At 38.9% G+C, this 144179-nt stretch overlaps 1 long non-coding RNA gene and 1 pseudogene across 2 annotated transcripts; one reads left to right on the top strand and one right to left on the bottom strand.

Annotated features, from left to right (window-relative positions):
• Nucleotides 1-51220: 51220 nt before the first annotated feature.
• LOC112826644 (uncharacterized) lies at nt 51221-126555 on the top strand. Of its 2 annotated transcripts, none has more exons than XR_003208995.2 (5): nt 51221-51518; nt 53859-54070; nt 122654-122804; nt 122909-123069; nt 126298-126555. It is a non-coding gene; the product is annotated as an uncharacterized lncRNA (long non-coding RNA). The 2 variants fall into 2 exon arrangements; XR_012378683.1 differs by lacking the exon at nt 51221-51518 and adding an exon at nt 51555-51673.
• On the bottom strand, nt 108903-108971 carry LOC112827007 (U4 spliceosomal RNA; annotated as a pseudogene).
• Nucleotides 126556-144179: the final 17624 nt, after the last annotated feature.

Raw genomic sequence — 144179 nt, 5'->3', positions numbered from 1 at the left:
AGTAGAGCTTCCAGGACATACAGGACTCTAGTGCACATATCATTTATATGCAGTTGTGCATAAATCATTCCTTTTTTTTTCAGAAGAATAGAATCAGAACTTCATGGCACTTTCAGAAAATACCCACTTAACTCTCAAGAATAACCCTATAAAAGAAGGCTTATCAAATTCCCCAGAATAAAACTCAGGCCTAAATAGGAAGACTCTGCCATTATACAGACATTCTCCAACCCTTTGACTTAGTGGAGTTAATATCACTGCCATCTTTATTACTTAAAATAAATGAAATAATGGCCACTTCCAAGGAAAAACAGTAAATTAACTGGCAGAGCCCATGAACATAAATAAAGCTAAAGTCTCAATGTTTAAAAAAAATTTTTTTTTAAGTTCTCTGGCTAGGGGCACCTGGGTGGCTCAGTTGGTTAAGCAATTGCCTTTGGCTCAGGTCATGATCCCAGAGTCCTGGGATCGAGTCCCGCATCAGGGTTCCTGCTCGGCAGGGAGTCTGCTTCTCCCTCTAACCCTATTCCCTCTTGTGTTCTTGCTCTCTCTCTCAAATAAAGTAAAATAAAATCTTAAAAAAAAGATAAAAAAACAAGTTCTCTGGCTAAAAAACTCACTATAATCATCAGTCACTTTGTAAGAAGAGACAAAAGCAGCCTCTCAGCTCCCCACATCAACTTTACTAATACGCCAAACTAGAGGGAAAATACTGGGCAATGATTCAAATGACCTTGGCCCCAGACTTAGGTATACTAAATACAAAAATTTACTATTTGACATGTTGTTAGCTTCTGTTCCTCAGTTTCTTCACCTGAAAATGGGAATCAAATCTCATCCTAGAAGTGTTGAGGCATCAAATTCAAGAATATATACAGAAGTATTCTCTGCAAACTCTAAAATGTAAGGGGCCCCTATTACCACACTTTTATAAAGTCTGTCTGACCTTGAGTTCTTTGATACTGGCTTCTCAGTTGACCCCATGGATATTTACTTCTAGACCATCTTGGCATTGACTTTCGGGCATTGCTGGATATGTCCCTACCCTCTTTTTCTCATTCTTCCCTGGTATAAAACTGAGTTGATCTCCACCAGTCACAAGTATCTGTGAAACACATAACTGTTTCAAAAGTTCTCTGGGAGACTCAGAGCAAAAAGCAGACTGCAAATTCAAAGTTCCAGTAAGATTGTCATGACACTAAAGTATTACCACATCTCTCTGGAATTTGTAGGGCTTTTTCTATCCTTAGGACACAAGCAGAATAAATTGGGTGAGGGTTTGGGTCTTGGAGAGCCATTCCAGACAGCCATCTATGAGCACAGACTGGGGCCAAATTTGCTACAGAGCCTCTGAATTCCATTATGAGATTGTTGGATGAGGTCGTTTTTCCTACATCATAATGAATAAATTATCTCAGGCTTCCCGACTGTTTTGAAACTACACATATGACACTTAAACTTGGGGTAAGCAATTCCAGAAAAACTAACAGTCTGCGCCAACAAAAAAAGTTCAGAATATTCCCTTCTTCAGCCAGATACATTTAACTGTGTGGGAAGAAGAACTAATCTATGTTTCAATTAGTTGCTGGTGACTCCAGCAAGCTTCGATGGATTAATCAAATTCTGGCTTTTGGGGGGAAGGATTTACTTAAAATCAAATTGATCTGTTGTTCTCATATTATCACTGGTAAATCTATATTTACTCTGCTTTAGGGCTTCTGAAGAGTAATAAATTGTCACCACTCCTGCAGTCTGCCTGAGTCTCAAGTCACACTTGAAATGAGTTTAATATTTAGAGCCCCTTTCAAAAGTACTGTTGCTTGCAGACACTCAGTCATAAACTTTCCAACAACAACAACAACAAACGCCACGGTAGAGGCAAGATTTCATGAAGGCAGAGTCAGATTATAAATCTTTTTCTTGACTTTTGGGGATAAGAAAGACAGTTTTACTGAACAAAGGCAAAATTCAAATGCAAAAAAGGTGTGAGGTGAGCATGGTGTTAGTGTGTGTACGTGTGCATACCTGTTTGTGTGTGTGTGTGTGTGTGTGTGTGTGTGTGTGTGTAGATGTGAGTTAATGGGGTGGGGAAGACATCTAGTAGCTTTCTGAAGTAATATTTCCATCCACTCTCATTCTTACTTAGTGGAACATTCTTCCCAGGCTCTGCCTTTCCTTTCTTTTCCTTTGATGGACACTGACAACAGCCTCCCCTGCTCAGAATACACTCTGCTGGTGTTACTTGGAAAAGCATCCACATCACTCAGACTCCCTATCATCTCCAGGGACTGTTTGTTCTTTGTCCCTTACGGGACAAAGGCTCTGGTAAGACTTCAATGCTCTGATGTTTATATACAGATTTCTGCATTGAAAGAACATTGGTGTCGCTCTTCCTGCCAAGAGAGCTGGACTGCTAATGTGACACATCAAATGAGCCTTCTGGACTATGAGGGGTTAACCCATCTGCCAGCCAGGCCAGGGGAAAGGAGCTGACTCCCAGATGCCACTGCTAGCAAAATTAATCCTGGAGCTTAGCATCTGGATGTTTCACCTGCCAGGCGTGCCCCAGTAGGTCTTTTTCATCACCGGGCCAGATTAAAAGGGAATGATGAGCAGAAGCAGTTCCACATCAACAATGACAAAAAGGAAAGGAAAAGACATCCTCCACTGAGAAGGAGCCTCCAACTGCCTCCAGGTACTAATGTCCTGCAAACAGCGTATGGGAGCGTTGTGCTCCCGCCAGACACCACCTGAGCTATCTGGCTACTGGAGAAAAGCTCAGGAACATCAGGAGCCACAGGGTAGGGCAGACTGAACAAGTCCAAGCTACCTTCAGGGTGCCATCTGTCAAGTTTTCACCTGAGCAGACAGGATTTTTAAGTATGTTCTTTGGTTTCAGGCTTCTGGTAACATTTGTCAGCGGAAAAAAAAGCCTTTTTTTCCCTGCCTTATTTGTTCTGCACCGAACAAGAAATCAAACTTTCCCAAATCCATGTGTCCTCTTGATCTTCTTGTCTTAAGAAATTTTTTAAACTCCAAACTTCTCATCTTCACAAGTGTTTTTTATCTTTAAAAAAATCTAGTATTTTGGGGTGCCTGGGTGGTTCAGTCGGTTAAACAGCTGCCTTCGGCTCAGGTCACGATCCCAGGGTCCTGGGATCGAGCCCCACATCGGGTTCCCTGCTCTGCGGGAAGCCTGCTTCTCCCTCTCCCACTCCCCCTGCTTGTGTTCCCTCTCTCGCTGTGTCTCTCTCTGTCAAATAAATAAATAATAAAAAAATCTTTTAAAAAAAAAACTAGTATTTTTAACATGTTGTTTTAAACATTCGAAGTATAATTACAGCATCCAGGAATTGGCCAGTGCTGGAAAAACAGTGTGTTCCACCCATCTAGACAAACTTGATGGGAGAGCAAAGCTCTAAAAAAGCAGGAAGGAGGGCCAATAGGATATACCTGATTTGCAGGGCAAGAACCTCAAAGAAATAATGAGGTCCCAGGAGAGGTGGAGCTCTGATATAGGGAACTGAATCCTTTTCCAAAGCTTTCATAAGATGTGTTTTTCTTTCTACTGCCAGATAAAGGTCCGTGTGGGGTAGATGGGAAGAAAGAGGGTAGCAAGTAGAGGAAACATTTGATGAAAAATGGAGGGGAATGGTTCAGGGCTTTGCTTAGGTTTCAGGTAAGGTTTCCTTCAAAAGTTCCATGAGCATTTAAACTGTAAAAGTGTCTGAGAATTAAAAAAACAAGCCAGGATGGAGACATGCATTTCCAGAAGTCATTACTGGGGACAATATTTTTTCCATTTAGCAGAAACAGCTAAAAGTGGGTGGCAAAGTAGGACTTCATAAATTAGATCTCTGAATATGAAGCCATATTTTCTAAGCTTATGAGTTAATATTTTTACAAATGGAATATCCATTTTTACAAATGGAATTTGTAAATTACATTTACAAATGTAATGTAAATTTCTTGAATTTGTGTGTGTCCTCTGAAAAAAGAATAGTTGGCAAGCCAAATCTCAAGTTTTAGGTTCATGTCCTCCTAGCAAGATAAAATAATTATTTCTAAATGTGAATGTCAAAATGCTTATGGCTGGTTGAATCTAAGCATGGTTAGTTGACTCTTTTATAGAAGTGACTTTTTAAAAAAACCAACCTACTCAATAAGGAAATGAAACCTTCCTCAAATTCTTCCCTCCTGCTCATTATTGTATGTGATTCGTTATCATTTTGGAAACTATGTATCCCAGTTTTCCTAGGACAGTTAGTCTTCTTACCCTAGTGAAATGATTTACAGCACCAACATTTTATTCTCATAAATGTCCTGGTCTGGATGATAAATTATATTGTCTTCCTGCTTAGAAATGGCTGCAACATTCTGATGTACATAAGCTGAGGCCACAGGGTCAGGACACCAGGGCTGGCTAGAACAGCAATCCTAGGATGAGGCATAGACCCCAGCATAGGGCCCAGGAGAGAGAGCCCAAACCGAGCACCACTGGAACTAGCAAGCCAGTGTCCCATGGCTCCTACTGCATCAATTCTCATTTATAAAGTCTGGTTAAATGTTCAAAGTCCCCTCAACTAAGCTATGCAGAATTAAGTGACCAGTGCCCACTCTGGGACCTGAACATAAAGAGGAAAAAAAAGAAAAAAACCCAAAGTGAGAGCTGAGACAACAGAGTCCAGTGGGAAATCCCCAGGGAGCAATAGATCTAGAGTCGGACTCTAACATCCTGCAGCAACTCCACTGTGAACACGCTTCCTTAACTGCTGGCCCTATAGAACATCTGGCATTTGTTTTATTAAAGAAATGGGTAAGTTTTCTCCGTTATACCAAAAAGGAAACCATGTGCTCAAGAGAAAAAGAATGGGCATTTTATAAAAGATACTTTTCTCCCTCATTATAGTCAAGAATGCCTAGATTTTTAAAACTGCAGTAAAAGAAGGAAACAAAAATGTACTGTAAAAAAAATTTGCCATTTAACAGTAATGAGATGAGCAATAAGTGTAATAAGTATAAAATAGTACAATAAGCATACACTAATTTTAATAATGAAGGTCACAGTAAATGATAAGAAACAAACGAATAATTTTAGGGCGTTGACACTACTTATATACATACAGTTGCGAAAATCTCAATTTACATATTTCTTCCTGGATTTTATAGAATTTATCTGAAAAGTGAGGGGGAATAAGTTCATTCTAGTCATTTAAAAGCAGGTTGACAAGCCACGAATCCACCCACTCAGTGAACAAATATGTAGAATACCTACCATGCACAATGCACTATTCTTCAAATGGTGATCAAACAAATAACATGAGGGATGTTTAAACCTCATAGAAAATATAAAACATACATGTGTTCATAAACAACTAACATTGCAATATTAGAACATACAAAGTTTTCTCAGACCCCTTATTTTATTTGATCTTTCAGACAGAATAGTTCACAGGTGAACAAAACCAAATTCAGAGAGGTTGAGTCATTTAAGATCAGACAGTAAGAGTTGAGGTTTAAACCCATGGTTCCTAACCAAGGTTTCTTTGGCAATAGTTCTATTTCTTATAGGATCAGCTGCACATAGGAAAGTATATGATACAAGATTTTAATATGGCAGAAGGCAGAAGAATTAATGAAAAAGGATTCTAGTCACAGGCCATTTTTAATTAGACAAAGTTCTTGAGTTTCTATTTCCCCCTTTGTGAAACAAATTAGTCATATTTCATGACTTATCTTCCTCATAGTATCTCACAATGAAGTACTCCTGAAAACTCAAAAAGTGATGCAAAGTTTTATTCCCATTAGAATATAGAAATAATTGATGATTCCTACAGTAATTGTAACTAAACAAGGCATTTTTCTGAAGAAAAATGCTAGGTTGGGGGCAGGAGGTATATGGGAAATGCCTGTACTGCTAAGGCCATCAGAGTCAGTAAAATATTGCAATATTTCTCAGCTGTTTGATTAATTGCCACTTGCTCTAGTCCCTTGAGTACCTAGCCCCATACCTGAGATCTCCTAAATCTCCCCATGCATCAGAAACTAAAGGATCAACACTGGCAGGCTTCAGTGCTAAGGCCAGTACCAACTAGGCTCCCTAGCACTTGACCTCTGTCCCTGTCTCTCGGGGACATTTCTAAGCAATAAAAGGAAGACTCCAGCTATGTGTCTGCAGCTTGCTTTCTGATGCAGCCAGAGTCATGTTGCCAACATCCCCCTATGTTCCTGTGATAAATGCCCACGTGAAAATGGTACCACTTTTTGTACCCACTGCAAGATAATAAAATTCCCAGAAATATAAAAATTATGGCTGGGATGGAAGATTTATCAAAATGTGATGCTTGACTTCCAATGACATTAATGCAGCTGTAGAGAAGGTCTAACCTTGGGAGATCTGAGAGCAGTGGGCAGGTTCTTGATTACCTATTTACTGTCTTTGGAAAAGGAAGAATTAAAGAGTGCTTCAATTACTCAGAAATTCATTCCCCAACTCACAGCAATGTAATGCAGCTGGACCAGGAATAGAGCCCTTCAAATCCAGCTGAACTATATTATAGAAAGGACATCTAACACCAGGAATTTGAGATACTCAACACCAACACCAACACCACTTCTCTCCAGCTTAAAATCTGAGACAGCTCCTACAGCTGTTAAACAGTGAGGATACCTATGAGAAACCACCAGCACTGTTTGCTGGTAAATGTCAGAGTAGGACTTACTCTGCTCATTTAGGGAAAGAAACAACAAAACCAGGGGCGCCTGGGTGGCTCAGTCGTTAAGCGCCTGCCTTCGGCTCAGGTCATGGTCCCAGGGTCCTGGGATCAAGCCCCATGTCAGGCTCCCTGCTCAGCAGGAAGGCTGCTTCTCCCTCTCCCACTCCCGCTGCTTGTGTTCCTACTCTCTCTGTCTCTGTCAAATAAATAAATAAAATCTTTAAAAAAAAAAAGAAAGAAACAACAAAACCAAACAAAAACAAGCAGGGCACTTATGAAAGTTGTCTGCACTTTAAAAAGGGAGAGGACGTAAGCAGTAAAAATGCAAAAGAAAAACATACTTTTGAGAAAAGATCTATTACGGGAAATAGTAAAATAGATCTTTTTTTTCAGGAACCTGATTTTTATTACCAGCGACATGGAAGGAAACATGGACTCTATGAAATAAAATGTCAACATTTAGATATAAAGGAAACTGGATTAGGGAACTAGATTTTTTTAAGATTGTAATGATATAAAATTGCAATAAATTAAAGCATTCATTCAATATATCTTTATAAAGAGCAAGGCAATCTCAGGATAAAAAGGTGAGCAAGATATTAGAAGAAATACAGAAAATTAAATCAGTCCAACAGTCAACAAATTTAACACTTCAAAAATGCAAAAGGTGTTGGCTGGAAAACTGGCCCGCACACGGAGGGCAAGGAGACAGAAGAAAGAGGGAGGCCACTCCAGACTGCTAGCTACCGGATCTGATAAGGGAGGGAATTTACTCACTTCTTCGGGCGCTGGTCTGGAGCAGCCGGAAGACGAGTAGATGTCCGCACCTGCTAGTCAGCGTCTTAAAAGATTAAACAGAGACCTTGGCGGTCACGTACACAATCCCGACAGTCTCAATGACATCTTACTCTTTCCAGACTGTTCTTGAAAACGGTTCCCACTGTGGGAACCTCCCCGGGCCAGAAGGCAGCGGGCAGATTCGGGGGTGGGGCTGGTGAAGAGGCTCCCATTGCCCGGATTGGGCTCCAATTGCCCGGATTGAGTTCTGATTGTCCTGATTCAGCTCTGGGGTTAACTGGCAATCACGTCCTCTCGGTGACCTCCACCGATAGAAGAACAAGAAAGAAAAATTATATGTTTAAAGATGATTAAAGTGGAAGACAGAAAATAAGGATTTAGAAATGAGAATTAATTTCCTGGAAAATAAAAAATCACAAATATGACAATAAAAAACGATATAATAAAAGAGTAAAGCTTTCCTAATAGAGTGAAAGGTTCTTGTGTTTTACCAATAGATTAAAACATTCCTAATGTTTCCTAAGTTATGTAAGGGAACTAGGAAACATCTCAAGAAAGACCCGAGGTCTTACTTTTCTGGATCACATTCTGGTGAAGTGGATTTCAAGAAAAAGGGAGCAAATCATGCTTCCCCGAGGCTGGGGGCAGAACATGCAGACATTAACCTCTCTTGGAAGAAAACCTGCGAAGCTGGCTACTCTATAGCGTTAAAAGCCATTAAAAGAAAGGTAAGAAACAAAACAAACACTTAAAGATGTTTTGGAAAAGAAAAGGTTTACCACCAAACCCTGTGCTCAGCCAAGTTATCATTCAAGTAAAAAGACAAATTATTTGTGGTAATGCACAGGCTCACAAAGGCTATCTTACAAAGTTCTTCCTGAAAATGTTCACTGTTCAAAAGATCAGTCAGAAAGGGAGCCAAGAAGTGAACCTGTGTTATGAAAGGATGCACAGAAGGCAATGAAGTCACTTAAATATAATAATAGTTGTAAAACAAAAATAAAATATGAGCAATGATTCAAAAAGAATAGCTTCTTAATGCAAATATATAATAATAATATAATATCTATTTATCCAAAAGCCCCATATCATATGAAAAAAACTCTGTAAAATAGATGGGGTGAATAAAAGTGGGTACTTAGTGTAGCCGAGTAGCAACAGCTTCTGGTTCATTCATGACATTGATAATCAGCAAAATATATGTTCAAATATGCTATTTTTAAATTTTAATAGTAACCTCTAAAATACTGCTTTCAGTGTGGGGGAGGGGGAGTTCTTCCAAATTGTTAAGCCAAAAAAAAAAAAAATTAGAATGAACACATTTCATATGACAAAAAAAGTAAACAAAGTAGTCTTTAAAAGGCCAAAACATACAAACAACAAAATACAAACTACAGAATCTCCAAACAATACGACAAAATGATATCAAACATAACATTTATAATAATAAACACCTCTGCTAAAAGATAACCCTTAGACTTCACTACAAAATGAAAGGTAGCCTCCCTAAAGGAAAATAACAAAGAAATGTTAAAAGTAAATATTTGAACAAAATGCAGCAATTAAACCAAAGGAAAAAGAAATTGCCAAATTATAATAACCGAAAAATGGTCTTCAACAAAAATGAAATAAGCAATATCTTATTTTTGTATGAAGATACAATCTATAATAATGATCCTGGAGTCAAGCAATTATACTTTATAACATAAAATATAGGAAGCAAAAACTGTTAAAAATACAATAAGAAATAACAGAAACACAACAGTAGGTACAGATTTTAATACAACATTCATAGGCTTTAATAAGTAAATAAGATTAAAAATAATACAAAATCCTAAATAGTTAATAATATTTAACATATTTATATTGAATTCTATATGGAAAACAGAAATAATGCACTTTTTTCCTCAAGTGCCCATGGAACTTTTACAAAAGCAGTTATATGAGACCATTAAAAAAAGTACAGGGGTGCCTGGGTGGCTCAGTCAGGTCAAGCGTCTGACTTCAGCTCAAGTCACGATCTCAGGATCCTGGGATCAAGCCCTGCATCAGGCTCCCTGCTCATCAGGGAGTCTGCTTGTCCCTTTGCTCCTGTGCGCTCTCTCTCTCTCTCTCTCTCTCTCTCAAATAAAATCTTTAAAAAAAAAAAATGAATAAATAAATCTCCAAAAATTCCATGATATATATTGTTTGAAACCAATTCAAAAACAGTAATAGTGACAACCCTACAAATTAATATCAAAGTGTTAAACAAAAAATTCAAATGTTTGAAAAGTGTATTAACCTCATAAACAACTTATGTTAAAAAAATAAAAATAACAATTACAGAAAATTTTTAAAGTAGCACTAATGCTAAAAATGCATACCAAACACCTGGGAGGTGGCCAAAATTACTCGAAAGAACTGTTCTCCTTAATCTAAAATGTTTTTATTATTAAAAAAAAAAAAAGCAGAAGAATTACGGATTCAATGAAGTTGCAAAGAAAGTAAAAAGAGATCTTTCACCCAGTTTTCCTCAATGGTCATGTTGTCCGTAGTTATAGCACAACATCAAAACCAGGAAATTACATTGAGGCAATGAGTATGTATAACTGTATTGTTATACTATCACATGTGTAGATTTGTGTAACTGCAACAACATGAAGATACAGAATTATTCCATTACTACAATGATCTCCCTCCTACCTCTTTATAGTCACACCCATTTCCCTTTCTTCCACAATCCCTTACTCCTGACAACCACTAATCTGTTTTCCATTTCTGTAATTTGGCTATTCTGAGAATATTATAAAATTATACAATAGGTTGACTTTTTTTACTCAGCATAATTATCTCACGATCCATCCAGGTCATTACATGTATCAATAGTCTATCCCTTTCTGTTGCTGGGTGCTATTTCATGTATGGATGTACCAGAGTCTGTTTAGCCATCTACCTATTAAAGAATATTTTGATTGTTTCCTTTTTTTTGCTAATATGAATAAATATGAACGTTTGTGTACAAAAAAGGAGAAATACATTAACTAAATCTTTATACAAATTGGAAAGGAGGTACAACAAAGCAAATTTAATGTACAAATTAGCAATTTAAGATAAAAATTAAAAAGTAGAACTGCTTAATCTAAGGAGTTCTTTGAAAATAAGTCACTCAAAATAACTATTCACAAAAAATAATTTAAAATAAATCCTAATAGACAAATTTAGAATGAGAAAGCATATACAGTATGGTACAGAGATGAGTAAAAATAATACCATGTATATTGGCCTATGTAAAGCTTTGAACATATCAACATATTATACATTTTTTCATAGGAAATGCAGTTAATTAAGTTGACCCAGAAGAGGGAGATATCATGGGAAGAATTTACAAGTTAGTAAATTACTCGGCAAAAATGTTCCAAATTAAAACAAGGTATCATACTGTATAAATCCCTCTGTATAAAATAAAAATACATGATTAGCTTCCAGCTTATTTTGTAATTTTTCACATAATCTTAATACCTAAATATAAAAATAGGCAAAATAAGAATTCAGGCCAACTTCACATATACGTATTTGAAAATTTTAAGTAAAATCTTACAAAACCTATTACAATTTTATTATTATTATTATTATTATTATTATTATTTTAGTACAAATAAAATTTTTCACCATGACTGCAAGACTTATTTTTATCGTACAATAAGAGCTTATTTTATATTAAGAAGTTTGTTAAGGGGCGCCTGAGTGGCTCAGTCGTTAAGCATCTGCCTTCAGCTCGGGTCATGATCCCAGGGTCCTGGGATGGAGCCCCACATCAGGCTTCCTGCTCAGCGGGGAGCCTGCTTCTCCCTCTCCCACTCCCCCCGCTTATGTTCCTGCTCCGCTATCTCTGTCTCTGTCAAATAAATAAATAAAATCTTTTTAAAAAAAAAGTTTAAGATGTCAAATAATAATTGAAAAGAAAAACTTTTCATCAGTACATACTAAAAGGAATTTGCTAAAATTCTACATATATCCCACCATATTAACAAAGAAAATCTCCAAAAGATCACAGCAAGAATTTCAGAGGTCTCTCATAAACTTGCTATATTGTATCACTATATATACAGCTGCCTTGTGAACTGAGACCCAACTGACAATTCTGGCTCCTCCATCAACAGTTTACTTGGGTTTACCTGATTCAAACTAGAATCTTCATCCATATCCATGTAAAATTCTGTCCTTTGGAAAGCTTACTGTGGTAACACTGTGCTCTGCTTCCTAGATTCTCCCTTCAAGAAAGAACCTGTTGCCCAGGTGCTCGGAGTATCTCCAGCAGACAGTCTTTGGCTCTCAGCCTCTAGGGATTATCTCAAAGGCAGAGAACTGCCTCACCCAAGGTCACACCTTTTCTGAGGTGGCCCACATGCAACACAGGGGTATAAGGTGCTGGCCATCCTAACCCAACTAAGGACAACATTGAAGGATTGCTCTTGCTCTGGAATTCCTTTGGAATCAACAGAGGCCACCATTAGGACTGTATGGAAGCTCAACCTCTTTCTCTGCCCAATCCTGCTTCTTTTCCCTTCCATTTCACAGGTGTTCATCCACAAGGTGCTCCTTAATAAACATCCCCAGCTAAATTCTATCTCAGAATCTGCTTCCTAAGGAATCCAACCTATAACATTATGACATACTAATGTTATCTTATCAAGTACCTCGCCCCAATATTTGGGCCAGGCATTGCCTCTTAGTGCAGGGACTTAAAAAATTGTCAGGAACACGGATGGCCCTGCATTGTCACCTCAGGGCTAGAGATTCATCTTTGCTCTAGTTCTGATAGAAGAAGAAACTGAGCCTGTTTTTCATCTGTAAGATGTAGAAATCTAAGGGATTTCTAAGCCCTTTCTGATTCTAAAAATGCCGTGTGATGAGATATTCAAACGTATATATTAAAGACTTTAATAACCATACAGTCATTTAAATAATTTTCTAAACGACATAATAATATAATCACTCAGTAAAAATAAATTGTTGGATTGTTTGAGGTTAAAGCTAGAATAGTTACTTAGGGAGCCAAAATGAGGAGAGATAATGAACATTATCTTCACTCATTTACCAACTTTTTTATTCATCAATCACTTGAGCAATTACTATGTGCCAAGTATTGTGCTATGTTCTAAAATTAATAAAACGTGGCCCCTGCCCTTGAGAAGCTTACAATTTAATGGGGGAAAAAATGAAACCTAAAATAATGTAACAATAACCGACTAAGATAAAGTCAGCAATAAAATGCAGTAAGTTCTGCTGGACCATGGAGGAATGCACGTAACTCCACCTGAGGAGTACAGGAATGGCTCCCCAGAGGGGTTGACAGTCTCTGGAGTAGAAAATGAAAGCTGTCCAGAAAGAGGAGGCGATGTACATAAAGGCACAATCTCAACAACCAATATGGTATTTGGAGAGCACAGGACATGGTCAGGGCAGTCAGAAAGGGTTAGCAAATCAGTGTGAAGATCCTGTAGAGCAGTTGTTAACTGTGCTTCCTAGAGCTACCCTGTGCACCTCTCATGTGCTCAAGATGATGATTTTCTGGATGTAGGTTGTGGCCCAGAAATCTGCAAGCCAAGTTGATTGTATTGATTTACAGATGAGGTCTGCAAATTATACTTTAAGAAACACTGGAGGTGCCAGTACATTCCAGTATGCCTGGGACAATCTCACTTTTCACCTATTATCCCAGCATAACTAGCAATGATTTGACCATTCACTCTCAGAAGTGTGCTTGTTTGGATGATAAATTATTGCTCTCATTCCAGTCACACATGTGTATTGTGAAGGTGCCCCAGGGACCACAGAGAAGGGTAAGGGGTAAAAGATGGTTTAAGGAGGGGAGGCTCTGGTCCTTCACCTGATACAATTTGATCTTTGTTATTCATTGGGCTTCTGCTGGAGACTTCTTCTGATGAACAAGTTCTGATACAAACACAAATAAAAATGGAAAATCATTGAATGCTTTTAAACATGCAATGACATTCTCAGATAGATAGATGACCTTGATATAGAGAGATGGATCATAGATCATCTTGGTATCTGTATAGACTATGAAGTAGAATTAAGTGATCCAAATAGGAAACTGTTCAGCTGTCCAATGGGGGAATGATGGAGGCCCTTAATAAAATAATGAGATATTGGGAAATATTTGAGAAATTTCAAAATTGGCATGACTTGTTTATTAATTTTCAGGAGTGGGGTGAAAGATGTGGGTGAGTTATGGATGACTCCCATGTGAACATATTCCGCTAAAAAAGAGACCCCATAATACACTGCATGAATGCTCTATTACTTAACAGCTTAGGAAAATCTTCTGCAAAGGGCAAAGAGGATTTAGTGAGAAAGGCCAAATCTCTTGCCTACATATACAAGAATGACAGCATTTATTCCACTTATAAAAATGTTCTGTTAAATTAAACTTTACTAAGCATTTTTAGATAGTCAGACTATACCCCCCAAAAATAAAATTATGCTGAGATTCAGAATCGTAATGAAGTAAAAATCTACTAGTGCTGTATGTAAGTGTATAATCGTAATTCTAAACTGGGATGAATTCAGGATTTGGGGAGCTGAAGATTATAAAATTTTGAAGGTTGTCTTTTAAAAAAGAATACCAAACCAGGTATAAAAATACATTTTTATTCAGGAAAAGAAAAATATATAAATTATAAGTTTTAAAAATATGAAAATATCACAAACAAAACCCAGCAAATACATTTATTAATTACCTGCTCAATATCTCCCTATAATACTTGTCCCATATAATTGACTATATCTTCTTCAACCGCCTCTTCATAAGACATGATTTTATATGATTTTCTATAGCAGGATTTCTCAAGCTTTGCAATCTTTGTATTATTGACAACGTGAACCAGGTAATTCTTCATCGGGATCAGGTGGAGGGAAAATCGGAAACACGCTGCTATATGAATTATAGGAATTTTTGCAGCATCTCTGACCTCTACCCACTAGATGCCAGTAGTATCCCCCAGTTGTGACCATCAAAAATGTCTCTAGACATTGTCAAATATTCCCTGTAAGGACAAATATCACACCCAGTTGAAAATCACTATTCTTTGGAAAGAAGGGATAGTATCTTTGTCAACTCGGGCTGCCATAACAAAATACTTCAGACTGTGCAGCTTAAACAACAGAAATTTTCCCACAGTTCTGGAGGCTGGAAAACTCAAAAATCAAGGTTCTGACGGGGTTTGGTTTCTGGTGAGAGCCCTTTGGCTTGCAGATAGCTGCCTTCTCACCATGTCCTTCCATGGCAGGGAGGTAGGAAGGGAAAGTAGAGAAAGAGCAAGCTCTGTGATATCTCCTCTTAGGAGGACACAAATCCTATCAACCCATTCTTGTGACCTCATTTTTATCTTCATTACCTTACTGTAGACCCTATCTCCAAACAGTCACATTGAGGGTTAGGGCTTCAACATACGAAGTTTAGGGATAACACAATTCAATAGAAAGCAGATAATTAAGTTTTTCCTCTTGTATGGTTGGGCAAAGAAAAAAACAGTATTTTGGGAAAGTTTCTATAAGCTTCACAACTCTATTGCTAATATGTGAATTTTACAATTGTTATCAAATTTGAGAAAATATCAAGTTTCTTTCATAAATAGCCTATAAAATTTTAGGACATTTCAAGTTTTCTAGAACAATGATTAATCTTACATGCTTCTTGAATTAATGATGCTCGTTTATCAGTTCATCACAGATGTCCTCATTGTCATGGTATATTATGAGTTTTATATTTCTGTTGTCAATGTCACATCAGCAAGAAATTAGTAAGAAATATGCACACACCTAGATGGGCAAAGCTATTTCAGACAGGGAGAAGAGCATAAGCAAAGGTTTGCCCTATCAATGGCATAGTCTGTTTGGGTAGAGTGTGACATAGAGGTAGGCCAGTAGTGGATGAGAAAATTGGGGAAAAAATGCTCTGGAGTCAGGAGGGGAGGTGGGAAAGATTGTCAAGTGCTGGCAAGTGACTAAAAATAGGTGACCATGATTTGAAGTTTGGGTTAAGGAATCAAAGATTTGTTGATAGACCACTAGGCATATAAAAGGCAATATAGTGTGGTGTGAAGATCATTAGCATCAGAGTCAACAGCCAAACTTCAGTTTAAACAAAGATCTGACTCGCACTCGCCTCTGAAACCTTTCACTGTGTCAGTTCATGTCCTCTGAGGCAGACACCAAGTTGGAATTAGATGTACGAGACTCCTTGAGGGAGAATGCCCGTGGAAGATAAGAAAGAGAAAAAAGATAGAACCTTTCAAATGTGATGAGGATTTGACACCTGTGGAAGGAAAGAGAGAAGGAAGGAGAATTGGGTGGAGGACCGTACAGCTGCAGTACAGCTCTGAGAAAGTCAAGGCTCCAGGGCAAAGACTGCCCATTCCATAATGGGCAGGAATGGTCTGGCTCTAGAACTCCGACCACACAGTGACTGGCTCAGAGCAGCCTGGAGAGAGCGTGGTCTTGGTGTGATGCTGAAGGTGCAGAGGCTGGAGGAAATATGCCAACATGTTGTCTGGAAGGGACATCTGAGCTGTGCACCTTCAAGGCTGCCCACTAGCTGTGGCTTACTCACAGAAGTAATTGCAATGCACACAAATCCATGCTAATAGACCCAAACTAAATGTATCTCACCCGCATTCTCCTTAGATCAAAAATGTGTCCCGGCCCACTGGCAATGCCACCAGGCATGAGTGGAAATAATGATAGATTGGAAGATGGAGTGAAAAAACACAATGGTTATCATCGGTTGCAGTTAAAATATCTTACTTTTGCAAATTTACAAAATCATATGTATATGTGAACACAGCCCTGAAGCCCCTGCGAGGGCATCAGAAGGGGCCATGCAAATGAAGACCTGGAAACTTAAGATTTAGCTTCACATAAATCTACTCTTTCTAGAGGTGGTGGTGATTTATTTTTTTACTGGACATGCACTAGCATTGAGACCTAGTCCCACTTCTAAATCCCCAAAGCTCTCAGACAACTAAAACTAGCAGAGAAGGAGTACATCTGGAAAAACAGAAGAGCTATCCCCCTTCCAGAATACAAAATCACCAAGTTCAGTTGAACCAGAGAGCTCTCATTTTTCACTTTGGGCCAGAGGTCAAAATCTAAGGGTTCAGTTCAAGGGTGAAGGGCAGGTGCCTATGGAGTGAGGAAGTTCAAGGTGGGGACAGTTCTCAATATGATGTACGTGAGAGCTACGGATAAGGGAAGTCCACGTAGGATAATGTAAAACAAAAACAAAAACAGATCAAAAGCGGGATCCAAACCAGGTGAAGGGGCTGCTGGGATCTAAAAGAGTAACCCAGAGCCCTAGTCAACAGTTAGGGCCAGCCTCTAGACTTAGGGGCTAGGGGAGAGGGGAGAGGAGGGCACCAGGAGGCCAGACCTCCTTGTCAGCTGACTGACCTTATTGGCGCATCGTGAGGGTGGGCAAATTATGTTGTGAATTCACTATGCCCAGATGTCACTGAGGAAGGAGCTGCTGAAACATTACCACATGGTCTCCTTTGTCTTAGGAACTGAGCAAGGGAAGACAGGCCTTATTACCCATACCTAGGCAGAGCAGGGGAAGGAAGACAGGTAATGAATGGGGAATTACATCCATGCTGGGCATCCAAGCCTCAGAGCTCTAAATGTCCTAATCACCACCTCCAAGCTGTCAAGATGCTAATAAAAGGGAAGCCTAGCCAAGATGAGACCCTGAGAGACATAGAAAAAGAGTTACCAGAGGAGGATAAAAACAGCAATCGTGCATGTGTGCACTAACACATGCACTTTACTGGTACAAAATGAGATGCAAGCAAGTCGGAAAATAATCCTGGAGGAGAGAACTAGAGAAAAATCAAAATCATGGGAGAAATGGCAAAAAGAGACCTCAGGAGGGTCACAGACAAGTGGCCCTTTGCAGGTGCATCATTTGTATAAAATCCAGGTGTAAGCAGCAAAACTGGCACATCTTTAAGTTTAAAAATCTCTTTCTTAAACAGAGTTAATTTGTGTCCCAGTTCTCTGGTTATTGGTCTCATGTTACCCCTAAAAAATAATTTAAAACCTACAAGTGGGCAGAAGGAATTAAGGATCCTCTCTAGCTATAAATTATTTATCACCTTATTCCACTTTCTCTTTACCTTCTTTGGGATGCTTCCAAATTGACAAAGAAACCTATTTACTGTTAATTGATTACCACTCTAAATTCATTGAGATTGCAGCAGTAACAAGCATCTCAAGTAGTTCAGCTGAGATTAGCTGTATCACATCACAGAAGAGGAGACGAGATGCAGCTACCGCAGGTTCTCCTCACTGACAGTGGACTTCCAATTTCAAGTGCACATGCTTCGGAATTCAATACAACTGTCTTAGTTTGTCTGAAAGACAAGCTACAGTACTGAGCTTCATCTCTGCAGCACAAATGATGGTCAGTGGGAATTGTCAGGGCAAAAAAAAGAATTACTGGTTCGACTACATGTTAAAACTACTAAAAATAAATTAAAAATTCTTGATAACATATTTGTTGATAGCATTAGAAAAGGTTTTCATTTTTACTCAGTTCTAGCTCCCCAAATATAATAAGCATTAAATTCTAAAGCAAATAAATGCAGCAGAACCTAGTGTTGCACGGGAATAAGGAAATATTCTACACAAAGAAAATGTGCTCTAAAGAGTTGTATCTTATTTCACAATATTTTTCCAGAAATGACTTATTCATATTATCCATTCAATACTCATGTTTTACTGTTGAGATTGCTATTCCTCAAAATTGGGAGTATTTCTTATCAAAGCCATAGTTAATTATAATAAAGCCAGAGGTCAGGAGGACAAGAACAATCTAAGAAAAAATAGTTAAAATTAATATACATAAGAACTTGGACCCAATCTACAAGAATGAAAATTTACATCGCAAATATTAACATCAACTGATTCATTCAACAATATGAAATGAATTCATTCTGGGATCAAGCCAAGCATGATACTAACAGTAAGCAAATCTGAGCAAAAGCTCCTGTCCTCATGGACCCTACATACAAAGCAGGATGGAGGGTGTTGTGAGAAAAACAATAAACAAATTTATAATGTGTTAAGCAGTGATCAATGCCATGGAGGAAAGAGAGCAGAAGGATGGGGACAGAGTTGCCCTCTTATAATGAATGGTCAAGAAAGACTTTCTGACAAGGTGATATTTTAGGATTTTTATTGATTGATTTATTTGAGAGACTGAGAGCACAAGCAGAGGGAGGGGCAGAGGAAGCCAAGAAAGAGTCTTAGGCAGACTCTGAGTTGAGCAGAGCTCAATCTCACCACCCTGAAATCATGACCTGAGCTAAAACCACAAGTCGGAGGCTCAACTGACTGAGCCACCTTCAGGCACCCTCAAGGTGATATTTTAGCAGAGATATCAATAAAGTGTGGAAAGAAGCTATTTGTCTATCTGGGAGAAGAGAATTCTATGCAGAAATGTTAGCAGGTAGAAAAGCACTGAGATGGCAGTTTGTCAGCATGTTTGAGGAACTAAAAAGTGGTCAAGTCTGATGGAGCAAAGGGGGTGTGAGAGAAAAGTCGGCCACAATATCAGACTTCAGATCAAGTGGAGTGTGGGCAACCACTGTCCAGACTTTGCCTCTTCCCTTGTGAATGGACCAGTCTGGCCCAAGAGAATGGGAACAAGGGGACTGGAGGAGGAAGGGAGAGGTATTTAGGCGGTTAGCAGAGTAGCCCAGGCAAAAGATGTTGTTGGGAGATGTCAGTGGAGGATGTAACAGTTCAAAGACAGGAGCAACATACTTCTGGGTGTCTATTTCCATTGAGAAGGAGGAGTCGAGGACAGCTGAGGTTCATGTCCTGCAGTTGAAATTTGTTAAGAAGGGAAGACTGTAGGGGAAGGTGGGCAGATTTGAGGCAAGGAAACTGAGTTCTATTTTCATCATTCAAAATTGAGATGACAATTAGCTATCCAAGGGGAGATGTGTGTGTATGTGTATCTTTCACCAGTCATATTACCGACAAAAATCCCTGTTGCTGTAAGTAAGGATTGAGTCATGGATTAAATTTAAAAAAAAAAAAAAAAAAAAAAAGTCAGAGGAGGAAATGCCTGAGGCATCAGAGAAACACTGAAAGACTATTGAACTGAAATAGTGAAAATGCCAAAATGCCACCAGCAGAATGATCTCAGGGTGTCAACTTTTCAGGGACTCAGAAGTCTCTCCTCTATGAAATAAAGTATAACTAAGTCCATGAATGAATGACTCAGCCCTTTCAAATTCAAAGAGGATGATATAAATCCTCCCAAACCATTCCCCTCAAATAGAGCCCTCTTGTCCACTCCAAGAAAAAAAAAAAGTTATTTTGTACATGACAAGTTTCCTCCTTTGGGAACTGGACTTGTGTTGGGGCCCATCTTTTGCAGAAGCCGCGCACTGTAGAGGGAGAAATGCACAAGCATCAGGCTCAGCACGATCCAATCCTGGCTCTTCTGGCAGGTGCTTGGTAACCTTGCTCAAATCTCCCAAATTCTGCCCAAGTATCCTTACTTATAAAAGAAACCAAGTAATACTGTTCTCATAAAGTTGCGGCAAAGACATAAAAATTAAAGAATTTAACACCATGTCATATGGTACATAATGAAGTGGGATTTAGACTCTACCACTTGATTTAGACTATACCATAAGTTTAGTTCCATCCTTTCTTTTTCATCTCCCCACTCCCCACTCCGCAGCTTGAGGGGAGCTGGACGAGAACCAAGCCCTTTAGTGTCAGGCTGATTAGTCATGTAGCTGAGTGAGTGAGCTCTCAATTGATAGGAATTAATTTACGCAGTGGGGAGGCCGAGAGAGCTACATTTTTAGCATCTACTATATGCAAGGTATTTTGTAAATGTTGCTCAAATTAATCTCCATAACAAACATACAAGGTAAATATTTTCATCCTATTTTACAAATAAGGAATCAGAGGCTCTGAAAGGTTAAGTAATTCAAGTAATTCACACAAGATCGTGCAACCGTAATTGTTTCGCAGCCATGCCTGATTCTGCAACCTCTTTCACTCCCTTGATGCTGCTTCCCACCCTCGCTGGGTGCCTAGTGCTGTTTTGAAACATGATGGTGGGACCAGGTCTCCAGACTAAGAATAGCCTGTGAACATGACCTGTCTAGACTTTTGCCTGTCTGTGCCTCTCTCTTGAGTCCCACCTGCCACTGTGCTCTGTCTGTACTTCAGTTTTTAGGATCAAAGCCTTTCTTTAAATCAATGTTATTCCTGATCAGTCATCTAAAAGCATGTCTGCAGCCCGCAGCCTGGTCTGCAAATCTAGCCAGCAATCTCCTTTGACTACTGTTATTCAACTTTGTAGAAACCTAGAAGTCATCTTTAAGTTTCCCACCTAAGTCACTGCTAATGTCCAATCCATCATCAAGTGCTGTTGTTTCTAGATCTAAAATATCTTTTGAATATCCCCACTTCAATTTCTATAACCATCATCCTACTTCTGGTCACCAACCACCTATCACCTGGATTTCTCCCCGTTTTCTCTCTTCCCCACTCCCAATCTATTCCCTAGAGTTAGCAAAGTAAGATTTTTAAAGTAGAAACTAATAATGCACACTCCTTTCCTTTAAAATAACTTCCTTAGCTTCTCACTGCTCCTCCAATAACATCCTTACCCTTTTCAGAAAGGTACACTTACCCACAAGCTGGCATGACCTGGGTCTTGCTCTCACCTTTACTCTCCAAGCACCAGCGGCATCCCTTCACTTCCAAGGGAGGCAAAGCTCCTTCCTCCCTGAGTTGTCACACTCCCTCCCCTCTTTCTCACATGCCCTGCTCCTTGTCCCTTCCAGTTTCTGTGTACACATTACCTCTCCATCTCTATACTCCTTTCCGTTGCTTTGTAGCAATTCCAGTTTGCAACTGCATCTAGTTGACAGCCAAGAGAAAGAAGAGCTTTCCAGGCAGAGGTAAGAGCAGCTGTAAACCTGTGCAAGGGTTCTGATCAGAGGTGAGAAAGAGCTATGTATGCTCAAAAAACTGAAAAACAAAATTCTAAAAGGCAGTCCTTGCGTCTCCCTGCAAAGACTGTGGACTCCATGGAGGCAGAACCATACTGTCTTATTCACCAATTCCCCTAGCCTGATAGAAACTGCCTGATATGTAAGAGTCACCAGGGACAGATGCAGGACATGACTTATCACCTTTGAAATCAAGTGTAACAGTTACTTTGGACATAACTGATTAATATTTACTCAGTTTAATTTCTTTTCTCAACAGCACAGAAAATACGTGTTCTCTGCAAAAACTTTTATCTACCTACCTCACATACACATGGTTTATTTGTAGTCACCGGTGCTTATCTGTGCATAATTTTGTTATCTTGGTTCAGACTTAACTTCCATTTAGTGAATCTGTGACTCATTTTTTCCTCTCTACTGTGCCCCTCCCTAAGCTTTGTTCCCCACAGGCTGTGGGTTGATCTGAAACGTCATGTGGTCTCATCTTGACTGACATGGTACTCAGAAAAATAAGTATCTTGGCATTTTTTTGTCTGACCTGCTACCCAGACAAAGGCCTTACAAATATTTTATAAATATTTACTGATGGTGTGATAAAAAACAGGATCTAATAAGCCTGCCTTCTTCTTTAATGAAATTTATTTCAGAAGTCTACATTTATTCAACCTAAAATTATTATTTGTACAATATTTGCATTAATTTTCAAAAATCCCATGTAAGGACTTATTATAAAGTGGTGAGTACTTGGGGCACCTGGTGGCTCAGTCAGTTAAGCATCTGACTCTTGATTTCAGTTCAGGTCATGATCTCAGGGTCAGGGGATCAAGTCCCACACTGGGCCCCACATAAGGCTCCACACTGAGCACGGAGTCTGCTTGAGACTCTTTCTCTCCCCCACTGCCCCTCACCCCCCCCAGGCATGTTCGCTCTCTCACTAAATAAATAAATAAATAAATAAATAAATAAATAAATAAAATCTTTAAAAATAAATAAAGCAGTGAATAGTACCTTTAAAAATTATGCTGTTAACAATAAATCCAATGTGAATATTAAATAATAGTTTTATTGAATACCTATGTAATATCTATTGAACACCTATTTAATATGTATGTTTATGTTAAATTATTTCACATATATCTTTAGTCCTATAGAGATATTATTATCCAAATTTTATAAAAGAGAAAACTTAGGCTCACTGAGACCAAGAAAATCTTTTCAATTGCATATATCTAGTAATTGGCAGAACCACAACTGGAATCACAAACTGAAGCCAGTTTCATGAATGACAATCTTAGTTTTTCAGTTGTGTTTATGGGACTAGAATGTAAGTAAAGATATCTAGGTTTCTAAATGATCAGATTCATCACTCATTGTTTTTTTCTGCAGCATGACAACTCCAAGATCTCAGTGGCTTACGGCAATAAGCACTTGTTTCTTTTCATTCATGGTCCTATGTGCCACCTGCAGTTTGGTTGATCTTGGCTGGTCTCACTTAGATTCTTCTGTGCTTGACCCGACTCCAACTGCTGGTCAAATTCAGGTCTGTTCTATTTTATTTTTCATCATTCTGAGGCAAGAACTACCTGTGGCAGGCGGCAAAACCACAAGAGACTAAACCAAATGGCAACAAATGGAAACACATTTAAAGCTTTGGCTTACTTCCACATTTCATTGGCCAAAGCAAGTCCAAAGAACATGACCAGGTCCAAAGTCAAGTAAGCAAGAAATAACATTTCATCTAGTGGACTATGTGAGGTACTACAATAATACATAGTAAAAGGCATGGATGTATAACCCTATAATATGAAGAAAGTGAAGACTTGGGAATAATAATCAATCAATCAAGGCACTCATAATTATTTCAAGGAGCAATCTTGGATCCAGTTACTTAAAAATGAGATAAAATGAATAGATTAGATCAATCCTGTAAAAAATTAATTTACTGACAAAAATGCTTATTCTAAAACACGTGTTTACATACAAACTTAAAGATAAGCACATACAACTATTTTGAGAATATTATTAAACAGAATATATCAAAAATAGAAGCAGGTAGTTTTAAAACTCCCATATCCAAAGAAAAATTGATGAAGAGCAAGAGTCATTTTTAAACCTGTCAAATCAACAGCCATTAGCTACTAAAATTTATCATAAAGTGCCGATGTATAGGTCTAACCAGTAGAAAGATATTAAAGATCAATGCAAAAATAATAAGATTCTACTTAATATGCTGGGCTGGAAGAAAGTGTTCAAATTCATGAGTGTAGAAAAGGCTAGGAAATATCTTGATGAAGTTGTTCATATTGCAGTGTCTCTGAAAAAAGTAAGAAAGCTACAGTTTATAAAAGATGATCAAAGATCTTGGGTAACATGTTTAAATGCTAGAAATGAAGTGAGAAAGAAAGAAACACAAAAATCACTCAATCTCTTAGGCCAAAGAAAGTAAAAACAAAAACTATAGCACCAAAAAACCCACAAAATATTAATGAATAACATAATTAAGTTACAATCCATGCCTATTGCAAAACTAAGAATAAACAAGTAGGGAAGTGAAAATATTCATCATTGCCATTAGATGGACATCATTTCAGAAATTTTGTGCATATCCTCCCTGTGTAAGAGTAAGGAAGAAGGAAGAAGGAAGGAAGGGGGAAGGGAGGAAGGAAGGAAAATAGGAAGAAAAGAAAGAAATAGAGCATAATTTTACAAAACTATAACCACACTAATGTTACTTTTAACAAACAAATATTAAATTTCCTTTGAGTTTACCAGAAGAAAAAAATGGAACTAAAGGAAATGCTCAACAACTTTAACATTTTCTTTATCACAGAGATATTAATATTTAAATATTAAGAAATTAGTTCTAAATTTTTAAGAGGTTGGAATCATTATGCTATTTAACAACATGTGTTAACTTTAAAAAATACATACAAATGCCCTGCTACAGAAGATGAAGAAATTAGTCAACTACTAATTCTTTCAACCTCCAGAGTAAAAATAATAATAATAATAAATGGTATTCAATTATTTCATCATGGTTTATAACATTTATATTTCCTACCACTTCTTCCAGTGGCTTAAGCCAGACATAATGACCTTCTTATTATTCCTTATCCCTGCCAAGATCGTCCCTGACTTGGATTTCTTTTACTTGCTTTTCCTCCTTTCTGGCAAACTCTGGCCCCAAATATTTGCCAGGTTGTCATCTTTCTGTCAGTCAGGTCTCAGTTCAAATGTCACCATCTCAGAGACCCCGGATCCTCAGATAATTAACAGAGATCACCTCATTTTATTTTCTTTGGAGTATTTATCATGATCAGAAAATTCCCTTGTTGAGCACTGTATTTTCTGTCTTCCCACACTATCATATAAATGCTATGATAGCAGGAAGGCTTTGTTTACCAATTTTATTCTCAGTGACACTTTTTTTCTTTTTTGAGAGAGAGAGAGAACACAGTTGTGGGGAGGGGGGAGCGGGAGAGGGAGAGAGAGAATCTTAAGCAGGCTCCATGCCCAGCAAAGAGCCCAATGTAGGGCTTGATCTCATAACCTGAGCTGAAATCAAGAGTCGGACGCTTAACCGACTGAGCCACCCAAGCACCCCCTCACTGTGACACTTTTGAGGAAATCTACACTTTTCTTCAGTTTGGAGAAGACTTGTGTCAGATGCCAGCAAACACTCTTGTCTCAAGCTAGGCATCAAGGATTTAAGAGTTATGCTTCATGTTTTGCAGTTTGTGGCTCTCTATTCTCATTGCACTGTTGATGGTTTTTACCAAGTTTACCTCTATTTTTCTTTTTCTTGCTATTCCTGGCTTTGATGCATTTTTAGAGAGAAAATTTAACTAAAATCCTTCCAAGCCAACATCATCAATTTGCATCTGCATACACAGTAAGTATTTTAATTTTCCTCTTCAATTTGCATAAGACTGAACTTAAAAGGAAGAGATGATGATGGGAGCTAAGCAACGTAAACCACCACTGCCACTGGGAATTACAGATGCCTTTGGGAATCTAATAAAGAAGATACTCCCTTTCCCCCATAAAAAATGACGAGGTGGACTTTTATAGGCAGACTCATAAATGCAGTGTCCTGAAAGCCCATACATGGACTTCTTTGAGAAGCATGGTCCACACAGAAGGAACCCTGAATAAATGTGGATTTTATGTCCAATTCCTCCACATTAACATTTTGAACCTCTCTCAACATACACATAATAATTTTTCAGTAATCTGAATTATCCAAGGCAAAATAAATTCTGCCACAACCCACCACGAATTATCCATCTAATTATACCTATGACAATATGTTAATACTGGGAAATGTTAAGAACAGTGCCTGGCACATACTGAGCACTATATGTGTTTGACAAAGACATTAAATAAATAAAACTGTTTTGAAATAACCCTAACCCTCTTTGTAGCTGCTCAAGATATATCGATGTCACATGGCCTAGTTACTAGTGAAACAAAATATATGTCCTGGTAAGTATTTTCCAAATACATAATACTATGAAAAAAAAAAAAGAGCATCAAGACATAGAGCTATGAGGGGATGTTATGGCTGTGATGTTCAGGACCAGGGAGAAACTCAAGCAGCAACTACCTATATTTCTCCAAACCCTTTTCAGGACCCCAAGAGGGTGAGCTTCTGCCTTTCCCAGTCCAGAGTTTCTGATTTCTTGGCTTTTCTTCCAAACCACCACGGTGATAGTAAGTACCAGGGAGGTTGGGTGGATATAAAATATTGACATGATAAGATTCAGTAGGGTAGCAATGGATCAGCAGTACCTGGAAGCCCTCTTGTGCATGTACTTTCATTAATATATCTATATAGAAGTAATAGTCTTTCCATTAATTACATATCTTGTGGGACAAAAATCTCCCAAATTACTCCCAGACTCTCCCCAAAGTGGAGGTAATTCAGTGCCCCACCCCCTTAAAAATCTGCATGTTTTGTTCCTGATTATAATGCCATTAACATAAGACAAATGTCCTATTGCCAAGGCAACAAGGAATGGGATATCTTTCATCAATGGGACAACTCTGATCAAGAACTTATCTCCATTTGGTCAGTGTATTTCCTGTTACTCACTGCCCTCCCACTTGGGTTAGAGGACTGCAAATCCTCCCACAGTCAAGCCACTTCTCTCCTAGTTTGGTCCCTCTTTCCTCTCTAGATGACCTGTGTCAATTCGTCTCTCTGACCCACACTTCTTCCTTAACATCTCCCCATTCTTTAAGAAATTTCTAAAATTGTATTTCCCCAGTAAAAAAAGAAAAAAGCCCATGGTTGTGTTCTACTAAAGAAAAAAATTGCTTGGTTCACTTTTTTCACCTTGTATTACTGCTATTAGAATATAGGATCAGTTAAAGAATAATGATACTCTATCATAATTATCATATAAAACTACTTAAAACTTGTCAAAACTTGGCATTTCTTCTTAATCTACACAGGGGCATTCCCCTAACCTAACACGATTGCTGGATACAGAAGCACATCTTTTGGCCATTGTGGCTATCCTTGAACTTTTTCTTTGTTCTGCTGTTTTTTCCAGTCAAAAAAATCTTGAAGTTTCTTCCAAGATGGGCTAATGTATCCTCAGGGGTCAGCTCGGATGTTAACATACTGTCCTAACCAAAGAAGTCTTTTCTGTATATCCCCACATCATGAAGCTTCTATGTCTGTTCCTGCCTAGACTACCCCCTCTGACTGTCAGTCATTCAGGGTTATTGCATTAAGATGCAACAGAGAAAGAAGAGGGATTTTTAACTGCCAAACGCACTAGAACTCGATTGTGCCTTGGTTCAGTTCCCTCCTGAGTCCAGCTTTATATGATAATATTTGACCAATAATCTAGTATGTGTCACCCATGTGACATTCTGCAAAACTGTCTACCTCTCTACCAGAGGCCCTCGCACTACTGGTAGAACACAAAAATAATACAAAAGAAGCCACCCACATGTAGTTCCACAACCCTGCAATGATCACACACACCACTCTGTATGGAAGTGCACTCTCTGTCTTCACCAAGACCCTACTCTAACATTGCAAAACAATATAGCTAAGGCACTGCCTGAATTTTCATATGATACATCTTACTCTTTTTATTCCTTCAATTAAACTGTTTGCTACCATATTTATTCAATTATCACAGAAAACTAATGTGAGCGTAAATGTATCCAACCATGAAAAAATAAATGCCCAGCAGCCAATGTAGATTATGTATTAAGATGTGGGTTATATGGAGGCAGGTTTTGTCTGTAGGGACTTCATCCCCACAAATCCTCAAGCATATATAGTGTTATACAACAGATTGCTCTGTCAGGGCTCCTGCCTCTGAATTCCAGGTGTGCTCGATTTTGCATCTGGTCCTTCACAAATGCATTAGACTTGAACGACAAACCATATGGCTTCCCTTACTGGACCTACTTTTGATCACAAATACGCACAAATTACCAGTGCAGAGGCTGTGCCACCTGAAAATGCCAAGAGTGAATGATGTTGAGTTGGGTGCACAGACACAACTCAACGTGAGTTTACAGCAGCCCTCAATGTACTGTCTGTTGCTTCCCAGCTGACCCTGATCTATGGTATCTGGATAACAAATGTGCACATTTCGAATATTCTGTTCAGTTACAGCTCTACGCTGGGAATCAAACAAGTTACAAATAGCCCCAAGTTCAAATACAGTAGTGACACACCATAATAGTGTCATTATCAGGCAATAATTCTATGCCTATCACTGACTCCCACTGGCAATAAAAATGATCACCTGTAGCAAAGTGGCCCCTAGCAGACACTAGCAAGGAGAGAGCAAATTCCACTCAGTCCTGTGATTGTATCTTCAATTAGCTTTGTTTGTGAATGTGAGTCTGTGTATGTGTGCGTGTGCGTGTGTGTGTGTATACATGTCTGGACCTGTGTGTGTCTGTGTAAAGTCCTAATGATACAGCTTGAAAGAATGTGTTGGGTCACTAGCTCCCTGCCAAAAAAATAAATAAATAAATAAAATAAGTAAAACAAAACAGGAATGCTCATGTTTTAGAAAGTTTTCTGGCATTGCCAGCTGACGAGTTATCATAAAGTGTGTTTTCACCGCACAGCACTTCCTTTTATATCACAGCCACCGATCTCCAAACATTTCTTCAGGACAAGATGCTTCTTGAGAAGCAAACTCTCTGAGAGCCAAAAATACTACAACAGTCCCATACAGTCCCTCAAGCAATGGAAAAGTATTCAGTGAGGAAGATCTGCTTAAAATTTCCAAACAAGGAGAGAATAGACGTTTTTTGACTCTGTATATTCATGGTGCTTTAAGCAAGATTTTTGTGGGGACTGTTGTTATACTCCCTTTATCAGGAACTTATTATAAACACTGCTTGAGGCAGTCTTGGATTATAAGGATTTTCTTACTCAAGGAAAACAAAAATTCATGCTGCCCCACTGGTGCTTTTATAAATTCCTTATTTACTTTACAAATAGTAAAAGGATGACAGTAAAAGTGTAAAAGATAGTTGCAAATTAATATTATTTTACAACATTCAAAACCAATCTAATTTTTTTAATGATTAGAAAAGGTTACAAACATTTAATACAAAGAGAAACAGGAGATGTACACGTTCAAAACTGGAACCAAAGATAGCATGACTGGAAATGTTAGTGGGTTGTTAATCTAAGCTTCCAAGTCTTTTGACCAGCATAGCAAGCTTAGTGCTAATCAAAGCAACAAATAACAAAGCACCAAAGTTTGCCCCCATCATTCTGTTTCTCTTTACTTTCCAGTGTGTGGTGACGTTGGCTGTATTTCAGTGTTATTTACTTACTTGCTATCAACTTAGGTAATGAATTCCACAGTCAAGAGCATCATATGCTTTCTTTCTTTTGGCCAATTGTATTGATTTAGTTTTTTCTCATTGGCAGATAAATTTAGCTTATGTAGCAGCAATTATCCAGAGGGAACATTAATAAGATCCACAAGATATAAGGAGCTTGCTTATGCCTCCTGGACGATTCTTAAAATCTGACTTTGAGACTATTTTTTATTTATGGAAGACAGAAATCTCACTGGCTTCACACTGTTAATCTTGAATGCAAGGTCACATTTCAGGTCTAACTTTAGTAAGCACAGATCCTACCTTTATCAGAGGAAATTAAATTAAAAAAAAAAGCCACTTAAGCTTGAGGATCAAAGACTTGACGGAGATTCATGACTCTCATCCAGGTAAAGTAAAGTTTTAAGGGGCAGCAGTGCTAGGACTTCTGAAACTGGAAATCCACCACAGGAAAGCACATGGACATTGCTTTGTGACAAGCTGAGGTTGTCTCAATATTAATTGATTCTATTTGATTTCCCCACCCCTGCCAATATATCAATTATCATTAATTATGCAGGAATAGACTGAACAGTACAGTACAGAATAGATTCTGGCCATATGATGACCAAAATAATGAATTAAACCAAGGGTCAAGAAGAGAAATTTGCTGCCATATCCCTAATAATGGGTATCATTGAAGTTATTAGTATTAGGTCATTAGAATTTAATAAATGCATATTCTTACCACATCTTAATATTGCCCCATGCCAAAATTGCTAAATTTACTGTTTATTTACCTGAGCAGACAAATTTTCTCTCTATTCACCTGGCTATTTAAGAATTCCTTCTGGCAAAAAGCTGGAGAATCATAAACATTATGCAGCTTCTAACATAATTGACTCTCTTATTTCTAAATTATAAGAGATATTATCTTATGTAGGTTTTGACCATCATGAAATTGAAATGATGCTATTTCTCAATGGATACATCCTTAGAACTCTATAATCCTCAAAATTATAAACTCCATTAGTTGAGATAACAGATGCTGGACATCTGGCTGGGTTTCCTCACCAGTAAATCGAATTCATCCAGTTTCTAGCCTAGCAGCCATATGACTCAAAATATACTGGTGTTTTCAAGGGGTATATCATTTGGTGTCTTTAGGAAGTAGGGATGTTTTTCCTCATTCTGCTTATGGACATTTGGATCCAATGGGTTAGTCTGGTGATGGGTTTTAAAGAGGGCACATATTGAATGGAGCACTGGGTGTTATAGGCAAACAATGAATAATGGAACACTACATCAAAAACTAATGATATAATGTATGGTGATTAACATAACATTAAAAAAAAAAAAAAGAAATGTGAGAACCATCAGCACCTGGGTGGCTCAGTCAGTTAAGTGTCTGACTCTTGATTTTGGCTCAGGTCATGATCTCAGAATCATGAGATCAAACCCTGAATCGAGCCCTGCATTGGTGAGCCCCTGTAGGACTCAGAGTAGAATCTGCTGGGGATTCTTTCCTCTCCCCCACCGCCTCCCCCTCTCTGCTCCTCCCCCTGCTCCTGCTCTATCTCAGTAAAATAAATAAATAAGATCTTTGAAAAAAAAAGAAAGAAATGTGAGAACCATAAATGCTTAACTTACTAAAGCTAACAATTGCAAAACCCTAACTTAATATTTTTTGCTTTTGGTAGGAGCAAATATATTTTTAATGTTAAAGCAATAATAACTTAAACCTGATGTAACATTAAAGTAGATATTGAGTAAAGTTTTATGCATTTCCATTGAATACCAGAGTAACCCTTCATGTTTCACATATGAATGCATATAGATCCATGTGGTTTTGTTTCCATGTAGTAGTTTTATACATTGCTTCGGAATCTATTCAAGTAATCTGCAAAGTAGGAAGTGGTTGAGGTTCAACTATAGTTATAGTAAACTAAAATGTAGTAGTAAACAAGGTCACACCTAATTTTATCTAGAGAAACAAAGTTAAAGGAAACAAAGAGAAAACAATCAAACAGATGATCATTAAGAAATACAAAGGAAGAATTTAAGTATCATCATGTACTAATAATGCAATCACGTAACAAAAACAGGTTTATCAAAGGTAAAAGATAAAGAGCAGGACACAAAAATTAATTCATTTACAATTTCAACCACCTAATGTTTGAATAACTGGGCTGCTGTCATTGAGAATCCAGCCCTTCGAAAGTGGTGATTCAGTCTTCAACAAGGAATGAAGCTGTTGCCATAATAAGTTCCATATTTCAAAGTTCTGAACCAATACTTCTCATATGAAGACTGTCAGCTGTACCCCAATGAGTGTTTTCTTTTTCTTCCTTAATACTTTCTTCTTCCAGATTTTCCTGGGTGCCTGCTCACCCAGAATACTTCGACTTTCTAGCCTCCCTTGCAGCTACGTGTGACCATGAGCCTAAATTTACACAGTGAGATATAAACACAAGTCAAATGGCAGTTTTTTGATGCTTTTTTAAAGAGTCAGCTAATGTCCACCTTTTACCCTATTTTACTGTTTCGTCTTGATGTTGTCTGGAATGCTGCTTTGATGACAGAAGCTGGACTGACCATTCTATACTGTAAGGTGACCTTAAGAATGGAAGACACAAATGGTAGAACAAGACAGAAGAGATTTGAGCCCTGACACCATAGCACCCGTGAATGATCAACTCTAGACTTTTCTGTGAAAATAAATATATTTTCATCTTGTCTAAGCCACTGTTAAGTTCTCTTTTGTTTTGTTTTACCTTGAAGAGCTGAACCTAATCTTTTCTGTGGTGTGCTGATAACCATGACCCTTTAAATTGTTGATAATGACTTATTTGGTTAGGGGTCTCAAGCAAGTACATGGTTGTTGCTTAGGAAAAGAAGCCAGGCTTACAAAATTAGCTTTTCCATCAATATCTCTGCCTTCTCTGGAAAGACATCTACCCACCTATACTTTTACGCTCTCTTTCCCAGTGACTAATTCTGGTAAGAACCTCATTTGCACCAGCCACATTTATCTGTTGGGTGGAGTTAACATGGGGATGGCTCTATTCATTCATGGCTCAGTTCCTTGGCTGTGTCTGCCTGAAAACAATGAACATTTATTCTCAACCACCCAAGAAAGAATAAAGTCAGTCAGTCTCCCCCATCCTGTACCCTCCTGTAACTGGGTAGATTAATTCAAGACAGTGGGGACGAAGGGGAAGGACGCATTTCAGCTTCTGGGCAGAGCCCAATTCTGCAATTGAGCTATACTATGAATAAGACAGTCACTTTAATCCCCATCCTGCCCTATTGTGACTGTTATCAATTTAGGTAGAGCCTTAAGTAGAAAAGGACTGACTGATGAGGCTACCCTAGAAATGATATTCTGAGCTTTTTCCACAGTGTATCAGTGCAAAGTCACATCAGGAACCTAAGTGTACTTTAATTCTCAAGTTCTATATATTTGTTCATTTTAAGTAATTTCAGTTCTATAAAAATTCCATAAAAATCCTATATTCTTCTTCTTTCTTCTTCGGGGCAGTGTGTTAAAAAAAAAAAAATACCCAACAAAACAATATTCAAAAGCATCACCACTCTACATATTAATGATCTAAGCTTGAGAACAAGCACCACAAAATAGTACCATTTTCAATCCACTGAGCAATGTCTTCAATGATACCAATAGGAATGTAATGTCAGGGAAACATGAGTAAAATTCCAACGTTCAACAGTTTTTTGGAAACACAGATACCAAACTTGAGATATTCCTAAGAAACGTGCCGGGGAATAAGTCTTACACAGCTGAGCACAGTTAGGTGTTAGCACATCCCAGCAGAAGAGGGATGAGTAGGTCTGCACCATTACACCGGTATCATGCCAACCTACACTGGAGCCTGAGGAAAAAGGAAAAAAAAAAAAAAATCAGTTATCCTAGATTGTCTTTATTTAAAATATTGATAGTTTGTTCATTATGGATTTTTTACACTACTTTTGATTTAAATATTGCATTGGAATAGTATTTCTCGCAAGTGCTGAGCTGAGTTTATTAGCTCCTCCCTAAATTTGGCACCCAAGACAAAAATGTATGAGCCTAAATGAAATGGTCTCAGTGGTATCACCTAGCCCTGGCTCTGCATTTCTGAGTCTAGCACTGGTTATGTGTGTGACTTCTGTCAAGTTCATCTGCATTTCTGGATCTTAGAACATCTAATACCAGTAGATGCTTCTCTGCTTCACGTTATTATTTGATCATCAGAAAAGCCTGTGCCAAGCATGATCTCTGAGAAAGTTGGCATTAAAGATCCTCAAAGCAGTTTTGTTGTTGTCTTCAAAAATACAAGTCCCCTACCTCCCGTAGGCAGGTTCATAATAGTTGGTCAAACCACCCCCAAAGTAAGAGCCACACAGACATGTCAAAGAGCTTCAAATCAGGTGAACAGAAAATTGTGAACCCCTTTGGAGGGATTGTTGACTTCTTTTTAAAAGGAAGGTACACAAAACTACTAAAACCTGCAGATATTTAATAAGAACCAGTGTCTGTGCTTTGCCTGCTTCAAATTATACAGCATCATCCTAGTGCCAGTCCAGGGCCTCTCCCATGCACTGATGTTCACAGCACAGCCATGACAAAAGCCGAGACTAACACTTTTCTTTGCCCCTAGCAACTGCTCAATGTTCTGTTTTATTTTATTTGCCTTTATTATTTGGCTTTTGGTTGGCCACCCAAAATGACCAGCCTGCAGCGACAGCAAACATGGTTCTTTTCCACGAGACCCACGAGACCCACAAGACCATTCTATCTATCCTCACACCCCCCGCCTGGCAGCGACACAAAGATGGAGCACACCCCTTTTGAAGAGCTGCACACAGACACACACTTACATGTACATTTCTGATGTCCATTTTTGACAGGTACAGATGCTGTCGGGAGCATTGAGATTGTTGGCAAAGAACAACAGGTATCTTCAGGGATAAAAGCATTACCTAAAATGTAAGATTTTGTCAGGTAATGACCTCACAATTTTCAGAGTATTTCACAATTGCTGCCTGGTGGTGATTATAGGGTAGGGCACAGTGTGCTTAGAGGAAAGGTCCAGATTAGGCCCGTGAGGGAGGTGAGGTGTCTGGCAGGACTGACATGCAATGAAAGATTATAAAACCTGGTCTCTCCAGCCTGACAATGAGCATAGTTAGAAAGGAACTTAATTGCACCACTTAAGATTAGGAAAAGTACAGGGGGAACAAAGTTATCAATTCCAAGCTTAAAATGCCATTGCACAATATGAGAATAAGTACCAATATGAATGGCGCAGCAAGAAAATTTAAAAACCAATAAAATGAAATACTTCTACACACAGCGGAATTCAGTGCTGCGGGAGATCAGAGAGTCAAATGCAGGAGCCGTATTTTAAAAGGAGGCTGAATAATTTTATGACCACTATAAAAGAGGAGACAGGCTTAAATTGCTGCAGGAGGGTAGGAAATGAGGAAAAACCTCATAACTACAAAGGTAGTAAGATCAGAGTATTTTGATTTGCCACATTTTCGGTGGCTTTACCAGGATTTCTCTCTCCTATTAGCCAAACCCAAGATCCACTCAAACTCTAAACCCACGACCTTTTGTTTTGTTCCATGTTGCCCTACCATCTTTTGTCTTTCACATAACATTACCAAGGCATTTATCATGAACTCTCTGGTGATCCCTTCTCTGGAATTCACACCCACCAAAGTGATTGGCCAGATGCTGTTTACTTTGCACACAGATTCCTGAAACCTGCTTTATGCCTTCAATCCCTCCTCCAATTCAAATCACATTATAGCCCCGAGGCGTTACTAGGAGCAGACTCCAAACTGCACACAGAAATTCCATTAGATTTCAAATCAGTTGCCTTAACCTCTTATGCACCGTAGACCACAATAATCCATCAGACCGCGCTGGTTTAGCCACATTCTACCTCTCCCTAATAGCCAACAATAAGCCTCTAGATAAATTGGGATTTTCATTCTGTTGACTATTGATTGCTTCACACTCCCTACTGGATTATTTCTTGGATGGTGGCACCCTAAAATAATCCCTTGCATTTGTGTAGCATTTCAGAAGCTACAGTATATTTCTATAACTGTATCATTTGATAATAACAGAAGCTCACTACAAAAGTCAGGGCAGGCCAGATACTAATATCTCCTTTTGAAAAACGAGAAATCAAGACTTATTTCTGCTCAAGTGCTTGCATCTTCTGATTCTTGGTCCCTTTCAATATGAAAGATGATTTACTATAGCTAAGCAAGTTGGTCATTTTATTCACAAACCTCCCCCCTTCCTCTTCCACTTCATTTAAATGTTCTACCACATTTAGAATGGCCTGCTTTTTCTTTCTAATAGTTTTAGCCCCTGGAATGCTACTTGCTTCACAAAAACAACCTTCATTCTCTTAAAATAATCTCATATCCTAGGCAATGATCCCTAATACACATATTTCTCTAGGGCTGTTTTCCAAGGCTTCTGAATAAGCATATTTGCATCCATAAAATAGTAAAGAATAAAGTGAATAAAACCCACAATGTTGTTCATTTTATATGCTTCACAGATTCAGGAACATCTTCCATGAGTGTTCATATTTTCACTCATTTATTCAATAAATATTTGAGCACCTCCTATGTGCCAAGACACTGAGGATATAGCAGAGGATAAAACAGACTAACATTCTTGCCCGTATTGAGCTTAGATTCTAGCAGGGAAGACAGACAGTAAACAGAGTTAACTAAGAAATTTATGGAATTATTAGATAGTCTAAAAAGATATAAATTTGATAAGGAAGGAAAGAAGTGTTGGGACAGAGGCAAAGGATATGAAATTTAAATAAAGTGGGTAGATAAGCCCTCAACTGCGAAGACGACTTTTGAGTGAAAACCTGAATGAAGCAAAAGAGCTAGCCCTGTGGATATTTGTCAGAAGACCATTCCAGACAAAGGAACAGCAAGTTCAAAGGCCCCAAGGTGGAACTGTGTCTATGTGTTTCAAGCAACAACAAAGAAGCCTGTGTGGTCAGACTGGAATGAATGAGGACAATAGTGGTGGAAAGTAAAGGCAGAGAGGCACTGTAGACGATAATATAGGGGCTGGTAAAAGATGGAGAACCACGTGGGCAGAGAACGTTATGAACTAAGTTATACTTAGCAACACTTCTATCTCCTTGGTTGAAAATAAGACAAAAAGGGCAAGAGCATGTGCAAGAAAATCAGTTAGGAGTCTACTGCATTAATTCAGGCATGTGATTCAGGAATTGTAGCAGGGGTGGTAAGAATGGGATAAATTTAGGAAATATTTTGAAGGTAAAATCAATAGAATTTGGGACAAATCTTATGTAGAATATCAGAAAATAAGACGGGTCAAGGATTAACACAAAGATTTTGGTCAGAACAAGTAGGTCGATGAATTTTCCATTTAAAAAGATAGGAAAACAACTGTAAGAACAGATTTGGCGTGAGGGGATGTCAGCAGATATATTTGGGAAATGTTAAGTATGTTATGTCTATTAGACATCCCCATAGAACATCAGGTAAGCATTGTGGATATGGAATATATTCAGATGCATTTAAATACTGAAGTTCAGAGGAGTCCAGGCAGGAGACATAAATGTAGACATCATAAACATGTAGATGGCATTTAAAATCATGACAGTGGAGTGCCTGAGTGGCTCAGTCTGGGACTGACTTCTTTTGATTTCAGCTCAGGGTCATGGGATCGAATCCCATGTAGGCTCCGTGCTGGGTGGGGAGTCTACTAAGGATTCTCTCTCTCCCTCCCCCTCCACTCCTCCTCCCGCTCACTCTTTCTCTCTGAAATAAATGAATCTTTAAAAAAAAAAAAGAAAAAAGAATCATGAGGGACGGCTGGGTGGCTCAGTCGGTTAAGCATCTGCCTTTGGCTCAGGTCATGATCCCAGGGTCCTGGGATGGAGTCCCACATTGGGCTCCTTGCTCAGCGGGGAGCCTGCTTCTCCCTTTGCCTGCTGCTCCCCCGTGCTTATGCGCTTGCTCTCTCTTTCTTTCTCTCTCTCTCTCTCTGACAGATAACTAAATAAAATCTTTTTAAAAAATAAAAAAAAAATCATGAATCAGGATGACATCCTCTGGGGAACAGAGAAAATGAATGGAAAAGAGAAAAAGGTTAAGGAGTAAGGCCTGGCACATTCCAACATGTAGAAATTAAGGAAACAAACTGAGGGTTGCTGGAGTGGTGGGGGTGGGAGGGATGGGGTGGCTGGGTGATAGACATTGGGGAGGGTATGTGCTACGGTGAGCGCTGTGAATTGTGCAAGACTGCTGAATCACAGACCTGTACCTCTGAAACAAAAATACATTATATGTTTAAAAAAAAGAGAGAGAGAAGATAGTAGGAAGGGAAAAATGAAGGGGTGGAATCAGAGGGGGAGATGAACCATGAGAGTCTATGGACTCTGAGAAACAAACTGAGGGTTCTAGAGGTGGGGGGATGGGTTAGCCTGGTGATGGGTATTAAAGAGGGCATGTATTCAATGGAGCACTGGGTGTTATATGCAAACAATGAACCACGGAACACTACATCAAAAACTAATGATGTAATGTATGGTGACTAACATAACATAATAAAATTAAATTAAAAAAAGAAAAGAAGAATGAGCTGTTATTTAAAAAAAAAAGAAATTAAAAAGATGAAGAACGTAGTAATGCAGTACCTAGAAAAGTAGAAGGAAAGCTAGGTAAATGTAGTGTCTTGGAAGTCAAATGGAGAAAATATTTCAAGGACAGAGAGGATATTTATGTCAAATGCTTCTGAAAACTCTAGTAAGTGAGATCTAATTTTTAGATTAAGCAATAAGGAAATCACAGGTGACTCTGATAAGACCAGTTTCAGTGGTACAGTGGGAGTTAAAAGATGATTTGAGTAGCTTAAGAAGAGAAAGGAGTAATTAGAAACAGCAAGTCAGTAGGCAGAGATAACTCTCTGGAGGAAAAATGGGATAATATCCAGAGGAGAAACTAAAGTCATGAGGGTTTTTTTTTTTTTAATATTGGGAAAATAACAATACAACTACAAGCTAATTAGAATAATCCAACAGAGGGGGACAGGGAGCTACAAAAGAAAAGGGTGAGTTGTCAAAATGTCTCTGAATAAGGAAGACAGGATGGGGTCTAACCATTCAAGGCATATTTGGCCTTCACCAGGAATATCATGCTTATTTATAATCAAAGAAAAGAGGGTAAAGTATACAGGTTAAGATGAAAACGGGAGATTAGAGCATGTGGAAGTTTCTTCTGATGGCTTTTATGTTACCAGGGAAGTAGAAAGCAGGGTTGTTAGGTCAGAGTTAGAGAGGGTGGAGGGTACTGGGAGGACGGAGAGAGGAAGAAGTACACAGCACTAATCTAGGAGCCTGGGAGAATGAGTAGATTGGTAGGATGGCTGGTAGCATTAAGGTCTGCCTTGAAAGTAAGGATCGTGTGAAACCAGTCATCAGTGATTGTGCGTATTGTCCCACTTGTATCAACCTGGATTCAATCACAGAAGTGCTCAGAAAGCTTGTTTTAACCAAGGTTGTGATTTAGCTGAGTATGATTTAGCCTAGTATAACAAAGGGAAAGTGGGCAAGGGAGTTGAGAGTATGCAAGTGAATGAGTATAATGATGGACCATATATTTAAACTGGGTAAGGGATTAGGAGAGGAGGTTTGGGATTTAGGGATAGTGGAAAGGTAGTAGGAACACTGGGGTCCGGGGGAGGTTTAAAAGATTGCTGCAGTTAAGGTACAGGTATCCCTTGCCTTCCTAAAGTTCATGTTACTCCACATCACTCTTAGGAAAGACCAACATTAGTACCTGTATCACTACCTGAAAGAAATCCAAGAGGATTTTTGCTTTTATGAAGAAAAACAAAAATTGTGGTTTTGCAGTGAACAGTTATGGAGGCAGCACACACAGCAAGCAGGGAGAGGGGCACCCCCACTCTCCTTTCCCAGGAGCTACACTCAGCATCTCAGCCTTGAGCCACCATAGCTTTTAACTGTGTCTGTGAGCATCTGTGCTTTTTTGATTTATTTTGTGCATCTGTTAGCAAGATGTGTCCTAAGGTTTCAGAAAAGCCAGGGAGGGGTTTTTTGTTGAGTCTTTCAACATTCAAAAATGTTTCCATATAAATGAATGGCAACTGCTTCTTTGTTTTATGGGATTTAGCTTAGGAAAGTTTCACAGGAGTGCTCTACTTTCAGGTAATAGGGAAACCTGTAATTGAGGGAGTAAACTGGGGAGATAGGGATGGGGTGGTAAGGAGTTAATGGGAAGTCTGAAATTGAGGTAACAGATGTGCATAGGTAATGAAAAGATCAGATTTATAGCCAGAGGAGTGGTTGACTGAGGTCCAGCGAGGCAAAGAAACAGAGTACAGAGTACTGGAGGGATCATGTACCTGGATTTGAAACCGCCAAGAATGTGACACGAGTGGCATTGGTGTAAGGAGCACTAAACTAAAATCTTCAAGAGGTGAGGGCCGCTACTCAAAGGGAGGATGGGCTTGTAACAAAAGCTTTACAGACGATACTGTACTCTGATGACAGGGGTGTAAAAGTTGAGTATTTTTAAGGAAGAGGAGGATAGAAAGAATGATCTATAAGTGATCAGAAGGAGCAAGCAAACTGCCTAACCCACCTCTTGTCTCTTTCTACAAGGCATATAGGAGAGAAATCTGTCATATTTGAGGGGACTCCAGGGGAAATAATGCCATCAGAGGAAAGCCATGCTTTAGTTAGGCAGGAAAAATGAAAGAAACTTACACAGAAGAGGTTGATGACATAAGGATGTTTTAGCTGATTAAACTTTTGCTCCAGAAAAGTTAACAAGGCTCAGGAAATAAGTGAGGCAATGGGCATGAGTCTGGAATGATCTGACATTCCTGGGCGTCTCTGGGTAAATGACCTGAATAAGAGTAAAGGGCATGGTGAGATGAGTCCTCAATGGGTCATGAGCTCTCTCCTTTAAGAGTAGGTTCTTATTCAGGTGAATGAGCACTTCTTCAGGTGTTTGAAGAGTTCTAGACTTCTAATAATGGAAACATGGACATTACAGAGAAACAGCCTTATCCCAATGGCACAGCTATTCTCCTAAACCCTGCCGCTGTGGCCGGTGGATTAGTGGCTGTCCCTAGCCTTCTGACCCTTTTTGACTTCTGCCAGCAAGGCTTCTAGGCTGCTCAGACCGCGAAGGCCATAGTGATGGCTCTTCCCTGGTTTCTCTCTCTCTCTCAAGTGGTGCCAATGTTGTCCACAGAAAGTGAGATAGTTGGGGAGGCTTCAGGAGTTTTAAAGAAAACCCCAACTATGTACATCTGTTCTGTTCAATAGGGTATATGAAATATTTACCAAAATCAATTCTGGAAGGAGGGAATATCAAGAGGCCTACAGCCAATGACACAAATGAATTTTGACTCCTACCCCGATCTATCTGGTTTCCTTTGATTATTAAAATGTTTTCTGAGTGTTAATACATCAAGATCAACTGAGGAAACTGGGGATGGTAGTAAACTCCAGAATGTCTCCTGATAGGATTGCTAGATAAAATAAAGAATGGCCAATGAAATTTGGATTTTAGATAAACTATGAATTTTTTTTAGTATAAGTATGTCCCATGTAGTATTTTTATTTATTGTATGTTTATTTGCTATATTTGACAACCCTACCCCCAAAGAATTTTATAAAATTAATAGAGAGAATAGCTAAGCTGGGTATGTCTTAAAGTAGCAAACCCCAAATGAACATGCCTCAGAAATAGTGGAAAAGTTTTAAAGCCTCCTTCTCCCAAAGTACCCATTCTAGGGTCCCTATGTCACCAACTGAGTTTGAAAAGATAGATGCAAAGCAGAAATAAGGTAACAGTCACCTAAGTTATTCCCTCTCTGCTTTGCCTCATGCACTCCATAATTCCCTATGTCTCCACAATTTCAAGTGATGGTTTAGGGAATGAAGAAAGAAGCACTACGTGAGATCAGACGCGACAACCATTAGAAGGTAGTGTCACTGAGAGTCCAGAGGAATGGGATTAAAAAGAAACACCCTCAGGCATGGACCCCCACCCTGCTACAGGTCTTTCAGAGCACTGGCCTCCCCTGTGGGGTCTCTGGCTTAGCCCTGGATAAATAAATATTCTACACCTTTTTACCCTCAACAGTTTTTAAGAAAAAGGAAAGATGGAAGAAAACATTTCCTAATGAAATGTCTTAAAATTCCTGATTTAAATGTAGCAAATCTAGGACAGCACAGTAAGCCTGCCACTTGTATTCTATTTAGTTAGAGCAAAGATGATGCTACCTGATTATTGAAGGTCAGCAGTTACCAGAGCACACCCTGTGTCATACTACCTAATGGCAAGAGTCGTATGGTAGCTCAAACATGAAAGAAATGCAGTATATTAAAATCTACTATCAATCCAGTAGGGAAGAGCCAGCTGGATAAATCAGAATAGACTTCAGATAATCACTATATATGAACCTGAAAATTTATCCACATCCCTATCTCAAAAGCTAACACATTTCATGCTCTTTCTCATATTTAAATCTAGATAAGTGGATTTCCAATATCCTTTGAGGATGCAGCTGTTGTTAAACACTGTGATTTCATATTTATACAGCTCTTCTCATCATAGGATCTTAGGCCATTTTACCAGCATAATTCAGTATTAATAATCATAAAAAAACAATAATTTCAGCTACATTATTCTACTGGGCACCTAGTCAGGAACACATTTATTTTCCTGGGCATTTGGAAGTTCCTGCTTTACCCTCAAGGAGAAAAAGCAGCCAAATCTTCTGATCCCCCAGAGGAAAATAAAAAATAATTAAGGCCAGCCAACAGGACAAAAGACTGATGTTTTCAAACAAACTCCACTTATGGGAACCACTAGAAAACCATTTTTACATGCTCCAGGAAAGAGGAAATTGGTTTGGCAATGCGGTGAAAAATTTTGACAACCTTTATATAGAAAAGGAAACTAAGATTCTTATATAGATTAGGCTACTCAGATAAATTTGTATTTTTAAATTAATGTGGCAACTCCCCCAAATGTGACTATTAAAAATCAACTTGGAAATGTGTTTTCCATGTGAATAAGTCATTAAACACAGCCTCCTCTATGAGCCTTCCCCCTTAAATATTTTATCCTCTCCCTACACTCCAAGATCTTACCCTACCCACCAATGTAGCCAGGACAGTTATTTGTATCACTGATAATTAATTATGATGCAGGGAACATTTGTGCCTAGAAGCCCTGGTAACCCCTCCTCATCTCACTGGATAAATCTGATCCCCTTTTTTATTTTTCTCACCTACACACCATTTACTTAGTTCTACCTCAAGCCAGCCTTCTCAGGCACTTTTCCCAATATTTAACTACAGGACCATAAGTAGAAGGCTCCTTGGCACAAAGTACTATTTCCTGAATCAGGGAGTGACCACTGAGATTTTAGTTTAAAATTTATGGGAAAAGGGGAGAAGTCCACGCAGCAAAATGAGCAAGTGTATCTATTCTGTCTTGTGAGCGATATGCAGCCCCGTGTGTGTGAAGGTTAGCTGTAAAACTTGGCAGACTCTCACCAGATGCTAACAATGATTTTTAAGCAGTTCAAATAACTTGGATAACTATGCCTCATTAAATGACATTGTGCATGTCAAACACCGTACAGCACGGTTTATTTTGGCTAATTTGCATATCGAAATCTTGGTACTGCATCATTTCTCCCATTTTAAAATGGAATCTTTCTGAAAGTTCCTTTTCCTTTCTTTTTTTTTTTTTTAATCATCCACACATCAGCCCTTCTTCCCCCAAAATGCATGTCATTCACTCAAATCAGGTCACAAAACTGAAGATGTAGCATGCTGGGAAAACAGACTGAACAGTGGACATTATTAGACACTGTGAGATTACTTAAGTAGCTCCAGCAAGAAATTGCATTTCCATGTCACAGTGGTCTGAGATGGATTTAGGACAAGACAACGCAAGTAATAAGGATGTCTGTTGAATGTCATGAATCCTACTAAATCAATTAGTTACTAAGATATAAGAAGATTTTCTCTACCCTCTTCCTCACCCCCAGTGCTACAAAGGCCACGAAGTTATCAAGCACAGGGGACTAGAGTGTTCCGCCAGCATTCAGCTGCTGCAGGAAGCTCCTAAATGGAAAATTACTCTGATTGCGAAAGTACAATTTCAGATGGCAAGCATCATTAATGACACTGAACTTCTCTGCTGAAACTCAGAGAAAGGCCCAAGTGCTTATCCCATTCTAAAGATACAATTAGCTGCAGTTTTTATCTCCACATCTGAAAAGCCTAAAACAGACACGTGCCCGATGAGCATTTCTGGTTGAGAAAAGGAGGACACAATCCCACTCTAGCCTGGTTTCTTTTTCTTTCTATTAACAGACTTTTTGAATAGGCAGCAGTTAATCACTCCTCTCAGCTTACAAAGACAATTAGAGCTTTGTATTCTAACTCCAATTTGATGAGTGTTTAGGGTAAAGAATCAACATGGTCAGAATCTTTACCATTAAAATAAGAGTTTATGCAGAGTATAATGACCAAGAATTTTTAATCTACACGAGAATAAGTCATTTCAGCGAAAAGGTAAAAAAAAAAAAACAGAAACAAAAAAAGAGAAAGTTATTCAATCATCTTTGAAGGGTTATAAAGTACTAATAAATATATTGTTAGTAATTCCATAAAACAGAGCAGACCATGCAACCAAGAGGGTATTAATCCATTAGTGTTAGTCTAAGAGGCTACACTCAATCCAAGCATTCTTCCATTGTGCTAGACCTTTTTGATATTTTATTTTATTTTGGAATTGAATTTAAAGATTAGAATATATTCACTCTCTAAATACTTGTCCCTTGATGCCGAATGTGATTTTTGAAAACTTCCAAAATTCATAGAGAAGTCCATCAGTCAAGTCTGATGAATGAGGGCCCCCAAAGTGACCACATTGAAAAACAACACTCCTTAATGAATAGCATATTTATTATGTCCATTCAGTTAAGCAAATTTATCAACTGAGATCCTGCCAGGTGTCAAGTGTTAAGACGGAGACATATAAATAAGAATACACTGCATCCTCCCCATTAAGAATTTTAAAGTATACTGGGGAGAAAGAAACAGATACTTGGACAATTGCAGAAAACCACCAATGCTTTATAAACAAAATGTTCTGACAACATCTACAAAGGAATGATTAATTCCAACTGAAGAGATCATGAGAGGACTGGTGAAGAAAGTTGAATCTGATGTGGGCCTTGAGAGATGAGTGAGATTTCAACAGGGGACATCAGTGATGGGTAGGAAAGGAAGCACTTGTTAAACAAATGTGTTGATTGTGAAGCCATGACAAACAAGAGAGCACAGAGTGTGTTTAAGGTACCACAGTTATCCTGTTTTAAGTCAAGACTTATTAGCAAACTAGGAGGCTAGAAAAGTAGAAATGTGGCCACTGAGAAATGTACAACTGGAGAGGGCCTGTGAGAACATCTACTTCTACTGTCCTGTTTTACAGATGAAGAAACAAGAAGTAGCTAGAGAAACTTGTAAGGTCACAAGGATAACCAGGCCTGGCCAGAAGTGAACCCAAACCTTCCACCATCCAAACCAGTTCCTTTGCACCACCCCATGTGTAGTCTGGCATCACACCATGGCAGGTGGTTCTTATAAGCAATAACAAGTTTGAAGTTTTTGAGTAGGACGGTGATATGATCAGAAACGCATACACTAGAGAAAACTCCAAAAGCAGTGAGAGACTGGAGAGAGAAAGACTGGTTAAAAAGCTTCTGCAGTCATCTAAGTCAGAGATAATGGGAGCCTGAACCAGAATTGTGATGACTGAAATAGAAAGGAAGTGATGGAGTCAAGTGTCATTTCAAGGATGAAATCGCTGCAACTTGGTGATGAGAGAGAGCAAAAAATTACAGAAGATGATCAAGCTCCAGAGCCTGGGTGAAGGCAGATGCTACCCCATCACCTGAGAAAGGAAAGGGGGACTGAATAAAAGACTTAGAGGGATAAAACAGTTAACTCTGTGTCCCCTTATGTTGGCGAATGGCACTCAGTCACTCAACAGAGGCTGCAACCTAAGTCTCTGCTCCAAGTTTCTGGCCCTTAGAGCATACATGCAAAGATCAGTGGTGAATGGGGGCCAAAACACCCCCTTTATTAATGATTGATGAAGAAAAACAAAAAGTAAGCTTTGGGGCACAGTACTGGAGATTTACCAAGAGAACTCTTACTTTTTTATTTTTCTTTGCTCTAAGTCAAGTGTTTGGGCAACAGGGTAATATATCTACAGGGCAGGGCCTGAATTGACTTCCCAGTCAGCATCAAGGGTAGCTTCACAACCCAGATGGAGACAAGATAACAGAGGAGAAGCCTTCCCCAGAAGAGCCAACAAAGGAAGGGGAGGTCTCCTGCCTGATTCTTCATTTTGAGGACAATAGCTGCACCCTCTCATAAATCATTATACGTGAGTATCAAACTCTGATCAAGCTGAATAACCAATCCTCCTCCTCAAAGGAAAGAGAGAAAAGGAGACAGGTGGACGCGTCCTTCCCAGTGTGCCTCTGCAAAAGCAATACTTCCAACAGAGGAAAAAGAACAGAAAGCTTCCTTGCTCGATTTCCTAAGTCAGAAATCTGGGAGTCACCTTCTAATGGCAACATCCCCTTCTCCCTTAACAGTCAAATAATCCTCAAGTAGTCCTATCAATTCTATCTCTTGAATGCAACACAACTTGCCCATCCCCACTGACGGTTTCTTCGAATCTCCCCTAGATCAGTGCAGTAGAATCTCCTAAGTGATGTCTTAATCTCCGGCTTCACAACCTTCCATTTCATTCTGTACAATGCCAAAAAACACAAATGCAGTGTAATCACATTCTGCTGACACTTAAAACTCTCCACATGCTCCCAGTCATTTGAATAACAGCCAAATACTTGTTGGTATTGAATTTATTGCAAATATTTGCTGTCATGTCTTCCTATCCTACAAAATTTGGGGTTCATTTATTGCAGGCACTTTTCCTAATTTATTTGTGTATTGCCAATGCCTAGTAATGCATCTCAGTGTTCAAAAATATATTTTGACCTGTACAAAACCCTTCTACATCTGGCCCTTCCCATTTCTCCAACTATGGGTCCTGTCTGCCACAGCCCCACTGACCCCTGCTTAATTCTCATGCAAGCTCTAATTCCAGAGATACCTAACTATTTGCAGGTGCTGAGTAGTCTCTTCCCTTTCCTCACATTTGTACCCTGTCTTTGCCCCCTTCTCTTTGTTCTTCTTTTCTACTTTGATATTATTTCCTACATATTACCTATATTCCCAACTATCAGCTCATACCCCCCTTTCTCCAAATAGCCTTTCCTAATCTTCATTCTTCCTTCTCATCACACCACTGAGCCCAGACTGAGTAGATGACTCTTCCAATATGCATATCACTAACTCTGCATTTATCAAACTGCTTCATAATAGTGGTTCACTTTCTTTCTTTCCACATAAATGCCAAGTTCCTTAATGGTTCACAGGTCTTCATCTCTGGAAGTAGGATAGAATGACACATACACTCAGTAAATGACGAAAGAACAAAAGAACAAAAGAAAGGAAGGAATGGGGGGGAGAAAAAGCAAGCTCGATATTCTACATAATGAGTTTTTCAACAGAACATTCATTAAGAACTGTCCAACAGATCCACGGGGTAGAGTGGACAGAAGGTTGAGCATCTATTCCTCTGTCTTCCTGCTAATTACTGTTTTACTAGACCTTCAGAAACAATTCAATAACTAGAGGGTTCATTCTAAGTTGCATTTTAAGTTGTTATGAAAACAGTAAAAACAAACCTTTTAAGGAAAGCCATGTTTTATTAAATACTTAACTCTCTTCATTTTGACTTAAGGCCTGTGGAATTAGGCAAGTCAGAAAATGTCTACTGCCCAATTAAAAGGTGCAACTATAAAAAGTAAAGTCAAATTCAAATACATTTATTAAGTATTTGACAATTCCCTATACCACTGAAAAAGTATCATGTCCCTTCAGTACATTGTCTGGTTGCTGCCTCCTCTCTGGGCAACTGCATTTCATAATCACGGTCACAATCATGAAAGACAATATTCCAAAAATTAAACTATAGTCTATTTTTTCTCTGATGAAAGTCAAGTTTCCTTCAAAAAATTCTTACGGGAAAAAACAAGAACACACGAAATACTTCAAAAAAAAAATCACTGTAGTTAAATAAGGTAAAGCTGGAGGAAGAGTTTATGGTGATACCATATCATCTCTTAAGACCAGTTTAGAGTGCTAGATGATAAATAAGTTTTAAGAAAACAAGAAGCTTTGTTCTGCAACGTTCTACTGTTAGCACTTTTGCTTCTTTGGAGAAGAAAGCAGAACAAAGACAATTAAAGTTCCTCCCAGTGATAGCAAATATGTAACTGCTGACACTTCCACTCAGCATCTTGTCTGTTTTCATTTTCCTGACAAACCTATTTGAGGAGGGTTCTTCATTCAGTCAATAAAGGTTTATTGTGTGCCTATTATATGAACACAATGGTTAACGAAATGCATTCCTTGCTCTGAAGCTTTAGCAGGTAAATTAAAGAAACCGAAGACAAAATCAAGGTGTGATAAGAGCTAAACTGAAGAGGCAGGTGGAGAGATAAAATAATCTAATCTGGGGAAGGGGGTTTTAGTAAGGACTTCCCAGTGAAGGTCACTGCTAAACTGAGTTAATCAAGCAAAGGAGGGCGATGGAGCCATGAGGAAAAGAAATCAGAGGACAGAGAGATTTTCCTATCTGAGGGAACAGCATCTGCAAAAGAAAGGAAAAGCATATTTTGAAGAGATTTACAAACATATCAATTCTTTTGTAATACTGTGCTAGAAGAAGAGATAGGAGAGGAGTCTGAAAAGATAAACAGGATTATGAAAATTCTGATATGGCAACTGAAGGAGTTGGATTTTATCCTAAGGACTGTGGGTTACACTGAAAAGTTTTCATCATGTAGTTTGGATTTTAGAAAGACCATAGGCTATTAGTGTAGAAAAAGACAAGACTTGAGATGGTTTGGAGATTGTTCTGATAACCTAGGTAAGAGGCCGTGATGACCTAACTCAAGAAAGCAGTAATGATGTGGAAAGACCTGGGTAAATTGGAATGGTATCAAGGAGAAAAAAGCTGTAACAGGACTTGATATGTAGGTGTGGGAATTTAAAAAGGAAGAAATTGCCCTCCAGGTTCCTTATACCCTGTCTCTCTTTTTTTTTTTTCTGCATGATCTATGGAACCTAAGCACTAATGGTGGTCACACATCTTATGAAGTCACCCAAGGCAGCTGTGTGGGCTACATCTAGTTGTTTCTATTGATAGGCTAAGAATACTGATAGAAGAAACAAAATTTTTTATCCAATTAGCAGGTATCTTTTCATTGGTTTAGGAAAATGGAATGTTCAACACTATACCTAGGAAGCTGAATGAAAAATATCTGAAAAGATAAGAATAATAATAACTGAGGAGCACCTCGGTGGCTCAGTAGGTTGGGTGGCTGACTCTTGATTTTGGCTCAGGTCGTGATCTCAGGGTCCTGGGATCAAGACCTGAGTCGGGCTCCTCGATGGCAGGGAGGCCCCTAGAGGATTCTCTCTCCATCTCCCTCTGCCCCTCCCTGCCCCCCAGGCCCATGGGTGTGTGCTCTCTCTTGCTCTCTCAAAATACATAAATAAATCTTAAAAAAAAAGAACTGAGATTTGTGATTATTATTATTCCCCATATAAGTTACTAATAGTTTATAAGCCAGCCATACATGCCGCAGTGAATCTGATGTGATGTGTTTCTGAATTTAGTGTTGCTATTTCTGCTCAAAACAAAAAGTTTCTACAATTATTATTTCATATATAAGTTCTTTGGACCTATAATTCAGACAAACTTCAAGGCTAATCATAAGCCTTTAGGGTTTTTTCCTCCAAAATCTGAGAATTAATTTGAATTTTTCTCACATTTGCATGAAATCTATTGGAAAGTACGGTTCCCTACTAAGAGACTTCTCACCCAAAGATAAAGGTAAGCAAATTTCAAAATGTCCCAAGCATTATCCAGTCTCCTTTTTATTACATCAACTATGAAACAAACAATAACAAAAAACATAGGAAAAAAAGTACTTTGTACCTTGAGCAAACAAAGAGGAATAACAGTGAAAATCTAAACATATCACCTTTATTTTGCTAAGTGAAATGAGTTGGAGAAAAACAAGTATCATATGATTTCATAATCATTTCATGATTATATGTGGAATCTAAAAAACAACACAAAAGAACAAAACAGAAACAGTCATAAATACAGAGAACCATGATGGTTGCCAGAGGGGAGGGTTTGAGGGGGAGGGCGAAATCGCTGAAAGAGATTATGAAGAACAAACTTCCAGCTACGAAAGAAGTAAGTCACGGGGATGTAAAGTACAGCATGGGAAATATAGTGAACAGTACTGTAATACCTTTGTATGGTGACAGAGGGTAACTAGACTTACCTTGGTGAGCAACGCATAATGTACGGGACTGTTGAATCACTATGTTGTATACTTACCACTAGTATTATATCGTATACCAACTATGTTTCAATTTCAAATAAATTAATTTTTTAAAAATATAAACGAAATAAAAAATAAAACAAACATACCACCCTGATAGTCTCCTTTAAGGAAATAAAAGTAACACAGACTTCTGAGAGGGTATAAATGCCATGGGGTACTAAAAATATCACTTACATAACAAAAGGGAGAAAAGACAAAGGGAGTTGTTCATAAAGAAAAATCTTCCCCAAACCCCACATAACAAACTAACCTGCATAATACTCAAAGAACTTTATTTTCATACTGCCCTTTCTCTGAAGGATCAAAAGTACTAATCCAGTAAATGCATGTTAATAGGTTTGAGTCTGGGAGAAACAATATTCTACATTACAACCCTTGGCTATAGCCTGACAAATAGATGAGCAAACCAGAAAACTCTCCAACCATTACATCAGAACTGTACAATAAACACCAGGAGGATTTTAAGTTTCTCTGACCAGTATTCACTGGCATCACATCCCTAAAGAAAGAAACTGGCTTAAATTTTTGAGGTTATAACTTTGTTAAAACAAAACAAAATGCTACTTTTAGAGCGGTTAGAAATTATACAAACACCTGCCTTGACCTAGCCCCCTACCTTGGAAGAATATCGAGGGCCCTTGTGAATGTGACCTTATGTGGAAAAAGCATCTTCGCAGATGTGACTAAGCGAAAAGATCTTGAGAAGGGATGTTCCTGGCTTATCAGGGCAGGTCCTAACTGCAATCACAAACGTCTTTGTAGAGAAAGGCGGCAAGAGCCTTGATACAGAAGAGGGGAAGGTGAAGTAGCCCCAGAGGCAGAGGAAGCCGGGATGAGGCCATGATCCAAGGAACCCCTGCGCCTGGAGACGCTGGAAGAGGCAAGGAACAGCGGCTCCCCTAGAGCCTGCAAAGGCAGCCCGCCCTGCCGACATCTTGCTTTCAGCCCAGTGATCCTGACTTGAGATTTCCGACCTGCGGAACTGTGAGAGAATGCATTTCTCCTATTTGAAGCCATCAAGTTTGGGATGCCTTATTACAGCAGCCACGGGAAGGTCACACAGAAGGCCGTGGGTATGTGTAGCCCGGGAGGGAGACAAGCCTCATCGCTCACTTTGCCACTCAGCAGTTCTCCGAAGCAACGCGCACGCGCCTTGGGCGTGTAACCTCATTAAGGAGGCCGAACTTTCACGGCTCAGCTTTCGCTGAGGACAGTTGCCTGGGCGCCCTCAGGTCAGAGGAAACCGAAACTTCCCTCCCCAGAGGCACACGGAATGGCCATGCCCGGCTCTGGAGCGGAGTCGGGCGGTGGGTAAGAGACTGCATCCCTTTCAGGACAGTTAACGGCTGCCAGTCGCCGCTGAAACCGTTCTGGGAGCACGCCCGTGGGGATGACTCACGGGTTAGGAGAAATCAGACAGCCAAGTGTGGAGCGAAGGGAAGGCTTCCAGAGAGGATACCCTTCTCTCAGGCCCGGGATTCAGAAGCAGTGTGACTTCAGGCAAGTTGCTAACCTACTTCGCAACACTGTCATAGGGCATCTTTGCAATTAATTTCTATATGCCCTTTGGCCCACAGAAAATCCATTCAGCCTGTGAGATTTGTATCTCCCAGAGCTACTGATTTGCATACCAAGGAATCAAGCATCTGCCTGCAGTAAGTACAAATGCGGAGTTCTCTTAAAAACACAGATTCCCTGCAAGATCCAAATAAAATGAAAGACAGGAAGAGGGAGACTTAACATTGGCTTTGGTCCCACTGACTAAACCCTATTTGACATATTCTGATTCTGTTTAGCAAACAGATACAGGTAAGCGTTTACTTCCTTGGACGCTGAGGCGGCAGGCAAATTGCGTTCAGATGCTTTCGGATCCTCAGGAAAAGGGCACTGTATAAATCCAGGGAACTATTATGTGAGAGAGACAGAGCCTTTATCTCCTGGTCTTAATAAAGAACTAAGCATAAGGCCTATCAGACTTCTAGTTCAGACACCAAATTGACCCCTCTGGGAGCTGGGAAAGTCTCGATCTCCTTCCCGCCTTATATAGCAGTGGTAATAAAAGAGCGTACACCGAGGATTAACTAAAGTTCACATACTGCCTTGAAGAGAAAAGTCTTGATTTAAGTGCTGAAAATTATATTAGTGGGAGGGGAAAGACTGGAAAATGGCAAAAGGGATGGAAAGTTACAGAAAATTATAATGAGAAATATAAATTGAAGCAGGTCTAAGAGAAAGATGAGAGATCAGATGCAAGAAGTTGGGGGGTAGGAAAAGTGGCCAAAAAAGAAAGACTTTTCCTCCATCTGTGTTGGCTTAGGCATGTTCTTCAAGTCCTAAAGGGAAGTATATCCTTTAGCAACAAAAGAATAATGATTCCAAGTGGAGAAAAGGCAGCAGGAGAATACGAGGGTGTGACAGAAGAAAAAAAAGAGGACAAAGAACAAAAAGGTTAAGAGAGGGTCAGGGACATAATAAGACAATAGAGAATGAAATTCATAGCATCTATAACAGGATCTAGGAGAAGAGCCCTTTCGTCCCCAATACATTTTAAGGGCAAGAATTGTTGCCCTGATTTTATGAAGTCACCCTCCTGCTTCAAAAGTGATTTGACCAAACCAAATGGAGATACGGTCTAGCCTCTTGGCATATGGCAAAAAGAAATATTTGACTCACATTAGGAGCTCCTAACATAAAATACACTGACCACCCAAGCAGTATTTGCACACACACACACACACACACACACACACACACACCCCACACACAATTTGGCAGAATTCCATTAAAAAGTTAAATACAATTAAATTGGTTTCCAGGCTTCTATAATCAAGCAAACGGCTAGGTTTTTTGTTTATCTGTGTTTGTTTTTTAATCTAAATTGTCTAAGCTTTACACAGATGTAGCTGACAATAAAGCCTACAAAAGGTAACATTTTTAAATTCACCTAAATTGTTAGAGGCAAAGGTATTACATACTTCATTTTGTTTTTGTGCTAGACAATTCCAAAACCCATCTCATGGTTTTATAAAAACCTTGGCCAAAATCCATCAGATAATAGTCACATCTCTCTTTGTGATGGGAGGCATAATGGGGAGCAGAGAGGGAAGGTGACAAAATTGTACTGTTCCACGGTCCAAAGGAAAGACAAAATGTCCCCAGCTCCTGTATGAGCAGATCTCAGATTACATATCCGCTCTGCCATGCTCTGATTTTTCAGTAGTACTCAGTTCCTTTACCCTGTCCCAAATGGATGATTGAACTGTATCATCTGTATAGCATTTTAAGATATAATGATCTTATTTTTCCAGCAGCATCATTCATTTATTGGACAAAAGAATTGGGTAGGATCCAGTTAAGGAATAGAAAACAGGCCAGTTATTTCAACAAAAGGAATTTATACAAATAATGATCAATTAGGTATTACAAAACCAAAAACGTGGAGGCATTACAGGTAGTTAAGCCCTCGTCTAGGCCTGGAAAATGAGGGGAGATGTTAGGAATGTTAAACCGCGTTGAGCTGCATGGTCAAACATGTTAGCCACCAGCCACATTTGGTTTTGAGCAACTTAAAATGCCCCTGGTCCAAATTGAGGTGCACCAAAAGTATAAAATACACACCAGATTTCAAAGACTAAGTATGAAAAAAGGAAGGTAAAATATCCCATTAATAAGTTTTGTATTGATTATGTTTTGAGATGACAATATTTAGGGGTACATTGGGTTAAATAACATGTTTATTTTACTTTTTTTTTTTTTTTTGCTTTTTTGATGTAACCACTTGAACTTAAAATTTTATATGTGACTTGCATTTTCTTTCTGTTGGATGGTGCTGGCTGACAGGCCTAGAACAAGGAGCCTGTGAAGCTGGGACTCAATCTTTTGAGAAGGGTACTGCAGGATGATATTGGTATATCTGAGAGAAGATGCTGGGGCTGGTTCAGGCTGTGTGAAATCTGCAAACTGGAGCCAGTTGTCATGAATCAACCATCCCCGCCAAAGCAATGCTACTGCAGTGCCGCTGACAGGAGCACCAGAAAAACAAGGAGGAAGAGGTAGATCTTTTCCTTCTCCACTCCTTGCAATTTTCCTCCATTGCCCCCAGTTGACAGAGCCTACGGCACAACTGGCAGACCCAACTCTAAGGGAGAAATGTGATTTGCAGGGTCCCAGCCCCAGCTGGACAAAGCAGAATGTGGAAAGATGAGTTTGATGTTGAGAGGTGAGTAGCTTCGTCACCAGCACAGCAAAGAGTCATTGTCTGTCAGGCACGGTTTTAGATATCAGGGGCACAAGCATGAACCAAAGTCCCTGTCCTCATACAGCTTGCATCCTAGTGAGACAAGGCAGACAGTAGACAAATACATAAACAAGATGATTTCGGAGAGTGATGAGGGTTATGAAATTAAGAACACAAGGTCATACATAAGAACGTGACAAGATGAGAGGTGAAGGTTAGGTACTGCTTTTGATAATGAGGTCAGGAAATGCCTCTCAAAGAAGATGACATTTGAACTAAGATCTGGAAGGATGGAGAGGGGAGGAGAACGAAGAGGAAGCATTCCAAGGCAGAAGGAATAAAACATGCAAAATCTCTGATAAGGGAATGGTCTGGGATCATAGCTGACACATAATCGTCAGGAGGAAAGATGACGAGAGATGATTGGGACTGGTTACGCAGGGTCCCTGCAAATCATGGTAAGTAATATGGATTTGAACTTAATTGCTGTGGAACCACTGTAGGATTTTAAGCCGGAGATGGTATGATTTGATTTACATTTGTAAAAGGTCATTCTGGCTGTTGTACAGAGGAATAGACTCTAAGGGGACAAGCATATGAGGGAGACCAGGAGGCTCCTGCAGCAATAGGGTAAAAGATGAGGATGCCTGGGATTGTGGTCGAAACAGTGGAGATGGTGAGAAGTGACTGTATTCAAGATAAGAGCTGCAGGATGAGCCAACAGTACCCATTGAGATTAGGATGCTTCATGTAATTCATTTGAGTAAATTTTCCAAGTATCTAGCACACTCTCAACACCAAAATTGTTTTAAAATATTCTTGTTATTTTTCATGGAAATAATTGAAAATTATACAAAACATTCCTTGATCTTCTTCTATAGAAAATCCCAACCAGATTTATGAACTGCTATTTCGACTCAGGGTCCTGTTCTCCATTTTTGTCTGCCATCTGACACATTCTCTGTCAATTTCTTGAGTTCCTCAACTCCAATTACTTTGACTCCATATGTTAAAGCTCTGCTTATTTTGAGGCAAATCTTAATTAGGATGAAAAGGGTGATTTTCCAGATAATCTAATCCAGGCATCGACTATGCCATTTAGGTGGAAGTCGCACCTGCCAGGCTCAGGTCAGCATCTGCTGTCCCAGCCTGTCCATAAAGCCTGTGCTTACCAAGGCCCACATCTAACCAAAATTATCCTTGCTTCTGAGACATCAGCCGTATTTAGCCACTGTGATTCACCAAGGTCAAAATCAACATGATCCCTACATACCAAAGCCAAATAACCAGTCATTTAGAAAATCTTATCTCCATATTATTTTGAGTCCCAATTTCTAGCCCTTGTCAATTTTTCAACGTTCTTAGCCAGCCTGTAAGGATGCTGCAGTTTTAAGGGTTCAATAAAATGATCTTCCTTTCTTCCTTTCCCAAGTGCTGAATGGGATTCTGAACTAGAAATCATCATATACTGATGGATCTAAACTAGAGACTATGGCTTGGATTTAAGGCCAAATGGCTTTCCTTTTTTATTTTTTTTTAAGATTTTATTTATTTGAGAGAAAGAGAGTGAGTGAGAGAGAGAGAAAGCATAAGCCCGGGGGGGGTGGTGGAAAGAGGCAGAGGGAGAAGCAGACTCCCTGCTGAGCAGGGAGCTCGATGTGGGGCTCAATCCCAGGACTCTGAGATCATGACCTGAGCCGAAGGCAGACGCTTAACCAACTGAGCCACCCAGGCGCCCCCCAAATGGCTTTCCTAATATATCTTTTTGAACTACACCGAACCCACCAAACTACAAACCTGCCACCTCCACTGGAATGGTGACGGTGCAATCAGATTAGAGTGGGATGAAGAACAAGCAGAAGGCAAAGAAGCCGAGATAGAAAACAAGACTTGATCATTCACAAAGTTGGGCTCTGAAGACAAATGAAGAATGACGCAATACCTGAAGGAGATGTCAAATCCATGGAAGGTCAGGTTTTAAAATGGAAAGTAATGGGACATGTGTACAGGTGCGTGGAAATAATGAAGGAAAAGGGGAGAGACTGAGGATGGAGGAAAGTGGATGTGTATCAGTAAAGGTGACTGGGAGTCAGGGGATAAGATTCGAAGCCTCAGTGGAAAGACAGGCCGCCATAGTAACAGGTGGGAACCTAACAGAGTTGGGGGTAAAGGAACTTAGGTTTCTAGATTTAGTAGTGGGCAGATGGCGTTTTCATTCTATGTTTTCTATTTTCTGAATGAAAAATGAAGTGAAGTATTCAGCTAAGAATGAGAGGGTGGGAGGTGTGAAAAGAGAGAATGCTTGAAATTAAAATCTTGCTGGGAAGCGAAGTTACTGAGGAAAAAATTTCTGAGTACTACCGAAGGTCCATTTGAGATGTGTTAATTTAACGTGAAAGCAGTCAGCCCAGTCATGTCACTTTCTCTAGCAATATGCAGATAGATACTCAAGGATATCCAAGGAAAAGCTAGGTATGTGGTTTCAAGTCAATAGGGATTATCACTGGCTCAGGATAGAGGAGAAATAGAGGGCCAAAGGAATTGAGGGCATTTGCAAGAGCATGATTATATTAATTTATTCAATAATAATCCTCGAACTCCCAATATATGTCAAGAACTAGTCAAAATGACCCGACTAAATGATAGGGAGAGGTAGTTACAGGCCACTATCCAGGGATTCCACCAGAGCTAGGTACAGATTTTCTATTTAACTCATCCTTCTTTTTTCTTCTCTTGTCATCCTTCTTGGAAAAACAAACAAACAAACAACAAAAATTGGTGACATATATTTAATATTTACCACGTGTCAGGTACTATGCTAGGCCTCTTTTTAAAAACATGATCTTATTGCTCCTTATGTGAATGCTATGAGGAAGTTACTATTATTAGCCCTACTTGCAGATGAGGAAAAAGAATATGAAGATATTGAGCAACCTCAAAATATCACCTTCAAAACTACTGGCTTTAGAGCCCCTTGCTTCTACAGGTTAAGTCTTTATCACTTGGGGAAAAAAATAAAGCATTTTCAATTAAAATATTTTAAATTTCCCATTTTCACTTCAATGCATAAGCAACCAGTTTTTTATTTGAAGATCCTTTGGAAGAAGAGCTTTAAACTCTTCTATAAACCTGAGTGAAATTATTATTCCAAATTATTTTATTTTGTAAATTGAACAGTCTTGACTATGCAAGTAATTATTTTAAAACTCTGCAAACAGGTAAACAGCTACTCTGTTCTCCTTCCTTCCCAAACTCTCTTGCGGGTGACACACGCTGAAGAAAATACTTATGCTTTACCTAACATTTTCTATTTAAGAGAAATAATCTGAATTTCTAAATTTGGGCCTGGAGAATAAACAGAAGTTTCCCTCCTTAGCTCCTCTTCCTTCCTTGCTTGCTAATCAAACTAAGATAATTGTTCTACCCTAGAAAATGTCCAATGACTAACAGATACTATTGTGTTGGGGTTTTTTTTCCTATGAGAGAAACTTAAAGAGGCAGCCCATCCTATTCATCAAAAATCACAAAATTAGCAAGGAATGAGAGAACTCAGGCTTTAAAGCAAGGGTTGTACAGAGGTGAAGGTCATTCGCATTCTTAATGTGGAAAATTTGACAGAGAAATTGGGAGTGTTTCATTGTTCCCTTGTTATCTAGGAAAACATTCAATTTCTAAAGTTGAGTCATGTAAAAAGTCCCTTCGACTATACTTATATTTTTCAAGACTGTTATATTTGAATAAATTCAACTATCACTATCTGGAAAGACAAATCCAAGTCAGGCAAACATAAAAAATGAACCATGCTTCCTGAGCAGTAAAACAGATTGGTCGTGCATGACATTTAGCCAGATTTGGTAATAGCTATCAATTGTTGAGAATTTACTACATTCTAAACCAGAGATTCTCATTCTTGGTTATGCATTAGAATCACTGGAGACATATTTTTTAAACTTTTTATTTTGAATTAATTGTTGACTTAAGGAAAAGTTGCAAAAATAATACAGAGTTCTCATATGTCCCTCACCTGCTTCCTATAACATTAACCCCTTACATGACCATTATACAATTATCAGAACCAAGAAACTAACATTAACGATACAATATTATTAAATAAATTATAGGTCCTATTAGAATTTTACCAGTTGTTCCACTAATTTCCTTTTTTGATTCAGGACTGCATTGAACTGGTATTTCTTCTTAGCGTTGTCCAATCTGTGATTTTTTTCCTCAGCCTTTTCTTGTCTTTCATAGCCTTGATCTTTTGAAGAGTACTAATCCGTTAATTTGGGTTTGTCTGATGTTTTTCTCATGATCAGAACAAAGTGATGCATTTTTGTAAGAATACCACAGAAGTGATAAACCTTTCCTTCTCAATGCATCATATCAAGGAGTTCATAATGTTGGTGTATTATTTTTGGTAATACTAGCTTTGATAACTTGGTTAGTCATATCTAACGGGTTTCTCCACGGTAAAGTTATCTTTTCTTTAGTAGTTAATAAATATCTTGATACTTTGAAACCACATAAATCCTGTTTCTCATCAAACATTTACCCATTATTTTAACATCCATCAGTAGATCTTATCTACAACAATTATTGCTGTGGTCTCTGTCCAGAAGTGAGTTTCTGTTTCCCTATTTCCTTCAACATTTATTAATTGGAATTCCACGTGAAGTGTTTTTTTTTTTTTCTTTAATGCTGATACCTAGGTCCCACCACAGACAAATTCAATGAAAATTTACTAAGCATATTATCCCTAGTTCACACAGTATGGCTAAGAAGCAGGTATTATTATTCCCATTGGAATATGAAGAAATTGATAATTGGAATGACATAGTAACATGTGTTTTTACAGCTAGGAAGTAGTGAAGGCAAGTCAGAAGCTCTGAGCTACCTACCTCTGAAATCTGTCCTTGTTTCACTGCCCCAGCTTTCTTCCTTTTCAGCTCAGCTCATTTTTCTTGATGTCAAACTTTGCCCCATTTAAAGCTTACTCTACTAACTCCAATCACATGTAACTGCTACCTACATCAGTCCAGGGTTAGTCACATTTTTTTTTCTCAAAACTTTTTGACATTCACCTTCCTAAAGAGTGAGGAATAGATGCCAAGTGCATTTTGGCCTTCATATGGACAATAGATCTTTGCAGAACAACATGAGAGTGAAAGAAAATGATATATCATATACATTTAAGTATTTAGGCTAATAGGCAACCTTTTTAAGGAAATATAATCCAAATGCTTTCTGAGGGAATAAAGCTCATCAGGTGTTGAGCATATGCATGTAGTGGTGAAGTGAAGTGGGGATTCGGAGCCAGGTAGAACTGAGTTAGAGTCCAGCAAACCACTCAATGATCTTGAATATGGTTTCCTAACCTCTTTAAGGTTCAATTTCCTAATTGTTAAGTTGCAAATATTAATACCAACTACATAGACTTCTTGTGAGGATTCAATGAGCTTTAGCACAGGGGCACAAATAACTATGACCTTTAAAAAACCACTGTAACCAAATTGCCTAACACCTGACAAGAGATGAATACTTTAAAATTTTTTTTTTAAGATTTTATTTATTTGAGAGAGAGAGTGTGCACAAGTGGGGTGGGGCAGAGGCAGAGGGAGAAGCAGGATCCCCACTGAGCAGGGAGCCTGATGCGGGGCTCGATCCCAGGACCCTGGGATCATGACCTGAACCGAAGGCAGATGCTTCACTGACTGAGCCACCCAGGCACCCTGAAATGAGTACTTTTTAAGAGAATTTTTGGGAAAAGGAGAGAGAGGTAATTTTGGAGGGTATGACCCTTAGAAGAGGTCCGATGATGTGGGTGTGTACAGGAGTTTTGGAACTGCCAGAGGGGTGCATAAGGACTCTGAGGGAGAAAGGGATAAAGGGAGCTGGGGGGTGTGAACTATCACCTTGACTGATTTTCTTTGTGGAGACAACCATCAAGTAGAGAGCTAGATAAAAGGGTGGGCCAGCTGAAGAGTTGCAGAAGCTGCCAATCTATAAATGGCAGGCAGCTAAAACATCACATGAAATGTAAAGAAAGAATATTTTCCCTAGAACATCTCTCAGGAAGAGTACTTTATGTGCATACCAAGGGGATAAGAAGTTTTGTCTATTTCAATCACTTCCGTATTCCCAGTGCCTAGAACACTGCCTAGCAAATGGTAACTATTCAACAGAACCATTAGATTACAGGATAAATGAATGAATACATTGATAAATTCAAAAGACCAATTAAGAAACTTAGCTGCTTAAGAAAAAAAAAATTAAGAAACTTAGTCCCTCTCTCTTGCTGAAAGGTGTAAATAGATTAGGGGGCAGGTCCGATTCTTTCAAGTCTACAGAAGGAAGCCTGGGCCCACCTACAGCTGCTCTCCTCATCTCCCTCTTCTTCATTAAGGGTGTCTCCTCTAAATAGTTGTTGAACAAATAAAGAATAATGATTTTTTTAAAAGGATGCCAAATTATAAACTTGCTCAGGACCTCTATGAATCTGTTAGACCTTGGCTATATGTCACTGAAAATTATATCCGTACAAAGAAAAGCAGTCATTGCTTGTCCAACTATGAAAACATGAAATAAGATGCCTATGGCAAAGATAGGAAGTTGCTTTTCTCCCTTTCATGCTTAATAAGAGAAGCCCGGGAAATGTGCCGAGCTGAAGAACTATATTTCCAAAGCATGTCTGTAAACAGAGGTGTCCCCTGAGATATAACAGTCCTCCAGGAGACCCTTTTGCCCCTTGCTCTTCTATTCCTGCCTGGAATGAAGATAGAATGGTTGGAGCTCTAAGAGTCAACTTAGTGGTTTTGAGGATGATGAACAGAAAGATATAAGGAGGCTGAGTCTCTGATGATTTTCTGGAGCTGCCATACCAGCATCTATCTCCAGACTTAATTTGTGTGGGAGAGAAACAAATTTCTATCTTGTTGAAGTGACTATAGTTAGGTCAGTAGCCAACACAATTTCCATGGTGTGTTCCATTAGATGACGTGTATGTATAGTTGCATCAGTAGAAGCTAACTGTGTGTACTTTGAAGAGAAAAGGAAATTTGAATTTTTAACCAGAATTCTTAGTAATTATTAACAGTGTAGAAGAATACGGTGTGCAACTTAAAGAAGTACTTCTTGTAAGAACACCGTTACCCACTGTGGAGTTGAACAGTTGAGCTGTACCATAGTAAGTGTTTTTGTCAATAATCGGCACATTTCAGTATGGAAAAGAATCATCAATCACCTAGTCCAATTACCCATTTGAGGCTCAATTCTTCTCCAGAATATTTAGGTAAGAAGTCATCCAGCTTATGCTTGGCTACATCAAGTGATGAATAACTCTCTACTTCCCACGCCAGCCCATTTTTATCTTTGGACAGTTCTAAAAGTTAGAATGTTGTTTCTTACACTGAGCTGAAAATCTGTTTTCCTCTAGCTTCTATTCACTCATCCTAGCTTTCATCTTCAGAGCCATATTCAGTACTTCCAATTTCTGTTCTAAATGACAAGCCTTCAATTATCACACTCCTCTTGAGACAGCTGCCCTTCTGGATTTTCATGCCAGGAAATCATGCTGATCATGTTTCTGAACATGTTGAGATCTACTCTCCCAGAATCCAGGGAATAGGTGTACAGTAGGTACAGTACCTACTCTTTCCTTCCCTTGCTATCATATACCTTGAAAGAATACGGCCATGTCTCCCCCGGATGCATAACCTTCTGTTCTGCCAAAAATGTTCTCTGAGTTACTCAAATACAAAGTCATCATTATTTCCAATTGCTTTCAGTAACTCTGGGAGATACGTTTTGAGACAAAGCAGGTAAAGAACTTGTCAGATGTGGTACTACTAGCTGGATGAGCGTCTCTTTATACATCCCCAATATTTGAAATTCCCCTTTTTATAATATATTAGACCTGTGCAACATGTCTGACCTAAATCAGAAATAAGTCATTTATTTCTTACATCAGGCCAAATAACACTTAATACATCTTCACAATGATATCACACCTGTCCTTTCACCTTCCTTCACACTCCAGCTATGTCTAGTAAATTTCTGCTCTTAGGATTTTGGATTTCTGAGCGGGCATAAGTGACATTGCAAATTTCTCTACTCAACAAGGCTGTCTCTACTCAATTAGATCTATTCTCCCTTACCATATTTCAAACAGACCGTACTCACCAAACTTTGGTGACACTGGTGAGATATTTACCATCTGTGTTATGATATCTAATTTGCTAGGTTACCTGCTATAATCAAATATATTGAGTCCACAGGATGTACTGATAATAAAAATAAATGTAACCTGAAATAGTTGTTTTTAAAATTAAAAAAAAAAGAAATAGAAATTTAGCCAATAACGAGGGCATTGTAAATTTAATCTAGAACTAATCTCTGGGTTTGACACCTGAGGGCAGACATCCTGTAGGGAACTTCTGCCACTTTTCTCTGCTTCTTCCACTGGTATTATGTCAAACAGGCAAAATGAAAATGGTCAGGAACTGCAGTTACCCTATACCAGAAGAGCAGAAGTCATTTTTCAGGCTAGATTTTTAAGAGTATAAAGCCCAGTTCACAGTTTAAGAGAAACAGTTTTCTGTTCACAATCTGTCTTCCAGCCAACCTATTTTATTATCAATATCAGGAAGGCACAGAGATAAAATACAGTTTAAACTTCAAATCCCTCAAACCAAACTGTCAGGTAGGGGAGAGGTCAGATGCTGACATGCTGGAAAAAAGGAAAGCTGATGATGACCACAGTGGTGATATCAGTTTTTCACCTGATAAGTATGAATTGGGATGGGATCAGGAGAAGATGAGAGTTGGGTTATGTGAGGTTTATGCTGTTGATGTTAGAGACAGATGTGCCTAGAGAGGGTTAGGTACATAGAAGGCAAGGCAGTGCATACTCAAAATTAAGATAAAGCCTCCGCAAGCTCTGGGACTCATTTTCTCCCCTGCTGAATGCTATAAGAAATTGTTTTTTGAATCATATGCATACTAAAAAAGTCGTTTCTTATGATCCCAGAAATTTGCTGTCCAAGGTATAGGAGGGAAGGGTGAGTTTGGTCGTTAGTTTCCTCATGTCTGTCACTGGCTTTCACTTCAGCATGGATCGACTTTTTCTTCTCGTGTTAAAAACAAACAAGCAAACACAACAACAACAACAACAACAGAAACAGAAAAAGACATGTTAGAAGATGTTAGTAAGATACTATCTGGAACTCTCATTCATATGGCATTTAAGAAATAATTGCTTAAATTATACAACTGTTATATGGAGGATAACTTATTTTTATTATTAGCTTTGCAGGTCATTGACATTTTATGTACAAGAATAAGGATATGTTTCTTCTGTCTTCAAAGACCCCACAGACTTGGAGAGAAGATAAGACATACATGAATATGTAATATATAACCTATAGTGTGGCGTGTGCCTTAAAAGAGATATAAAGAGCCCAGAGGTTTAGAGAAGGGAGAGATTAATTCTGAACTCAAGAACACCTTAAGCGAAACGGCTACTATGATATGAATGTTTATGTCCCGCCAAAGTTCATATGTTGAAATCCTAATGCCCAATGTGATGATACTGAAAGGTAGGGCCTTTGGGAGGTGCTTAGGTCATGAGGGTGGAGAGCCCTCACAGATGGGATTTGTGCCCTTATATAAGAGGCTTCAGAGAGATCCCTAACCCCTTGTACCATGTGAGGACAGAGTGAGAAGGCACTGGCTATGAACCAGAAAGAGGAAGCTCACCAGAAGGTGACCTTGCTAATGCCTTGATCTTGGATTTTTCGGTATCCCAAACTGTGAAGAATAGATTGTGGTTGTTTATAAACAATCTAGCCCATAGTGTTTTGTTATAGCAGCCTGAACTGCTAAGAATGGACTAAGACAATGGCTAACAGTGAAACAACAGGATTCAAACGTGAGCACTGTGAGTGCAGATCTCAAATTTTACTGCCCTGCCTTAGCCACATCATTTCGCTGTGCATTAGTTTCTTCAACCACTAAATAAGAAAGGTAAAACGGCATTCTTGCCCAAAGTACTCCTATCCTCAGGAGATGGCTCTTGAGATGAGCACATCAATAGACAGATCCCAAATCAAGTAAAAATATCGTATTGTTCATGGAAATCTTCACAGCGCTCAGAATAGGCAGAAATGTCATCGCTCTCTGCCACTGACACCTTCTAAACTTTACCTTCTTTAAGACAGTCCCACAAACAGAGGCTATGTTGTCAAGCTGGAGTGAAACTGGATGTTCACATGCAGCCAGTCTTAAAAGAAGGTTAATTTGTGTTAGCAAACTGTCAAATAACCTGTCATACCTCATTATTTTTCTTTATATGCATCCTTCCCTCCCCCCCAGTATAAAATAAATAAATAAACAGAAAAAAATACCTCCAGGATTGTGTGATAGCGGATCTTTCAAGGCTACTTTGTGGCTAAATAAACAAAAAGAAAAACAAATAGTGCTATTCTGAAGGACTTTCTTTTTTTTCTCTTTGAAGACACTGCAAAGCGATCACGATAATATAAATTCAAGGGCAGATGCTTCATCCTTTATAAACTTGAATTAGTAAGTTGATCCTCTTCACCAGCATGTTTTTAGTGCATAGAGAGATAAAATTTGATAAGTTCATGAAAACAATCACTTTAGTACAAAAAGTAAGAGGTGTTAATAAAGTATTGGCACCGAAAATGTATGAAACAAACCAAAATGCAGAGAAAGTGATAGATTCCCTATTGTAGTATATAAATTACAATGTTAAAATGATGATTGATATTATAGCTTCGATTTCAAAGACTCCCTTTATAGAACAGGTCTACTGTCAAAAATGATAATAAGAAAATACTTTCTCAAGAGTATAACTGCCCATATATTATTCTTATAAAATTGTAGACATGAGGGAGTTTTCTGGAATAATGACCTATCTAAACATGAGAGGTGGGCAGAGGAATTTAAGGGAAGAAAGTGATGCTAAAATATATCACCTTAAAATGTTTTTTTTAATACTCTGCATAAAAGTGCTTCATTCAAAATAGTCCAAAAGTGGCATGCAAGATTACATTATATAAATTTATATAGCACCCCACCTTTTTCAAATACCATCTATGCATGAATTATCAGTAGGGTTCTTCTGTGATTCCCTGATTATGTATTAGATCAATCTTTTTCTCTCTCTCTCTGTTTCTGTCTCTCCAATGAAGAAATTGAGGAAAAAAGGAGTCAAGTTACTTGTCTCAGCTCATACTGAATAAAGACAAGTTTTTAAACATCTAATAAGAGAATTTTCAAATATGATAAGAGGGATCATGTCAGTACTTAAAGAAAGAAACGAACAAACAAGCTTCAACCAGTGGCTTAAACAATGTTTGTTCTTTATACTTTTTATTGGTTGCAAAGGACAGAGGGGAATTTAGGTTATTTCAAATGACAGGGTTCACTGCCGGTCCAGCATGTAAGGAGCTTGGAAGTCATCACTCCCATCCTCACAATAAGTGAACAGGTGAACAAACTGAAAATCAACAACTTTTCTCAAATCCACCAGAGAATTGAGATCATGGAGCAAACACTACCCCAAACCCTGGAGAGACAGGCAGATACAGGGAATCACAGCTCACTGGATACTGAGGAGAAACCTCAGCTAGAGCCAGCATCCATTAGGGATACTTTAAGGGTAACTGACTAATTGCTGAAGAGTGAGCATAGACAAGCATAAGAAATAAAAACCCCTGGAGACCCAGCCTTTGGGGTGTCCCCCACACCTTTTGTGAGTTTTAACTCCAGTAGCCCCCCTGCCCAGGTTCTTAGTGAGAAACTGAAGAAAAATCTCCTCATGCTCCCAAAAGGAAAAGAGAGAAGTAACCATTCTGAAATATACCTAGAGCATTTTGTTCTAATTAACAAAATCTTTCCTTGAGGGAAAAGCTAAACTGATTTGGGTTTTATCAGAGTCTAACAGATGTGGAAGAAGGGAAATACCCAACTCCAGCACCCTCTAGGCTTTCGGTCTCACCCAGGGGTGGGTAAAGAAAATAAAATTGAGACTTAGACATAATCATGGGCACTAAAATGATTTCCCCAACCCCACGTGCGTATCCTGCACCACAGGAATAGGGCCCCTGAATATAACAGAGGAGTACAGCTAAAAAGAACTGCATGGCTTAGACCTTATTTACAAAGGAGCCTTCAGGAAAACTCAAAGACAACAGAGATGACAAAAGCAAGGACACCACAAGAAATTTCAGTCTCTGACATCTACAGCTACAGCCAACAGTAAACAGAGCCCAACACCTAGCCAGATAAACAGAAAATCTCACACTAAAGGTCAGATTAGCTCAGTTCTCCCACCCAAGACACCACGTCTGGCTTTCAACAAAAAATTGCAAGCATGCTAAAAGGCAAAAAAGACACTGTCTGAAGAGACCTGGCAAGCATCAGAACCAGATTCAGATATGGCAGGTATTGGGAATGATCAGACCTGAAATTTAATTATAATTTGTATGTTGAGGTCTCTCATGAAACAAAGAGATGATGTGTAAGAACAGGGGAGTAATGTAAGCTGAGAGATGGAAACTCCAGGAAAGAGTCAAAAGGAAAGACTGGAAATCAAAAATCCTGTCACAGAAATGAAAAAATGCCTTTGATGGGCTCCTCAGTAGACTGTACCCAGCCAAGGAAAGAACTCAGGAACTTGAAGATATGTGAGTAGAAACTTCTCAATTTGAAAAGCAAAGAGATTTTTTTAACCGAAAACAAAAAAGAGAACACTATCCAAACACTGTGGGACAAATACAAAAACATAATGTACACATAACAGGAATACCTGAAGGAGGAGAAAGAGAGAAAGGAACAGAATAAATATTTGAAATATGAATAGCTGAGAATTTTCAAGTTATGGAGATGTGCTGTGAGGACACAAGGGGAAATGAGGGAGTGCAGAAAATCTCAGCCATCAAGGGAACCAGTTTCATGGAGAATTAAGATGCCTTTTGTCCCATCATAGCACACAACATAATCTACTGGCCACACACCATAATCTAGCCCCCACTATTCTCAAAGATCACTTTTCTTCATTGTTTGTTTTTTTTTTAAGATTTTATTTATTCATTTGAGAGAGAGCACGCACAAGCTGGGCGGTGGGGCAGCAGAGGGAGAGAGACAAGCAGGCTCCCAGCTGAGCAGGGAGGCCGATGGCGGGACTTGATCCCAGGACCCCAAGATCATGACTGAGCCAAAGGCAGACACTTAACTGACTGAGCCACCCAGGAGCCCCACACAGATCACTTTTCTACTCTTGAGTGGGTCTGGTCTGTTTTCTGACTGCAGTTGACCCTTAAACAACGTGAGATTGAACTGCACACATCCACTTATACATGGATTTTTTTCAGTAAACACAGTACAGTACTGTAAATGTATTCTTTCTTCCTTATGATTTCTTAGTAATGTTTTCTGTAGCCTCCTTCATTGTAAGAATACCGTATGTAATACATACACAGAATATGTGTTAATTGACTATGTTAACGACGGTAAGTATTCTGGTCAACAGTGGGCTATTTGTCAAGTTTTTGGAGAGTCAAAAGTTAGCTGCAGATTTTCAACTGTGTGGGGTGTGGAAGCCCCAATCCCGGGTCAACTGTATTTTCTTTCTTCTTCTCTACCTCATGTTCTTTGTCTACATGGCTTTCATTACCTCATGCCTGCCTTTTCTCTGTGTGTCTCTTAGCCTTTGATCAGTTGATTGTCTGTGTCCCTCTCTACGTGTCCCTATTCTACTCAGTAAGAGAGAATCCAGCTTGGTTCCTTGCCCTCCAGCGTCAGCATCTGCATTGAACAGTGTCAAATCACTTCATCAAACCACCTGACAGGCTGCAGGCCAACCCATAAGCTGGCTGTATTTGGCTCAGGTGCTAATTCTTGATCCAGTCATCTCTGAGCTAAGCAAACAGATCATGTGATAAAATGAATTAAGAACAAGAAGCTGCTTCCTGGTTCACGTTTAGAAGGGACTATTAGCAAGGTAGTCTCTTAGCACGTTGTGAATTTATCTGAATTCCCAGGCATTTTGGTAGCAGGTTGCAAAAAACAAACTTAGTTCCCAAAGAAAATGGGAACTTTGATTTAACGTATTATTTATCTCCTTGAGTTTCTTTTTTTTTTTAAAGATTTTATTTATTTATTTGAGAGAGAGAGAGCACGAGAGGGAAGAGGGTCAGAGGGAGAAGCAGACTCCCTGCCGAGCAGGGAGCCCGATGCGGGACTCGATCCCAGGACTCCAGGACCATGACCTGAGCCAAAGGCAGCCGTCCAACCAACTGAGCCACCCAGGCGCCCTATCTCCTTGAGTTTCATTTCTGGTTTATACCACTTCTGGTTTACATATCACCCCACCACCACCACCAATGGACAGGGACAGGTGTACAATGTAACACCCGGATGACCACCCCAGGGTATACTCTTGAGAGTCATCAGAGCAGGACCAGGCTGCTCATATCACCCCAGGTCAGAGCAGACAGCTGCAGAGAGTACAAAGATTGACGTGACATCCCCTTTCCTCAATGGTCCCATTCGCTTAGTTATTTCATTGTGTCACCTGTCCCAAAATATTTTTGACTCTTCTACTAAACTTGTAGCTGGAAAAGGAAGAGACGAAAAGGGGCATATGCTAAAACATAGGGGTGTGTGTATGTGTATGTGTACGTGTGTGTGTGTGTGTGTGTGTGTGTATAATTTTCTCCTCCAGAGCACAATATGTTGGAACAAATATATTTTTCATCTACCTGATTTCAGTGTAGGCTGTTAATTTTCTGAAGCAGATAAAATCAACGTAGGAAGAAAGCACAGTATTCTTAGTGCTTACTTCTCACTTGAATTCAAGTTAAATATGAATATGCTTCCTCCTCACTAGTTTTCAAGGGATCATATTCAGCTAACTTCGCTCTGCACAGATGACACACAGCAGTGAGGGAGAGGCACCGGCATCATTCTTCTTAGTTCTTGACTGTGTTTGACCTTCAGGGGCACCTCTCTAAGGGAGGAAAAGTGTGCTTTGCTCTACCTCCACGTAGAGGGCAGGTAAAGGCTGCAAGATAGAAGATAAGAACCCTGTTCCTGTTTAACTAACTCTCTCTGGCCTCACAATCAAAAGAGGTGCCCTCCTGCATCACATCTTTTCTATTATCTTTGTCCACTGTGCATACTGCTTCTGGGCAAGAAACAGTGAAACCTTCTGCTTTTCAATAGAGATCTGTATTTAAGAAAGAGACACAAAATGTGCAGCAGTCCTGTGTTCCCATTTTACCAGTCTTCTCTGGCCCCACATACCTTATAACCTGGTGGCTACCTGACCACAGACAATGTATCTCATCCTAATCTGTTTCTTAGGACAGATTTTTAGGGGGGGAAAGGCAAACACTGTTGTCCCCCTACCAAAAAAAAAAAAAAAGCTGTTACAGTTGTCACTGTTCAGTTTGCAAAAGAAAATACCAAAGTCATTCATTCGTCAAAATATATTGAGTGCTTCAACACAAATGCCCTTAATACATGTCTGTGGGAATTTAAAAAATGGTCAGATAGATTTCCCATTTTAAAGTTGAAGAAACCAAGTCACAGAAAGATCAGATGATCTATCTAAACTAAGAAATGGAGTATCATTACAATAATGAGGAGTCTGGTTCACTGATTGTCAGCCAAATAATTTCACTTACCTTTTCACACAGCAACTACAAATATTACCATACTTCAGGACCCGTGATATATGCATATCATGCAACATAAATGTCACATATGCTGGATCTCATGTAACATAATGTAGTTGTTTTCCCTTCAGCGACATAAAATTTAGTATGAATTTACACTCAATTTGAATTAATTGAAAAGATGTTTGAAGTCAACTTTCTTTTCCACTAGCAAAAACAAAACAACAAACGAAAAAAACAAAAGCCAGTATGTCCTTTAAATTTAAAAAGAAAATTGACCAGGCTTACTTCGCTCCCTCTCCTATGGGCTTCTTGTCCCTGAATTAGCATTAATAGAGGTAGTGAGGGAAGTGAATTCCCCATTACCAGGAGAGTAAAGAAACCCGGACACGTGTAGAGAGCTTCGTGTACATGCTGCATAATAGTATTTCTGAAGAGTAGTGAATTCTGTATTCAAACAGAGGTCAGCAAATAAATCCAGAGTGCCTGAGTGTTTGATTTTTCCTTTTTAAAGATGAGCTGCTCTTATGGTTAGAGGTTTTAATTTCCCAGCTCTGACACAGGTTAGTCACATACGCAAACGTGGACACTATGCCTGTGGTCTCATTATAGATTATTTGTGGCTGCCAGGAAACTTGAGTGGGCTATGCTGTTTCCCTGATAAACCCCAACCCTCCCTACTCAAGAGACAAAAGAAACACACACACACCCATAAAAGGCTAGCACCTCAATCCATAGTTATTTCACCTTGAATAGACTTTCCAAATGTAGCCCTTTCATTTTGCTTTCTATATTAAACATTGAAAACCAAAAAGGAATTTCAAATCCTGGGTTTTTTTTTTTTTTTTTTGTCATTAGTGTATCACAAACTGCTAATTAGAAAAGATTTCTTTTACTAAATGATTTAGTTCTTATGTCTGTTTTAACACTTGAAATGTTACAGCTTCAGGAAAAAAGGAAAGAGCCTTAATTGAAGAATGAATTATTGAATATTCAGTTTTAATTGATGTTGCCCCGTGCTATTATTTTGCATGTTTATAGATGTTTTATGTGATTCTGTTATCAGAATAACCAAAGAGAGAGACATTGACTACTGAGCCTAAAAAGGGGGAGGGCTTCTGCCTGATCATATCCAGCCATTTAAGTTCAAGAATCATCTGAAGCGTGGTTTCCATGACAACAAGTCACTAATTGAAAACATAAAGTAAAAAATCAACCTTCCCTGAATTTGGCAGCTGCATGAGTGATGTCTTTTTTTTTTAATAGTAAAATGGCACTTTTCCTTAGGGAATTCCTAAAGTCATTTTCTCAAAACCAAGAAGCCACTCCATCGTGGGGTTAACTCTGATCTGGGAAAGGTGTCAGCTTAAAGCTGTCCAAATCTGTTAGGCCGTGATTGCCAACACCTAGCTTCCACTAGAGATGAGGGAAGACAGTTATGATGAAGAGTGAAGGGTTTTTGCATCTTTGAGCTATAGAACAGCGGAGATTGCTGCGTGGCAGATGAAGAAACCAAAGAAATGCTACCAAACACCGGATTTGAACATCTTTTAGACAAGGGGGGAGAAACAAACTGAGGGGAAAAGGTGAGTTAAAACCTAAAGTCGGCCACTTTCCTCGGGGTTAGTCATCCGTGCTCAATCACTAGCAAAGGTTTCTGGTTTCTCTGCCTGGCAGATTTAAAAAAAACAAACAAAAAAAAAGTGCACCCCTTGAGACTTGGAAACCTGTTCCCCGGACACAATGGCACCATTCAAAATTCACCAATTTATGAACTGCAGCATATCATTTGTAAAAATTGCTTCAGCCTGAGTTACTTTTCACCAGCTCTGTAAGTCTACTCACTGGGTCACTAGGAGTGAGCAAGAACATTTTGATAAATTCTGTTTCCATGACGATGAATTAACCAGTGAAAAGGAGGAGGTGTTGAAAGATCTGTATTCTGTAGAATACTCTCAAATGTTTGCCTGTTTTCATTTTTAGCCATTTAGTTCTTATGGCTCTGTTCCAGGACTCTTTAATTTGCCAGTAGCTGTTTTTCCTACACAGATTACAGGAGTAATTCATCAGTGAATGTTTCACTCAGTGGTCCCCATCTAATGTAAGGAAACATAAAAATGAATTTTTCCAATTACGCCTTTTTGTTTGTTTAGAAAGAATGTAGTGGGAGCTTTTTTTTTTTCCTTTCTTTCCTCACAATCTAGCTTTAGTGTTCTTATTCTCCCTTATTTATTGACCATTACCTTACACAGACTACAGCTGTGATTTGTATGATGTTGAGATCTGCTTTTAAACACCAATAAATCCCCTAAAGACAATGATTTTTGAATTTACTGGACTGAAACCGCAGAGGGGAATGTAAAGAGAAAAAGAGCATTAAAACATGTAGGCCTGGTACATGTTACAATGAAACAAAATGTTTAGGAAAAAAATTAAGAAAGCAATAGAGCCTTTCCTTGACTAAATTACTTTAAATTGGCTTATTTATATGCAATGGTTTCTGTTTATGTTATTCCAGCATTTATCCACTTCCTGAATGTGATGATAGCACTACTATTTCCTTGGGGATCAAAAAATAAAAAAGTAATTCTGATGGTTTTGTTTTCCAAATGACGAAAATACAAAAAGAACTCGTCTATCCGTACCAGAAAAAATTGGATATGCAACTATTTTCTTGAACTATGAAGTAAGAAAAATGTCCCCTGAAAACATGTATTTCTAATCTAGCTTAAATTTGTATCTCAACAAGTAACTAATTTAGTGCGTTTTAAAAATTAAGTTCAAATAATGGATTTTTTCCCCTTGTCTTTCTTTTCACCTCAAACAAGGCAAATAACCAGTTTTCAACTTCCAACTGTTTTGTTCTGGCATTGTGTAGCCACAAATTTAAAGAACACTTACACACTTTTCCAAATTTATTCATCTTTTGCTTGAAGCAGGAAGAAATTTTAGGGAGAAGTCCTAGACTGCCAATAATTAGCAAACCGATCAGATATTAATCTAAGACTGAAAGTGCAAAGGATCCTGAGATTCACAGGCAGTAAAGAAGAAAACTATTTAACACTTATTATGCAGAGATCTGCCAATCAGAACTGCTTTTTAAAAATTTCAATGAATAGTAATGCAAGAATATATTTTTCTGTTAAGAACTGTTCTTCGGGGTCATATTTGCTCTGAGAGCTTAATTTCTCTACCCAGAACATAGAGAATTCTCATATTGAAAAGAATATGGTAATTTTCTTTTCCTCCCTCTTTAACACCGAAGCACAAAAAATATTATTAATATTAGTGGATCTCAAAGAATGTACATGATTGAAAATCAAAGTAATTGTTTTAATGAATAAACTCTGGTTGTTTGGCAGCAGACATCTATAAACCATTAGAAAAGGAAACCATGCCACTCTAAAATCAATGAGTTGGTAGCCCTGAATTTGTTCCTCTTGATTTAAAACAGTGGGGGCAAGAGTGTCAGTTGACTGGATTTGGACAAGGGGAAGTCTGATGACTTCTTTTGTTCACCTGCCATATGTAACTCCTGCTTCTTACGGGCAGCGTGGGTGGGTTCTGCTAGCAGCACCATGCTTCCCTTCTGACCCCGAAGGTTGTAATGCAGGTAGCTGGCATTCAGTTCACATGGATGTTAATAGTGTGAGATCCCTCAGCCAGCTGTTGTCTGGAAAATAGAGATGGCATGGCCCACCCAAGAGACAGCTGCTTTCACACCGATGTGACCTGTGGCTGGCACCAGGCGGTGCAGGAGCCAACTTGTTAATGCTAATGTCCCCGGTGAGATAGGGATAAACAGCAGCTCTCTCAGTCCTGTAGATTGAAAGTGTCACAAAAATACTGTCAGGCTCAGTTGCTGATCATTAAAAATGAGTACAAATGAGAGGAATAATGGCTTGTTGATCCACCTGAGTCAAGTTTGACATCCTTGTGACACTATTTACAACTTTATCAATGTCTTTCAGGCATTAGTGAGAGAGATTTTTGACAAAGAAAATAATCAGGAAACTTCTTTGGTTTTGGGGTAAAACTGGTCAATAACAAAACATACTGTAAGCTCCAATAATTTTTATTTCATCATACACATTAAGTGATGTGCTCAGCAACTATCCCATATGTTGCATGTATCACAGATTATTACATAAAATTGTTTTGAACACTGTAAGGACACTTTATGAATATTCAGGACAATGACATTTAAAAAGGCTTATTACTTTGTATACAAACATAACATACAAATACATAACATTTATCATAAGTGTGGTCACATTTAAATATGGATACTGAATGCATATCATATAGCAATATAAGCACTAATAAGAAAATATATATTTATGAATCTAAAGAGCAGGTATCTTCTAATATTTCCAATCTGTTCCTAAAAGGTTGTGTGCAATATTTTTTAATCACGTAGTTTCTTAATTTACCGAGAACTCTACTTAAATAAATTTTGCGATAATCCTTTTAGTAAAACCAGAAATATGTTTGTAGTATGAAAAACTATTCTTTTTATATCTGTTTTGTAACTTACAATTTTTATACTTATGATTTTAAAATGTATTTAATATAAAAAGTTTAAAGCAGGTACATGTTTTTGTTGTTGGCATTTTTTCCCACTCTTTCGGTGGGAGGTGATACTGAGAAGTAGTTTCAAGAGCAACAAGAGCAGCATGTTGATGCAAAGAGATTTGATCAAGAATTCTGGCCCGGGATCCAATTCCCTATAGAGAATCTTTCCTATAGAGAATCTAATCCTGTAGGCCACACATGGCTCCCTGTGACATAAAAGGTTTATACCACTGTCCAGTTTGACAGCTCAGAATCTCTGCCACAAGCCAAGAAAACATTTACTGCAGGATGTTTAGGTGAACAGAAGTAATAGTCTTCTACTTAATTTATGAGTCAGGGCAAACCCCTACTTGTAAATCACGTAAAATTTTAACTGCACAGGGAGATGATCGTTATTTTAAAAAGCTCTTTTAGTAAAATAGATTACTACCAAATTCAGTGAGATAGCTGGTGCAGTCATTCACTCAACAAACATTTAGGTGTATTCACTATGGTTTTGCCCCCCAAAAGTTGACTGTGTGTGTACAGAAGATATATAGAAGTAGAGATAGAGAATCTAATGATTATAAAGCAATATGGCAGAGAACTAAAGAAAGGCAACCAAAGTAATTGTAATTGTAGGAAGGGATTATTGGAGAGAGAACAGTAAGGTTTAACAAAAGCTTTCTGAATGAGATAATTAGGGAAAGATCATTCCATACAAAGGGGACAGCTGAACAGCGGCAGGAAGTGAAAATCAATCCATTAGGCAGAGACAACCACAAACAGCTCAGTGTTGCCTGAGTGCCCAGTGTAAGGCAAGCCTGAGAAACAGTGACAGAGAGGTAGGCAGAAGCCACAACAAGGAGGGCTCACAGTCACTGTTAACCTGCATGCTGGCTTGTCCTCATGGCCCTTTTGGGAGGTGAAGGCAGCGATTCCAATGGAAGATAATGACAGTGACAGTAAATGTGTAAGAAGCAGAATCAAATCTATGTAGAGGAAGTAATCAGAACTTGGTGATTGAGTGTCTTAGAGATGAGAGATTGCAGATTTTGTATGATGCACAAGTTCTACCTTGAGCAACTGGGTGGATGGTAGTACCACCAACTGAGGGAAAGGATCCTCTTTAGGGGGAACATGTTGCAACAAGTGTCCATGGAACATTCCTATGGAGATGCCCAGCTAGTAATTGGATAGATGAGTCTGAAGCTCAGGGCACACGCCCAAATTAAGGACATAGACTTGGAATCCACTGGAAAATAACGATATCTGAAACCATGAGACTGGATAAGATTGCCCAAAGAATATAGGAAAGTGAGACGAGTTATAGATTAAGGACCCCACCCTGGGGTTCAATAATTTAAGAGATTGCCAAAATCAAAGTAGCCAAGAAAGGAAACAGTGAGGAGTTGACCAGAGGTGAGAGGAGAAGCCATAAAAGAGTACTAGTATGGGAGCCACAAAAGTGAAAAATGCAGCAGATGAATCCAGTAAGACGGAGATGGAAAAAGAAATTACTCTCCCCCTCTGCCTCCTCTTACCTGAATACAAATCTACATCATTAAAAATAGAAAGAACTGGGGATGCCTGGGTGGCTCAGTCGTTAAGTGCCTGCCTTAGGCTCAAGTCATGATCCCAGGGTGCTGGGATCGAGCCCCGCATGAGGCTCCCTGCTCGGCGGGAAGCCTGCTTCTCCCTCTCCCACTCCCCCTGCTTGTGTTCCCTCTCTGTCTCTGTCAAATAAATAAACAAAAATCTTAAAAAAAAAAAATAGAACTTAAAAACCTAAGACCAGGAAACATCTAGGAAAGGCCAAGGTCAGCATACTCACAGATTACTTAGGAGTTGTCTGTTCTTAATTTTTAAGCAAGGGAAGGCTTATCAGTTTATTTTATTAATTTGTTTATTCTCTACCTCGTTCTCAAAGCACCACAAATTCTTTAGATAAAATTCCTGAATTCATTCTTTTCAATTAAGTTTGCAACAAATGTTAAGCAAAAGTCAGCTCACTGCTCCTCTCATTGAAAAGTATCAGGAGTGCAGATTATATCTACTGGCAGTTAAGGGTGGAAACTCCTGCTTTGACATTAAGCTGAGAATGCTCCTGAGAGAGAAGCCTCACTCTAGTCGGCTGATCCTAATAGAAAAGCACAGCATTCTTCAGCGCAGAGAAGAACAGCAGGACGTAAAGAAGGAGGACACTGAGCTGTAAAGCCACATAGAACAAGCCCTCTGCAGGCTCCTGAGCAGGGGAGAGTGGAAATACAATGGAATGTTGACTTCTTGGCATTGTGCACGGGAGAACCCCATCAACTGGAGACACACCTAACTGACACACCGTCGCAGCTTTGTTGGCCAGCGGTTAGATTCTAGTAACAACTCAATCTTCACAAGTATGTCTTGTGTGTCTTAGGGCAAATAATTGATGTTCCTAAATTCTACTTTCCTTATTTATTAAAATGGGATGAAATTATTAATTACCCCTAAACTTGTTATGAAGAATCTAATGAGATACTATATATAAAGCATTAGTCTAGTAGTTGTTCTCACCATGGAGTGATTTGTCCCCCAGGGGACATCTGGCAATGTCTGGAGACATTTTTGGTTGTTACAGCTGGGAGGGGGTGGCTGTTACTGGGATCTATTTGTAGAGGCCAGGGATGATGCTAGACACTCTACAAGACAGTACAGCACCCAACAACAATGAGTTATCTGATCCAAAATGTCAACGGTGCCAAGGATAAGAAACCCTGATCTAGTAGCCACATGTATACATTATAATAGCTGGTGTTTCTGGAACCCTCACACTCTGCTAGATACTAAGTGCTTAACATTTGTGTCATCTGACCCTCACCAAAATCCCATGAAATTGGCACTAGTATTATCCCCAGTCTACAAATTAGGAAACTGACATGCAAAAAAGAAGTTAAATAATGTACACAAGGTCATACACTAGCAGTGGTAGAACCTGGATTCCACAAATGTTAATTACTAGTTTTTTGTTTTAGTTTAGTTTCGGGGGTAGAATTTAGTGATGCATCAGTTGCATATAACACCCAGTGCTCATTCCATCAAGTGCCCCCGTTAATGCCCATCACCCAGTTACCCTACGCCCCAACTCATGTCCCCTCCACCCACCCGCTGTTTGTTCCCTATATTTAAGAGTCTCTTGCCTCCCTCTCTGTCTTTATCTTATTTTATTTTTCTTTCCCTTCCCCTATGTTCATCTGTTTTGTTTCTCAAATTCCACATATGAATAAAATCATATGGTGTTTGCCTTTCTCTGACTGACTTACTTAGCATAGCACACTCAATGTTAACGATTATCATATTTCATGGACAAGTGAAAAATTATTCAGATAATAATCAGATATTTTCAAATATCCAACTCTTGGCATCACATAACCAAAAAATTGGTTTTTTCAACTCTCATCCAGTCATTGACGTAAATCTAGACAAAACTGATAATGTTGCATGCTTTGACTTCCAGACTCAAGGTTTTTTTTAAATGTACACAAAATGAAAATGGCATAATGGTTGAAAGAGATGAAAATTTAGCATTTCTTAAGAGCAACTTAAAAAGACAATTGCCAGATATGCTTTTAGAGAAATCTTGTTAGTGTTAAAAATCGGTAATTCAGGAACCGGCCTTAGGTCTTGTCTAATGCTGAAGTCAATGGCTTTTCCTGTAACGGTGTTATGGTTTAAGTACCAGTTCAGGCCTCTGCAAAGCTCGAACATGGAATCAGAGAGATAAAAGTCACCTGACTATATCGCTTTCACTTTATAGTCTGAAATTCTTAGCATGTGTGCATTTATCCAATTGTCAGGGAAGTGTCATTGATTGTTTTTAACAATCTTTGTATCAACGTGTTTCAGAAGGTGGTTTTCTCTTCTTTAAATCTCCCTTCCCGGACTCTGAAATATAAGTTGTTGAGTGCGGATGTGTTGTGGACCTTCAAAAAAAATCCTAGAAAGGCAACAAATGCTGAAATGTGAGCACACACACAAGTATTTTGACAAAATGTTTATGGAAATTTGGGGTTCCTGAATTGTTAAGATAATTGCATAGCGAGTGAAGACAGTGTAGTATAGTACGGCATAGTGGCTTAAAGAGCAAGATCAGTATTCAAATCCTAACTATACCCTTCACTAATGATGGGATCTTGACAAAATGACTTGACTATTCAGAGTCTTAATTACCTTTCCTATTAAAAACAAAAACAAAAATTAGAGTGACCACACAGCGTTCTCCAAAAATAAAATGTTTATTTTTATTTTACACTGCCATATTCCAAGCACTGTTTTAGATATAAGGGTACTGCAGTGAACTACCCTCATGCACCTTATAATTAAAAAGTTAAAATGAAATATCATCTCGAGTAGCAGTAATTGTTCTGAAGAAAATAGTTTTGGATAATCTGATAGTAGCCCGACAAGAGCAGGGGCTGACAAGGCCTCAGAGGGGGTACCATTTCAGCAGAGACCCGAAGGAGGTAAGGCAGTGATCCATGTGAGTATGTGGAGAAGAGCTTTCCACGCAGAAGAAAGAACAAATGCAAACATCCTCAGTCTGGAATACTTGGGCATTTTTGAGAAAGAGCAAGATCTGTGAGACTGGTGCTCAGTGACTTATGAATTGAATTAAAAAGGCAGCCAAGGAATAACTCCTAGAAACGTATATGCCATAGTAGTATTTTGGATTTTACTCTGTGATGGGAAGCCATTGAACATTTTTGATCTCTGTATCATGATCCAATTTATGTTTTGAAAGAATAACTTTGGTTCTTATGTGGAGAATAGACTCTAGGGAACCAGAAATAGATACAAGATGACCAAGTAAAGGTAATTGCAATAGTGCAGGCAAGAGACAGTGGTAGCTTCAAATAGGAAGATGGCATTTGGCAGCTGCTAAAAGTGGTTAGATTCATGGTGCATTTGAAGGCAGATTGAATATAACTTCTGATAGATTTAATGTGAATTGTGAGAAAGAAAATGAGAATGACTCCAAAGTTCTGGGCCTAAGCACCTGGGTGAATGGAGACTGAAGAAATAGATAAAAAGGAGGGAAACTATAAAGAGCTTAGTTAAGAGACACTCATTAGACGGCCATGTGGGAATATTCATTAGGCCATTAGATATGCAAGTACACATTCAGGAAAAAGGTCAAGAGTGTATCTTAAAATTTGGGCATTGCCAGGGTGTAAATACAGTTAAGCTATCGGGACTGAGTGAGATCCCAGTAGGAATGTGCTAAAATAGAAAAGAAAAGAGGTCCCGTGTCTGACCTCTAGGAATTTCCAATATTCAGAGGTCAAGAAGATGAAAATCATGGGAGTAGTGTCATAGAGCCAAGCAAATAAAGTGCTGCACAAAACAGAATGATCTACTGTCATATGCTACAGAAGGGTGGAGTGAGAGGAGAGCAGAATTGACCATTGACATTGTCAACACAGAGGCCACTGGTGATTTTGAGAAGAAAAGATTCATTGGGTTGATGGATACAACACCTAATTACATGGAGTGAGTGCAAGAGAGAACAAGAGGAGTAGAAGTGGAAAGGGAAAAAAGTGATAAACATATTTTTATGAGAATCAAATAAAATATATATGAAGCATTTAGCCCAATGCTTGGCATATAACAAGATGGCAATAAATAGTTATTGTCATTATTTTTATCATTGTTATGTAGTCATTCCTCATCATTTGAATATTAATTGTATGGACAGCCAGACCAAGAGAAATAATTATTTATGTGTGTGTATATTTATACATGGATATTTTATTGGTAAAAGTGTTTAATATATATGTACATATTCATATATATGAATAGATATATATATTGGGTGATGTATATAGATATATAATGATACTTTTACCAACAAAATATTCATGTATAATTATCTCCTTTTATCCGGACAGCATTCAGTGGGAAAAAAAAAATAGAGTCATCTGAGTTTTTCACTGTTTTACAGCTGACAAGGCTTAGGCTCACAGTTCATGACTTACCCAAAGTCATATATAAAGCCAGAAATGAAACCAAGATCTAATGACACCTGACTCTTTTCTCTTTTCAGCAACAAACAGAAGTTCAGTTATCCCATCAAAGAGAAAATCAAGCCATATCAATTAGAATTTGACAATGCAAATACCTGACTTGAATAATGAACACTCAAATATTTTTTAAATTAATTATTTACACATACACTGTTAACCATCTTGCACAATTTTTTCCTTGTAAACATGGTCAGAGTCCCCCACCAAGTGAGAAAATGTTCTGTTACAGTGAGATTAAAATGTTTTCTTCCTAGAAATTATGTAAAAAAAAAAAAAGAAAAGGGGCAACAATATTTCTTTAAGCATACATTTAATCAATCAAGAAATTTTGTCTTAATGCAACTACCCACACTGGGCACTGGGTTAGGTACTGGGGATACAAGAGGAACTAGAACAAACATTCCTGCTCCCTTGATATCTATAGTCTAGTGAGAGATAGATATTAATCAAATTTGCAAATATTGATTTGTTAAATTATGATAAGTATGTAGAGGAAAGGAGCAGAGAACCATGGCTGAGAAAAACAGGAACATAATTAAGTGTCATTATATGAAATGACATAAGAAATGTATGTCATTTGTATGAAAGACATGAGGAAATGTCTGGATTCAGGAACCTTGGAATGAAAAGAGATTCTCAAAAGAGATATGCATTCTATAAGGCAGGTTGGTAACAGATATGAAAGGAAAATTGGGCGGATTTTCTTTTAAGGAATCCCTGTTTCTTATTTCTAGATTAATGAGAACAAGGAGCAGCGTGCTTCATTTACATGCCCTTATAAGAGACTACCTAGGCCCAGGTGAAACATTAAAGAAAGAAGCATTAAATAATTCAGAAATGCTTTCAAGATATGTTAGCTGCCCCCAAGACTCCAAGTTATCAATGTGGAGCCCTACTTACTCCTTCTACAAGGCAAAGTTTCCCCATCCTGAGAAACTAAGGTTTCTTTGAAGCTGCAACCAATCCCAGTCCTTGGTAATTTCTGAGACACATGCATTTTCCCATCGGTGAGAAAATGGCCAAGATGAATTGTGTGTCAATCTTCAAATCAGCTACTTCACATTCCAGTCATCTTTGTTAGTCGACATACTCAGGCTTCTTGTTCATCCAGTCCTCTAACCCCCAAACTGCTTGGTACTTGTTCTCACCAACCCACGCCCTACCATTCCCTCTCCCTCCCAAATCTTTCAACTGTATTCTCTGGAACACCAGTCTGATTAGCCATTACATCCTCAAGCTCTTCCTGAAAACTCCATCTTCCACTTTGGTTAGAACTCAAAGGTTCTGAAGTGAGGTCTGTGAACCTCACCTCCATGGGCTTAGTAACATGCTTAAAAAGATTGATTTTTAAGTTTTCTTCCTATTATTTTGAAATATGACTGTAAAAAAAAGTTGCCATATTATAAGAATATTGTCTTACTAAAAAAGGTCTAGGTTGCTTTGTGTATATAATCAAGTAACATAAGATCATCATTAAAGATACAATGTCTAGAATTGTTTCCTATTGACAAAAATTAAATAAATGTCTCTGCCTTATGATTAAAGAGATCTATCATTGCTTATTGTAGGCATAAAGTTACAGAAAACTTCAAAGGAAATAAATTAGAAGGACACTTCCATATCCTTTGGTTTTACTTTTACCTTTGAAGTGGGACACAGCAGCCACAATATTTTTTGTGCTAAAAGGAAAGGAAGCATGAATCTAGCAAATATAAATGTTTACCTTGAATTTGTGGACTGGTTTTGATTTTTGGTTTTGGGGTTTTTTAATGAAAACACTGCGTTGGAATGACTAAAACATTACAAAAATTTGCCAAGCCAGGAACCAAGATTCATCCTTGACTTTCAGTGTCTTTCACTCTTCACCCCACATTTATTAGCTCCCTGACTCATGGGATGACCTGATTATCGCTGCATTTTGGCTGGACCACACTCTTTGTTGTTGTTATTGTTGTTCAAAGATTTTATTTATTTGAGAGAGAGAGAGAGCATACGAGCAGGGGGAGGGGCAGAGGGAGAAGCAGACCCTTGCTTACTTAGCAGGGAGCCCAACACGGGCCTCAATCCCAGGATCCCAGGATCATGACCTGAGCTGAAGGCAGACACTTAACTGACTGAGCTACCCATGCACCCCTGGACCACACTCTTTGTATGTGATGATCCGAAAGATGAGCAGTTCTTTTGGGATCCGATAGCAGGTTAAGAAAGATAACTAGAGTGGCCTTTACAAAAAAACTTCCTGCCATTAAGACACTGTATGGAAAAAATGATGTAACTTCCATGTACAGAATCAGAGTTTCATCTGCATATCTGTATATAATGGGTGGTGATGTAGAGAGCTTCATGATCCTGGGCATGGTGGGAGGATTGTATTTAACCTTGGGGAAGGTATGTTTCATGGCCGAGACTTGGTTTTTTGTTTTGTTTCTGTTTTTATTTTTAAGGCTAGGGTATGTTAATTTGTCACCTGTTCAGCCAGAGAAGGGAGTTCTTTATTTTCTTTGTTTTTTTTTTTTTCTTGAAGATTTTATTTATTTATTTGAGAAAGAGGAGAGAGAGAGAGCACGACAGGGGGGAGGGTCAGAGAGAGAAGCAGACTTCCCCACTGAGCAGGGAGCCTGACTCGGGACTCCATCCTCGGGCTCCAGGATCATGACCTGAGCCAAAGGCCGTCGCTTAATCAACTGAGGCACCCAGCCACCCCTCTTACTTTGTTTTCTTTGGGATTGAGATTCATGGGGTAGTTGAGGGAAAGGGAGGAGGTTGGAGAAAAGGCTCTGCTCTAAAGGAGAACAGATCACAGATTGCATCGACCTATGGGATGGCTAGAGCCAAGAGAAGTCAGCAAGAAACTCTTTATGACAGATAATGACAAATGAACTGACTTCCAAGTTTTCTTTTTCTCCTTTGTAATCCTCTTATGAAAGCCTCACATATTTAGTAAAACATGTTAGTATAGCCTTGGAGAAGGAAATAAATAGGCTCTATTTATGCTTGAGGCAGAACAGCATGGGGAGAGGACAGCGGCTTGAGAGCCATGATGGAAAGCCCAGAAGGGTTAGTGAGAAGCCTCAAGCAGGAATAAGAAGTGAATAGTGAATGGCAACTGGAAAAAACAGAAACCCTCCTTTTTGTTGAAATCATCAGACAAAAATTTGTACTTTTTTAAACAGATGAAACATGTGTTCAACAAATTTATATTGTCTGTGCCTAACACCATCCTAGATGCTGGGGATAACAGGTGTGAACAAAACTACCATGGCTCAGGCTTTGTGGAGCACAAGTCCCTGTGGAAGAAGCAGACAATAAACAAACAAGCATAAATGGTGTCATATGGTGATAAGAGCCATGGAGAAAACAGAGCATGGTGTAAGGAGCAGCATCTGCTGGGAGGAGGGCTCCATGCCATTTTATAAAAGGAGGCTAGGGGGATCTCTCTAAGAGAAAGACATTTGCTAGAGATCTGAAGGAAGTTGTGAGTGATCTATACAGATGTCTGGAAGAAGAATGTTCTAGGCAAAGGGAACAAGTAGAAAAGACTTGAGACTGGAGTGTGCCTGATATTTTTGATAGCTAAGTAAAGAAAGGCGCTCCATATGTCCATGTGACTCACTGCTATCTCCATCAGTATATATTGGCACCAAATCTTGTTTTCCACTGAGAAAGTCATTAACTTCATCAAAACTGAACACGATTAGCCAGCTTATCCCAAAGTTTCATCAAGAAATGGAAGCAGAATGTGAAATTCTTTACTAGCATACCAGAGTTTTCTGATTTTCCACGGGGCAAATCTTAAAGCATCTGATTAATCTCCATGCAGATATTTACCTCTCTCTCTCTCTCTCTCTCTCTTTTTTTTTTTTTTTTTTTTTGGACAGAGAAAAGGAAAGACAATTCCAAGAACAGTTTTTCAGAACAGAGTCCATTATGATTTGCCTTATTTGGAAGCCATGTTTAGACACATGCATGTGGCCTATCATTTTACTCAAGGTCTTTCCTCATTGCCAGGGAGTCTATTGCAAGAATACGTGCATTCAGAGAAGACTGGAGAGAGAGGACTATATATATATGTCATGGTAATGAAGTGTTTCTACAACCTAGAATTAAGAATGGCAAAGCTTTAATGTCTCTGTAAGCAGAAAGTTGCAGATATAACTGGAAATTAAAAAAACAAAACAAAACAAAAAAATTTTTGAAGTTACTTCTTCTCAGGCGACTTTGAAATCAAAACATGAATTCATTATAATTTTCTCACTGACACTGGCAACATTCGTGTCATAGTCCTTCTTAAAGGTGGCTTCTTTGGTTTGAGGACAAAGAAAATGATGTTACATGAATTCAGCTACTCAACACGGAAGCTCGGATGGCCTCTGGAATTCCCTACATAAGCCCACCCTCATCTGGCAAAGTGAACTATGAGAGGGTTGGTTCCACATCCTGCCTCAACCTATTAAAAAGTCAGAGTGTTCCATGTTTCTTGGCATCAAATAAAGATAAATGTTCAATAAATCCGTGGACAAATGTATTTCCATATTGAAGTCCTGCAACATTTCTCAATCCCCTTCCTCCCTCCCATTCTCCTTCCCTTCTTCCTCCCTCCCTTCCTTCCTTCCCTTCTTCCTTCCTTCCTGACGTTCACTCTCTCCTTTTTTGTGAATAAACCTGAGCTTTCTCATTAAGGTTTGCTTTAAAGCACATTAAAATTTACTTTAAAAATCTGCATAGATTGGAATCACGTTATTTTTTTAGGAAATGACCATTCGTTGTTTGTACGATAAAGCAAGATTAAAAGATACAGTTATTTGCAGAGATTGATTTTACATTCTGTCTCTGAAAAGAAATCAATTTTCCATCCAATAGAATACATTGTATGCAATTTTTGTGTATATATGTGTTTGCATGCAGTTTCCTGGGAACAAGTCTGTGGCTTCCATCAAATTCTCAAGTGCCTTTCAAAGGTATCAAAAAAAAAAAAAAAAAAAGTCAAGGCCTACTACTTACTGCCTGAAAGTGAACCCTAACTTTGTTCTGAGAACAGCTCTTCTGCTCTTTCCAGTAGTCTGTTAATTTTCTCAAACTTCACACACCTCAGTATTGGGATGTGGTCCCCACTGACACCTTCAAACGATTTCTCACGCATCATCCCATAGCGTGCTTCCCCTTCTGGCATCGTTGCCCTCCACCAACTTCCTTTTCATCGCCCTTCATTTACTATAGTATAGACTTCAGAACCTAATGCACAGTCTTCCTCTCCATTCCAAGTCCTGCTAACATTCCCAGAGAGTTGAGCATACGGGTGAAGAATATATCCAAAAGTTGGTCCCAAACCTCCCTTTATTTCCATAACTTCAGTGGTCTTCCCTACCATTCTATTTCTGTTGCCCACATCCCATGGATAGGCCCTGTTCCTTTGTCAGCGTTTGAAATATTCATGTCTGATTTAAGTGTAAAGATCGCCATTTAACAAGCACAACTCCTTTCCTTCCCGTTCTCTGACTCAGCTACTTATATAATACCTGTAGCTGTGAAGTAGCCCAACAGAGCAAATGCTCTGGAGTCAGATGCCCTAGGCTGAGTAGCAATTCTGCCATGTTCAAGATGTATGAACTTGAACAAGTTTCTTAATCTCTCTAAGCCTCTTTTTTGTTTTGTTCTGTTTTTAATGAAAATAACAGTTGTTGCTGAATAAATAATATGCCCCATAACATTTAGCATGATGCTACTGAGAAAGCATGCAATAAATCAGGCCTTTTTATTATTATTTTATTATTATTATTCCGGGGGAGGAAACAGTGAGTGACTGTTACCTTACCTTACCAAGACATCTAATCACTTGCTCTTCTAATTTCTTCTGTATTTACCCATTTCTGAATGCACTTTCCTCCCTCTCTGTCTTTATTGGTATGGTCTTTCACTATGGTCCCTCTCCTGCCAAGATCCTCAGTTCTTCTCCTCCACGGGGCTTCCACTGCACTCTCTCTGGAAAAACCCAGCCCTAGATCACCACACACACACCAGGAAGGCATATGACTTGGTATGCTGTCCTTAGGATAGTGTGAATAGCATTGTGAATGAACGAATGAATGAATGAATGAATGTTACCATCAATTCAAGGCCTTGATGGGACTCTCAGAGCTGCCTCAAAGTTTTATTTCCTAGTGTCCTAGTCATCTCTCTTCTTTTTCCCAAAGCGGTTCTTTCAGACCCTCTATCATAATCAGATTCCAAGCGCTACCTCCTGCTTTCTCAAGAATTGCCATTTATGAATTTTCCTCTCACTCCACTGCCCTACTCTACTGGACCTTCTCCATCAGCACTGAGTCATGCATGAGTCTCTCTCCTGCCCAAATGAAAACAAAACTAGGACTCAAAGTTAAATACACATTTCCTCTTTACTTCCTCTCCAGTTATTGCCCTAGTTCTCTCCTCCTTTCCCACCAAAAGTCCTTGAGTTGTCTAGACTCGGTCTATATTTTGTCCGCTCTCATTTACTCTTCAGTATGACATTCAACCTCACCAGACAATTCAAACCGCTCTTGCCAATGTTACTTGTTACAACAGAAGCTTGGCATTTTGGCAGCAATTGACATTTTGACCTCCAGATATTTTTCTTGACTGCTTTCTTCCCTTGAGTTTTTTTTTTAATAACAGTTTTATTAAGATGTAATTCACATACCATAAAGTTCACCCTTTTGAAGAGTCAGTTCAATGGTTTTTCGTAGATTCACAAAGTTTTGCATCATTCACCACTATCTAATTTCAGAATATTTTATCACTCTCCCCCACCCCCCCCAGAAGAAACCCTGTAGCCATCAACAGTCACTCACTGTTTCCTCCCCCGGAAAACATTAATCTGTTTTCTGTCTCTGTGGAGTTGCTGATTCTGTTCGTTTCATATAAATGGAATCATACAATATGTGGCTTTTTGTGTTTGACTTCTTTCACTTAGTGTATTTTGAAGGTTCGTGCTGTTAGAGCATGAATCAGGACCTTATGGCTGAATAATATTCCACTGCATGAATATATCACATAATGTTTATCCATTAAACTATTGATGTGCATTTGAGCTGTTTCCACTTTTTGGCTATCATGAACAATACTGCTATAGACATGGATGTACAGGTTTTTATATTTAAAAAATGTAGACAACTTAATATCCTTCCATTGGAGTCTGGCAAGAAATGTCATGGTAGACTCATAGGGTGAAATACTTTCTATTAATTAAAAGAATCTCTAGGTGATACTCTTGTGGGTTGTTTCTAGTTCTTTCCTATACTTTATCCTCATTTCTCAATTTTTTCAAAGAATATGCATAGGTATATGAGAAAGAAATTAATGGGGGCATTTTCACTTTAGGAAGCATTTTATGTTTACGTTATGATCAGATAAAATCAAATCAAAATCAGATAAAACCAAAATCAAATTAGTACCTCCCCAAGTCCTCGTAAAGCGTAATACCGTGAATCAGAATGCTTTCTGGGCAAATGGACAGGCGCTTCTCCACTGACAGCCTCCTTTTGTTTAAGCCTCTTTGGTCATTGCTATGGCCTTTTTGGTGGAGAGGAGGTAAAAGGAAATGTTGTCAGGGAATGGAGGGACTCAAATATCTTGTAAACTGTTTATTTGCCTTGCCTGCAGGTTAAAAGTAAAAGCCCTAAACAAAGGAGAGATGTAAAAACAGACCTCAGGGAATTAGGAGAAATCGTCAATAATCTCTGCTATTTACTCCTGCTACCTGTGTTCCCTTCCTCAGCAGCATGTGTTGTTGCATCAAAAGGGAAAGCAATTTGGTATCAACTAAAGCCTGTACTGGTTAAAAAGTCACCAAAACCTGTCCCAGTACCTAGCAGGAGCCAAAGCAGGCTTAGGTAACAGATAAATACCATTATGATCTCCTAGACTCTCTCATCTGAATCCTTCAATATCCCTGTTTGAGGAGGATTCCGGCATCACCGCTTTCCAGGTCGAGAAATTGAGGGTCTGGACAATTAAGTCCTTTGCTCAGATCAGCAAAATTAGTTAGTGGCAGGCTGGGTTTCTTAGCCAGTTTTCTCTATTCATATAGGTTCTTTTTTTTTTTTTAAATAGTTTTATTTATTTAAATTTATTGTATTTATGGTGGTAAGAACACTTAACATGAGGTTTGCCCTCAACAAACTGGGAGTGTACAATACATTATTGTTGACCATAGGTACAATATTGTAGAGTAGATTTCTAGAGCTTATTCATCTTGCTTAACTGAAACTTTACACCCCTTGATTAGTAACTCCCCATTTCCTCCTCCTCCCAGTTGCTCCCAGAGCTGAGGCGAGGGAATAACAAAGAAGGAGACTTTCAAAGAAGTGAGTAGCTTGGAAAGCCTGAGGCCCTACTAATCACTTCTTTAAAAAAGCAAATTTGGAGGTAAACACTCCTTTTTGGAAGCAAATTTATTGGGTCACAGGGCGGCGTCTTGTGTGCAGCGCACACACCTACTGTGCTGAGAGAGAAAAAATGCCTTCTTTTTCCTGGGTTTGGGAAAGACCATCCTAACCAGAGGGGTCAGCAAGCTATTTGGGGAGTTCTGGGAAAAGCCTTTTAACCCAAACAGCTAATACCACCATTCTGCAACCCTCATCATTAAGGGGAACTGGAAGAAATAAAGTGACATACCTGACAATATAAAATGTAAATGGCCCGCATGGATTGAAGGAGGCCAACCAAGTAAAACCAGGCTAGTAAGACATTTAGTTTTGCAGCTACCTTTCATTCCATCCAGGCATCCGACATTCTCACGCTCTCTTTCTCCCTTCCTGCTATCAGCTCAAAGGCTGATCTGAAATCAGTCATTGACAGCTTAGTGGCAATGTGTTTCGGAGCTAAGGTACACTTGGCTGAATCACTCAGGGGCCCATCCCCAGAAGTTCCTGGGCTGGAGACATACACGGAGCTCAAGTACTTAATATACATGCGCAGTGGAACTGCTTTTTGCTATTTCGTCTATTTTTAATATTTTTCTGACAAGGGTATGGTTTTTTGCTACAAAGGGTCAATTGCATTTTTGTGGACTAGCATGACAAGATAATGAGTATATTTTTATATTGTTCACTGGGGGGTGTGACTCAAATTTCCAAATTACTGACATTCATACTTATAAAAAACAATCTTTCTAAATTTTGTATTACATGGATAACAAACCAGAAATTAAAGGTGGTTAAACACCACAAAACTACTCTTGAAGAAACATATTTGCCTTTGGAGCAGGGGTCCGAGTATTATTGCTGAAAGTAATGCGAAACCACAGAGGTCATGAGGAAGAGCGACAAAATAAAAGGGACACTTACAGAAAATCAATTTGCTAGTGGTGTGGAGAATGAACTAGAAAAAAATAGAGGTGGAGCAAACAAATTAGAAAGCCCATGTTATATACAAGCCACCTTACTGCATATTTTACATATCTACCCTTACTTTCTCATTGTGACAATAATCTGCTGTAGCTATTTTGATATTCATTTTATAGATGAGAGAACTGAGCCTCAAGGAAATAAAACAGCGCTTTCAGTATCATATTGCTATTAAATATCAGTGCTAATTGGGGGGAAGAGAGAGTATAGAATAAATTTATGACATCCTAGGACCTCAGATCAGTTACTTTGATGATCCTCTCCCTTGAACAGTGCTTCCAATTTGGCTGATCACTGGAAACACCTGAAGAGCTCTTTAGAACACGGAGTCCAGCATCACACATAAGAAGGATTCTGATGATCAATCAGGTGTGGGAACCTCTGCTGTCATCCAGATGATCTTCTGGTTACTGAAAAAGAAACTAAGTCCAAAGGATAATTAATTCAGCATTTGATCTATTAAATTTGAGATAGTGGAAGGACACCTAGTAGGATCTCTGCATGATTTAGCTGGAGTTAGGAGACCAGACCTGGGAAGAAATGTCAGAAGTAGAGAAATAAATTTTGGATTTATTTGAATGGAGGTGATAGTTGGAGTCATGAAATGTCTTCCAGGAAGAAATAGAGGGGGTAAGGAATAGAGGCTGAGGGCAGATATGCACAGAGGCGAGATGGGAGGAAGAAGGAACAGGTAGACATAACTGAGAGTATTTAGACAGAAGCAGAACCAGGAAGATAAACTGAAGTCAAATGAGTGGAGTCCAATTCTATAATCATGAAAGGTAATATGCACTAAGAAAAAAATTGGATTTAATAATTGAAAAGTTACTGGTGAATCCTGAGAGTATTTTCTGGGATAGAAGGCAGATGATAGGAGTTGATGAAGTCAGTAAGAAAAGGAAGGAAGCAGATGTAGGGCTCAGAAAAGTTTGGCTATGAAAGAAAGCGGAGGAAAGTTAGTAGCACCTGGATCAACAAGGTCAATAGAAGGTGTTTTCATTGCTACTCTCTTTGGAATATTTTGATAACACTAAGTAAGCGGGGAAGCATAATAATTTATTTTAACTATAAAACAATTTACCCAAACCCAGAAATGGCCACCACCAAACTTAAGATTCATGGATAGTTTTTGTTTGTGTGATTCAGAGAAGTATACATTTGCAGGAGAAAAGTTGGGGTATATGTCCCAAATACAAAATACTATGACTCCTCTCCAGAAGTGATGATCAGGGCTCCAGTCCCTGGATGCTGCCCCGATACGTGGGACCACCTTGGAATAAAAGAACTCATACTCTTCTTGCTGTAACGGCTAAGCCAGGACTTTTGCCCCATGTTGGGCTTGGAGCCAGCTTTTCCAAGGCATTCAGGACACAGGCACCCTCATATATCCTTCTCATTTGCATGTGACCAGCTGGAATGAGAGAAGATCTGAAATTCAAGTGTGCTGTTTGTTTGTTTTGATGACGGCAAGGGAAGGCTGGACAGAGTAGGGGTTGGCCTCTGGGCCATGTGCTCCCGTCTAACCTCCTGGAACCCTTCAAATTAAGGTCTGATCCAAGTCAAGTTGGCACTATGTTCCTTTTTTCCCCTTTCATAACTTCTCATTGCATATCTCTCTCATTGGGAAAGTTGACTTTGGTCTGGAATAGGATATTTCTGGATCCCCTGGCTATCTGGCCACCCCAACTTCCAAGGCCAGATTTTGATAGGGGAAAGTAGCCTGTAATGTCTCAAGAAAAAGGGACAAACCAAGTCAAACTCCATAGGGGAAACTAAGATTCAAACAGCATAAAGGCCATATACCAGCATCAAGCACCAGCTCAGTTTTAGCTAATGGCCTCCACTCCCACTTAACAGAGAAAATAGAAAGCACCACAGGGGAATGCCATCACTTCCATTGCCAGACGCTTAAAACTGCCTACACTGCACCCATTTTCCTCCCCACTTCCCTCCTCTTATTATACGGGAGGGTCCTTTTTCCTATCTTTGGTCAATCCTTTTACCCACACTTTGGATTCTATCCATCCTGCCTTCTTCGGAACCTTCTCTTTCTTCTACCGTAACCTGTTGATTTTCCTCTCTCTGCCTTTTATCTTCATCTTTGCCCTCTCAACTGGATGCTTTTTATTCTTAAAAATGCCCAAGCCTCTCTTTCCATTTTAGAAACGCTCCGTAGGCCTGCATCACCCTCAGGGTAATACCTATCTCTCACCTTCCTTCAAAGCCAGATTTATCAGTAGAGAGGTTTGGCCTCATTGGCCCTCTGTTGTCATCAGCTTCTATAACCCTCTCCACTGGCTCCCAGCCCATCACCATCACCCCACTGAAATGCCTCTCATTATGATCCACCTACCTTGTGCCAAATTCCATTGGCATTTTCATTTTTCATCCTATTTGACCTCTTAGAAATATTTGATACCATTGGTCACTCCCTCATTCTAGAAAGCCTCTTCCCCTAGCCTGAGTGACAATATCCACATTCTTCTGTTTCATTTTATTTTGTTTTCTTTCTTCTCAGTCTTCTTTGTTGATCATCTTCCTTTTCTTGGCTATTAATATTTGGCTACTGGTAGCATCATTTCCATGGCCTTTTCTCTTTCTCCCCAAGTGATCTTTTCCATGACTATAGTTTCAATGACATCTGTATATTAAGGATTCCAGTTGTATATACTCACTCCAGTGCTCCCCCCACTGACCTCTAACCCTAGAAACCCAACCTCCTACTTAAAAATCTCTATTAGTGTAAAGACTCTTCAAGCTCATCGCACCCCAAAATGAACCCAAGACCTTCTCCCATTCCAAACCTGGTTTTCTTGCAGAGTTCTTTCTTCCAATGAATGTCATTTGTATAATCCAACCTGCCTCTATAGTTTTGCTCACACTCTTTATCTCTTCCTGGAATCCTCTTCTCCCTCCCCCGCCTCTCTGTCTCTCTGTCTCTCAATCTCTCTCTCTCTCTCTCTCTCTCTCTCTCTCTCTCATGCGCGCGCGCGCGCACACACACACACACACACACATACACACATACAATGTACAAACCTTCTCTTTGTTGACTACAACACACTCTTCCTAAACACCCACATGAACAAATTTTTACCAGAAACCTTCACTAACATACTTCCCTTTGTCTTTCCCTTACCCCATTATACCTCCTCATAGCACAATGTGACTTCCTTTCAGTTTTATCTATAAGCTCCCTGAGATAGTATTCCTATTAAACAGGGCTTGGCCCATAGTAACAACAAGTATTTATTGAATTTGATCTGTTAAATTGGACCAAGAGGCTGCAGTTCTAAAAATCAAATTTCAGGGTCATGTTAGGGTCAAACTAGAGGAGAGGTATTCCTGGGGTTCTGTACCTCAGGTTTAATGTTCCACAGATGTGCAAGTGAGACAGTCTCCCTCGGAGTAAGGAAGCAAAGACAGTCTACCATCTCACAGAACTGTTGTAAAAATTAAAGTATGTATGAGAAAGTGTTTTATAAGCTGTAATAGCTGTTGTTCATAGATTTGGGTTAAGCCTATAATGTGATATAAGATTAATGAGAGAAGAGAAAGGCTTTCATTCAAATTCAGGGTATAGGCCAGTGCCTGGCATGTAGTAGATGCTCACTAATTGTCAATGAATCAATGGCTATTCCTCATATTAAAATAAGTTAAATTAATGGAATATGCTATTGAATGAATCCTATTCTCTGAAGTGTCAGGCTGTCCTTAGAGAGATTTAATTGAAAGATTCTGAAAAATAAGACAGAGTCACATATATGAAGTGGTTTTTAAAAATTAAGATGGTAATACATACAAATGATCCCTTTAAGATAGCCTCAAGACCTATGTCCCTAGTTAATTGCAATAGCAATTCTTGTCACCCTCTAACTTAATCTTTGAAAAGCAGCTTGGGCATCATCTCCTCCAGAAAGTTGGTCATGACTCCCCCTGCCTGGGTTAAGTACTCATCACACTCCCCAATACAAACACAAAAATCACCCCTTGAACTTCTGCTGCACTGTAGAAATACTTCAAACCACACTTTGTCCTATTGTTTTGAAAATCACTGATGTCTTTCCCACCACTCTTTAAGGTCCTTAGGCCAATGAAATTGTCTTATTCTTCTAATGGTCGCTAATTCCTAACATAGTATCTGGCACTTAGTAGATGTTAAATAAGTTTTTGTTGAACTGAATTCTTGAAGACTTTCATAGATGGTCTCAATTTTATAACCTGATTCACTCATGCATTAGCTTTCAGCCAGTTTTCAGCTAATCTCTGTCCATACCTGGAAGGCATGATAACATATCATTTCATAAAGACTTTCTGGACCATTTTCAAGGTACCAAATGTCATTTTAAAAGAATTCTGATCAATACTAGTTTAAATTAGATATCAAAAAATCCAATGCATACATAAGTGTTTGCAGTATTTATATAAAGCTAAACTCAACAGTTTCTTCCATTTCCTTTCCTTCATTTAGCATGACATTTTAGCTGATATTCCTGAACTGCTGGGTAAAGCAAATGCATTTATATTAGAGCCAGTATTCCCCCATGAGATTCTGCCAACAGGTGCTCCAGCTTCTTCATTCTATGTACATTTTCCCTTTACTTGCTTTATTACTAGAATTAGAATTCTTTATTAAAGAATTTACTGTGATTACTATAAAGACTGGATCTATTTAAATAAATAAAGTTCTTCTAGATTACATAGAGACTGAAAATTTAAGGACCAATGGCTCCCCAGCATTGTATGATTTGTGGTCAGATAATATCCTGGTAGGGCTTTTGTTTGTTTGTTTGTTTTCCTACACCCTCACTCAGCTCTGAGTTTCTGGGGGGGAGGAGATATTCCAGGAACATGTCTTTATATTCACAACTCTCAATATTCCAAACATAGAGGAAAATCCTGCTCTAAGAAAATATAGCTTAATTTTCGCCTTCCAAATATGACATACCAGTGTAAGTCCATATATTCCAGATAACTTTCTTCAGTAAATATATAACTTGTGTTATCCCTCTTTGCAACGGTCATATATTTTTAAAGCACCACAATTCACAGAACAGTGTCTTATAGAAACAAGCAATGGGAAAAGTATACAAATGTTTGATTTATTTCTCTGAGCAAGTACCTCCCCAGAAGAAAATGCACTGTGATATCTTCAAGGCATATGGTTTGTCTTTGGAGGAGGAGGGCAGGGATGAGGGGAGGGTCATTTTCCGGCAATCTTAAATTGACATCTTTAGTTCTATTTGCAAAAATATTATGATTCTTAAATTAAAAAAAAAAAAAGTTGTCTTTGCCAGTATGGATTTTGAAATCTCCTGATATTGCTTCATTCTTTTCCCAAGAATTTTATATTATATATTGCTAGATACACACACACACTTTACTTCCCTGATTGGTTTCAATTGTATTCATCTTCTTCTGTCCTCTTCCCCCTCCCATATTTCTTGCCCCAACAGAAGGAACAGTCTTACACATTTTATTTTGGATTAACTGGCTGAACATCCCCAACTATTCTTGCTCTGCAGCGCCCCCTGCTGGTAAAAGACATCATCCAATTTATTTTCCGTCCCTTCCCAGCTGCACTTGTCAAACCTGGTGCTTAATCCCAAACCATGCCACAGTCTAGCCACAAATGACCTGCAGGTCCAGCAGATCCTGGAACAGGGCTGCCTACCATCTGCAGGGTAGCTCTGTTCCTTGTTTTCAGTGTAGAAAGGGAGCACCAGCGGAATGCATAATTTTTATGAGTCTTTATTTCCCTGGTTTCTAGAACACATAAGAAAAAAGGGATTTGAAACTGTTTGTGACTAAAATGATAAAAATAAATCAATGCAGCAAAACATAGACCACCTGAAAATCTTCAGTTGAAGCACAAGTTGAGACATGATGTCAAAGAGGCATTCTTTTCACAGAGAAGGCATATTAAATTATGTTAGTGCTGACTGCTCTTCCAAGGACTGTTGATAGATGCTTAGGAGAGGAAAATCTTCCTGTCTGGTTGACCTTAAAAGCTGTCTTACCCCAGGCCTTAAACGTTTAAATGTGAACATAAAACATTTTTTCATTGATCCCAGGAAAAAAAAATATTTTCACTGTTCTCTTTAGTTGTTGCTTATCATCTGCCCATGCATATACAAAGTTGTGTGTGTGTACATAGAGATAGATAGATAGATAGATAGATAGATAGATAGATAGATAGATAGATGATAGAAAAATATATTAATTCTCAACTAAAGAATAAATACATTTATCATTCAGAATGACAGAACTAGAGTGGAAAACACCCAGGTGATTGCAATTTGTTTTGCCATGTCCCCATGAAAACTCCCTGTAGTGGAAAGAAAATAGAGCAGGCAGGTTATGATAATAGAATATACCTATTTTTCCTCACATTTATCATTATATGTAAGCCAGGCTTCCCAAACAGTGTAAAATATATACATTTGTAATAGGAATACAATTCCCCTAGGACTGAGTTGAATAGAGGGGAAAAGCTGCAGAACTAATCTACATGAATGTGAATCATGTAACAGAGAAAACAAGATGTTGATTGGGAGAAATAAAGGAGACAAGAACAATGGGAGACAGGAAACAGGACACAGAAGACAAACTGATTTAAAGATTTGGAGTATGTGCCTATTTTGGTATCAGGAAATCTATCTTTAAAAGGAAGGGTGATTAAGCCTAAAACAATGGAAGATATATTATTTTTTGTATGCAATTTCAACAGGAAATCCCTTCAAAAGAGTAACCTCAGGGCTACTTCTAATTCAAGTTTGATGAATTGCATAATTTTATTTAATAGAAAATAACACCACCAGGTGTATCAGTTACCAAGAGACTAGCAACTGAGCCAGGAATTCCAGGTGGATCAGGTTGTGATTTTTGCAAGCTTCTCACTTAGCAATATCACATGATGGACACACCAGGGCACCCAAGACCATCAAAGCATGATTGGTGAGAGTGGTGCCTATTTTAATAAACCAGAATCATCCCAATGCAATTTTGGGTTTTATATTTGAAAACCAAGTTGACCCCAAAGAGCCATCTTGATACAACAAAGCAACACAATCCAAGCTGATTTAGCAGAAGCCTCTTAGGCAAAGCTGCTAAACAGTTTTAACTTTTAAGAAAATAAAGACGAAGAAATCAAAACAAAACACTGTGTTCCCAACTTGAAAGTTGTGACAAGGGACTTTGACTTACGGCAAACCTTGACTTAAAGAATCAGTGTGCAGATGAGAAACTGTTAAGTCATCTGACCTTCGTCTGTACTCTATTTGGCAGACACTTGCAAAAATACTACCCAAGAAATACCACTCCCATAAAGCAATGCAAAAAAGTCACCAATGTATTACTGTATCCGGCAAGGGGAATGCTCTAGAATTTATTCGTTGTTAATGAATTATCAATAGTAGGAGTATATTTATATGCTTTTGTGCAAAAAAAATTTAAAAAAGTAAGCTTTCATTATGCCACTGGGCATATGCTTCTTTGACAGGCTTCTTGGCAGTGACTATAAAAGCAGAATCTTGGGGGGAAATGTCACGAGGGCCCAGCTTATTAAATTTTGTAAATCATAAGGCTTGTCTCCAAATGCAGAGCACTGCCGCTGATTTAGTCGTTGGCCTAGAAACTCTGCTGTTAGGACCATTAAACAGGTCCAGAGTTTAAGTTGCATGGTAAATTATACTCAAAAGAAACAGACAGGGATTTTGGCCTCCTGTTTTCTGTCTGGGTAGTAGAAGCCGGCTGCGCCCCCGTGGCCCTGTGAGATGTTTTTTTACAGTGACGCATCCAGCGTCTGCACCTCGATTGAGCCCACCTGAGACTATTGTCAAGTTCTGTGAATTTAATAGCAAAAATGGAGAACCAAATGATATTAGGCTTTTACTGTTTGAAAAATCTTCACAGCTAGAGGAGATACAACCAGCAGTCTTTTTAGGTTCCGCCAGCTTTTACAGTCACTTTCAACAAATAGCTATCATTAGAAATAGCAAGGACAATGCACTTGATCGTTTAAAAATAAAGGGTTGTCATTTTGATTTTTTTTTCTTAAAAGAAATAATGAATTGCCTATAGCTACTATGACTGAAAGACCCCTTTAGAGGCCACAAATAAATGAGGCCATAAAGAAAGCATAGTCATATGTCAAAGAAACCCGATCCAATTAATCATTCTTTGTAGTAACTCTGTCATGAAACTTTCTAATGTTTTGTTTCTACTGAGATATGAACTGTTAGCTGGTAATTTGGATCCTACTCGGTTATTTAATATCAAATAAACTTTTTCACAATGAAGCGTTTTTTTTTCATTGAAAAAATTTTAAAGGTTTCTAATGGCCAAGTTATAAATAGCCAACTATTTCATTAAAAAAATGAAAAAGGAACTCTTCTGAAATATAGAGACTAAAGGAAAATGGCGTGGAACATGTAACGTAACATGATTGTGTTTATATTTTGAAAAAATATTACATTCTATAATTGTTGCATAGGTTTAACATTTAATTGGCTAAAAATAAATCTCAAAATTGTTCCCATTACACTCAAATAACCTTGGAAGTATGTTTTAAATTCATTATAAAAAGAAAACTATGCTATTCAACATTACTTCTAGAAGGAAGCCCTACATACAGTAGATACTCAATAAAGTGGGCTGCTGATAAGCACAATTTTGCCCATCCTAGAGACTTTGTAAACCTAAAATTCAACTGATTTTTCCCTGGTAAATTAGCCTAAGCCCGTTACCATTGGCAATTTACATCTATGAAGCCCTCATCAGGGCAAAGGAAAATTAGTGTAGTCATTTCTTGAAGTCTTCCACCATTCTCCAAGATTCTGAATACCTAGTACTTCACAATGTCATGCAACAGAATATACCTTGCTTAAATCCATTGAAGAAAATGTTTCCCACTTGGACATTTTTTATGTTAAGACACAAGAATCTAGTTTGGAAAATATGATTAAAATGTGGTTTGATATCAATAGAAGAAGGGAGGGGTGGAAATCAATACTGGGAGAGCTAATAAAGACAAATGTTCTGTGATGCACCAGGGAAGAAATAATGGATGAAAAATTGAATATGATTCAGCAGTGTAACACTGTCACCAAAAGGCAAGTGCTATATTGGATTGCATTAATAGACATATCATGTAAAACAAGCAGGGCGATTTTTCAGCAGCAGCCATTCTGAACACTGTTGGTTAGGCCAAACTTAGAAAAGCACCTGTACTTTGGGGCCCAAATGTTGCTCAAAAAGTTGTATGGGTTTTGCAGAGAACAAAAGCAAACACAAAGAAAAAAAATACGGTAAGATACATTGATTGATTGATTGATTTGCCAGACTATAAAACACAAAATTAAAAAAAAAAGACTAGCTTTGAGAGATCAAGGTGAACTACGTCTACGTTCAGTCAAAACCAAAGCCAAAACCAGATAAGGGAAGACATAATTACTGTTAAAACCAAATGCATAAATGGAACAAGATCCAAAAAGAGGATAGGGACCCGTTGCTTTCATCAGACAGTGGTAGAACCAACAACAAATGGATTCTAGTTGTTTCAGGTAAGGATTTACATTAATCAGAAAAGAAAATCCCTAGCACATAGCCAAGCATGCAATGACTTAAAGGTATGTCTGGGCTCCCAGTCATTGGATGTATTCAAAATAATTAGTGTACTCAACCTTTCAAAAGTGATCTGGATCAACAGCACATGGCTGACAATACCTTCAGATATTTATAGTTGTTTTATGGTCTATATAATATGACATCTAGTCAGATTACTTACTAAAAGAGCAAAATTGAAAGAAACAGCTGGAAAAATTCAGCTTAAAGTTACAAACTCCAGGGATTGATGAATCCCCACTTTGTTAAAAATCAGTTACCTCAGAATAAAAAGATAGGGAAAATATTAGCTAATTTCATTGAGAACTTACCATATATCAAGCACTGTCCTATATTTTTTACTTAAAAAAATCTCACTTAGTACCCAAACAATCATAAGTGATATATACTATTATTACCTCCATTTTACAAAGGAGAATCTTAGGTATAGGGAAATTAAGTAATTTTGCCCACAAGTTCCAATGGTCAGAATTTGAACTCTGGCGGTCTAGTTGCAGGGACTAGAAGGCTATATTGCCCCTCAGTAACCTAGGAATTTACCATAGTCTCTGAAGGAACTATTTAGGATGAGCAAGGGTGATAGTATTAATAGATAATAACAGTTGGTGACTAAAGAAATAATCTTATGATGCAGAAAAGAAATTATAATTAGGAATAAGGATAATTTTATGCTTAATGACTGAAATTAGCATTAGCACACACATTGTAAAAGGCTAAGGCATATTCTGTCTACTCTCTACTCTACTCTCTACTCTACTCTTTCTAAAATTCTAAATAGTTTTCATCTTTTTGTGATGATCTGTGAAATTTTTTTCTGGATGTGGAGTATTACATTAAGTCCTCCTAAACTCTTTTATAGCATATGATTTATATAAATCATAACATTGCTTTGGAAACATCATACCAGGGGACGTCTAAGGGAATATTTAATGTCTGTCTAATATAGATTAATTTAATTTTTAGTTTCTGTCTACTATAGATTAATCTCATTAATAGAGGCAGCTGGCTACATAATCATATCCCCAAATTTTGCATCTCTTGGGTCCCATTGAAAGAATAGGCAGTTAGAAATGGGAATAGGAAAGCAATCTAGAATATGATCATGATTAATAACAATTACCTAAATTATATCATTTATACGATAAGCACACCAAATTCAGAAACATTATCCAAAGATATATTTGTGATATACAGAAGAGTTCTACCTGCAAAACAGACATTTCATTCTTGCTGCTTCTTATAAAAATCCAATGATTATAAAATAATTTCCTCTTGCCATATAGCTTCCAGATATTTCAATATGCCTTGGTATTCTGTTTCTCTCTCTTCCCACCCCCACTTCCCTGAACAGGTATCACTGAAAGAATATTTCATTTCTGGCCAGACTAATGATCTTACAGTTGATATAGGACTTCTTCTTTCAACTCTAATGTCCATTACCACTTGGAACATGTACACAGCTGCTCCATTCCACCGGGGATGTTTCCCCATGTGCCCCATTATTCTGTTCTTCCTCACTCTATAAAGATCTTGAAGGACATTTAGAACATCATATTCTTTCATGATGGGCTCATTCATATGCCCATTGTAGATAAAATTGCATAGATAAGTGATCATTCCCTTTCTGCTCAAGGAGTTTTCTCACAAAACTCCTGTTTTGGAGATTAAAAACTTATGTCCAATGCAATGTTTAATTCTCACATATAATACTGTGAATTTATGAACTGGACACCAGAGTCAAGAACAGCATGCTTTCTCTGGATCTAAATCTTGAGACTTCTCAAAAAAACAAAACAAACAACAACAACAAAAAAAAAACAGTAACATTGTTTATATAAAATGCTGTTTCTTCACTGTTCTTTATTGAATATCCACTATTGATAAAACACTGTTCATACCTAGCAAGGTTTAGAACAGACAGGATTGGTTCAAATATTGATTCTTCCACTTTGTAGCTATATAAATTGACAACTCTTCACCTATTTCTGCACGTTTAATTTTACTTATGTTGCATGAAGACTTTGAAGGTTAGAGATCAAATCAAATTACTATGGCTATCTTGCATATAGCAGATACACAATGAATGATAGCTTTTAAAATTATATTTGTAATCTAATTAAGTCTAAAGTGCATTAGAAAGCCAAAGAAGAGTCCCAAAGAAAGCAGCAGATTCTTGCACAGAAAATCTGGAAGTTGGGATTGGAAGGGTCCCTTCCAGTATTCCATTCCTATGGACCTTCTTTGTGTTTCTAAGACTTCTTTACTGGCTAGATAGTTTCAAGAGTACAGGATTCCAAACTCCCTACTTCTCCCATCAAAGAACCTCAGAGTTTATTTGTTTGGGCTTCCACATAAGCTTTTATTTGATAAAATATTTCTTCTAGTGGAATAACCTTGGAAGCTCAAGAGGTGTCCAAAATTCAAACATACGTTTATATGTATATGTACATACATATGTATTAATTCTTTAAGTATTTAAAAAATGCACAATTTTGTCAAGTTCAGGGGTCTCTAATGTTAGAAGGAAAAATATTCTGCATATTTTAAGAGTCAAAGCAATGCAAAATCCAATCAAGAGGTTTAGCCACTGGAGAGAGTATTATAGAGTAATCTGACTTGTGGAGTATATGATTAGCTGTGGCTTTAAGTTACGAAGTCCTGCAGAGAAAGACAACTACCATATGATTTCACTTACATGTGGACTCTAAAAAACAAAACAAAACAAAAAAATGAAGAAAAAAAATGAGAAACAAAAAACAGAAATAGACCCATAAATACAGAGAATTAATGGTTGCCAGAAGAGAGGTGGGTGGGAAGGTGGGCAAAATGGATGAAAGGAAGTGGGAGAAATGGGCTTCCAGTTATGGAATGAATAAGTCACAGGGATAAAAGTTACAGCATAGAGAGTATGGTCAATGGTATTATAGTAGCATTGTATGGTGACAGGTGGTAGCTCCACTTGGGTGAGCACAGCATAATGTATAGACTTGTCGAATCACTAGGTTGTACACCTGAAACTAATGTAAGAGTGTGTGTCAGCTCTACCGCAATAAAGAAGAAAAAGTTGTGAAGTCCTTATCACATACAATAAATAGGGATCAGTCCAGCCTAGCCACATCACAGACAAACATCAGTTGTTTCCTAACCAGGACTTCTGATTGTTTATAACTTCAGCAAACTGAGAAGGCAACCAAAATCATCACTCTTGAGAAATGGACTCTAAAAAACGTTTTAGGCAACAAAATTGTATCCCCCAGAAGAAACATTGTTCAAGTCATGCAGATATAGAATTAAATATAAGATATTTAAGGCAACCCTCCTTCTTTCTTTCCTTCCTTCCCTCCTTCCTTCCTTTCTTCAAAAATATCTATTGACTATAAGCTAGGTGCCAGGTACTGTTCTGGGCAATGTGGATACACTCATGAGCAAAGCAGAAAAATCTCTACCTTTGCAAACCTTACCTTCTAGTCAAGGAATAAATGCAATAAACATAATAAATGAGTAGAACTGATCATGCCAATGCCCTATTTACATTTCCTCCACACTCATTAGTTGAAGGCTATTAACTATGAAGGAACAACTGCAACTTTCTGCCTGAGCCCCAGGAGCACACTCTTCCCACACTAGAGGAAAGGCAGAAATGAGTGTTGAAGCCCTGAAAACAGCCCTCCGCCAATGGCAGGAAGGGTGCTGATAGGTACATACCCCAGTTTCCTCATCTCTTGGTGGGAAGCAATTGAGCCTCAATTGTCCACAGAGATAATCCGCTTAATAACCTACCTCTCCCTGACTCACTACCCTACTGCCCTGCCTCTTTATCTTGAGGTCACCTCCCAAGTAAATTACTGCACTCAAATTTTGTCTTAGGATTTGCTTCTAAAAGACCTTGTTAAATACCAGACAAGTAAATTTTATAGTATATTAAAAGGTGACATAGAAAATAGAAATAAAAACATAAAGCACATTAAGAAGGATACAGATTAGAAGGTAAGAGACAATGTAGTAGAGGGCATTTGAACAGAGACTTGAAGGAGGCAAAGGAGTAAACTGTGGGGACGTCCAGAGGAAAGGTAATGTAGAAGTCCTGAAGTGGAGTATGTCTGGTGCATTCCAGACTTTGGAGGAGACCTTGTGACCGTCATAGAGTGTGTAAAGAAGAGAGTCATAGAAAATAGGATATGAGAGAGGTTAATAGTTGTAGGGAGGCATTAAAAATTTTATAAGGTCTTATAAAGATTTTGGATGCTAGCCTAAGTGATAGAGTGATATGGAAGAATTTGAGCAGAGGAGTAACATAATCTGACACATCTTAAAAGCTTCTCTTTAGTTACTGTGTTGAGAAAAGCCTACAAGAGGTCAAAGACAAGAAGCAGGAAGAGCAGATAGACATCTATTACAAAATGCACGCAGCAGTCCATCAACAGATGAATGAATTAATAAATTGTGGCATTTACATACAATGAAATATTATTTAGCCATAAAAAGGCATGAAGTACTGATACATGCTACAACATAAATGCTCAAAGATATTATGGTAAATGAAAAAGGCCAGACACAAAAGGTTGCATGTTGCATGATTTCATGTATAAGAAATGCCCAAAATAAATGAATCCATAGAGACAGAAAGCAGATTAGATTCTAGGGGTTGGGTAGAAGCAGATTTGGAAGTAACGTGTGAGTGGGTGTAGGGTTTTACTTTGAGATGATGAAAATATTTTGGAACTAGATAAAGAGCATGGTTGACAACAATGGGAATGTACTCAATGCCACTGAATAATTAACTCTAAAATGGTTAATTTTGTGTTATGTGAACTTCACCTCAATTAAAAAAAAACTTAGAAAGGAAAAAAAATACTTAAAAAACTAATGATGCTTTGAACCAGAGGACTAGTAATGAAGGTGATGAGAATGGTAGGATTGTGGACATATTTTATTCGTGGAATCAGGAGAATTTCAGGACCAGATGTCAGTGTGAAGTGTAAAAAAGGACTCCAAAGTTTTGGGCTTGAGCAACTACAGGAATAAATTTGCCATTTATAGGTACAGGAAGATTGCAGTTAGAACATGCTTAGGGTAGAAGATTAAGAGTTTAGTTTTGAATATAAGTTTGAGCTGTGTATTTAATAGTCAAGAGAATTTTGAAATGTCTAGCATGCAGGACAAAGATCGGGCTAGTATCACACCCATTGCATTATTATTTTCATATCAGTGAACAGTGAACAATCAGTATTTTAAATATGTGTTAAGTTTAAGAGAATTTAGTTTATTAGAGTAACATGTCAGCCTTGTAATTGTGAGCTAAAATGTATAAGCAAAATAAATAAATAAATAAAATGTCTAAGCAGAATTTAAATAGACTGGTGATTTTAAGTGGAAATTTTGGCTTTTATATAATATCAGATCATTTAAAAGAACTTAGAGCTTTCCATATTTGTATTTTTAATTTATTAGATCTCGTAAGAAATTATTAAATTCTTGAGACTTTCCAGTCATATCACTGACACAGTTGAAAAGACAAGAAAATGTTCTCTATCCATGACATTTAAGTGATTCAAAGGTGGATACACTTGCCAACAGATCCAACTGTTGTTCAAAGGCCCTTAAAAGTTATTGTAGACATATAAACATATAGTCAGTTTTATAAAATGAACCTAAAAGCTTCAGGAAGAACTAGGCTTCTAAATGTCAAACTTGAATAGATTGACCACTATTCCTTAAAAGCATGTTAACTGTTGACCAGTCTTTTCTACCCACAAAACTGCCCCCAAGAGCATCAACACGCTCACACTCAATAGCTTGCTCTGAGGAAAAATGAAGAGGTTGGTTGAATGTCTACTGCGTGGTTAAGCATATGTCTGAAGACCAGAGAAATTAAATGTGCTACTTAAAACTTCAAAGCCTAGATTTCCAGATATTTCCCAGTATTATTGATGCCTAAAGGGGATGGTGGTCTAATTGTGGCCTATTTTGGAGGTTCTGGCATTCTTTGTTGCATGTCAAGTTATCCAGGCAAATGTTTGGATGTCCATCTTGTTAAGATGCTTGATGCCTTTTACTACTCGAGCTGTTTTAACTATTCACCACCACACATACAAAAAGAAGAAAAGAAATAAAGAAAAGAAAGAAAAGGGGAAGAGCTAAACGTAATTGAAGGTAAATATTATCCTAATAAAGTGAAGAGTCAAGCTAGGACACTTTTTCTTTTCAATAGGAATAAAGAGTGACTAAAGCAATGTCATCGATTTTCTTAGGTGGCTTGCATATTGACTTTGAAGGCATTTTTCAAAGGGAGGCTTGAAAATGATCTTCAACAATGGTAGTGATGTTAGTGTAATGTAGAGTTTCCCTATGGGGCACTTTAAAGGACTCATTTGGACGTTTAAGTCCTGCTACGTAGGCTTTTAAAAAATTCATTTGTGATTACACACTGCATATTTTCTATAAACTAATTGGTTAGCAAAAGCAATATACAGCAATAAGAGAACTAAGAGAGTGGCAGGAAGGACATCACTCTGAACACAATAGGTTTGATAAAGTTTACAGATCAAATACAATTTTGGAGGCCTAAATGATTTTTTAAACACATTTTCAAGGGCTGCTAAAAGCTATACTAATAGTTACCAATATATCTAAGACTGACTACGTATAAGGCATTTTACACCGCCTATAAATATTCCTAACAACCTCCCTGCTAAATAGATACCACTGCTCCAATTTTAGAGGTAAGGAAATTGAGGGTCAGAAAAGTTGAATTGTCCAAAGTCATGCCATAAAGCAGGACAAAACCACGATTTGAATTAGTCTGTTCGGTGCCATGCCCTGAGTGTGATACTGAATAAAATACTCTCCAAAAGAGAAAAAGCAAAGGAGGCAATGTCCCTCTGTCCTCCTCTAAGATACAAATTTATGGGTATATTTATGACTTACCTACATCCAAAATGTTCTCATATAAATCATTTAATAGATTTCTTAAATGATGCTCAACTCAAGCAAGCATTTCATGTCATCAAACCTGACTTCTAATTTTTTTTCTTTTAAACCCAACTTGTTTTACTGTTTCAAAGAATCTAAATCCTGTATCTAAATGTAATAATAATTTTTAAAATCAAAAGTACCCGAAACATTATCGGATAGATGGACAGTGATGAACTTTCTGATGAATGAAGGAAATTTTAGGTTATGATTCACATTTGCACCAGATTCTTACTTGATGAAAAAAAAGTCTTCTTTTTTATAATGACCAAGGGAATAGGCCTGTAGATATCCCTTGTAAGGACTCCTTGATGCCAGAGCATATCAGCATAAAAAAGTAATAAAAGAGAGCTCACAAAGATCTAAAAAGTTTATGGAAAGAACAACTGCTTCATAATGAGAGTTTCCAGATCACAAAGTAAAAAGAAGAAATCCAACTATAAATCTATATTCAGAGTACAGAAGGGGAAATAGGGTATGAGGTAATTTTTGCCTTACTTTTTGAGCAGCACAGATCTTATGAACAGAGGTGGAAGCTATTCAATAACATTTATTGCGAGGCCTAGTTCAGTGCCTTCCACGGGTGGGCAGTCAATAAATCTTATCTGGAGATGATATTTATGCAATGATAATCAGTCTACTTCAGCACAGCAATTTTGGGGGAGAATATTGTCTGTGGTAAGGTTAAGCCTGTGAAGTTAAATAATAAAAAGAAGGGCAAAGACCAGATGTGGAAAGTATTCAAAAAAGAAATTAAGGTTTATGCAATATTTGCATAAGCACTGGCAATTACAATTCAGAAAAGTAAATGTGTTTTCAGAAAAATTTGAAACACATTTTGGTAAATGGCAGGGAAAGCATTAAAATTATACCTGATTCTTTCCTCCCTCCATCTTTACCAAGAGCACATATTTTTTGACTCATTCAGACAGTAAAGACAAAGATGCAGAAGTCTGACCTTTGTTCCAGGTCAGGGTGGAATGGATGATCCATAATGGAGTCCTTTTTACCTTGTCTCTTGACTCTATGTACACGAAATTAACAAATGATAAGCATTCCCCCTAGAGTTTTTGCCACACAAATATCAAACTAAGTAATTTCATACAATGATTTAATGGTTTGGTTTGATTATGTAACATGATTTAAACATAAAAAGTTTAGGTTGATTTTGAGTTGAGAATTCTTATTTTCCTAGAATGATCTAAAGTTCATTATCTCATTGAAGCGCACACACGCATACATAACACACACACACACCACACACCGGGGCTCTCTCAGCGAACAGTCAGGTGCTGATATATGAACTGACCTTGCATCTAGGAAAAAAGTCCCAAGCTGTGCTGACAGTTAATGTAGAAAAAATTTATACTTTTCCTTATGAACAATTTATTTTTAATGTAGCTTTTGTAGGGAATTTTCAAATATTGGACTTTGGTCTATTCTTTTTATATCTAATAAAGAACACCAGTTTAAGGAATGGCTGGTGGAAAGGAATAAAATGAGGAATGGGAAAGGGAGAAACATACCAAAGCTCTGCCAGTTTCTAAAGGTGGCAGGTAGAAATTATGTCATTCCATTCGCCATAAAGTTATCTAATGTATATGTCTCAGAAGTTGCTAATGTATATTGGACTCAAAAATAATATGTAAAGTGAAAGACGTAAGTAATCGGAGCCGAATCTGTCACCGTAACAGTCTCAATTTCTCATTTAATGTTTGTATGATTAGTGAGAAGAAAACCACACAGGACCGGACACCTTGTTACAAACCCAAAAAAGCAAGAGGTCATTTACTGCAAACTTCAAGTGACCCAACCACTAAAATCATTCCTATGTTAAGGTTTAATTTTAGTTGTCTTAGGTTTGCCTACATCCTTCCTTTTTTGCACTCATAAGCTCAGTTTGAAAGTCTACGGCAGGTGTGAGTCCAGCGAAGATTCCAGCAGTCAGCTAGGAAAGTAACTTCTACCTGACCTTCTTATAGAGAAAGTTGGGAAGAAGAAAACCCAAGCTGTTAAGTGAGCAGAGACAATGAAACCTAAGAGAGAGAGATTTCTTTCTCGTAGTCAGAGGGGATGCATGGGAGTGAAGCAATGGGAGTGTAGGAAGCCAACTTGTCCCAGGAACAGCCGTTAGCCGAACAGCCAGAAGATCTCAGCTGAAAATAAGAATGGACATTCTTTCTCTAGGGTTTCTCATTTTACACAGACTTTCTTCTGTGAGGAAGTCTGTGTTCACGATTTAAACGGGCAAAGTTTACAACAAATCTTTACAAGCAGACAGCTGAAGCCTTGGGAGCCAGTCACTTTGAAATTCAGGAGAGGACAAAACCAAAATTCCATGTTGCATTGACACCAAGTTCAATTAGCAATAATTGTGCCTCGGATAAACCTCATCGGCTATGATACTGCCACTGTGCAAAGCTGTGACACCAAGTCCAAATAAATTATGGATTTGTTCTTGTGGAAACAGTAGACTACACACACACTAATAAGCAAATTCTAAATTTGTCACACTTTTCTCATTAAGCCTGGCATAAGCACATGTATGCACACACATGTGAAAGAGAGAGAGGGAAAAAAAAAAAAAAACTATAGCACACTGACAGAGAACCCAAAGGAGACTGAACAATTTTTTTTCATTCTTTGTAATGTTCAAGTACTTAGTAATTACTAAATAATAATATATTTGATTCAGGGGGGAAAATTTCATGTTAGAATTGGGGGGAAAAAATCTTTCCAAGTAGGACTCTGTGAGTCTAGCTGAATGAGAGATGGTCAGACAAGGGGAATAAATCAAGCAGTGGTCAGTTTAAGAAAATCAGCCAAGACAAGGTGCAAACAAGGTATTCATCCACTCAACACTCATAAATAGTGAGCACCTACAACATTCCAAGCTCAAGCACTGCTTTCAGTGACTTCACAAATAACCTTGTCTGGCTGGCCAAAGGTGACATATCTGGGAGGCAGTCAACAGGAATCAGAAATTCAGGCTAATGAGAAGAAAGACAAGGATGAGACACCTGGGCGAAGTAATGAAGCCAAGGAGAGAACCTGGGCCCTCAGGCCACTGGACCCGCCAAACTTTGCAGAGAGGTGCTTCATCTAAATTCGGGAAAGCTCTCATATCACAGAGGGAGGAGACTAAAGCTGACCAAAATCCTATTCCATCTTGCTTAGCTCCCCATCAGCCCCCGTATCACCCTACTCTCATCCCATCCTCACTCCCATCTTTGCACATTTCTGCTCAAACCCCTTATCTTAGTACAAAAAAGATTTCTCAGTGCATTCCTTCCCATCACCTCCTGCCTTTTCTCTGCTCTCACTCTTCACCCAAGCCAGATGGAAGCAATTTCAGATCTGCACATGCAACATGCTCTTTCACGCTTACATCTTCCCACCCAAGCCTCTGTTTGATGAGTTCTCACATATGCTCGGCATTATGCCAAGTGCTCAATGTGAATTGCTCATATAATACCCATGAAAAGGCTACAGTGATTATTACTATTTTATAGACAAGGAAACTGAGACTTAAAGAGTTAAGACACTTGCCCAATTCTTCACAGCCATGAGTTGAATTAAGGGCTAACGCTCTGAGCACTGCCTCCAAAGTTCATTTCATCATGTATCACGCCATGCCCTGCCTTCTGTTTGGCTGACTCACACCTCAAACAAACTTTTCCTTACTCCATAATTTGATTTAGATGAGGTTCAGTATTCTCTCTAAACAGGCTGCCTATTCCTGTATCACAGCACTCATCACGCTCATCTGCACCGCTTGATTTGCTTGAGCATCTTTGCTCCAGTGTTGGCAAAAAGCCCACAAGCCCTTTAGATTCCCAGTGCTTACCCTAATGCCTGGTCCTTGGAAGGTGTTCAAGAAAAGTTTATTGACTCCCTCAGGAAAAAATAAATGTCATATGGCTATGTAGTCATGGGGAGTGGAGGGATTACAACACAAGCCTACCTGATTTCCAAGGCCTTCCTCTTCCAGTGTATTATACTAGCTCCCAGCTAATCAGGAATAAATGTCCTTACTCCATTCATAAAGTGGAGATAAGATTATTCGGTCAGTCATCCTTGAATTAGATGATGGGAGAACCAGAATTAAAATCTATTGTTTCTAATATCTAATATCTACTATCTAATATAATAGAGTAGGAACTCTATTATAAGTGTTTGTTGAATAAATAAGTCTGGTTCCAGCATATAGATAGCCCCTGCCTCCTGTGTTCTTTGCTACTTGCATAGTTTAACAGTGAGCATTGTATGCTCTAGAACATTGCCACTCAGGTTGCGATCTGTGGACCAGTGCGATCATCCTCACCAGGGAGCCTGTTAGAAATGTAGGATCTCGGGCCCTGCCCAGACCTACTAAATCAGAATTTGCATATCATCAGGATCCCCGAGTGACTAGTGGACATGGTGAAATTTGGGAAGCACTAACTCTAGAATATACAGTATGTATGGAGATGTGATTCCCACCTAAGAGACCTGCAATCTGAGTTAAAGAGAAAAGAAATCATCCTGGTCATAAAATACAGTAGATTAGCACTATAAAACAATATCAGCAAAGGAAGAACAACACTGATGTAAACTGGAAGCCATAGAGAATAAATTATTGCAGTATTTCTTAGGCAGAGAAGATGGAGCCCTCAATTGAGGTAGTGAGCTCACTGCCCAGCACACCTGCGTCTAAATCATGAGGAGGACAGGTCGGCTTCATATCATAACTCAAAGAGAAGGTTTGTATAGTGGATAAGGAGGTAGGATCTGGAGGTAAACTACCTGGGTTCAAATTCCAGCTCAGTCACCGACAAGCTCAATGATTTTTGTGACACTGGGTTTATTGCTTACACCTCGTTTCTTTTTGAAAAATGGGACAGTAAAGGCACCTGACTTACAGAGTTTTGATGAACATGAGATGGGAGCAGAACGTCTGACACAAGTAAGCACTTAATAGAAATAATAATATTGCATAATCATAATCATTCTTGAAATACATGAGCAGTTGGTTTATTTGGGGAGGGTTCCCCTGCCCTGGTAGTCTTCATTGGTGGCCTGGGTTGTCCCATTGCTGTTCCCACCTCTCCATCCCAAAATGTGGCTGCTTTTCTTCAGATCAGGGCGCTTAAGTAGGGTGCAGTTGACCATAAGCAGGTTAACCTTGTATGAAAACGTTGTGTGTAGAACTATATGTGCCTATTTGTTCAGAAATGTTCATAGCTTTTATTAGATTTTCAAAGGCACAAATGGCCTCGGACAGGTCATGAATCTCTGTTCTAGATGAGAGGGGATGATGGCATGGCTGAGAGCACAATATCAGCAACAGACTTCATTCTGGCCCTGACTTCACTAGCTGTGTGACTTATCTAAAAGTGTCGTCTCCCTTTAAAGTGGGGACAATAACACCATCTTCATAATCTCATTTCCTGTGAGGGATCGTCTAAGGATTCAGAATGCCATGCTCTGTGAAATGGTACTCTGTAATGGTAAGGAGTTTCCAGATGTTAGTGGCAGCTGTTCTTATTAGAGACTTCTCAAACATTTTCTCCCACAACTGGTTCAGGAGAGCATACCCACTTACTCCAAGGAGCTGTGTTCTCAGGAAACCTCCCCTTCCAGAGCGACAAGTGAGACAAGGTGGGCAGAAGTCTTCCGTACCCATAACTGGTGCCCCTGCCATGTTTACAAAGACAGAGACAGTTGAGTATAAGGAGAGGGAAATGCAGCAGGGAAGATTGGTTACAAAGAAATGTCACTCCAGCAGTAAAAGGTGATGGCGGTAGCAGCTCTGGGTGCTCTGGGTGCTCTGGGTGGTGGACCTGTAATCTCCAGACGGACGTCTGAGACACACATGCCCAGATGTGTCTCTAGCCAGCAGTGTTTTCTCTTCAGCAACACGTCTCCAGGCAGCCTTGCTGTGACGTTTCCACATATTAGCAACAAAAGGGAGTGGAATCTGGAATTCAGAAGTTCAAAAGATTCTGCTCTTTTCATTCAAAGAGGTCAAAACAAAGCAGTATACAGAGGAAGGAAAAAACAACCTCCACGAGTAGATCAGGACATAAGCCTGACTTTGACCTTAGATATTTCTACACTGTAATCGAGCAGACTGTCAGGAAGCTATGCGTAGATAGTGGAGGCGCAAGTGAAAATAAGACAGAGAGCAGGGTGTGAGCATAGTGCTAGATCCGTAACACCTTCACCTCGTAGCACACTTGTGTGTCCCATGCATTTGCCGGCAGCTTTCCTGCCCATCAAGAGGGAATCTAGCAGGAAGACTGCTAAAAGGGAACTATCTGGAAGTCAGATTTCTGTCTATGTCAGTAGGACAAGCGTGGGACAGTCCTGTGCTGAGGGCCCAAGGAGCACAAGAGTTTTTAAAAGATGTGTCCTGGTCTTCCTCGTGGGCTTGAACAATCCATTCCAACTAGTCTTTCCCAGCTTGCATTCCTTTTATATTTAAAAAGGAAAATGGCAGGCTCTCTCTGTCTTGCCCTTATTTCTTTCAGATCAGAAACAAGGATATGAAGTCAGTTCCTGAAGAAATGACATAGGAAAGCTATTTAAGACTTTAAATTCTTGATGATGGGGAAAAGTAGGATGATGTTGGGTGTTTCCTGTCTCCCTGTGGGATTGAGTCATTGCATATGTTAACCATGACCATATTTCACCAATTTGTTCACATCTTCTTCTCCCTGAGCTTTACTGCTTGAACAGTGCCAGTAATGAGCAGAAACGTATTTGTCTCTCATAACTGTCAGAGATGACACAGGGAAGCCAAATGAATGTGGGAGGTACTGTTTTGTTTCTAATTAACAAGCATTTTCAAGTATTTGTGTAAAGAAAAGAAGTTGACATTCAAAGGGTTGGAATCTTTTGCCCTTTTCTATGTTTTTCTTTAAGGAAAAAAAAGGAAATGCTGTGTGTACAATTCGGTGGAAATGATAGGAATAGCTAAAAATGAAATATGAAAAAAAATTAAATCATCCAGGTACCATGAAGCAATGCACAGCTGAAGGTACCTTATTACTTTATATTATACCTTCTCATTCTAAATAACTACTGTTATATAATATGAATCATTGATGTTTAATAATAGAAATAACCACAGTCAGATGCCAAATCAAGAAGAAAGGATCTGTATTTTGAAAAAAAGAACTCTCTTAATGTACATGCCACATAAACGTTCAGGGCTTGAGCTCTGAAAGGAATCCTGCAGTGGAGAGCTATTGAGAAAAGCGGCTCTGAGCAAAAGAGGAGGGGGGCAAAGCCAGATTCAAGTCTGGCTCTTTCCCAGCTGAAGTAAGTGACACTATGAAAGTACGGCGAGGCCTAGCTCTGTGTGTGAATATCACCACACACTGGCACCCTTTCTGGTTGCCTACTAAGCAGCTAGCAAAATTCAATGTGCCGTGTGTCCATCCATCAAAAATACCTTCGGATGGATCTAATAAGAAGAGAGCTCAGTATTATGCATCTTGAGGGAATTAAAAAAAAAACTAGACATTATGACTCAAAGACAAAAAGCAAAACATAAAAAGAAAAATATCTCTTCAGGGAAAAATAGCAACAAATAGAAGGCATTAATATTGCAGAGTGCAATGTATTAATAGTGAAAAGTCAAAAGTAAAGGGATGCCCACTGGTAGTGTCCAGTAAGTATCCGTGACATGAAGAGAATATACTTGCAATGAGGATGTGGATTCAATCATTTACACCTTCCCTGAAAGAGAGATGTTTTTAGCAGAGAAGGAGTCGATGGAGAAGATCCATGAGAATTCACAGGCGAGTGTAATGTGTTGTTCAAAGTACTGTATCAGAATATAACTAGCTACAGGTCACAGAAAAATGTGATGGACAGCAATTCGAAGCAGTGGAGATTCCTTTGTCTCACAAAACAAAAAGTCTGGAGATGGGCAGCTGCTGGTATCAGTTTTGCAGTCTCAAAAGATAAGAGTTGGAACTTCTGTGATTTTCTTGGCTCTCCCTCTTGGCTGCAAGATGGCTGCTGCAGCTCCAGTCATCATAACTTCATTTAAGGCAATAACAACAACAAAAGCAAAGAAAGAATAAAAGGCAGATAGAAGATGGGAGTGGGGAAAGGTGGAGTGAATAGTAGTCATGGTATATGTAGTATAGGCCACTTTTGTTAGGAAAAGTAAAGCATTCCCGGAGCCCCTGTTCCCTCTGCAGGCTACTGCTTGTATCTCATTGACCAGAACTATTTTCATTTCTCTATCACAGAGAGTCTGATAAGGTGAGCCTTGAGTTTTTCCAGTCTCCAGAATGGTTGGCAGAAAGAGGTTGGGAATGCCTGATGATCTACCAAAGGTCAATGCCTGCTATCATTGGACAGAAAAATAATAGAAAATACGGGAGATGGTGAGATTAGTTTGAGGAACTGAAACTCTCTGGCTGGTATTTTGAAAGATCCTGCCGAAGCGTGTGCGCGCACGCGCGCGCGCACACACACACACACACACACACACACACACAGCACAAAAGTAAATTGTGGGTGGAAATAACATCTAGAATATCTTGTTTACAAAAACATTCACACCCTTATAATATACTTTCACACTTTTATGCACTGGAAAATTTTCCACCCATGACAGAAGAGCAGCCATCTCTGAAACAGGATATGGCAGTAATTCGCCAAGCTGCACACAGGAATTCTCGGACACAGGTTAAGCAGGGAAAGAGAAACCACTTTCATCAGAGCAATACTACAAAAATGGATTATAAGAATAGAATGCATCTACTTAAAGAATCTCCCACTCACGTTCCACATCTCACCCTATCTCTTCTCTGCACTGTTATCAAACAAGTGACATCTGTTTTATGTAGCGCCAAGGCACTTGGTCTTATTTGTGGATGTTTTATTGATTCGCAGCACGGCATGCCTTGCAGAGGACCCGTGTCCTGTCACCTTGAATGAGGGGGGAGGAGATGGGAGTTCTATGCTTTGCTTACTCCCTGTCCATGGAGTCTTTATGCACCTCCCTGACTCTGGAATTCTAAGGGACTTGCCAAGGACTGCAGCAACTAGCATAATTGCAGGATTATGCTAGATATTAAATAAGTGAATGAAACCAATTCCGCTTTGACCTCAAAAAAGAGCATAAAACCAATGAAAGATTTTCCAGTTCTGAGAATACCAAGTCTGTTTGATTCAAGCCCTTCTGAAAGCCTTTTTATGGTTCAGAGAAAGTCACCAAGGTCTATCTTAGACAAACCTAAGCATGTTAGGATGTCCCTAACTATTTACAGGGCACGGAGGCAACAGGACCCTGTGGAAAGAGTGGGAGCTTTAAACCAAACAGTCCTAGGTGCAAATCCTAGTTCTACCCATTGCTAGCCAATGCCCTCAGCTACTTGCTGAAGTTCTCTGAGTCTTCTCCTCTTGCGTGCAGATAAGGTTGGTCGTGTCTACCCGGTGGAGATAACTTTGCACAGTGCCTAACACATATGCTTGGCACTCTATGGAGGACAACAAACATTAGTAGGGTAAGCCCTCTGTTACCACCATGGTCTCCACAGATTGATATTCCATGGGTCCAGAACCTCCCCAGGTGTGACCCTGAGGGAAATAGAGTCAGTAGGACAGTTCCCCAGGCCCCTGACAACCCAGAATAGGGCAATCTGGGGTTCAGCGCTGCCTAATGAAAAGAATGTAGCTAATCTAGTGTCAGGAGTGTTCCAGCGTACAAGAAATGCAGTAGAGAGAGGATGTCAAAGATACCAACAGTTTAGAGGACAGAAAGATGAAAGGGAGATCCAAAAGGACTTAAAAATGGAGTGGTAATGGAGGCATGAAGAAAATCAGGAAAAAAAAAAAAACAGAGAAAGATCTGTGGGGAGAATCGAATGCACCACAATTAAAGAAGGTGAGGTTAAAAAAAAAAAAAATTTAAAGCCTTTGAATTTCATAAAACTGTTACTCCCAAGAGTGAAGTGGAATGGGATTGCCTGTGATAACTAGGAAATGGCCGAATAAGCAGTGAAAGCTTGGCAGTTGAAAGCCAGAGTTGCAGACAAAGGTCAAGCAAGGTTTCGGAGGGCTTGCTTTAGAACAGGGTTTCTCAACCTGGGTGCTACTGATGTTTTGGGCTAGATATTCTTTGTTGTGGGAGATGTTCTGTGCATTGCAGAATGTTTAGCAGTATCCCTGGCCTCTACTCGCTGGCTGTCAGGAGACCCTCCCACCCCGCCAGTCGCAATAAAAGATGTCTGCAGACATTGCCGAAAGTCCTTGGGGGGCGGGGTAGGGAGTGAGGAACGCGCTACAGAATTACTTCCTGTTGAAAGCCACTGCTTTAGAATGCAGAGACCTGTGTATGTTTTAAACCACAAGGAAAGAAATATATAAATAGTTTCAATTTCTCGTTATGTCAAGCTTTTCTGTTTCATATCAATATAAGGGGAAAAAATGCCAAAATTTCAAATGGTAAACAGAAAAAGGAAAAATAGCAATGACTGTCAACTAGAGGGGATGGCAATCAGTAGTTCTTTGTTGATTTTCCCAGCAATAGTGCAAAGAAAGATAACTTTGGGAGAAAGTCCTGGACTGTACCTTGATTTTATTTAATTTCAGGATATGACCAAATGAAGAATAAAGAATCTCTATTTCTAAAATTAAAAAAATTAGAAAAACTTGTTATAGTTTGAAAATAAATTTCCAGCCAAGATATTTGAAAGAACTCAATAGGCTTACAGTACCCTTACTGTACGGATGGAAAAAAGAAATGAATATGACAGGAAGTCTTTATAGACTTAGCTTGTCTTTTGGCTTTTTTAGACATGATGCATTTGGAGTCTTTCAATTGTTCCTACCTCCCGGCTTTCTTTCAGTATGAAAGCTCTGGCATTCAGTCATGAAATACAGCACCCCAGTTGCTCCTATTTTTAAGCAGATTCTGCAGGGTTGATATTAGTATGGTTTTAATGTTTTAGGCAGAAGTTCAAAAAATAAATAATTCAACTCCATATCTTTACTTTGTTGTATATTAAAGAAATATAATTCATAATAAACATCTGCTTTCTTGTAATAGCGTAACAAACAGCAAAGAAAATTGGGTGTGAGAAACAGCATATACTTGTGCATATATGTAATTAAACCTTAAAAGAATAGCTGAGTGATTTTTTTTTTGTACCAGTCTAAGAATTAATAACACTCAGGTAAGTGTCATGTCTTATAAAAGTGCTATGGTAGATATAATGGCTTGGTCCGGTGGTAACACCTGTTAAGATCTCTCAATTTATAGAGAGCTCTCAGAGATACATGCTAAGGTGTTACTATGGGGAACCAGAACAACTGGTCAGCTCAGAAAGGGGGAAAATCAATAAAATTGATTATTTGGCATTGTGAACACACCTCTCCTAAAAAGGTGATCACATTTAATTTTCACTTTCCAATTGTTTGCTTTAAATTGCATTGATAAGAACTTACAGGAAATTACTATAGAGATTGCACTGTTATCTTTATACCAAAATATATAATGCTTATATTTTCTTCTGTCTCTTATCAAATATGTCCCTGAAGAAATAATGGATATTTGAAAAAGTAATTGGTGGATTTTCTGGAAAAGTCCCCAAAGATAAGGACTTTAATTTTAAAAATAGCCATTAGGTTAAAACCAATAAACTCTGGTGTAGAGCCTGTTGCAAATGAGGTCAAACTCTTGAGTTAATTCTGGGATAAGCTGTTTATTTTGGTCTACTTCCATGACTATAAATTGTAGCTTCAATCCAGGCCAGCCAACTCAAAACTACAGATGTTAGTCCAAGAGGGACTACTCTCTAGTATGAATGAATCAACTCAAACCCACGACCATTACTGGAAAAACAATTCTGAGTACATAGACCCTCCCTGAAAACAATTCCAAGTATACAGACCTTCCCTAATGATCCATTAACGGGGCAAAAAATCAACCAGCATATCTTGTTCTTGTGGCTGATCAATAATGCTACCATCATTTAGGGGAAAAAAACTATATATTTGCCATTCTGAATCGCAATAAAAAAGGAAAATTCTACAATCAGCTCAAATTCAACCTAAGATTACTAGTTATAAAGTATCTGTGCCTCTCTATAAATCAGCAGGGCTGATTGTAGATGTGGCCTGTAGATTCACAGTTAAGTTATATTATAGTCAGCCTTAGTCACTGTTTTAAAACTGTTATTAAACAGGATTTAAAATGCCATTTGTTTGAGACATGACTCAGATTATAGGGTTCCAACTGACAAGGAAGTTCTCAAAGGGTAGGAAGGTAGAGCACCCATATTCTACAAAATGAAGTTCCAAATGACAACAAAACCTTTACTGAAAACAATGAAAATCAATATTCCATCCCATACCATAAACACGATAACCCGATATATCTGGCACCCAGAAACTTGAGTCCTAAAGGAAGCTGACAGGAAGTTGAAGTGTTATTGATGCCGAAACAATACATAGTGTTTTGAATGCTGCAAAAGGATGATGATAAAAACAGAAAAGAAGCTTTTAGTGTTGATTAGAAAACATCTTGCAGATGACTTTATCTGTTGTCGATAATTAATTTTACAAAAAAGAAGGCAGCCATATTATCTCACCTTAGAGTTCTTGCAGTTGCTTATTTTTCAAGTTACTTTTATGAAAATGAGATTAAATAACAAGAACACATGCCTGTCTTGGGCATTCTTTTTTAAAAGCAATCTTAGCATCCACAGTTTCAACCAAATTTCTCAATTTACTACAGATTTACTAAAGATGTAAATATCCTCAACGTTCACCATAATTGATGTTTAAAATATTTAACTCAAGTTACTGTAAGAGTCTGAAAAGTCATTTTGTCTTTAATATACCCTGTTTATTAAAGCATAAAATTAGAAAATACATTTTCAAAAGCTTATTCAAAAGGTATGATTGAAGCAAAGAAACAGAAGTTGGTATGATAGATGAGTAATCAGATGGCTTATTTTCAGCCATGCCAGACCAAATATTTACAGTCCCATTACAGAGCTCTTTTTAGTCAAGCTGCCTGAATTTGCTCTCAGTTGTTCTCAACATCTGTGTGTGTGTGTGTGTGTGTGTGTGTGTGTGTGTGTGTGTGTGTGTGTAGCTGGGGAGGGGTGCAGTAAGGTGGGAGAGTAGGGGGCTAATGTAGAGGACATGTCAAAATGTCATACCATGTAGTTCTTCTCAAATAGACTCTGACCCTGTAAGTCAGAGGGGGATCCAGTGTAGACTGTTTTAATTAGTAACCCCGGTGATTCTGACAGAAGTGGTCCATGAACACTATTTTGAGAAATGTTGCAGCCATCTGTTTAACACTTGAGAAGCCTTGCTTTACATCCTTAATATTCTCTTCCCGACCATTCTCAGGAATGTACACTCCTCAGGAAAGACTCCTTCTTACTGTTTCCTTGGGATATACCTCCAGTCTCTGCCTCAAATCTTGCATCTCTCCCTGAACCATTTCCTTCCACTGGCCTTGATGTTTCAGATTGCCCTTGACTTCCTGAGACCGATTTGTCTGATGTGAAGATGCCTAGTTCCCCTACAAATGCGATTTCCTGCAAGGTATAAACAGTTCTGTTCTTTCAGTGTGTCTGCTGTCACAAGTGTATGACATTCTTATTTTGAGAAAGGCAGAGTGGTATAGTGCCAAGAGCCAGGTGGCTGGAGTCAGGAGACCCAGGTTTGCATCTTTGCTGTTCATTCTGACTTAGGATATTGGGAAAGTCATTTGATGCTCTGAGCTCCAGTCTCCTCAGTTGGAAAATAAATCAAATAATAGCTACCTCTTAGGGCTTGGGTTAGGGTTAAATGAGATACTTTATCTCAAAGATAAAATCCTTTGAAAATTGCAATTTCCTATATGGATATTAATTAGACTATTGGATAAATTTTTGAATATTTTTGCAAAGCAAGAAAAAAACTTGCCAAAGATCATTTTGAAATTCTTATCTCATGTGAAGGAACATATGAAACTTCTAGCTTCTTTCTCAAGAAGGGTAAAAAGTATAATCCCTTAGTAGTAATTTAGTTCTTTAGACATCAATAATGCTAACTCTAGTGATACAAAAACCAATTGTTCTGAACATTTCCCATTTTGGTGCCCCCTTCCTTCTTTGCTCCACCTTATTTTGATGTTCAGGAGGTGGCCCTGGCAGACTACATCTCCTGGGCTCTCTCTCCAGCTGCCTCCTGGGTGAGGTTGTCCAACAGATGTACAGCAGGAGACGGGTGGCAGAAGGACAGAAGTTGGAGTATTTCTTCCCCACTCATTCTATTTTCATGCCACAGCTATGGTGACAACTGTGCTGATTCACTGTGACAGCAGCACTCTCTCCGTCTTTCCAGTGCGTACTGGGTTCCAGTTATACCACTTCCCTCTCTGGGCCCTCAGTGGTGGGTGTGGTAATGGCTTCCTACTTTCATTCCCTGAGGGGAACACCTCACCATTCCTCATGCATTCCTGTTGGATGGCAGCCCCCATACCTCTGTAAGTTATCTTTTTATTAAAGTCTTATTTGAACCATCTGGAATGAGTTCTGTTTCCTACTGGGACCCTGATTGATATACCAATATAGGAGTAAGCCAACTATATGCATGGAATTTGAGCACAGAGCCTGATGTGGGGTTCAACCTCATGACCCTGAGATCATGATCTGAGCTGAAACCAAGAGTCAGACACTTAACCGGCTGAGACATCCAGGTGCCCCTGAAGAACATGAATTTAAGTTCACTTTCATGATCAGGGTTTTTTGTTATTATAGATTATTTTACATCTTCTGATTCTCAGTCATAAGCAGGTATTCCTGCTAATATTGAATTGTTTGCCCAAAGCAACATGGTAAAAACGATTATTGCCCTAAAGCTAAATTGAAACAAATTCTCTCTCCTGAAGAATGTCTGAAGTTTCTTGTTACCATGGTGTACTTTGGTTTTGGGGTGGTTTTCTTTTCCTTCTTTGTTTTGTTTAAATGATTCATAGAAGTTTTCCAGTGGATGAGGTGGTATTATTTCCTGTTATTGAGGTAGGGTATGAAACGATTTCTTTTTTTTTTTTTTAATAAATGTTTGTAAGTTTTTAATGTGGATTAAACTCCCTCAATATTTTTTACAGAGGAAAAAAATGAAAGAAGAAGTTATTAACATTGGAAAATAGGCTATCTCAATTACACAGTAACTTTTTCCCAATGGTTTTCTTAATATTTATGTATTAACATCATAATGACTCCATACAATTTATACAATATGGAGCCATTATTGTGAAAAAAAAAAAGACCCATTAAAATAATATCTCCATGCTACAGACAGACTCAAAACACCATAATGGCTCAGGGGGAGCCAAATACAGGATTACATGATAGGCCAGAAGCTGTGTCATGGTCTACCAGGCCAGGTAAGTAATACACATTTTGCAGAAGAGCCAAGTAAATAGTTACAGAAACAGGAAAGTCTCTGTAGAGTAAATGTGCACTCAGGCAATTATTAAAATATGGATTATGGAAGATTCTCTTTTCTCCTTTTCTCTAGGCTTACCCTTTTAATAAGAATAAAAGTAAATCAAACTTGTGTGCACAAAGACACAGAATACATTCTAATAACTTCAGGGACTCTGTTTTAATCAACTAAAGGGATATATTTCAGAGTGGAGAAATGACATCTTGAGACCCCTTCATTCTACCTGGGTGTTATGGCTGGTATGGGCCTATGTCAGACAAGCCTAAGAACAATACGTGCTATTCTGAGGCCTGGATATTATAGTGCAGCAATAACTAGCTTGCAGAGCTTCAAAGAGCAGAAACGATTTCAACCTTAATAACCCCTGTGGCATTTTTCAATTTTCCAGGCTGCCAGTCAAATGAATGCATGTCTGGGAAGGAGAGGAGACAAGAAAGGGAAAAGATTAACCTCTGAGATTCGTGATATAAGCTCCATTGGCTAAAATTGGTCATGTGTTAGAAAACAAACATGGGTAGGGATAGACTTCCCCAAACACTGAGCGCAAATGTTCCGAGCAAAGATTCTAGGAGAGAAACTGGGATCTTTAGGGTTGCCTGGCTGGAACAATCTTGGAATGTTAATCATTCTTAGTTCCTTCTTCCTCTAGGTTGAAAGGAACTCAGCAGTCTCCTGATCTTCAAACCAATTAGCTCAGGAGATGGTTCTTCAGAAACCTGTGAAAAAGGCTTGCAGAAAACTCAGACCCGCCACTGCCTAACCCGCTGGCTCTTAGCTGAAGTGAGCAAACAGAACTCATGGTATGGCGCCTTCCACATACACATGCTACAGCCTTGCCCTGGGCTTCCTTTATCTATTGGGAAATTAGGAGTTTTCTCCTAATTTCTTCCTCTTCTCCTCTTAGGAGAACTCCTAATTAAGAATGTCTCTAAGAAAGCTGAGATTACTTCTAGTGCCGAAAAAGGGGGAAATATGAATTATATGCAGAATGAAAATGCTCACAAAAAGAAGCCATTGTGCCGATCGATGACTCACCACGTCTTGACTTATTTCTTGCATTCCCAGGTATCAAACACTTCCAAGTTTTCTTTCAAAGTGTTCTTGAACCTCCGCTTTTCCATCAGTGTTCCTCCCTAAACCTTTGTGCAAGCACTGGGTATTCCAAAAATAAGACAAGAAATCACTCATTTCTGGAGTGATGAAGGGTTTTTGAAAGCAAGAGGGGAAACTATGAGGGAAAGTCTATTGATTCTGTCAGAAATCACCAGTGCCAGCCCTCATGTTTTGGACAGGGTCGCCATGATATTGCCAAGGGGCTGCTTAACCTGATCTGATCCCTTTTCATTAATTCATCTATTTACCTATTCATTTATTCATTCAATAAATGTGTCCCATAGATACTATGTGCAAAATCCTGTGACAGACATTAAAGAGAAATAAAAGGTAAATGAATTCCAAAAACATACATGTTGCTAAGAAGAGTCTGCCCCACCTTTAATTAATTTCTTGTCTGATTAACTACAAGTGTCCCACCCCAGTATCCCTCTAATCCACTGTCCACACTGCCCCCAGGCCAGTGATACTTTCAAATGCAGCTCTGCTGTGACATCCTCTATTTAAAAACTATCATGGGGGCACCTGGGTGGCTCAGTCATTAAGCGTCTGCCTTCGGCTCAGGTCATGATCCCAGGGTCCTGGGATCGAGACCCACATCGGGCTCCCTGCTCGGGGGAGAGCCTGCTTCTCCCTCTCCCACTCCCCCCTGCTTGTGTTCCCTCTCTCGCTGTCTTTCTCTCTGTCAAATAAAATCTTTAAAAAAAAAAAAACTATCATGATCCTCCCTTACTGCAAGATAAAGACTAACATTCTTAAGATGGTGCACAAGGTCTGCAGAAATCTTGGCCATATCTTAATCTTCAGCCTTATCTTGCACCCTTCTTCCTTTACACACTGAGCTTCTTTCATTCTGGCCTTATTATTTTTTTAAATAAACTTTTAATTGGGAATAATGTTAGATTTGTATAAAAGTTGCATAGAGAGTAGAGAGTTTCCGTACACTGCTCACTCAGTTTCCGTTTCCCCTAACATTATCATCGTCCATTACTGCAATGTTTGTCAAACCTTAGAAACCTTTAACATTACCATTAGTACCTTGCTATTAACTAAACTCCATGCATTATTCAGATTTCACTAGTTTTTCCATTAATGTCCTTTTTTTCTTCCTGGATCCAATCAACCTGGCCTTCTTTTAAATTTTTATCCCATTACACAGTCCTTATGTATTCCACGGCATTGCTTACAACAGGGTCTTTTATCCTCACTCCTTGCCCCAGTCCTCTTTGTTGTGTGGTTTCTACTCATCATTCCAATCTTAGCTCAAAAGTAGTCACTTCTTCAGAGAAGCCTCTCTCAGGTCTGAGTCCATGGCTGGGTCCTGTGTTACATGCCTTCATACAACCACTCCTTTGCAACACTTTCCTCAGTCTGTCATTATACCTTCCTTGATGTGATTATTTAATGTAATCCTTATTTGCAACTAGACTCTAAGGGCCATGAAGGTGGAAAGCCTCTGTTTTTCCTAATCATTGTACCCCAAGACTTAGCATGGTGTATGGCATATAGTAGGTACTAAAGAAATGTTAATAAACAAATGAAGAATAAATGAATGAAAGAGTTGGGGGTGCCTGGATGGCTCAGTCGGTTAAGCATCAGACTCTTGATTTCGGCTCAAGTCATGGTCTCAGCGTCCTGAGATCAAGCCCCGAGCTCTCTTTCTCTCTAAAATAAATAAATCTTTAAAAAAGAAAGAAAGAAAGAAAGAAAGAGTTAAGTGATAACAGGAAAACATCAAAATGAGAGAGAAAACACAGGCAATTACAGGACCTCAAAAGAGAGAAAGATTAAGGTGAGAGTCAGAATTATAGGAAGACTTCATGGCAATAGAGAGTGGGACTTTACCTGGTCCTTTCATTCATGAAATTAACAATTACTGAGCACCTACTAAATGTCAAGCCCTCAAAGTGATTTGTTCACTTTAAGCAAGGAAATGATATAATCAGTATGACGTGTTATAAAAAAAAAAAATTGGAGCAATATGGAGAATGGATTGGAGCAGAAAGGACCTAAAAAATTGAAAAAAAAAAAAAGGTAATAATCCACCTAAGAAATACTAGGACTTGAACTAATGCAGAAGTGGTGAAGATAAGGAAATATTGAGGAAGACAATTCAACAAGGACTCAAAGATAACAAATAATGGAGTAAGAAACTCTCAGTAGGTGAAATGGCAGCAAGAATAAGTTCTTAGTTAAAAATTAGCATGGACACTTGGAATATAGTGAGAATACTTCCAGGTTGAAGACAAGGGCTCATGATGGAAGCAATGGGATAGAGACTTGGGTACATGAATTCTGCTTTTGAAAAGTCAAGGAGATTGGATTTTATTATACTAGTAATGAGTCATTAAGCAATAATGATGATGAAAGTGAAATATAAGATGAAGAGAATTGAGACCAAGGAAGGTACATTGAGAGGCTGATGAAGCTCAGATTGAAGCGATCTGAGCACTGCTTTAGAGTGCGAGCATTAGAAATATAGAGGAAGAGGGGTGCCTGGGTGGCTCAGTCGTTGAGCGTCTGCCTTCGACTCAGGTCATGATCCCAGGGTCCTGGGATCAAGTCCCACACCGGGCTCCGTGCTCTGCGGAGAAGCCTGCTTCTCCCTCTCCCACTCCCCCTGCTTGTGTTCCTGATCTCACTATCTCTCTCTGCCAAATAAATAAATAAATAAAATCTTAAAAAAAAAAAAAAGAAATATAGAGGAAGTGCCATACCTATAATACTTTTTTAAAGATTGACTTATAAGTACCCAAATCAGCATCCAGTGTAGTATCTAGTACAGATACTACGTCCTCAATAGTTTTAGTTGTCTTACTCTTCATTATGGAGAAAACATCCTGGAAGACTAGTGTATTTGAGTATCCATAATATTCATTGAGAACCCTTTATATGACAAGTACATGGAACATACCAAAAAAATGTACACATGGGGTCCTCCTTTGAACAATCTTTTTCACTCTTTCAGGAGAAATGAATACATGCGATATACTTCTGTGGTCCTCATCCTCCGAGATGGCCCCAGGGATCTCCACCCCCTGGCATTGGTACACTGTGTAGTCCCTCCAACACCGTATGAGGGTTTGTCCGTGAGACCAGTGGCATAGAGCAGAAGTGATGGATTATCATCGCCCAGTGTACTTTAGAAAAGACTGCAGTTCTGTTTTGGCTTTCTCTCAGGTCTCTCATTCTGGGGAAAGCCAGCTGCTATGTCTTGAGGACTTTCAGGCCACCTGTGAGGAGGCACATGTGGCAAAGAAGGGAGGCCTCTGGACAACAAACAGTGAGGAACTGAGGCCTGCCAACAACCACATGAGTGAGCTTCGAAATGGATTCTCCACCCCCAGTCAAGACTTGATGTGACTGCAGCTGTCGCAACAGCTTGACTGCAGCTTGAGACCATGAGCCAGAACCATCCAGCTAAGCTGCTCCACATTTCCTGTGCCTTAGAAACTGTGAGAGCTAATAAATGTTTGTTGTTTCAAGCTGCTTACTTTTGGGGTAATTTGTTACACAGCAATGGATAACTAAGACAACTTCATGCTACTAAACATTGAAAACTACCAAAAAAAAAAAAAAAAAGATCATATTTCCATCTTTATCCTAGCTGCTAAGAAGTACAAGCTAAATATTATTCTTGATTTGGGTTGTTTTCCTCAGTCTGGAGTTGTTGATTTTTCCTTCTTCCTCCTCCCCTTATTTTTTGGTTCCCATCATTTATCTTCTGTCCACTGGTTTTGGTTTTATTTTACCTACTCATTTATTGTAAAGCTCCTACAGACTTTTTTTGGAAATAGATGCAGGATGACACAATAAAGTAAAAATAGTAGACACCACCAGATAGGATTCCATCAACCATCAGAGAGATCACAGTTTCCTTGCAGTGAAAAGAGAGCAAGTCATGTGACACGGTCTAATACTAGTGTCCAACCATGTAGAGATTGTTATTAGAATTCCACAAAAAGGGATACCAGAAAGGTTGTGTTTTAAGTCAAGTTCCCTGGAAGCAAACCTTAAGATAGGATTTGCATTATGAAAGTACTCTCAAAATAAAGGACTAAGGGAAGGAGGAAAGCGGGACAGGGAAGGGGGAGGAAGCCAAGCCAGGGTAATATTTCAAAGTCTCACAGATGATGGCTTCAACCTGATTCTGCATGGGAAGTCTGGAACGCACCGAGGCAGGGGAGATGCGCTTCCCTACTTCTACACCGGTCACCCACTGGCCAAATGCCCCTGAAGGATAGGTAAGTGCCCGGGCACTCCAGCTGTCTGCAGAACCTCTTGAGCATGCAGGCAAAGTGGTTACAATAGCCCGAGGGAAGTCCTCCAAAGACGAAAGCAGGTGTCCGCAGTCACAAGGAAGAGCACACTGAAACCAACAGAGAACACACAGAAACGGTGAAGAGATGTGAGACCATCTGCATAGAGTATGAAGGTCTGCTCTATTAGAGAAAGTTCCTTTCAAGGAGATGGCTCTTCACTTGTACCAGCCCTTACAGGAGAGGGAAAATTAGGCCAGACCTGAAGGAGAAAGTATTTTAAAGAATCTAAATGGGAAACCTAACCAATTACAAAACTAGCAGAACCTCTCAGGCACTCTAGAATGATTTGGTATTATAATTTTGGATCTTAATTCTATTTCTAATCCTGATAAGGGATTTCAAACCCATCTCTTATTTAGGTTATTAAAACACAATCATTTGTCTTTGGAAAAGAGATAGGGAGAGGTTAAAGAAAAAACAAAACAGAAACAAAAACTCATGCTTCTGCCAAGCCTTTGCAATGCTAGTTTTTATCCATTCTGGTTCTAAAATACAAATACATCATAAAACCCTGAGCTCAACCTTGAATAAAAAGAAAGCCTGGTGGGGCGCCTGGGTGGCTTAGTCGGTTAAGCGACTGCCTTCGGCTCAGGTCATGATCCTGGAGTCCCGGGATCGAGTCCCACATCGGGCTCCCTGCTCGGCGGGGGGGTCTGCTTCTCCCTCTGATGCTCTTCCCTCTCATGCTCTCTGTCTCTCATTCTCTCTCTCTCTCAAATAAATAAATGAAATCTTTAAAAAAAAAAAAAAAGCCTGGTGAAAGAGGATGAGGCCACACAAGTGTTTTAAGACTTTCTCTTCTAGGGGCACCTGGGTGGCTCAGTTGGTTAAACGTCTGCCTTTGGCTCAGGTCCTGGGATCGAGCCCCAAGTTGGCCTCCCTGCTCAGTGGGGAGTTTGCTTCTCCCTCTCCCTCCACTGCTCTCCCTCTCTCTCCCTCTCTCTCTCTCTCTCTGTCAAATAAATAAAATCTTTAAAAAAAGAAAAAAGACTCTCTCTTCTATTATTATTCCTAGGTTGCTGAAATTTGGAAATCATTTCAAGTACAGGCTATTTACTGTCTCTCTCTCTCTCATTCTCCCTCTCTTTTCTTTTTTTAAAATTTATCACTGACAAGCCACATGCTGTAATAGCTTTTCCTCCTATATACGCTTTAGGATATAGTCTAACTTTATCTGGAGTTGAGCATAAAGGCATAAATCATTAAGTCCCTGTTTGCCTGATCAAGAGCCTATCTTTCAGAAAAATCAGGCGTCCAGGAACTGCGGTTCACAGCAGCTCTATTTTCTGGCCCTCCATCAGGGTTGCAGACACCTCTCCCCAAGGATTCATCAACCGCCAAAGAGGAAGGCAGGTCAATGACACCAAAATCTGCAGCTTCAGCAGCTTCTGAAGTTCCTGACCAGAAAAATAAAAGAAAAAGAAAGAGAGAGAGGGAGAGAATGAAAAAAAATATATATATACAATCCCAAAGGAACTTTATTTAACAAATGGTTTCAGAATTCGTAGGTTACATTCTGGAAAGGAGACTTTCAAAACCCAATAACAAGCAAGTTTCTGGTGCTATAATAATGGGCTACCAACCAGCCTGGAGAGACACCAGTCATTATTGTTTTATTAGCTAGAGTCCAGTTTTGTGTGCTATTCTATCATTTTGACAAAAGGATTTCTTCATGATGCCTTTTATCATGTTGTCATGACTTCAATGTGAATCAGCCATACTGAAAGATTCACATCTAAAGGACATAGGCACTGCCTTCCAGTTGAATATTTCTCTTTCAGTTTGTCCTCAGATACCCTTGTACTTTGGCAACACCAATTTATACCACAAAATGAAAGAAATTTATACCACAAATGATTTATCCTACCAATTTATACCACAAAATGATAGATCAATCCAGAACAGGAACCACTGCATTGAGGGTGATTGTTCATTTTATAGATGAGATGCTGAGACTCCAAGGGGTTAAATAAACCTGCTCAAGACCACACAAAGCCTATAGTAGAAGCTCAGACACCTGTCTCTCTATCCAAAGCTTTTCCAGTTACATCACAGTGTATCTGAAAAGGTTAGAGACAAATTTAAACTCCAGAGTGGTGGTGTATAAGATTTAAAGATTCTTTTGAGGGCGAGACACAACCCAGTGAAACTTGGGTAGATGAAAGGCAAAACTCTATTACTTGGACTACAAATGAGAGAAGACTGCCAGGTAGGACCACATAGGCAACTGGATGGAAGGAGAATAACAGCAGGCTGGAGGTGGAGGAGGGAGCTTAAGTAAGGCAGGTAGGGTGGGGTTAGCTAGGTTTTTTGAGCTTCCTACGGATTGGGTAATTTGAATGATTCCTCGGGTTCCAGGGTGTAGGGGCTGCCCTAGGTGTCTGGTGTCTGGCCCGCGATTGGGGTAGATGCACAGTAGCCCTGGAGTGTGGGGGGTCCCACAAGGGTTGAGATGTGGACTTAACTAGTTGTTCTTCTTTGAAAAGGGAAACTGACCAGCCTTTAGCCATGGACTTTAAACTGGGCAAAGACAGCATCTCCCAAAAATTATATTACAAGTGGTTATGAATAAACAGTGTTAGCCCTAGGCTAAACCACATATACCCGTAGAAGCAGCTGTGAAGAAAAAATAAATTAAACAATATCATTAAGAATCAAAAGACCCCGGGGTGGAATCCCTCTGCCACTCATTTGCTATGTGACTTTAGGCAAGTTATCTAACTTCCTCTATACCTCAGGCTCTTCATCTCTGCGTTGACAATTTACAGAACTTATGTCACAGGGTTATTGTGGAGAGTCAACGTAATAATATATATTTAACAAATACATGTATTTCGTGTGTTTACATAAAATACAAGGGAATTTTGTCCCTAACCGCAGGCACTGTACAAATGTAAGGATATCAAAAAATTTTTAAAGGACCACATTCTTATCACTACATAGATGCATATGCCTTCTACTCTCAGGGAGTGTCTTTTTACCAGTAAATAGACAGAGCTATAAATTGTGGATTCTTGATACAATAGATCAAGATAGTTCCTTCCAATCTGTTATGTTCTATTGCCTCAAAATAATAAACTGCCAAGACAATATCATGCATCATATTAGTGGCAGATTATTCAGTGAAACTACCAAGGAAAAGAACTCACGGCTCACAAACAGACTCCAGCTTTCATCCTTTGTTATCTCATCCTTCTTTGTAGAGTACTGAGTTGTACAAAGTAAGAAAAATCTTAACTTACAATAATCGGAAAAAAGATGTGATTCATGAAAACAATACAAATTTTTGGAAACACAACACTTTCAAATTATCGGGGTAAAGGCAAGATAAAAATAAATCATTTTGGACTGAGGACTATTTTGGGGGAAAAGATTTATAAGGGGGATCAAAGAATGGGAGTGTGAATATAAAACATTGAGAATTCTTTTCCAGACACTCAGAATTACGATGATTCTCAGTTCTTTTTTCTCAGGAAGCACAGATGTTTTGATATCAATAAAAGAGACTCCAATTGGCCTTAATACTGATTCTTTCCCATTAAAGTCTCTTCCCACATCAGAAATGGGTGGTAGAGAAGATCCTCAAAGAAGGAAAAGACCCACTAGTTATAACCCTTACATTCTCTCACATGTCTAAAAAGAACTTTCAGGAAAGAACTCAAGTTTCCAAGAGATATAGCTGCTTTTTTTTTTTTCCTTTCTCCACAGGGATAAGACACAGGTGAATTATTCAACTACATATTTTTTCCAAGCATTATAGTGTGTACTTTTAAAATGCTTATAAAACAATGGCTTGCATAGTTCAGTTCCAAAAGAATAATTGTTACTTACAAATCCTAGATATCTAAGGACATCCACTTACAAGCACATAAAAGCTCTTATAATGTGTTTTCTCATCTATTCTGTAACCTTGAATCCTGTGGGGACCTCTTACTACTCTAGTCCAAGTGGATCCAATATCTTACCACTAACCTGTCTTCCAAGAACTCCCCTCCTATATCGGTGGCAAGAACTAGAACCACACACCCACCACAAATCAGCCACTGGTGAGGGGAATTAGCCCACAACACTTGGCTTAAACTGCTGAATCACATGAAAAAGGGCAGGCACTGAACTCCCCAGAGTTCTAAAATGCCATTGGGTAAGAACCCAGCAGGGGGTGTGAGCACTACCATTTCTTGAGTACTGCATATAGCATTTTAAATACAGTATCTTCTTTAATCCTCCAGTGCCCATGAGGTATTTGTTACTATCTTCATGTTACATTTGAGAAAACAGTTGCAGAAAGGATTGATAACATGCCCAATATGCTCAATGTCACACCACTTTTCATTGCAGAACCACAAACTATAGCTAGGCTTGTCTGATTCCAAAACCTCTGCAATGACCCAGTGTGCTGAACTTTGAAGTAAGAACCTGGGCAGCTCTCATTTCTGTTGGATCATCATAATGAGTTGCTGTTAAATCATCGATTGTTTTCCTTGGAAGTGCTTGACAAATAACAGAGGCAAGGTACTAAGCTTAGATCCCTTTTAGTTATCCCCAAACCAACTCAGTCAGATTCACCTACATTGAGATTGCTCGACAAAATGGCCATGCGGAAAAAGAGAGAGAACCCGAGTCTTGCCACGAAGTGCTAAGAACAATGGAGTTATTAGGAGGTGATAACAAAATATCATCGATTCACTGGAGAAAATGTTCCTGTTCTGATCCTCACATGCTGATACTACAGATGGACCCAGCTTAGCTGAGGCACGCTCTGAGCTTCAGCTGTTTACTTAAGCAGCACCGGGGTTCTCAGAAACAGTTGCTATGCCAACCAGCCCTAGGACTATATATACATTCATGACCGGCCGGGGCTTATTCTTAGGGCTTTGTTACCTCTCTTTCAAAAGTTTGAATCTCTTATTGCTAAACTGCTTGCATGCAAGCATTACAGCCTCTGATAAGCAGCTTCCTTTTCTCCAGCAGGTGAAAAATTCAAGTGGCGGTTTGCAGCCTATGCTGAGCAACCCTTTGACATCACACTTTTGTAGTCAGGGACCAGACTGCTCTATCTGCCCCAACCTCTGAAGATGCGGTGTTTAAATGATAAAGGGCAGTGCCTTTTGTCATCCATTATTATCTGTCACCTGTGCGCATGACCATAGAAGTTCTCGGAGGAGGAAGTAAAGCATGCTTTTTGAGGTGCTGTGATTATCGCGCTTTTTAAATTTCTTTACCGCATTTTTAATGGGACACATTTCAGAATAGCGTCAGCCAACAAATTTGGCCAATCAATCCATCTCAGGTCTCCTGCTAGAGCTGCATTTAAATAAACCTGTAATGTTGAAAGCTGAAGAGAGAAAGCTCTTTAATTACCTTTTCTCCTGTTTATGTTACTTTGATGGCTTTTGTTCAAATGCATCTGAATTTTCAGTCTGTTTATTTTATAATTATTGGATGACTACATGCAGCACTGCCATTTCAATTAGATTTTGATGGCTGATAAAACCATTGTTGACAGGGAGTGCGCAAATGAATTTGGGGAAACCAGATTAGTGATGTTTGTGTTGTCGCATTTAAATAAAACGAAATGTCCTGGTAGCAGTGTGATCAAATCTGAAAATTTTGTTATAAAGAAAGAAAAAGCAGCTCTGTGAGAAATCAGGTTTTCAACAGAGAAACTGTTTCCTGTTGAGACATTTTAAATCCTCAAGTGTGCAGCCACTTCTTCTTCAAACAGATTATAAAACCAAAAAACAATCATATAATCTCTTCTAACAAGAGGTTTGCAGCTAGACAGATTGCTTTAAAGGAGAAAGAAGTAGAAAGAAATTCAAGATCTAAATACCGATAATACATGCTAAATCCATTTGAATTGATAAGGTAGAGGAAGCATGGTGATAAAGCTTAAGGGGTTAAGACTTTATGTTCACCCAAAAGATCAATACCTAAGGAAGAAGAAAACTTGGAAATGTTTCCATATCTCCAATTAACAACTGAAATACACATGGCAGATGAGGCAAAGCAGAAACAGACAAGCTATTTCCCCAGGAACAGACCCTGCTCAAGCAGGGCTCAGGCTCGCTTTGTTATTGATGCAACAACTGTGCGAATGACAATCTTTAAGTGCTAAAATACTTGCAAAAAGGAATGGAAATCTGCTGTTTCTCTCAAGTCATTAAAGCAAAGCTAGAGAGTTGAAACAAAACAGAACCATGTGTAGTTGGCCACACTGAACAGAAACTAATATTCATGCAGATGCCTTAGCAGCCATGCTTCATGTTCAGTGCTGTGCCCACAACAACCCAGCCGCCCAGTTTGGAACGTGTCATCCATGCAGCTGGTCAAAGGGTAGAGCTGGGATCAGGACCCAGGGGTAACTCTGATGCCTGTGCTCTTGGCCATTTGGCAGTGGCAGGTTATCTAGTTTGATTTCATCTTGTACAACACTCACTTATTGAATCAGTCTACTGTGTTATGCTCCTTACCATCCTCATCCTCAATCAGCAGAATTCAGAACCTGACAGCTACCTTCACCAGGAAAGCTCAACCAGGGCTGGAAGTGAGCGTGTAGCACCACCTTACCATCGACATATTCACCTGGCCTAATGTTAAATGTCTTAAAGAACAAAACCTAAAATGGTTGGCTACGCTTCTGACCGTTCATTGAGATGTTCTGAAATAATAGAACAATTCCAGCTAACAATTACATAGTGCTTGCTATATGTCAGACCCTTGTCTAAAATTATTACTGTATAGATATCTCATTTAATCAACTCAACTACTTGAAAAGTTAGGTACTCTCATTTCCATCCCCTCCCTCTCACAGACAGGGAACAAGGGGGCAGACAGATCTCTCACCTGCTAAGTGAAAGAGCCAGATTCTGACCTAGGCAGCCTTGCTCCAGAGTCTACACGCTTACCTGACAATATTTACTGAGCCTGCAAGGATAACGGAGGGTGCATATGATCATGCATCATGCACACTTAAGTGGTGCTTGCATCTGTAGTAAAACAAAATTGTTTTTCTATTACCTGTTGTTTTTCACGATTACCATTACTGATAGTTGGCCTGATAAGAATTTGTTTCTAATTGTTATTAAATGTATAGAATTGCTAACATTTCTATGTCCCAAATTTATGAATAATATATTTGTACCGAGTTTCACAAGTACATTGCTTATATTCTCTACTTTCACACCAAAGGAAACAGCTATATAAAAATAACACCCGCTTGTAAAGTTTTCTGTACCTACCTTTCAAATGTTTACAGCATTGCATTTGGTCCTCCCAGCAAGTCCACGAAGTAATGAAGGTGTTATTTTCTCAGAAAAAAAGGACGAAGAACTAGGCATGGGAAATTCAAAGACAATAGTCACTAGGATCTGTTCTGGAAAATATAAGGAGGGAAAACAATGGAACAGTAACTGAAAAAATTCAAGCTGGCTTGCCCATACCAAGTTGAACAGAAATGATGGTTTATCCAGGAGAGGCTAGGCAGAAGCCTATTGGCCAACAAATCATAATGATTGTGTTCTGTATGCCATACCATGGGCTAGATAAGGAGGAGAAACCAAACTCTCTAAACTTAAAGAGCTTCCAATTTGAAGAAGAGACAGATGTATGTAAGTCAATATAAATGAGAACAAGGTTTCATATAGCTCCATCTTATTTCCTGGGAAGATACTTGAAAATGATCACCACCTTCCAACTTTTTGAATCCTTTCGCTCCAGTAGATGACTAGCATGTGATTAATACTAAAGAAATTATTTAATTATTATTGAGAAAAGAATAAATAGCATAATAAAGTCACTGGAAGAATCTTGGAACGGATAGAAAAAGCTTTGTTTTGATGAGTACAATAATGCTGTAGTTTGAGGAGCTGTTGTAATCCAGTCGCTGCTGGAAGTTAGAAGCCATTTTAAAAGTTTCCATTGTGTTAGGGGCGCCTGGGTGGCTCAGTCAGTTAAGTGTCCGACTCTTGATTTCAGCTCAGGTCATGATCTCAGGGTCCTGGGATTGAGCCCCACACTGAGGTCCTCGCTCAGCGGGGAGTCTGCTTATCCTTTTCCCTCCCCGCACCACTTGCTCTCTCCTTCTCTCTGTCTCTCAAATAATAAGATTTAAAAAAAAAAAGTCTCCATTGTGTTAACTCAGGACCAAGGTCTGAAATGAAAATTAGCGATGGAGTTTAACAGTGGCATGTGCTTACCCAGCAAGTCTAAGAAATCAGGAAGAGTAAGGACTGTGCCATTTTGGTTTCTTATTCAGCAGTAAAACAAGGTAGAGAATAGGAAGGTTTTATAATGATAAAAATTCCATATGGTATTTTGAATATGAAGATAACTGCCTTTCCCTGTTATAATCTTAGTTGCATGTTTTTATACTGGTGGTAGGTAGGGTTTATTCATGTACCCTCTTACTTGACCCCTTCCTCCCACCCCACGTCTCAATAAACATCACACATTTACAATCACAGGACAGAACAAAACAAACCCGGATGGACTGGGTTAGGGTGTCCATATGAGACCTATCTGGGGAAAGAAAGAGAGCTGGCTTTTATCAACATGTTACAATGGAACAGACATCCCACCAAGAGTACCCAGAAGCTAGGCCAAGGGGGTTATTTTATGGGTCAGACTAAAATAGCTGCTTTTCTGCTTTTAATTTCAATTACGTCTGACAGTCTACCTCAACACAGCCTACAAATGAACCATGATTCAGAAACTGAGATGTAAAAAGTTACACATCTTCTCAGAATTGTGTTTAGTACAGATAGAGTTAAAAGTCTTACTATTCAGTAGTGGCCTTAAGACAGCATGCCATTTTCCCTGGATGTCTATTTCTCCACTGTAAAAGAGGGGGTGGAATTGGGAAAAGATATACACTATACACTCCAAGGAGATCAGCTAAAGCTGTGATGCGGGGCACTGGGGCATGCCTCAATAGTCCACAACAGAGTGCATTTCACTGACGTGATTCACTCAAACTATTCTCTTATCATGGAATGAAGGGGGTCTGTCTAGTAAACAATATTATTGTTTAATACTCAAAACAGTTTGCTGTAGTATTACTAGCATTTTGTTTATTAAAAAATATGCTTTTTTGCTTCCTCCCAAATATAGTAGTTTGTTCACCTTGAATTTTCGGAAGGAAGAAGGATGGGGAATTTTCCAAAGGAAGAAAGATAGCTTATATTCTGTTTCAAGTCAGTTTCATCTTTTAAGCCTCACATTGCATTTCGTCTTAAGTCTTACATGACATATTGGTAATCAAACTGCAAAACAACTAGGGGGAAAAAATCAAATCACCTCCTTTCTTTCTTCTCTTACGTCTTTTTTATAGGAGATGGGGGCAGAAGAAAAGAGAGGAAAGGGAGGGAGAGGGAAATTCTTTCCAGATTTCAAAGGACCACATCCAGATGAAAGGTCTTACCATTCTCCCCTTTAAGCGGTCAGAGTTTGGAGTCGAGCCCTTCTTGAGGGCACGTTTCTTGCCCTCCTCCTCTGTACTGATTGCACCTCTGTAATCTCTCCACTCAGCTCTGTTTTCTTAGTGCTCCCTCTGCCCTCAGCATCTCTGCTGTGATTGCTCTGGACTCCTTGGCTCCCTCCAAGCTACCTCTGCTCCCCTGTTCTCCTCCTCCTCCATTTCGGTAACCCCTTCCATGCCCTCCTCCACCCCTCCACCGCTCACCCCTGTGATCTTCCTGTCCTCTGCAGCGTTTCCTATGATCACGCTCCTTGGTTTTTCTCTGTGATTTCTCTGCCCTCTCTGGCTTTCTCATCTTTCTTTAGAACTCAGAAAACCTCAAAATGCTCAGAGATTAATTTCAGTTTGGATAAGCACCCAAACTTGTGAGTGCTTATGCGGATTCTTTACTGAAACTCCTTGGATCTAAAATCTCACTGGGAAGGCCTGCCTTATAAAAGTTCAAGTACTTGGAGTTTTATCAAGAGAATAATTTCCCCTCAAACACTGGCCTTTCTACTTCTTATTTTGGATAAGGTGAAAAGACAATGGCCATTGTTCACTGTGCACAGTTTATCTTTCATTTGACATGGGCTATGCATGATTAGAAAACCCAGTAGGGCTCTTAGAGGGGATGCAAACAAGTCTTTTTTTTTTTTTTAATTCATTCAGTAAAGATTTATTGGATGCCTACTATGTGCTGGAAATGCAAAAAGCTGGGCTTTACTTCAATCTCCGTAATTCTAGATTTACTCTTCATAAATATATTTTACAGATTGGATACTTCGTGTGACCTTAAATTAGACTGGAAATGTCAAAAATATTACTGCATAAGTCTCCCTACCACTCTTGTTTCACTGTCTAGAATTTAATTTAAAGACTAGATATTATTACTTACTTCCTGTTGCCTTATAATGTGTATTTCTATTATCCCCATCACAGAGCAGCTTAGGTGCTTTTAAATCAAAACTCTTCATTGACTTTCTGGGTCAAATCCATACCATAAAGAATAAAAGATGAAAGGGATAGCAAAGGTAATTCCTTTTTGCTTGATGTTCCCATTCAATATTGAGTACATTTCTTTGTTTAACTTTCTTTTCTTTTACATTTCTTAGGAAAACTGGAAAACTGAATCTTTATAGTCAACATTAAGCCAGATTGTGTAATCTGAAAATATTTGAAATGTTGAGGCAAAGGATAAGCTCTATCTTTTATCCTATTAATATTTGGGTATTTGCTCTTCTATCCTTCTTATCAGAGTCCCAAACCAATGCTTCGTGGGCCATTGTCCACCAAAAGATGTGTCCGATTTGCCTGTAAAATATTGTAAAATTTGTATATGAATTTTCACACAGTCTGCTAATCTCCACTTTGCCATACTCTCCTTTCTCCAGTAATATCTATTGTCACATTCTTGGTACGCTTCACACGTTGATATGCTCACCTAATTCCATGGGCATTTGGATTTATGATTCTTAAGTTGAGTATAAAATTGGACCCAAGCGGGAGGTGAGATATGGAGGGCCATGAGCTTTTGATAATAGCTCAAAACATCCTAATACTAGGTTTGTTTGAAATGCAGTAAGAAAATGCAAAGTTTGATTAAGGCTCACTCTCCCACACCTTCTTCATATGGATGAATAAATAGGATGCCCTAAAGGAAGGAAGCCATTCTATTTTCTTGGTAGTTCCCAAGAGAGCCTTCTGCAGTGTTGGGGATGAGTAAGCCTGCATACTTAGAAGAATGCGCTCCTTTGTAGACACTCGCAGGGATACGCACATTCTCTCAAATACGAGGATGCTGCTTTCCAGTGCTCAAGGATCAGGAAAATAACACTTATAGATAATCTCTTAAATCAAATTGCATGGATTCTCAGACTGTGTTTTATGGTGTGGTAAGGTAATATCTGAGGAAAACAGGCAGTGGAATTACAAAAATTTGTCCTTTTCCTCAATTTTGGCAGGATCCTACCTACATAGAAACTGTCACAGACAACTGCAAATTCGTTGAGGAGATCAAGGACGGGAAGTAAGTTGAACCTAGCCTGGATGTGATACTTGGTGACTTGCTCTGTGTAGCCCTCTCACTTGAATTCTATATCAGGATCTTAAATTATGTTTCTGTTTTGGAAGAGGACTGGGTCATGTGCACTAGAGGATTAACTTTGCCCAGATCGAGGTTTAGCATTTGCCATCAGCTCTCGGGAAGTAATCTTTGAACCCTCGGAATGTCGTCTCTGATAAGAATGTCTTTGTTCGTCAGCAGGATTTGAGCCACACTAGATAGGCTATGCTAACTAACAAAGTGATTGATGGTGGAGAGCCTTGTTCCACATGGTATCAGCTAAGGCTGGAGACTAAGGTTCGCTGCACGAATGGTCAACCATGTCTTTGTGACCAAGCCCCAATAAAATTCTGGCCACCCAGAATCGAGTCAACTTCTCTGGTTGGCAATACCTCACGTGTATTGCCACACATTGTTGTTGAGAGAAACAGACACAGTCCTCCCACAACTCCACTGGGAGAAAACCGAAGTGCCATGCCTAGTCTTTCCTCCGTTAATTTTATTTGCATCCTTTCACCGAAACAAACCCTAAGTATAACAGCTTTTCTGAGTTCTGTGAGTCCATCTAGTAAATTACTGAACTTGAGGACGATTTGGGGAACTCAGAACTTGCATTTGGTGTCGGAAGTGAGGGTGGTCTTGGGGACTCCTGAAAACGCAGGTGGAGGTGGGTAGAGGGATGGGGGAGAATATGGAAGTCTCCAGAATGTCTGCAGTGGCTTTCTGAGGGGTTTGTCCCCACAAAATGCCACTGTTGTCAGAAGGCAGAGTGTCCTCAGACTTTCTGTCCTTATCCAGCTCACAGAAAGGGATCTGGGGGATCCACGAAAGGTAGCCCAAGTTTCTAAGCAACAACACATAGATTCTTCGCCATCTCTCCAACCTGGGCTCCACCAAGAGAAAAAAGGAAAGCCAGCCAACTAATCTTTCCTTCCTATTCAGCATCGTATTCAGTAAATTTTTCTAAACCTGCTTCTCAATATCATCTCATTAAAGAGAAAGATAATTACAATATTAACATCTTGCTTCCCAACACTTAGTGAAGTCACCAGCATTTAACTTCACACTTAAAAGAAATGGGTACCAATGTCTCTGACACCTATTATTCAAATGCAAATCTCATAGTGATGCTGAAAACTCAGTTTCTTTTCATTTCTGACTACAAAGAACAGATGGCATTTTCCGTGTACTGATCTAAAATCGCCTGTGGGACTGGAGGAAAAAATACAGGTATGTATCTAGATCCACCTTAGAAAATAACAAATTATATTTGGAAAATATAGACTAATTCCACTTGTGATACTAATAACATGCTGCCAAACACCGGGAAAGCTTTTTCAGTACCTAACACTTCCCTTTTTAGTATAAAGTTACAAGTCCTAGAGCAGGAATATAGGGTGCCCAGTGGCATACACCCAGGGTTTCCTCTTTCCCAGTACATGGTCCATACAGTAAGTGGGGAACACGGGGTGGCTACTGGTTCCTATTCCAAGTACTTAGTGAGGGATTGCCAAGTACCTGTCACCATGCCAAGCACATACATTATCTCCTTTAATCTTCCAACAGCCCTGGAGGGAGAAGGTGTTTTTCTTCCCATTTTCAGCGACGAGGAATCCAAAGCGTAAAGAGGCTAAAGGGCCTGCCCAAGATCACAAAGCTGGCGACAGCCAAATCCACATTCCAACCCAGCTCTGTCCACCTAAAAACATTTTTTTAATCGCTACACATTCGGAGTTCTGGTTAATTATAGCCTCCGATTAGAGCAATTTATCCTAGATATCATTAATGGATTGCTAATTTTCAAAGAATTAAAGTCTAGTAAAATACCCTGAAGACTAAAAGTACTAAAATTATACAGAATATAATCAAATTTTTCTTGGACATTTCAGATGATACTTTAAGCCCTTGTAATGTCTCAGGTGCATCATCCTGCAGAAGACTGATTGTGCTAATGAAGTGTAGGTCAAAAGAATAACAGATAAATCAGCTTCCACTTACACATAATCACTATCCTAATTCTCATAAATACTTTGGCGGAGTTCATGATGTAGTGATCTAGTAACTTTTTTTTCAATTCAAGTTAACAAATCTTTATCTAGTGCTTTCTTTGTGCCAAGCCCTGTGGTAAGCTCTGGGCAGCAGTAATAAGTGTGATATAATGCCCGTTTTTAAGGAGGACACATTCTGACTTTGGAACACTAAATTATCCTCCTTGCAATAGCATTACCTTGTCAATATTTAATTGGCTGTAAGTGGAATATTAACAGCACTAGACCTACATTTTAAAAAGTTACCATTGGTATGTCCACTGATGTTGTAAAGGTGGCTAAATACTACTTTTCTCTTCTTCTCTTCTTTATGCTATCTTCTATAATAAGCTGTAACTCCCATGTCCCCCAAAGCTTTTTTGGAAACTCTCCCCCATACACAGACACACACAAACACACACACACACACACACACACACACACACACACACCCCTTAGTAAACGAATCATTTGGTGTTTGTGTGTTGTTTGTGGCATTATCTGGCATCTACTGCTGGTGCATATTCACAGGAATTTTACAAAAATCTCTCTTATGACTCTTGGGAGGGAAGGGAAGCAGGGAACAAAGGCAGAAGGAAGGGAGGAAAGGAGCATAACCTTCCCTTTGGCAGATGTCTGGGAAAAGAAGACTCTTTATGAGATCACTGCATCAAAGGGAAGTAAGAAGTTTCCAGGCTGCCAGTCACAAAGCCACCAAAAACTCACTTTTAATGAAAAAAGAAACTGTTAACTCCTGCACTGTTGTAAAATACTTACCAAAGACACCTTCCCTGCTAAGTGCCATTCATTTCAGGAGTGAAATGCTGTAACAGAGAAAAATGCCCAGGGCAACTGGGAACCAGAGAAGGAGGGAAGTGTGTGGTTCAACTGTCCCTGTAGGGGAGGGAAAGCAAAGCGTCTCTTTCCTTGACAGCTACCCCACTTAACTACTGTGCAGTCAGCCCTATTTGGCACCAGTGAAAATTCAGCCTTCCAGCAGATTCCCTGCCATCTGCCTTATGACTACCAGTCTACAGTCAACACACCTTGAATGCTTAAAATCCGCAACACTCCCAAGGGCTGCCTTTTTGGGGCAATTACAGGATCCATGGAAAGAAAATCTACTTTCCCACTTGGCTTGGGTTTCCAAATTTAGTCAAAATTCTGGAAGAGAATGCTCAGATAAACATTATTCCCTGATTTTTTTTTCTTCACCTTGGTACTTTTTAGTACCCATAGCCAGCAGCCATGGAAGCTGAGGGAGTGACAAATGGCCATCAGGAAGACTTGAGTCTCCAGAAAATCAGCAGAGATATTATTCAACTGACAAGGCAAAAAAAAAAGGAGAAATGAAAACAGAAACAAAATAAGCTCAGTTTTTGGCCCCAGGGCTCTACCAGGTATCTGCCAATTTATTCACCCTGAAATCTGAAGAGATTCCAGATGGAAACATTTTCTTTCTTTTTTTTTTATTATCTCTTTACTTTATTGGGATTTTAGTGGTTACTATTTGAAAGTTTCCTTCTACAGGTCTAAGAAAGAAGCTAAGACAATTGCTCAAAATCTACAGAGGGAAGTGGGAAATTTTTAGCGTTTACTCACTTAGATTACTGGAGTATATGTCTCAGTAAAGCCAATAACAGCACTTCCAAAATGTATCCGTCTTCCTCAAGAAAAAAAAGGTGCAGACATGTTTGATTTTTTTTTCTTTGTACACATTTTTTTTTTCCATGGGATTGAATAGAACCAAAAAATATCTTCCTGCTCCATTTGGGTCCTCGCTGTGATTAAAGTTAAATGATTTACTCACTAGCCCAGTTGAAGACCTAGAAAATTAGATAATTGATAGCTTTATGGTGTGAAAAGTCTGGTGGACAGTGGTATGGATGTTACAAATAGTTTTTTGATGTCAGGTTAGCATCATCCTTCCCACAGTTTTCTTTTTCCTCTTGATCCCCCGGTAATTTTTATCTACTTCCCCTTGGTAAATGCTTCTGCTTAAGCTGGTTTAATAAACTTCTTTAACCTCTTCAATTCAGATCCACATTTATCAGATTCCTAGCTATACTCATTTTCCTAGGCACATACTTAAAGCGATCATCAGCTCAAATATAAGTAGTGATGGAACAACTGTATTTTTCAATATAGTATTTAAAAATACACTAAAGCTGAAACAAAAGTTTCCTAGTTAAAATAGGAAGTGACCTAGTTTCAACCAAAAATATATTCACATCGTACCGCACTTACGTTCCAAGGACGGTTTGCTAATTTCCTAGTGACATTTAAAATGCGATATGTTATTCTATAGCATCTTAACGTGGATTTCAATCACTTCCATTCAGAATGAAACTTAGATTAACTCTACAATCAATACTCATCTTCCATTCTTTTTTAGATTCTTTGGAGACAAGAATTATTTCTCTACGTTGCAAATAAGAGTCTTACTTGCCTTAAGAATTTCTACCCTGTCAGAATCAGGATCAAAAGGCACACGCGTGGCAACTTTTTTTTTTTTAACCGAAAAATGAGTGAATGATCCCACATGCATGGCTTGCACTTAGCAACTTTCAGTTCAGAGTGCTGGAGCCACAAACAGTGTTTCCCCAACCTCGCGATCCCTGTTGCATCTGTTGGGATGCTCTCATTAGCAGTTCCCAGAAGCTGGGAGTGAGTTCCACAGAAGGGACTGATGCTTTGAACTCAATAGGTTTCTTCAGGGTAAAATTTTACACCAGGGCTCCAATTAGAACCTAAGGCTGATTACTTGCATTTAGAGGCCTCCTGTCTAAATCCTACCTCTCTTCATCACTAGATCAATGTTTCTCCACTAGATGATTGATTGTGAGACCATTTCAGAGGTTTCCTCCTTAGAGGTCTACTTTCTATTGCTTTTGAGGAAACTCTGATGACTTTGCTTTAGTAAACCAAGAAAATGACTATGAGTGTGAGCTTCGATTTATAATCCAACAGTACCCCTTACCATTAGTGTCACCTTGAGCGAGTTGCTAATCCCCTCAAAGTCTTAGTTCCCTTATACATTAAATGTAAATACTTAACAGTACTGGCTTTAAGGAGTTGCTTTGATCATTAACTAATCTGTAAAAACATGACAACACTATAGTAAGCTCTCAAAACATGAGATGTTATAAGCTATTATTATGCATATTATATGTATATATTATTAGTTCTTT

This window comes from Callorhinus ursinus, unplaced genomic scaffold (assembly GCF_003265705.2).
Source record: "Callorhinus ursinus isolate GAN/ISIS: 27379988/994484 unplaced genomic scaffold, GSC_fseal_2.0 scaffold7, whole genome shotgun sequence".
NCBI lineage: Eukaryota > Metazoa > Chordata > Mammalia > Carnivora > Otariidae > Callorhinus > Callorhinus ursinus.
Note: the sequence above shows the minus strand (reverse complement) of the source record. Positions and strands in the feature narration are given on the sequence as shown.